At 41.1% G+C, this 142,385-nt stretch overlaps 6 protein-coding genes and 1 long non-coding RNA gene across 19 annotated transcripts; 4 read left to right on the top strand and 3 right to left on the bottom strand.

Moving 5' to 3' along the window:
* Positions 1-54,142: 54,142 nt before the first annotated feature.
* On the bottom strand, positions 54,143-55,961 carry LOC135942856 (uncharacterized). Its single transcript, XM_065489194.1, has 3 exons — positions 55,817-55,961; positions 55,106-55,302; positions 54,143-54,721 (listed from the first exon to the last, which is right to left on the bottom strand). The coding sequence occupies exons 1-3, from the start codon at positions 55,959-55,961 to the stop codon at positions 54,143-54,145; spliced, it is 921 nt and encodes a 306-aa protein (XP_065345266.1).
* A 7,145-nt stretch (positions 55,962-63,106) lies between these two features.
* On the top strand, positions 63,107-75,790 carry Stim (stromal interaction molecule). Of its 7 annotated transcripts, none has more exons than XM_065488939.1 (16): positions 63,107-63,577; positions 63,630-63,727; positions 65,232-65,351; positions 65,573-65,685; positions 67,001-67,113; positions 67,166-67,335; positions 68,228-68,383; positions 68,440-68,607; positions 70,319-70,419; positions 70,528-70,560; positions 71,850-72,004; positions 72,297-72,320; positions 72,393-72,452; positions 73,480-73,591; positions 73,649-73,775; positions 74,897-75,790. In XM_065488939.1, the coding sequence occupies exons 1-16, from the start codon at positions 63,382-63,384 to the stop codon at positions 75,092-75,094; spliced, it is 1,944 nt and encodes a 647-aa protein (XP_065345011.1). In that variant the 5' UTR covers positions 63,107-63,381; the 3' UTR covers positions 75,095-75,790. The 7 variants fall into 7 exon arrangements, with proteins under 7 accessions (XP_065345011.1, XP_065344996.1, XP_065345003.1 ...); XM_065488924.1 differs by having other exon boundaries at positions 73,646-73,775; XM_065488931.1 differs by having other exon boundaries at positions 63,108-63,577; positions 67,169-67,335; positions 73,646-73,775.
* A 2,403-nt stretch (positions 75,791-78,193) lies between these two features.
* tai (taiman) lies at positions 78,194-119,131 on the bottom strand. 6 transcript variants are annotated; one of them, XM_065476503.1, is made up of 19 exons: positions 118,740-119,131; positions 95,783-95,953; positions 95,461-95,611; positions 93,314-93,997; positions 92,734-92,987; positions 90,159-90,576; positions 88,994-89,335; positions 88,093-88,203; positions 87,820-88,035; positions 86,957-87,452; positions 86,608-86,831; positions 86,390-86,554; positions 85,642-85,934; positions 85,367-85,586; positions 84,807-85,164; positions 83,466-83,696; positions 81,527-81,742; positions 81,185-81,273; positions 78,194-80,410 (listed from the first exon to the last, which is right to left on the bottom strand). In XM_065476503.1, exons 2-19 carry the CDS (start codon positions 95,854-95,856, stop codon positions 80,342-80,344), a joined length of 4,611 nt encoding a protein of 1,536 aa, XP_065332575.1. In that variant the 5' UTR covers positions 95,857-95,953; positions 118,740-119,131; the 3' UTR covers positions 78,194-80,341. The 6 variants fall into 6 exon arrangements, with proteins under 6 accessions (XP_065332575.1, XP_065332573.1, XP_065332574.1 ...); XM_065476501.1 differs by having other exon boundaries at positions 87,820-88,203; XM_065476502.1 differs by having other exon boundaries at positions 87,820-88,203; positions 90,201-90,576.
* A 292-nt stretch (positions 119,132-119,423) lies between these two features.
* Tcs3 (Probable tRNA N6-adenosine threonylcarbamoyltransferase Tcs3) lies at positions 119,424-123,905 on the top strand. Its single transcript, XM_065476508.1, has 8 exons — positions 119,424-119,711; positions 119,766-119,845; positions 119,902-120,043; positions 120,095-120,168; positions 120,224-120,369; positions 120,415-120,593; positions 123,545-123,776; positions 123,840-123,905. The coding sequence occupies exons 1-8, from the start codon at positions 119,597-119,599 to the stop codon at positions 123,877-123,879; spliced, it is 1,008 nt and encodes a 335-aa protein (XP_065332580.1). The 5' UTR covers positions 119,424-119,596; the 3' UTR covers positions 123,880-123,905.
* A 736-nt stretch (positions 123,906-124,641) lies between these two features.
* On the top strand, positions 124,642-127,514 carry LOC135948493 (uncharacterized). 2 transcript variants are annotated; one of them, XM_065497801.1, is made up of 6 exons: positions 124,642-125,271; positions 125,326-125,474; positions 125,525-125,672; positions 125,738-126,334; positions 126,395-126,681; positions 126,737-127,514. In XM_065497801.1, the coding sequence occupies exons 1-6, from the start codon at positions 125,166-125,168 to the stop codon at positions 127,088-127,090; spliced, it is 1,641 nt and encodes a 546-aa protein (XP_065353873.1). In that variant the 5' UTR covers positions 124,642-125,165; the 3' UTR covers positions 127,091-127,514. The 2 variants fall into 2 exon arrangements, with proteins under 2 accessions (XP_065353873.1, XP_065353872.1); XM_065497800.1 differs by having other exon boundaries at positions 124,642-125,474.
* Positions 127,515-130,911: 3,397 nt separating this feature from the next.
* Positions 130,912-133,161, top strand: LOC135944131 (heat shock protein 70 B2-like). The gene is made up of 2 exons (XM_065490901.1): positions 130,912-131,136; positions 131,286-133,161. The coding sequence occupies exons 1-2, from the start codon at positions 130,966-130,968 to the stop codon at positions 133,047-133,049; spliced, it is 1,935 nt and encodes a 644-aa protein (XP_065346973.1). The 5' UTR covers positions 130,912-130,965; the 3' UTR covers positions 133,050-133,161.
* A 189-nt stretch (positions 133,162-133,350) lies between these two features.
* Positions 133,351-134,022, bottom strand: LOC135934081 (uncharacterized). The gene is made up of 3 exons (XR_010574062.1): positions 133,912-134,022; positions 133,597-133,738; positions 133,351-133,535 (listed from the first exon to the last, which is right to left on the bottom strand). It is a non-coding gene; the product is annotated as an uncharacterized LOC135934081 (long non-coding RNA).
* Between the last annotated feature and the right edge of the window lie 8,363 nt (positions 134,023-142,385).

Here is a 142,385-nt window from a genome sequence, read left to right as displayed (position 1 = left end):
TATCCTCCTTCGCTGTTTATCTTCTTGCATTCCAGCGTATTTTTTTGTGATCTCACGTGCGTGCAGGGAAACAACAATGACCTTTCACACAATGCGACTGATCCCTCGGCCAGGCCAGCCGCGTCTCCAGCAGCGCGGCAAAAGGTTGCTCGAGTTTTCTCTTCTCATTTATTCGTATATTTTGCTCCACGCACTTATCCAACATCCAATTGCTCCACGCCGTTCGTATCCCAATAAAAAAGTGGAATTTAATATAATTAATTTATTCCAGAGAACCGAAACAAAAATGGGTGTTTTGTTGAAAAAGCAGGAAAATTTATTTAATTTAAAAATAGCTCCACTGAATTAAAATTTATTTGCCAGCAGTTCAGGAAAATGTCCACTCCACAAAACGGTCATGGTGAGGTTGAAAAAAATATTTGAAAACTTTGACTTTTTGGAAATTTCGCCGCAAAAATAGCGCCACGTCCAGAAAAATGATTTTTAAAAACTAAATACGAGCATAGACCGGCAAAGTCGTGGCGAATCTTTTGGTGTAGAGAAATCCCGCGGGCCCGTATGGCCGCGGCCAGGCGCAAAAAAAAGTTGAAATGTCAAACATCGCGCGTTATTTCGTCTTTAAAAATTCATAGCTCAGGCCCTGATCGTCCTACAGCCAAAAACCAAAGTTCCCCGTGCTCGCCGCTAAATTCTGCGTAGGATTCGCCCTTTCTCAGCCCCCACCACCCCCGAAAATCGTCGCTAAAAGTGGCAGTTTCTTCTGATTTTTTTAAAATTGGCACATCATTAATTAATAATTTATTTCTCTGCTATGTCATTTCCATATATACAAAAAGAGTAAAAAGGCACATGTACAAAGTGATCAGGCCACTGAAACGTCGGCAATAAAAGAATCGTCGAGTCGTACACAGCCTAAGCTAAAAAACACTCACAAACACGTTAAAACTCCCGCCACAAAAAATCTTTTAGCTCCGATGGGAAGATCCTCTCCAAGACCTTGCCCACGAGTGACGTCACACTTATTGGTCTGTAGTTACTTATTGTCTTACTTTTGTCCCCATCCTGAAAGATTGGTGTGACGATGGCATTCTTCCAATCGAACGGCAGCTTCACCGTGCTGGAGTGACAGGTTGAAATCATCACGAGGGAGGTTTTGGGCTTCGGCCACTTGATGTCTCGCCCCCGCACGTCCGCCACCCAGGTTTTGTCACCTGTCGGCGTGGTTTTGCCGATTTTTTTACGGAATGATTGGGACGCGTTTTACCTGTCGGGCCCCTGCGGTGTATATATGGGCCCGCGGGCAAAGTCCTCTTGGGAGTTCCCTTGGAGGCTCAACTGACGCGACTTGAAAAAGCGGGCACGCCTGCCATATTGTGTGTAGGGATTGGACCAGGCAAGTACGAAAAAATTATTAAAATTCATCGTTTTGTTGTACAGAAATGAAGTAAAACTTTAGAAGATCACCGGCGGTTCTCATAGGTAATCCTGACAGAATCAGGAATTTTGTCAAACCGGCGTAAAAGAGCTGCCCATCGTATCCTCTTATTGAAGCTTTTCCTATGGGCATTGTGGCGTAAATTTATCAATCTTTTTTTCCAATTGTTGCTGAAAGAAGGAACGCTTAAAAAGTGAACAAGAGATAGGAATTTTTTGCCATCATAGACGATCCAAAATTGTTTCTTAATTTTAGAAAAATGTACCAAATGGGAACTTTCAAAATTCAACATCTCGACGGTCAAGCCTGACGGAATTAGTTTTCAACAATTATTATAAGTGACATACAGAGGATTGAGTAAAACTAAAAAATTTTATTGGAAATTACGGAATCATGTGTATCAACGAAATTGCGCTAGAATTTTACTCAATAGAATAGTCAATAGCGTCTTTCAACTCATTGAAACTTTTTAAGTAAGAGGAATGGTTTTTCTCGGGAATGAATATCGTACTTGGATGCATATGACACGTCCACAGTTTTCGCAAGATTTTGCGTCTCCGAATCCGAGCAATGACGGTGGCGTTGTCGCTGAAGTCAATTTTGGGTAGGTAAATGTCGAGCTCTTGCAGGCGTGGCGCTGACAAAATACTCGAGAAAGCGATTTCTTCAGATAAATTCCTGCGTCTGCATCTGCAATGAATTAAAATTAGCATTAAGTCTTCAAAACAAAACAAAATTTGTCATATTATTGAAATTATAAAACGGAGCCCTTCTTTCTCTTTCCGTTTTATCCTGTTTATTTCTCATTTTATAGACTGCAAAATATAAAACAGGGCATTGAAAATTTTTCAAATAAAAGAGGAAATATATATAAATATAACGAAATGATCAATATTAAAATCAGATGATAAATGCAAAGAACATGTGCCCTTCTGCGTATGAAGCATAAAATACCAGGGTTAGAAGAAAGAGGAAGAATAAGTATGCTACCGAAAAAAAATGATTAAAATTTCTTAATGAATTCTTTACTCTTTTTTGTGAGCATGGTAATCTCCTTGTAAATCCCTCCATTCAAATCGTCTGAGTTTGCGCATCCCACGAACAGGCGCGTCATTCCCAACTACAGTGCAACAATGTAAGCGCAAGGACCATAGATTAGGGCAGAGGCTGAAGATTTCGCCAAAGGTCATGTTCTCCTTAATGCCAACATTGCTAAGGGACAACTGCTGAAGACTCTGCCCGTTTCTTTTCATGAAACACCGCAATGCGTGCGCCGATTCACCGCCGCAAAGAATCGTTGCGTATTTTATTTCCGGAAGGTGCGGAAACTCGACCATTTCTGTTATATCCTCCAGGCGTGAGGAAAAAATCTGAAATAATTAAAAGATTTCGAAACAAAATTACTTAGAAGTGTGAATAAAAATAAATCAAATGCTTACCGTTATTTCCTTTAATTTCTCAGCAAACAGTTGTGCAAAAAAAAGCTCACGAATTTTTATTGGCATCAGGCCCAATTTAATGTAATGCGTATGATCTGCATATTTCGTTGGCATCGTAGTTTTCATCTTCAGTTGTAGTAGCTGACTAAGCTGACCAACATGGTCGCGATATAACGCCTCGATGCTTACATACACAAAGTCATCCCTGAGGGCGGCATTTGGAGGTAGATCGTCGTGTACGATATTCGTCGCTTCGATGCTTTTCAATTTTTCGCATCGACGAGAAATGTCAAAAATTCCTGACAAAGGAACACGAACGTATACTATCTCAAGGATGGCCAAATTCTTCAGCTGAATGATCGACATCAATTCGCGTTCTCCAAGCGAGCTTTCAAATACGTATTGACCATAGATTTGTAATTCTTTCAGGTTCGGAGTGTTCGACCCTAAACTCCGGATGAACTGAAACATATAAAGATAATTTAACAATGGAATTAAGTATTTAAAATGCATTATTTACCTCTTGAAAGCGAGAGTTTGACAAGGTAGAGCAGAACTTGCAAAATAGATCACGGGTGTCAAGTTTTGTGTATGATTTCGAGTGGATCAAGCAAGGCAGGAAAGCCCATACTTTGTCATTGTGATTTTCTTGTCCGTCGCATGTTTGATAGCAGTCCTCTACCTTTTGAAACACTTCGTGAAGCATCTTCTGGCGAAGAGGCTCTGAAAATGTATTAATGTTTTCTATTTTATTCGATTTTTGTGGTACACTTTATCAAATTTTATTCATTTTTTTACTTCCGCTCAGCACATCTCGTGAGCAATGTGCTAACCACGTCCCAAAAACACCGCCAAGCTTGGGCCAGCCCCTGCTCACTCATATGGCGCGAAAATGCGCCAGCTAAGAAGTTCTGCAGCCACACACAGGTGGCAGGTCGATAGCTTTTTAAGCCAATCAGATAGCGTCTTGGAGTTTGTTGCCTGTTACGCCCACGAAAAACTCCGCACATACGCCCCTCTTCGCCTCCCTCTGCCCGTGGGCGTAACCGGCAACAAACTCCGAGACGGCCTCTGATTGGCTTAAAAAGCTATCGACCTGCCACCTGTTTGTGGCTGCAGAACTTCTTAGCTGGCGCATTTTCGCGCCATATGAGTAAGCAGGGGCTGGCTTGGGCCCGACACGGCCCCGCACCGAGGTGGTTTTATTTAAAAGTCAGACATGAAACCCATGGAAAGGGGTTTTTTGGCGGAACTTTAATAGCATTTAAAATTTTTTTAGTCTAATCTGTAGACATTGCTTTACTTACGAGTGACGATTTTAACGTAATCCTTGTCATAACTGTCGACGTTGTTACACACAGTTTTGGTAGCCAGGTCCAATAGGCTGGGTGCCTCCTGTAAAAAAGATAAATAGTTTTTTTAAGCAACTGCTGCGTATAAGAGGTAAATAACAATATTTGTTAAATGATGCAACTCTTTTTTATGGCAACGATGGTGAAATGTATAAATAAAATTGTTGGTAGACGTTTTTTGATCTAATTTTCTCTGCTTTTTTTAACAGTCTCTGACGTGGACAAAAATTGTAAGGAAATTATCTGAGCGCAGCCAATTTCTGAGGTGGAGTTCGTATAAAATCATGGTTTCCAAATTTTAAAGAAACAAATCCAATTTTGCGTGTGATACGCGCGAATTGTTAAAAAATCAATGTTAAATTTTCTAACAGTGAGAGGAATTTGAAAATTGGTCTTCCGCGTGTGTTGGAGTCATTAGTTAAATATCCTAAATTTTCGTCTGTTTGGAATTAATCGCAAATTTTCGATTTCCTATGTTGTCATTATAACCAAACAGTGCAAAAATACCGTTTTAAATTTTAAATATTATCTCCTCTTAGGATTTTGTTCGGATCGGATCATATTTTGTTTTAAATTGGTTCCTGATAAGTTTCGATCGGTTTTAAAGGGTACTGCGATCCCTATCGGAGGAGGGGTTGTTGTCAAGGATGAAGTTTGAATAAAATAAATCCATCGTCGGCTGCCTACTCGTCTTGAAAACAAGAAAAATATCAATTTTTAATTTTTCTATGGGATCCAACAATCTCAAAATCGGTATACAGGCGCGTTTTATTCTTCTTCGTTGTGTGGAACAGGAAGCGAAACATTATACGGGATTGCTTTTCGTAAAAAATGGCCAATTTTCGATTTCCCGTGTTATTTATGTTTGGAAATTTCAAAATTCTCGTGTTTTTTATCTTCACGCTCGATTTTGAAAAAATATGCAAACGGGAACGGGTCGTAATTGGTCTCAAAATATTGCCAGATAAATTTCGCGTCAATCAATCGTGAGTTTTGCTCGATTTTTGTCAGCAACGCGGTGCAGGGGCCGCCAAAATTGTGCCCTCACTCTCTCACGAGGTTGGCACTTATTTCCGTTCCTCTAGCCGTAAATGACGTTAAGGGTTGCGGGGTGAACAAAGCGTCCGAGAAGGAAGACGACCTGGTTATAACAGCAGTAGCGGCGAGAGAACTGCTTTTGGCTACCCAAATAAGGGACGAGCGGTTGAGCGGGAGAATTATAATTATCCCCTTCTTGCTCGCGTGTAGTCAGCAAGAGAGCGAATGTGTATGCGAGTGTGTGTTTGTGCCTTTATTGATACCCGAGTTTCTCCCTCCGCTCTGTCCTGTGAGCGCCCGAAAATTTACATCGTTACATCTCAGAACAGAACAATTATTAATGCGTTCGGAATCTCATCAGGAAAAACCCTGACAATTTTTTTCCTCAATCAACAAAGTTATGGCGACCCATATTTGCAAGTTTTCAAAAAATCACGAATTTTCCTCTTCCTCAAAAGTAAATTTGGTTGATGAAACTTTCATTAAATTATCTTCATTCAATAGTTTAGATGGCTAGGCGGCACATTCAATTAAAAGCTGGAAAAAGATGAAAGAAATTTTGATAAAATCGCTGCGATTTAAAAATCAGTCTGATTCACACGGGCAGACACGCACCAACGAGGCGCATCGACTGGCGCAGCAATCGTCGCCCGCCGGCCCTCGGGGCCCCGGCCAATCCCCGAAAACCAACTTTTTGAAATGTCACAAACCGCATTTTTTATATTTAAAAACTCATAGCGTGGCTCCTATGCGTCGTACGTTAAAATATATTAATGTTGGCTGTTCTCGCCGTAACATGCTGCGTATGAGGGGCCTCTCCGCCACCCCCGCCCGCCTCCGCCACCCAATTATGCACAAAAATCACAAATTAAATAATTTACTTCACGCGAAACAAGTGAAAATGGAAGCTCGGTACTAAAAACATGCCTCAAAATAAATAGCAAGAATGGTTTTATATTTTTATCTTAAATTAAGGAAAGGAACTAGAATATGGTAATTTTACCCCCCCCCCCTTCTCGCTTCGACTTATTCGCTCGACCGAGGCGTCGCCCCCGGGTCGGGGTCACCCTCCCGCGCGGAGTCGCGGCCGTCTCCGCGGCGCGCGGCAACCCTAGAGCGATCGGCCGCCTCGAGAGTTCGGGCGGTCTCTACGGCGTGCGGCAACCCTAGGGTGGGCGGCCGCCTCGAGTTTGAGCAGTCTCTACGGCTGGCGGCAACCCTAGGGTGGGCGGCCGCGTTGAGATTTGGCAACGTCTATGACGTCCGGCGACCCAACATAGAGTCCCTGCCACTTTGAGTTTGGGCCATCCCGATGGTGTCCGGCCACCCTAGACTGCGCGGCCACCTTTAGTTTGGGCCGTCCCGACGGTGTCTGGCAACCCTAGGAGGCGCGGCAGACTGGAGTGTTATGCGTCATACGGGAGAGTGGCAACCCTAGGGCAGGCGGCCACCTCGAGTTCCGGCAATCCCTACGGCGTGTGGCAACCCTAGGGCGGGCCGCCGACTCGAGTTCGTGCGATCCCAACGGCGTGTGGCAACCCTACGGTGGTCGGGCGACTCGAGTGTCCCGCGAGATGAGAGGGTCTGGCAACCCTAGGGCGGGCGGTCACCTCGAGTTCCGGCAGTCCTTATGGCGTGTGGCAACCCTAGGGCGGGCGGCCACCTCGAATTCCGGCAGTCCCTACGGCGTGTGGCAACCCTAGGGCGGGCGGCCGCCTCGAGTTCGGACCGTCCCCGTGGCGTGCGGCAACCCTTGCGAGCGCGGCCGACTTAAGTTGGGTCCGGTCGTGTGGAGGGTCTGGCAACCCTAGAGTGCGCAACCGCCTTTAGTTTTGGCTGTCCCGATGGTGTCTGGCAACCCTAGGAGGCGTGGAAAACTTAAGTGTTAGGCGTCTGAAGGAGAGTGGTAACCCTAGGGTGGGCGCGTGGGCGGCCGCCTTGATTTTTGGGAGTCCCTACGGCGTGTGACAACCCTAGAGTTGGCGGCCACGTTGAGTTTTGACTACCTCTATGACATGTGGCAACCCTAGGAGGCGTGGCAGACTTAAGTGTTAGGCGTCTGATGGGAAAGTGGCAACCCTAGGGGGGCAACTGACTCCAGTAGGGGGTAGCTACGAGGATGCGGCCGCCCCACTCGGGTGGCAGACAAAACTTATTGGCAATCTCTGGGGTTATGGCAACCCTATCGGCGCGGCCGTTCCCGAAGCCACCCCCGGGAGCGGCGACTTCGGGGCCCCGCCGCGCCCCTTTCCCGCAATTTCCGACTCCGGTTCCCCATGCTCGCCTCGGCCGCCTCCCGCGCCTTCGCGAATCTCGCGCCGATCCCACGACCCGCCCCGCGGGTGCCCCTCGTTCGCGGTGCTCCCGAGCGCCCCACGGGCTTTCGCGGGCTCCCACGACGCCTAACTCCACGACCCGTGCGCTACGGCCCACTCAAATATCGGCCCGATCGGCGCCGCTGTTCCCGAGCCGACACCGGGGGTGCGAACTTCGGGGCCCCGCCGCGCCCCTATCCCGCGCCCGGCGACCCCGGGTCCCTATGCTCGTCCGGCTCGCCTCGGCCGCCTCCGGCGCCCCCGTGAATCTCGCGTCGATCCGACGACCCGCCCCGCGGTTGCCCCTCGTTCGCGGGGCTCCCGAGCACCCCTCGGACGACGCCGGGCTCCTGCGACGACGGCGCCCGACTCCGCGACCCGCGCGCTGCGGCCCGCGCGAACTTCGGTCCGATCGGCGCGGGCGCGGCCGTTCCGCAGCCACCCCCGGGAGCGGCGACTTCGGGGCCCCGTCGCGCCTCTTTCCCGCGCCCGGCGACCCCAGATCCCTATGCTCGTTTTGCTCGCCTCGGCCGCCTCTTCCACCCCCGAATATTTCGCGCCGATCCGCCGACCCTCCCTGTGGGCGCCCCTCGTTCGCGGGGCTCCCGGGCGGCCCGCGGACTTTTGCGGGGCGAACGCGCCCGCGCGGCGGCCTCCCGGGTCGCCGCCGGTGCCGCCCGCCGAATTTCGGCCCGATCGGTGCGGCCGTTCCGAAGCCACCCCCGGGAGCGGCGACTTCGGGGCCCCGCCGCGCCCCTTTCCCGCGCTCGGCGACCCCGGGTCCCTATGCTCGTCCGGCTCGCCTCGGCCGCCTCCTCCACCGCTGAAAATTTCGCGCCGATCCGACGACCCGCCCCGTGAGTCCGCCTCCTTCGCGGGGCTCCCGGGCGCCCCGCGGACTTTTGCGGGGCGAACGCGCCCGCGCGGCGGTTTTCGGAGTGTGCCCCGGAGCCGCCCACCGAATTTCGGCCCGATCGTTAGACGAAAGTTTTTTCGGGGGCGGTTTTCGCCCCCTCGGGGGCGTCCGGCGCCCGGGCGCCCATTTGCGAAAACGCTCGCGGGGACCTCCCCGGCGATCCTCCGTCGCTAACTCGACTTCGAATTTTTCGATTTCATTGTTTTTTTAATATATAGTAAGAGTGACTCGAATGCGAGTTTAAAAAGCTATTCTTACCATTTTTGTTGCGTGTGCAGCGGCAGCGGGAGAGAGAACAGAACTCACACGTAGCGAGCGAGCGAGTGTGTATGCACGACTGCGAGTCTCCTTGCTTTTAGGGGAGAATCCAGTCGCCTTTTTTCAGTGCGCGCATGGCGATTGCGAGTATTTTTTGCTGCCGCAGGTGGTCAATCTGGCGGCGGCCTCAACCGCCTTCGCAACGAATGGTTCTTTTCTCTGCGACGATCGACCATTAAAATACCTTTTACGTAACTTTAACAATATATTTTCATCATTGCTCAAACAATAAATATTTGTACACAGCACGGAAATTTTTAGCTCTGTAATTGCATACTTCAAGGACCACACAAGCGCGTTAAGTGGCGCGGGGAGGAGCAACAGGCTAAATGGCCTGTGTAAAATTCCAAAATATTAGTAATTTTAGGCAATACCAGATGGTTCTTTGTTAAAAAATATTTATTTTAAGTTCGCGAGCCCGTTTTCCAGATATGGGTTTTTTCCTGCCGCACTTCGCTGCTTTTATAAAGGCCAGTGCATCTTTGTTCTGTTTCCCCTGCTTAGGGCACGGCAAAATGCATCAATCACAAAATATTGTCCGCGGCGGGTGAAACGACGCAGCGACGAAGAAAATCAGCAAGGAGAATAGAGGAAGCAGAATCGAGGTTTTCAATTACCTGCTCCTATTTTTCATCTTTTTCTTGCAGGAGCAAGTTGAGTTTCCTAAATAAAATTTTTCAAACTGATTAGAGGCGCAAAAAAGTGTCCGTAAAAAATAATTGAAGCGTAAAATAAAAAAAATGCAAATTATGATCGCAGGTGTCTATATTTATTGATTTTTGTTTGATTATGAAAGATGATATTTTAACTGAGTAATTATAACCCAAATTAATCACTGAATTTAACCACTAGAATGTCACAGAAGTTAACTTTATTAACAACTTTTTTATTCTTTGAACTGGGTGGTCGTCGCAGCTCATTGTCAGAGACGAGAGGAAGATTTACGAGACAAGCTGAACATCAATTCCATCTGCTGGCAAGGGGGTGGGGGTGCAGGGTCAGCTTCGAGGGAAATAAAAGGTTATTGTCCAGCATTGAAAGAACGGCGAGGGCGAGAATAAAGCGAAGAAGTGTGAGCTAAATCGGCCAGTGGGTCTCACTGCTGCGCCAGCTTCTTTCCTAAAACCTTGCTCGCCGTCGACCGTTGCTTTGCAGACTCTGCGCCTCGATGGCCGTCGCTGCTGCGTCGCGCCGCTCTCGGTGCTCTGGCGCCTTGTTGGGCTTAGACTTAATTGTTCCTCCGTTCTCATTTCGAGCTATCCTACCTACCCTTCAAGCTACGGTTTGTCGGAGGGGCAAAGATCCGCACATTTCATTAAAAAGACACATTAAAAAAAAAACACAGTGAAGAATACTCCTGTAGATCTTAGAGATTATATATTTTTTTTAAATGTAGGAAACATTTTATTTTCTGACTTATTTTTAATTTATATACGAGCAACTTTTAAAATATTCTGCATTCGTTATTTCTTTTTTATACTTTGAGGCACAGACTGACAACTGAAAGTATTGCTCGTGGTACAAAGATTTTAATTGCAATGTGAAAGAAGGGATCGCAAAAAATTCGCACGCGCCCGAGAGCGCATTTGCTCGCACACATCACGCATCACACTCGCTGACAGCACGCGCGCAAGAGGGAAATTCTCTGGCTCCCCCGCTCGTCCCTTTAGATAACCAAGCTGCACTTTCGCCGCTCTCATCAATAAACAGGTCGTTTTTCTTCTAGGAAGCCTTTGTCCACCCTGCACCCCTTACAACGTCATTTATGGCGAGAGGAACAGGGCCGGTTGGGCAGTCCCTGTCTCGCGTCACTGACAATAATTTAAGCAGTTTAACGCAGGAGTAAACGAACCAGATTTAAAACAATTGTTGTGGAATTGTCCATTCAGTATATTTTGTGTTCGTCTTGCACTAAAATGCTTGTAAAAGCAAATCCATAAAATGAATCTTGTTTGCATTATTTTGAAATTATTTTATCCCTTTTTAAAATTATCTAGTCTGCAGCCACGGTGCCGGTGCGGCCATTCAGCCGACCGCCACCCAAATAAATATAAACAGCTAGCAATCAGGTCTCCATGCTAACACATAAAAATAATTTTGCTGTGGAAAATAATTTGATATTGTCGTTTGCAGCTGTTGGCCAATTCCATCTAATCAGTGGTTCCTCTCGAAGTTCTGATAGATTTTTTATTCTTCCTGAACCCAAATTTCAGTCTAGTTGTTGTATACCATTCTTAGAATATTAATTTTCTTCTCTTTATACTCAGTTCGCGTTAACTCCTCTCAATCCAGAGATAATTTGACTAATAATTATTTTGTTGTGCTAATTCTTAATACATATTTTCGAAATCTCTTCATTCATGCCTAACTAATTTTATTTAATAAAAATTACATCAAATGGAAATTTGATTAATACACTCTCATCGACGTGAAAAATAAATAGATTTCATTCATAAAATCGAATTACTCAATGTTCAGCATTTTGCACTCCAGAGTTTGCTGAAGTAATAGCGTTTTTCAATTCAGTGAAAGATTCTAAGTAAGAGTTTTCAAGAAGGTCATCCTCGGAATTGATCCTCGTGGTTTGATGCATGCCAAATGTCTTGAGATTTTGCAAAATATCGCGTCTCGCAATCCGAGCAATGACGGTGGCGTTGTCGCTGAAGTCAATTCTGGGAAGGTTAATGTGGAGCTCTTCTAGCAGCGGCGCCGACAAAATGCTCGAAAAAGCAACCTCAGTATTCCAATCTTCGCTGCGGCTAAACAAGAAAAATTTGTCAAATAATTAAGTTTTTAATATTGTCTCTTTCTCAGGATTTTTTCAAATTATAAATGCTTCTAAAAGCAAGCCCGTTGGCCCGCATTGTTGAGGGTGTCAAAGCAATGGGAGTTTATTGATCAGTTCGGGGATCTAATGCTGACTACCCAATGTCAGAAATGGCAAAAAGGAGTTAGTTTAGTGACTCGAAATGCTCAAATTGCTCAACGGGCAGGGAGCACTAGCCACTTTCTGGGTTTCGCACCTTTCCAGCGGCATTAGGGACAAATATCTGGCGTTTCAATTATGACTTCGGCGTGGAGTGGCGAAAAGAAGGCCACATTGGGCCCAAGCTCCTTTGCGGCCGCTCGGGCCACTCGTCAGGCACCATGTTATCCACTCGGCGGTGCTATTGGAAAATATATGACCCAGTTAGCTTATAGCTCACGGGAAACTCTGTGCATAGGTTAAAAATACTTAAAAACTGATAATTAAAATTAAAATCAATTGATAAATATGCCAAAAAACTAGTTTTCGTTGAGTGTTAGAAGAAAGGTCTATCGAAAGGAAGAGTACTATTATTAAAATGATTTCATTACCAACTGTCATAATTCCACCATGCAAATTGTTTCAGTTGTTGCATCGCATCAACAGGTGCATCATTCCCAGACAATATGCAACGTTTTAATTCCAAGGAGTGCAGATTAGGGCAAAAGCTGAAGATTTCGCTCAAGGTCATCTTCTCCTTGATGTTAACATCAAATAGAATCAACTCCTGAAGAGTCTCTCCGTTTCTTTTCATGAAACACCTCAATGCGTTCGCCGATTTATTTCTGCATAGAATCCTTGCGCTTTTTACTTCTGGAAGGTACGGAAACTCTTCAATATCCTCAAGGTATGAGGAATAAAACTAAAACAATAAAATGATAGTATAGAATTACTTAATTTTCGCAGTGTACGAAAAAAGGAAACAAATTCTTACATCTATTTTCTTGAGATTTTTAGCGAACTGTTGTGCCAAAAGAAGGTCCCGTTTTTCTTCTAGCGTTAATCTTAATTCGGTGAATCGCGAATGAGCTGCAAATATCGGGTCCCATGTGGGCATCGTAGTTTGTATCATCAGGTGCATCCTTCCAGGGTTAGCACTAAACGTATCGATGCGGACGAACACGAAGTCATCTCTGAAGGCAACGCTTGAAGCTTCCACGTCATTTAGGATTTCAGAAACTTGCATTCTTCTTAATTTTTCGCATCGACGAGAAATGTCCACAATTCTTGACAAAGGGACAGCAAAATGAAATATCTGAAGGATGGCCAAATTCTTGAGCTGCATAATCGATTCAAATTCGCGTTCTCCAAGGGGTTCATAACGCGAACCGGAGACAACTAAGTCTTTCAGGTACGGAGCGTTCGACCCTAAACACCGGATGAACTGAAAATGTCACCGTAAATTAAAGTTATCGAATGAAGTTTTTAAAATGCTTTTACCTCTTGAAAGCGAGAGTTAGACAATAAGGTACCGGATCTGCAGTCCATAAGGCTCAGATGTCCGGTGTTTAGTTTTGTAAAGGATTTCGTGTTGATCACGAAAGGCAGAATTGCCCATAGTTTGTCGACGTGGTTTCCTTGTCCGTCACACTCTAAGCGATGGTTGTCCTTCATTTGAATCACTGCCTCGAGCATCTTTTGCCGCACGGGTCCTGAAATTAATTCGTCGTTTTATTTCACTTGAACAATACAGTTCAAACATAATTCATTTTTTTTTTAAACAAAATGCTTCTCGTTGGATATGAGCTCACTGATGCCCAATAACATGGGATCGGAATGGCTCCAAATGAGTTCAGGCCCAATTTGACCGTATTAACGCTTCCCCGCACTGAGCTCATTTAATCGAAACGCCAGACATTTCCCCTAAATCCACTGGAAACTTCGAGTCACTTTTAGAAACCAAAATGTGTCATTTGCCATCTCTAACATATTAAAGTTCGCCGGTATTAGATCCCTGAAATGCTCAAATAAATTGCTTTGAAACTCCTGGGATTTTCTGAAAAATTCGAGCCAACGGACTGGTTCTTGAATTAAAATTAATGAGGATTATATTTCCATCTCACGTTATTTTCCAATAGTTTTTTTGGGGGGGGACCTAAAAAGCGACTTGAAATTTTTTAAATTTGTGTATTTTTAATCTTTTGATATTGCGTTGCTTACCAATACAGTGTTGTTTAATTAAAATAATTTAAGTTGAAATAATTTAGGAGTGTATATCCGTCTCACTTTATTTCCCAATAATTTGTTGGGGGACTTTTTATTTTATTTCTTTTGATATTGCTTTGCTTACCAATACAGGTGTTGACCAAGTCCTTGTCATAATTATCGATGTTGTCAAACACGGTTTTGATAGCCATGTCCAATAGGCTTCGCGGCTCCTGTAAGAAAAAAGGTTTTTATGAAGAAGTGCAGCGTATAAGAGTAAAAGAAACATTTTATTGATGAGCCAGTTAATTTCTAATTGCAACAAGGGTTGAAAGGCAGAAATAAAATTGTTAGATGGCAATTTTTGATCCAATTTTCTCTGTTTTTTTAAACAGACACTGACATGGTTAAAAATAAGAAAAGGAAAAATGATAAAAATTAAATTGATATCAGGTCCATATATTCAGTGTCAGAATTTTAAAAGAAACAAAACCATTTTCAACCGTGAAAGAGCGAATATTGGTGGTATTCCGAGATGCATAAATTTTGGCCAAGCTCAAAATGGCATTTCGGAGCGGAAGTTAGATCGATTACCCTGAAAATGGTAGGTTTAAGCCAAGGCCAAGACGTTTCCAACGAGGTATCGTGGTCGTTGATCAGACAAACGGTTGAATTTTAAAAAAATCCATTTTCGTATCGAAAGAGCGTAAATTTATATTTAAATATCTTATTAATATTTATTTTATTTTAATATTTAGTTTTTCTATTCGGTACAAAAAAGGTTGGCTCTGTCACACGGCACTTCTTCAAAAACGTGCGCCACAGGAAAAATCAGTTATTTTTATTTCCTGTGTTATTGTTTTTCAGGAAATTTCAAAATTCACGTTTTTTAATCCTCACATTCGTTCTTATAAAAATTTGAAAGAGGGATCGGGTCGTAAATGGTCTCAAATTTTTGCCATTTTAATTTTTACGTCAAACGATCTTGAGTTTTGCTCGATTTTTGTCAACAACGCGGCGCAGGGGCTGCCAAAGCTGTGCCTTGCCTGTCTCACGAGGTCGAAAAGACTGTTCCTCTCGCCATAATTGACGATATAAGGGGTGCGGGGCGGACAAAAGCGGCCGAGAAGGAAGACGATGATAGCGGCGAGAGCGCAGTTTGGCAATCTAAAGGGACGAGCGGGGGAGCGAGAGAATTACTCTCTTGGTCGCGTTTCGTCAGCGAGAGCGAATGTGTGCGTGTGCGAGAAGGTCGCGCGCTCGAGAAAGGGAGGCGCATGCGAGTTTATTGCAGTCCCTTCGCTCACATTGAAATTAAAATCGGGAATTGTACCACGAGCAATACTTTCAGTTGTCAGTCTGTGCCCTAATTTATTTTCGCAAAAGCTTAATTACGTGCCTTAAAGTATAAAAATAAAATAATAAAACTGACATAAAAATATTTTAAAAACTCTCATGAATTAATAATTAAAAAAATAAATTCTTGTACTATAAAAAATTACAAACTATGAGATTTACAGACGTATTAACTGTGATTTTGTGCAATTTCAGCTGAATGTGATGTGGCAGATGGAAAAGACCCGTCTATCACGCCAGTTTATTTAAAATAGCGGCGAAAGTGCAGCTTGGCTACCCAAAGGGACGAGCGGGGAAGCAGGAGAATTACCCTCTTGGCTCGCGTTTCGTCAGGAGAGCGAATGTGTGCGTGTGCGTGTGTGAGAGGGAGGCTTTTGCCGTAACATGCTGCATATTTTAGCCAAAAGGACGACCCCGCTCGCCCCAATTAGGCGCAATCATCACGAATTAAACAATTTGTCTCACACGCGAACTAAGTGAAGAAGCGAGGCTGCCTTATTGCACTAAAAACACGCCTCGAAATTATTAGCAGGCACGGTTTTTAAATTTTTATCAATTATAAATTAAGGACAGGAACTCGAATGCGAGTTTAAAAAACTATTATTACCATTTTTGTTGCGTGTGCAGCTGCAGCGGGAGAGACACACAGCGAGCGGGCGAGGGCGGACACACGACTGCGAGGCTCCTTTTTTTAGGGGAGAATCCAGCAGAGGCCTCTTTTCAGTGCGCGCATCGCGAGTGCGAGAGTTAATGTTGCCGCAGGTAATAAATCTGGCGGCGGCGACAAACGCTTTCTTAATAAATTGGGAAATCTTTATTGTCGCTGCGTTGCCCGACCATTAAAATACCTTTTACGCAATTTAAACAAAACATTTTCTTCATTGCTCAAACAATAAATATTTTTACACAGCACGGAATTTTGTAGCTCTGTAATTGCATGCTGCATGCACCAAACACGCGCGTTAAGTGGTGCGGGGACGAGCAACAGGCTTAAAGAACTTTGTAAAAATTCCAAAATAGTTTTAATTTAAATACCAGATGGTTCTTTGTTAAAAAATATTTAATAAGTTCGCGAGCCCGTTTTCCAGATATGGGGTTTTTCCTGCCGCACTTCGCTGCTTTTATTAAGGCCAGTGTCGTCTTTGTTCTGTTTTCCCTGCTTGGGGCACGGCAAAACGCAACAATCACAAAATATTGTCCGCGGCGGGTTAAGCGACGCAGCGACAAAGAAAATCAGCAAGGAGAATAGAGGAAGCACAATCGAGGTTTTTAATTACCTGCTCCGTTTTTCATCTTTTTCTTGCAGGAGCAATTTGAGTTTCCTAAATAAAATTATTCAAACTGATTAGAGGCGCGAAAAAGTGTCCGTAAAAATAATCGAGGCGTATAAAATTAAAAATAATTATTAATTTTTGATAGATCAGGAAAGATGATATTTTAATGGCACTGACTAATTATAACCCGAATAAATCACAGGATTTAATCATTAGAATGTCACAGAAATTAATTTACTTTAAACATTTACTACCGAATTGGGTGCTTTTTAGCCTTCGCAGCTCAGAAAGAGATTCACGAGACAAGCTGAGCATCAAATACGCTCATTCCATCTGCTGGCTAGGCGGTGCAGGGTCAGTTCTGAGGGAAATAAAAGGTCCATTGAAAGAACGGCGAGGGCGAGAAAAAAGTGAAGGAAAAGGAAAAGATGCTGGTGAATGGAGAGCGAGCCAGGAATCGGGTAACAGGATTATAGCGCGCGCGGGTGTAGGAAAATAATACATTTCGATGAATTGGAGCCATCTTAACGCATTAGAAATGAAAACACGTAATTTGTCTTATTTAATTAAAATAAAAGCCAGATTTTAATCATGATGGAGAAATAAATCACGTTTTATCATAATTTACGATATTTTTTCTCATTCGTTTTATTAGTTTGTCTTTTGTCTCGCACGAGCTGCGCTAAAAGAATAAAACTGTTTGTTCACTAACACAAATGGTATTTTATTAAATCAGGCCATTTTTGTCTTGTATTTGATTTACTCACAGACATGAACTAAACTTTTTTTCGGATCAGCAGAGAAACAATACTAATGACCTGATAACTTGCTTTCATTTTCGCTCTAGAAATGTTCCTATTTAAGATGTTTGAGAAAAAGAGAGCATGCGATTGGCTGAGGAGTTGAAATTCCCAGCCAATCAAGTGATTCTATGTTTCCACAATCAGCTAGCTGGCCTTGCCTTGAAAATCATTCATTCGTTCAGCAAGCTGGTTTGAAAAAATATAGTACATAGGCTAGATTTATGGTGATTTGAACGATTGCAGAGAACAACAATTGTTTGAAAGTGTTGCGCCGTCGTTTTCCAATTTTCTGCGGCGGAGACGACGTGAGTCAATGGTTTTGAAGCTGAAAGATTGCATCACTGCATGGCAGGGTTGACAAAATCTCACCCCGCCGCACGTCACTGCTGTGTGGTGCTAAAAACACTCCTTCGACTCCCCAGACATAGTGACATGCGGCAGGGTGAGATTTTGTCAACCCTGACTTGCAGTGCGCAATATATTGATGCTGCAAAACTCTGAAAAATCTCTGTGTTGCCTTAACCCATTAACAAAAATCCTATTTTGATTCTTTCGCAAATAGAAAAATTATTTATCGACTTCTTGGAGCAAGACAATTCACTTTAAAGAACCTTGACACTTACTGGAGACGCCATCTTTGTCTGTTCCAGACTTTCTCGCCTTTGGCAGTTTGTTCAGATTCAGGATCTTCATCCTCCGAGTGGCGGCTCGGTTTTTACCTTCACTGATTCCTCTTTGTCCACAACCTCCATTTCCTCCTCCTCAGCCGTGATTTCAGCTGATTCTGGCTTTTCAACCTTTTGGCTCTTTGTTTTATAGATATAATTTATTCATAGTTTTTTTTGTTTACTGTGACAAAAGTTGCCCCTTTTTTGGTAAATCAACCCCTAAATCAATGCATTAAAGCAACTCTGAGATTTACTTCTTGACCTAAACTTCGCAGTCCTCAATTTTGTTGATTTCTGTTGTCAATTGACCTCTTCGGCGGCAGCAACACTTTCCTCCTTCAAGACCACCGACCCTGATTTTACTTTCACCGCGAGCTTCTCATCCACTAAACAGAGGCTTCTGCTATTATTGATTAAATTGAATAAATCACAACACAGAATGGCTTTAAGCAATGAAAAACAATGTCTGCATTAAAGGAAACGTTAACTCTTCGCCATTTTGAAAAAATTCCTTTAAAAAATGGTCTGATTAACACATAAAGTCATTAGAATTTCCAATTAAAGGAAATTTAGTGCCGAAAATGATCGAAACATTCTTTACAAGGTCCGCCATCTTTGATTTATGAATAAAGTCAGGAGAATTGAGGAGTTTCTTTAAAATGGTTCTTATTCGCAATGAAAAACGTGAAACTTTTACTTTTTCTTAAAGGACCTATCAACTCTCCGCCATCTTGAATTTCAGTTAATATTTTAATGGAACCCAGAGGGTGACAAAATAACCAGAGATGCCTTCCAGACTTTCTTTGTGATGGCCGTTTGTGCAGAATATCCATTCTCCGAGTGCCGGCTTGGTTTTGACCTTCACTGGATTCTCTTTGTTCTCCTCCACCTCCTCCATCTTGAATTTCTCCTACTTGAACGTTATTTCAGCTGCTGATTCTGGCTGCTCCAAATTTGGCTGAATCCTCAACATCAGTTGAAACCATGACCGTGGGAAATGAAACAACCGAAATATTCACGTTTAAAAAGCGCCATTTTTGTCTGGGAAGAAAGCTAAAACTTGTACTGGCGATAGAAGAGACATCTGCTCATAGCCAGCGAGAGCAGTGAAGCTGAGCAGTCACGTGACTAATCCCGCCATCTCATTGGCTACAAGAACATGCACGCATCTCTTTTGATTCTCCCTGCCACTCCCTCCTAGCAGTGCGTGCCTGCTCTCAGCCAATCAGATGGCGGGATTGAGTCTCGTGACTGCTCGGACTACCTGTGCTCTTTCAGGTACTCTTCAGATGTCTCTACTGTCGCGGGTCGCCTGCATACAAGCTGCTGTAGCTTTCTTCCCAGGCAAAAAGGAATGCTTTTCGAACGTGAATTTCTCGGTTGTTTCAATGCCCGCGGTCTTAGTTTCGACTTATGTTATTCATCAACTCTTGCGCTTTAATTTTACACCAATTTAGGCGCGGAAGGCTTCAGAAATTTTGACCCAGAGCCGTTAACGAAAACTCATTTAACATTGGAAGAGATAGGAACGCGGATCTGCGCGCAGGGCGAACGCCGTTGGTCAGCTGATCAGCGCGATATTGATAGGTGTCCAGGAGAAAATCTTAAATAGTCTACGTGACGCCGCAAGCCGAGAATAATCAGGATGTGCCGCAGTATTATTTACAAGTTGGCTTTCTTCCGCCAAATTCACCCCTTTAATAAATTTTTCCCCTAAACAAGTTTTTCTCTACCATATTTAAGCACCTCATTTTGTGATTTCCCAACTCATCAGCTGCAAAACAGCGAAGATATGACAGCTTTTGATTTTCTCCCTCATTCGCACACTCTAATTGAAATGCATGTTTCCCGAATGCTTCTGTAAAGAGGTTGATATAACAATTAGTTGGCTGCTTTAACCTCCTTTTTATAGCATGTAAATTTATTTTGCTAGGAAATTTAGGGAAATATTTCCAAAATATCTACAGTCTCACTACTAAAGGATGTCTCTTAGAAATTGTGTAAAATATATGAATAGAAAATTTTAATATATATTAATTATGTACAGTGAAGAATGATGCTGTAATGCATTTTGTATAACTATAAAGGACCCGCAGAAATTACTGACAAAAGAGCGTTATTTAACTCATTGAAACTCATCACGTAAGAGGAATGTTCATCCTCGGGAATAAAAACCATCCTTCGAATCATACTAATTTCCTTGAGATTGCGCAAGATTTCGCGTTTCTGAATCCGAGCTATGATGGTGGCGTTGTCAGTGAAGTCAATTTTTGATGAGTTAATGTTGATGTCTTCCAGGAGCGGTGCAGACAAAATGCTCGAAAAAGCGACACTGTCAGAGGATTCTCTGAAATGATAATGAACAACAATGAGATACATAACGACGGAAAATATGTCAATTACTTAATGTTAAGTATGGAACATTTTTAAAGGTGGGAATATCTTACTTGTTTGAAGAGCACCATTGAAATCGTTTCAGTTGTTGCATCGCATCAACAGGTGCGTCATTCGCAGACAATGTGCAGTGATATAATCCCAACCACTGGAGGTTAGGGCAGAAGCTTAAGATTTCGCTGAAGGCCATCTTCTCCTCGCTTTGAATACCGCTTAGAGTCAACTCCTGAAGACTTTCTCCGTTTCTTTTCAAGAAACATCTTAAAACGTGCGCCGATTTGCTGCCGCATCCAATCCATGCTCTCTCTATTTGTGGAAGGTGCGGAAACTCGTCAATTTCTTCAAAATCCTCCAGGTCAGTGTAATTAATCTGAAATATTAAGATATTAATTAATTTTTAAAATTACTTAATGGTAGTAAATATAAAATATTACGTAAATAAAGTCTTACTTGTATTTCCTTTAGTTTCTCAGCAAACCGTTGTGCTTGAAGAAGTAACTCTTGATTTGTTTTTGGCCGGAGACTCAAATGAATGTATGGCGTATTATGTTTATATTTTGGGTCACTCGTTGGAGTCGTACGCTCCATCTTCAGGAACATCCGCCCAAGGTAAAAGTCAAACGCGTTTATGTAGACGTACGCAAAGTCATCTCCCAAGGCGGCACATGAGAGTTCCAGGTCAACTAAGACTTTATATGCACGGATGCAATGCAATTTTTCGCATCGACGAAACGTTTCTAAAATTCCTGACAAAGGAACATGTACGTTATTTATATGAAGGACGACCAAATTCTTCAGCTGAATAATCGAATTAAATTCGCGTTCTTCAAGCGAATATTCTCCATTGACGGTTGGTCCATAGATTTTCAATTCCCTCAGGTTTGGAGTGTTCGCCGCCAAACACCTGATGAACTGAAATCGTAATTATAAATATTTTGTAATTAAGTATTTAATTCATGCATTTACCTCTTGAAAACGAGAGTTGGTCACAGTAGAGAAGCGGCAGTGCATGCGCGGCAAATGAAAGATGTCAAGTTTTGTGTAGGATTTAGAGTTGATCAGGAAAGGCAGAAGTGCCCATAGTTTGTCAAAATTACCGAAATGACAGTCGCATTTAAAACGCGGATGGTTCTTTTCCATTTCTAACATTTCTTTAAGCATCTTCTGTCGAAAGGGAGCTGAAAATTAATCAATTCATCAATTAATTTGTGATACAGTTTAACATCATTTCAAATTTTTAAACTTCTGTTCAGTGCATTCCGTTGGGATTTGAGTTCACTGAATGGACAAGAACACCGCTGAGCGGATAACATATGTGACCCGAGTCATTTGAAACGCTACAAATAACTAATTACCATTCTCTTTGCCATCACTGACATTACATATCGAGTATTAGATGCTACAATTGCTTAAAGTGGAATGATAGTGATTTTTTATATAAAAAAAATTAAATTTCATGTAAAGTTAACCGTAACCGACCTATTTTTCCCATGTTTTTCTGACCAAAAGTGCCCCAACATCCAATTTTTCGAATTTTACCGGTTACGCCTTCTTTTTTTAGCATAGAAAATTAATTGCTTCCGGGGTGAGAAAATTTATGAAAATTTAACAGTGAGAAAATAAAAAATAGTGCTTTTGAGTCTTGAAATAAATTTTTTATTTTTTCAAAAATTGCAGATTTTCAAAAGGGGTCTGTGTTCGGCTTCATTAAAATTCACTAGTTCATAGTAGCTTTAAATACTGCCTAAATTCAGAGAGCTGATTAAATTTCCAGTTTTCCCCCACTCAGCACAATTTTCTCAAATTTTAAATTTTCGAAAAAAATCCGTCTGAAAATTTCAGATGTCCGTTAAAGAACGTTTAAAATTTTTTTGGGAAAAATCAAAATATCCAAAATTAAGTTAATTTATTCAAGAATGATCTCAGAAAAAATGTTTCTTTCATTTTAATAATTTCAATGATTTTCAGAGGCAAACTCGGACCCTTATGGCTATCAGAGACTGCGTATAATTCAAATAAAATTTTCATTGATTTTCAAGGACAGATTCATTGGTTACCATGTGCGAAAATTTCACATTTTTCTGATAATGGAAACGTAATTAAAATGATAATTGAGTTGCGCGCCGGCCACCTTCTGTAATGCAACCAGAAGAGACGGCGTGAAACGCCCCCCTCTGTTGGCCAGCAGCGCTGAGCGCTGACCAATCAGATTGTTTTTGCCAATTTTCTCCGAAATTTACAGTGCTGCACTATGTTTTCTCACATGATTTGGAATCCTCTCATCGAGATCTATCGGACAGCCAGAGTCTTTTTTTGGGGAAATGCGGAATTTCAGAGAAAATCGTGATTACAAAATTCCGTTGAAAATTCTCCATTTAAAACAATGCTAAGTTTGAGGCCGATTTTCTCGAAAATTTACAGTGCTGCCTATCTATTTTTTTAACTGTACATTTTTTAGGACCCAATCTGTATGTGTGTTAAAGGATTTTGCGGGGAAATTCACTATCATTCCTCTTTAATAAAAACTCGTCCCATCACTTTGACAATCCTTTGATTGATTTAAAAATTCGAGTCAACGGGCTACTAATAAAAGTTCTTTTATGAAAATATTTGTAGCTGTGCAGGAGCGCGGTCCTCCTTTTTGTTTGAAGCCAACAATTGTTGGCACTTTGAATTATGGTAATTTGCATTATTTTTTAACAGCCACACGGTGCTGACGTACGTGACGAGTCGTTTAATTGTGCTGAACCCGATTCAAAGGGGTGAGTCCAACCATCAGTTAGCTAAAGAATTCGTAACTTATTATTGTAAATTATTTCAGTCCTGGTATTTGGATTGCAACTGTAAAGCCAATGCGCCAACAAAATTCTAAATCTGAATTAATCGGTCTCCATCATTTTTACCCTTCTATTCCCCAAATATTTAAATAGTATAAATGTCCAACTGACACTATGTTCCAATAATTTTTTTGGAACTTTAAAAGCAACTCAATTTTTAAATTTGTTTTTAATCCATAATTATTCGATATTGCTTTGCTTACCAATAATACTTTTAACAAGGTCCTTGTCGTAGTTGTCGATGTTGTCAACCAGAGCTTTGATTGCCAGGTCCAATAGCTTGGGTGCCTCCTGTAAGAAAAAAATCAACTTTTGAACATTTAGATTTCAATCTTTTGCGAAAATTCGGCTCTTCGAAGAATCGCGGTTGCCTTCAGAATGATTGAATTTTGCAAAATCGCACACGGCCAGATATACACCACCGAGGCGGATCTCATGGTGCAGCAATCGGGGCCCAACGGCCCACGGGACCCCGGCCAGGCCCCCAAAACCAAAATTTAGTAATGTCCAATTCGCGTTTTTTCAACTTCAAAAATTCATAGCTCGGCTCCTGTTGGTCTCACGATCAAAAACCAATGTTCGCCAGACTCCTGATTAAATTCTGCGTAAGACAGGCACTCTCGCCACCCCCGCCCGCCCCATCCACCCTCCAATTGCCAAATATTGTTGTGTTTGATTATCGAGTCGTCGCTTTTTGGGATGCTGCACCACCCGCATTGAAAGACTGTTCCGCGGCACAGTTTCCTTCAAAGTGTAAGGTGTATGTGAGTGCGTGTTTTTAGTGCAGCTCATTCCCCTCCCGACCAGGCCCATTCCGGCTCTGCCCACCCGAGTAGAGTTTTAGCGAGATGTTTGCCAGGAATGGTGCCTTTTCTCATTATGCACTTTCTTTTTTTTAATTTTTGACAAACTGTTTTTAACATGTATGTAAATTTTTTTGTCGGCAATCTAAAGGGACAAGCGGGCAGCGGGAGAATTACCCTCTTGGCTCGCGTGCCGTTAGGAGAGCGAATGTGTGTGCGAGTGTGGGTGTGCGGGCAGGTGCGCGCTTGCGAGAGAGAGAGGCTCTTGACTCTTGCGCTGCCTCTCCTGTGGGCGCCCGAAAATTACATATATCGGTACAGAACAATTAGTAATGCAATCGTAATCTCGTCAGGTAAAACCCCTGGCAATTTTGTTCCCCAATCGCGAGTTAGGGCGACCGAAATTTGCAAGTTTTCGCAAAAACACGATTTTTCCACTTCCTCAAAAATCAACTTGTTGGTGAAACCCTCACAATATAATCTTCATCTAATTAAAATTTCATTTTAATATTTAATTTGTAATTGGCAGGAAGAGGAAAGCCGCGTTACAACGTGCGCCACTGCACTACACGGCAAAAAGAATTAAAAACGCGCCACGAAAAGGATCTCAGGTCAGAGAATCCTGAAAAACGGCGTACACGCAAAAAAAAGAAATAATGGTGCCTTTTCTCATTATGCACTTTCTATTTTTTTTTTTAATTTTTGACAAACTGTTTTTTACATGTATGTACATTTTTTTGTTGGTGAGAATAAACAAACAATAATACAATAAAAAGTGCAACTTTTTATGAAATTTTTTATTAATTCTCGCATGGGCCCGAAAGTGGTTTCGACTATCTGGCTGTTCATTTAGCACCGCCCGGCGTCGATCAGCAGGGTTTGGCGATTTTGTTTTAATTAGGAACATAAGCATTTAGGGAAGTGATTTACTCGGCGGTCCCCCGCGGGGCCCTTATAGGCCCGCGGGCGCGTAATAGCTTTGTGAAAGGAGTGAATTAACAATGCAAAAATGCACGCTTTCATTTGCGTTTACGAGGGAACTATCAATGATAGGCACTAATAATCGCGAGACAGTTTCAAAATTCATTTTATGCCAAGCACTTCTTGCACCAGCCGATTTTTAATTAGAAGCGCGGCGCTTAATTGTTCTAAAAATATACGCCATAAAATTATTAGCTGGCCCTGTTTTTAAATTTTTAGCATTGAGAAATTAAGGAAGAAAACGCAAATGCGAGTTCTAAAAACTCTTCTTACCATTTTTGTTGCTTGTGCAGCGCTGGAAAGAGAATACAAAAACACACGAAGCGAGCTGGTCGAGGGAGCAAACACGACTGCGACGCTCCTCGCTCTCAGGGGAGAATCCAGAAGCCTCTTTTCAGTGCGCGATGGGTGGTAAATCTAACGCTGTCGCGATGAATGATAAAATCTTGCATCCCTTTTCTCTGTGCTGCTAGAATACAAAAATAAAAACACCTTTTACGTAATTTTGACAATTATTTCATTATTGGTTAGACAACGTTTTAAAATTTTACACCGAACCGAATTTCGTAAGTCTGCAACAGCAGGTGCCAAACAGCAAAAAAAGTGCGTCAAGGGGCGCAACAGGCTAAATAATATCCTAGTAAAATTCCATAGTATTTTAACTTGACGCAAAACTGGAACGTTCTCTATTAAAAAAAAATAATTCTCATAAGTGAGCGAGCCTGTTTACCAGACGTGGGTTTCTTCGTGCCGCATCTCGCTGCTTCAATAAATGCCAGTGCATCTTTGTTCTGTTTTCCCTGCTTGGGGCACAGCAAAACGCATCGATCACAAAATATTGTCCGCGGCGGGTAAAGCGACGCAGCGACGAAGAAAAGGAGCAGTGAGGGAGGAGAGCAAAAGACCACCCGCGCGATGCGTGCAGCGCTGCGTGCATTATTGAATTTACATAATAATAATTGTCGAGAAAAACTACTTCGAATACAGTTTTTGACTGCTTTTTGATGCATTGAAATGCATTTGATGGTTTAGAGGAGTTTGTTAAATCCGTTTGAAAAATTTAATTCGCGCACAATCAAGGTTTTTAATTATCTTCTCACAATATTTCGTCTTTTTCTTGAAGAATTTCAGTGGTCTTATTGCAATAAAAACGAAATTACGAATTTGCAATGTTTAAATAAAGAATAAATCAGATTTTAACTCGCAGTTGTTTATTTTTATTAATTTTTGTCACATTAAGGAAGATTTCGAATGCACCGTATAGATTATTGCCGAATAAATCAGTGCATTTAATCGTTAGAATGTCACAGAAGTCAATTTAATTTAACAATTTTTATTTTCTTTGAAACTGGGTGGTGTTCGCAGCTCCGCGAGAGATTCACGAGACAAGCTGAGCATCAAATACGCTGCTCATTCCACCTGCTGGCTGGGGGATGCAAGGTCGGTTTCGAGGGAAATAAAAGGTTGTTGTCCGTGGAAAGAACGGCGAGGGCGAGAATGGAGCGAGCCTGAAATCGGGTAAGAGGATTATAGCGCGCGCGCGGGTTTAGTAAAATAATAAATTTTGAAGAATTGTAGTGTTCTTCACGCATTAAAAATGAAAACACGCATTTCGAATGTTAAAAAATGAATAAATCAGATTTTTATCATGAAACCGATTAAATAATAATTATAAATCAAATTATGTCACTTGTAACTGTATGATAAGCTTTTCTCATTTACCCTGTATAATACACGTTCACTGACCGCTCACCTACGCACGCATACGGTCATGTGCTACTCTTACGCTCCCTGGCCAGGAGCCGCAAAAGCGAGAAGTAAATTACCTTACTGTAATTGTTAGACCCGAAGACTTTACCGGGGTAAGAATATTATTCACTGTGATAATTATCGTTATTCTCGACTCGCATATTGATGCGTTAATTAATTGTTTATAAATTGACTTTCCTTCGAGATTTTATTGTGAATATTTATTGTGTAATATTTACAGTCTTAATTACGGATTAAATACTACGACTACAAAGGAACTAGATGCATTTCCTTTTGGCTCGAACCCAGTATCCCACAACACAAAGCGAGTGTGACCCTGAGACGAGCCGCCTCACCAGCAGCGCACAGGGTGGCTCCATTTCTCTTACTTTATTGACAAGTCGCTGTTAACCAGAATGTAATTTTGTTGTGGAAAATAATTTGTTACCGTCGTTTGCAGCTGCTGGCCAATTCCATCTGATTATCAGTGGTTACTTTCGAAGCTCTGATAGATATTTAATTTTTCCTGGACCCAAATTTTAATCTATTTGTCGAACCATTCTTAGAATATTAATTTTCTTCTCTTTATACTCAGTTCACGTTAATTCCTCTCAATCCAGATGTAATTTGACAAATAATTCTTTTGTTGGGGAAATTCTTAATATTTTCCAAATCCCTTCATTCAAGCCTAACTAATTTTATTTAATAAAAATTACATCAAATGGAAATTTGATTACTATACACTCTCAATAGGCATGAAAAATAAATGTATTTCATTAAAAAAATGGAATTACTCTATATTCAGCATTTTGTACACCAGGGTTTGCTGAAGCAATAGCGTTTCTCAATTCAGTGAAACATTCCAAGTAGGAGGAGCATTCAAGGTCATCTTCGGATATGAAGCTCGTGGTTCGATACATGCTAAATGTCTTGAGATTTTGCAAAATATCGCGTCTCGCAATCCGAGCAATGACGGTGGCGTTGTCAGTGAAGTCGATTTTTGATAAGTTAATGTTGATGTCTTCCAGGAGCGGCGCAGACAAAATGCTCGAAAAAGCGACACTGTCAGGAAGGGATTCTCTGAAATGATAATAAACAACAATGAGATACATAACGACGGAAAATATGTCAATTACTTAATGTTAACTATGGAACATTTTTAAAGGTGGGAATATCTTACTCGTTTGAAGAGCGCCATGAAAATTCTTTCAGTCGGCGCATCGCATCAACTGGTGCGTCATTCGCAGACAATGTGCATCGTTCTAATCTCAACGACTGGAGGTTAGGGCATAAGCTTAAGATTTCGCTGAAGGCCATCTTCTCCTTGATACCAACACCCTGTAGAGTCAACCCCTGAAGACTCTCTCCGTTTCTTTTCAGGAAGCACCTTAAAACGTGCGCCGATTTGCTGAAGCATTCAATCCATGCGGTCTCTATTTGTGGAAGGTGCGGAAATTCGTCAATTTCTTCAAAATCCTCCAGATAAGCGGAACTAATCTGAAATATTAAGATAATATTTAACTTAAAAAATTACTTGATTTTAGTATTACAAAATAAAATGTAAATAAAGTCTTACCTGTATTTTCTTTAGTTTCTCAGCAAACCGTTGTACTAAAAGAAATAACTCTTGATTTGTTTTTGGCTGTAGTCTCAAGTAAGTGTAATGCGTATTATCTTTATATTCCGGTCTATATTTTGGCATCGTACGCTCCATCCACAGGGACATCCGCCCAAGGTAAAAATCAAACGCCTCTATGTAGATGTACGAAAACACATCTCTGAAGGTGGCATATGAGAATTCCACGTCAATTCTAACTTTAGTAGCATAGATGCGATCCAATTTTTCGCATTCGCGAGTAATTCTGAAAATTCCTGACAGTGGAACTTGCACGTGATATATTTCAAGGATGGCCAAATTCTTCAGCTCAATAATCGAATTCAATTCGCGTTCTTCAAGCGAATATTCTGCATTGGCGGTTGGTTCATAGATTTTTAATTCCCTCAGGTTAGGAGTGTTCGCCCCCAAACACCTGATGAACTGAAATCGTAATTATAAATATTTTGTAATTAAGTATTTAATGCATGCATTTACCTCTTGAAAGCGAGAGTTGGTCACAGTAGAGAAACGGCAGTACATGCGCGGCAAATGAAAGGTGTCAAGCTTTGTATAGGATTTAGAGTTGATCAGGAAAGGCAGAAGAGCCCACATTTTTTCAAGGTGACTGTCTTGACATTCGCATTTCAAACGATGGTTCTCTACCATTTCTAACATTTCTTTATGCATCTTCTGTCGAAATGGTCCTGAAAATGAATCATTTCATCAATTAATTTGACTTTAGTGATACAGTTAAATATCATATTAATTTTTCGAACTTCTGTTCAGTGCATCCCGTGGGCTAAATGAATTCACTGAATGGCGAAGAACACCGCTGAGCGGATAACATGGGCCCGAGTGGCCGAAGAGTAGCTTGGGCCCAATGTGGCCATCATTTCGCCTCCACGCACAGAGGTCATTTAATTAAAACTCCTGAAATAACTAATCACTATTATCTTTGCCATCACTGACATTAGATCACGAGTATTAGATGCAAGAATAACTGCTGAATAAACTCCCATCACTTTGACAATCGTTTGATTGACGTTTAAATTCGAGTCAACGGACTACTGTGGTAAATTTGTGATAGTTCGTTAATGAAAATATTTAAATAGTATTAATGCACAACTGACATTTTGTTCCGATTTTTTTGTGGAACTTATAAAGCAACTCGAAATTTGAAATTTGGTTTAGTCCATAAAATTTTTTATCTGGCTTTGCTTACCAATAATAGTCTTAACAAGGTCCTTGTCGTAGTTGTCGATGTTGTCAACCACAGCTTTGATAGCCAGGTCCAATAGCCTGGGTGGCTCCTGTAAGAACAAATTATATTAAGATTTTTTAGCAAGAAGTAAAGCATATAAGAGGAAAATAACATTTGATTTGAGTCGCGGAAATTTTCTCGTGGCAACGAGGATGAAAGGCAGAAATAAAATTGTTAGGCGACCTTTTGATTCAATATTCCCTGCTTTTTTGAACTGAACTGACCTGCACAAAAATTTCAAGTAAGCAATAAAAATGCTAAAAAACATAAATAAAAAACGCGGTTGACTGTGCGTCGAGAAAGGTGCGCGGATCGAGTTGAAGCTAGCGGATTGGCGGCAAAAGTTGTCAAAATTTCCGAATTTTCAGGAAATTCAGCAGAAATAATATTTTGAAAATAAGAATTGCCACACCAAGGGTTCACTTCTAATGCAAAAACTGGTGCCGTCCTGCCTATAGACCGATATCACAATATGGTAGCCGGCTCCTGCTCTGCAAAGGGCGGGCCTTGTCTTGAAAAAATTCAACCCCACGGCACCGCAAGTTAGTATTGATGGACAAACTGCGTGCGGCCCACCTGGCTGCTTTTTTCACGTGTTATTCTTTTTCGGGAAATTTCAGTCTTGTTAAAATATGAAAACGGGATCGGGTCATAATTAGTCCCAAAAGGTTGCCAGATAATTTTATGGACGAGCGGGGGAGCGAGAGAATTACTCTCTTGCTCGCGTGTCGTCAGCGAGAACGAATGTGTGTGAGTGTGCAAGCAGGTGCGCGCTCGCGAGAGAGGCTCTTGGCTCTTGCGCTGCCTCTCCTCTGGGCGCCCGAAAATTTACGTCGTTACATATCGGTAAAGAACAATTATTAAGGCGATCGTAATCTCGTCAGGTTAAACCCTGACAATTTTGTTCCCTAATCGCGGGTTAGAGGGCGACCGAATTTTTGCATGTGAAAAAAGGAATTTCCCACTTCCTATTAAATAAACTGGGTGGATGAAACTTTCACAAAACGATCTTAGATACCTAGTTTAGATGGCAAGGCGACATATTAAACTAAAATCTGGAAAAACGTGAACAAATCCAAAAAGTTTGATTTTTACTAATTTCACTGGGAAAAATTCGCTGTTTGATTTTACAAAATCGCACGCGGGTGGACACGCACAGCAATAAAGGCGCATCGACCGGTGCAGCAATCATCGCCCTCTGAAAAGCCAAGCCCCGAAAAGAAAAATTTTTATTTGTGACAAATCGCGTTTCCTCCTTAAAAATTCATAACTCGGCTCCTGTCTGTCGCACGGCGTTAAAACATTGTTGGCTGTTCTTGCCGTAACACGCTGCGTATGAGGAGCCCCATCGCCACCCTTTTCCGCCCCTGCCACCCCAATCATGCACAATAATCACAAATTAAATAATTTATTTCACGTGAACCCTGTATAAATGGAAGCTTGGCTGCTTAATTGTAATTGTACTAAAAACACGCCTCAAAATAAAAAGCAGGAACTCGAATGCGAGTTTAAAAAAATATTCTTACCATTTCTGTCGCTTGTGCAGCTGCAGCGGGAGAGAGAACAGAAACACACGTAGCGAGCGAGCGAGGGTGAATGCACGACTGCGAGTCTCCTCGCCGTTAGGGGAGAATTCAGGTACGTCTTTTCAGTGCGCGCATCGCGACTGCTAGTATTATTGTTGCTGCAGGTGGAAAATCAGGCGGCGGCCTCGAAACGCCCTCGCGATGAATGGTCAAATCTTCCCTCTATTTTCGCTGCGATGCTCACCCTATTTATCCTCCAACGCTGTTTATCTTCTTGCATTCCAGCGTATTTTTTGTGATGTCACGTGCGTGCAGGGAAACAACAATAAGCTTTCACACAATGCGACGGATCCCTGGCCCAGCCACCTTCGGCCACCTGTCCAGCAGCGCGGAAAAAGGCCAGTGGCGTCTTTGTTCTGTTTTCCTTGCTCGGGCCGCGAGCAAAGTATGGTGGGTGCAGCGGCGCAGGGATGAAGAAAATCAGCGGCAAGGAGAATAGAGAGACGGACCGCGCGATGCATGCGGTTAAGCGCAATCAATTTTTTTTAACTACCTGCTCCAATTCTACAACCTTTTCTTGCAAGGAGTAAGTTGAGTTTCCCTAAATAAATATATTAAAGCTGATCAGAGGACCGGAAAAGCTTCCGGCATAAAATAAACAACAACAAAATTATAATCGCAGGTGTTCTAGATCAGGAAGGAAGAAATTTTAATGGCACTGAGTAAATTTAACCCGAATTAATGACTGGTTTTCATCATTAGAATTAGAGTGTATTTCAAGACCAAACTTTTGTATTGTCTGGAACTTTTCTTGACGAAACTGGTATTGTTTCTAAAAGGAATATTTAAAATTTTCTTGTCTTGTATTGTTTTTCAATCCTTCTTGTTTTGGTATTGCTTTTCCGACAAAAAAATCTTGTTTCGGTATCGTTTTTTTTTTAAAAATTCTTGTTTTTGGGAAGACATCTTTTTTAAGTTTTTTATTACCAAATCTTGCTTTGGCATTTTAATAAAATTGTCATTTTGCTTAATTAAACATATTTTAAAATTGAAACTAGAGAGGGGACCAGGGACAGGGATTACAGGATTCCCGTCCCGTCCCTGAGGGACGCGGGTTGAATTTTTTTATTTCAAGACAGGGATGGGACGGGACAGGGACAATCTTCAGCGGGACGAGGGACAGTTTTATCGGCAGCAATGGCAAAGTGCAGCATTAAAGGCCTAAAGATTCTTACTTTGTCAACTCGAGGAGGAAAGAAAGCTATCGGGGTTCGCCAAATTTGCAATACGCGAAAATGCAACAGGCAACCCTGGTTTTTTACGCAAAAATTAACAGCTGGAAAACACCTACTTTTGTTTTTGTCCCCATTTTTCCGAATTTTACCCCGAAAGTCATTTAAATATTTCGTGCCAAAATAGTCAGAAATTTTGGAATATTGCGATGAGAGATAAAATTTTCGGTCTCTTGGTATAACCAGTGCAGGGTTCGCAAAAACACGCATTTTTTCGGGAAAAACCAACTGCACTGCAAAAACTTTTTTTGCGGATGTTTCTGCAATTTTTATTGAAAATAAAAAATTTACACGACCAAAAATAGGGATTTTAAAAAATTAGAAGAATTTTTCTATGAAAATTTTTCTACCACCATGAAGAATTCAGAAAAAACAGTATTCATGTATTGCCTTTTCCAGTATTGTTTGGTATTGTTCTGGTATTGAATTTTGAAAAAAATCCGGCAAAACAAGAACAATACCGGAATTCCGGTATTTTTTCGGTCTTGTTCTTGAAATACACTCTAATTAGAATAACACTCAAGTTAATTTTATTTAACAAATTTTATTCTTTGAAACTGGGTGGTGATCGCAGCTCCGCGAGAGATTCACGAGACAATCTGAGCATCAAATACGCTCATTCCACCTGCTGGCTGGGGGATGCAAGGTCGGTTTCGAGGGAAATAAAAGATTGTTGTCCGTGGAAGGAACGGCGACAATAAAGTGAAAAATAGAGAAAAGACGGTGATGAATGGAGAGCGAGCCAGAAATCGGGTAAGAGGATTGTAGCGCTCGCGGGTGTAGGAAAATAATACATTTTGAAGAATTGTAGTGGTCTTAAACGCATTAAAATGAAAACACGCATTCGGAATGTTAAAAAAAGAATAAATTAGATTTTAACCATGATACCGATTAAATAAAAATTATAAATCAAGTATGCAAACAGTTTATTTCCGATTAAAATATTTTTTATATCTATGCTAAAATTACAATTCTGCTCATTTGTTGAATTAGTTTGATTCGCACCAAAGGAATAAAATCTGCTCGTAAATACAATTAGTTCACTGAAAATCATTTCTTAAAATCTCGTTGATGGCTGCATTTCCACCTGAATTCCTCACAAAACCCGCTTTCTTCCGAATTAAACCCACTGCATTGCCAAAAAGTTTTTTATTTCGGGGTTAAATTCGGAAAATGCAGTAAAACCCAAAACTGGGGGATTTTCCAGCAGTTTTTTTCGCAAAAACCAGTGATGCATTTTTGGGCAATGCAGTTAACATTGACAAAGCCTTTTCCGACATAGATAAAACCTAACACCACTGTTCTCAACCAAATGGTCTGACCTTGGAGAAGGCCAAGGAAAACCCAAATTCCAATGCATTAAAGCGAGACTGTGATTTACTTCTTGACTTAAACAACCTCTGACCGAGACCTCAATTTGTTCAAGGGCACCACCTCCTTGGGTTGCATTACCGGCGGCGGCGGCGTCGTAATTTCGCAGGCGGATCCACGTTCGTCGCCGCCTCGTAAAACTGCATATTCAGGTTACCGTCAAACAAAAGCTCTTTCAGATTGCTAGTCTTTCCGCCATCTTGGAATATTGATTAATTTCAGAAGAAACAGGGCAGTTTTTATAGCAATTGGTATCTCATTTTTAAAGTGAAAACACAGTCATTCGATCTAGCATATTAAATAAATTGCCGAAAAGGGCGACCGTTCCCACAACCATATCAAAATTAACCATCTTTTAGGTTCAAGACCTGAACCAAAAGGAGAATTTCAGTTCAAAACTATTCCAAAAGAAGCTAGCTGGCTCGTGGAACGATTCTTTTTTCTTAAAGGACCTATCATCCTTTCACCATCTTTTGAATTTCAGTTAGTAAAGTGCATAAATAAGTGAAACGTGGGCTAGGACTATAGGCGTCACGTATATTATGGTTCCCGCCGCTCACAATTCAATATGGCTTCGAAATAATGGAGGCCAATCAGGAGACAGTACAGCGGCCAATAAAAGGCGTCAAGAAACGGGCGTGTCGACCCAGTAACTTCATTCCCACGAATTTTGTGCCATCTCCATTGGCCTGATGTGCCATCTAACGGTTGATTCGCAAAGTACGGAGCTGTTTGGAAAGGAATAACAACAAAACATTCATTGTTTGCTGAAGCTTTTTTCGTGAAAAATTTTTAAGCCAATTTCAATTTACGTTTGTATCTTTCCCGCCACGCTGTACCAGACGCCATGTCTGCGCGTGTGTGAGTCTGAACCCCGGGGTGTTGATAAGAATGTTATTTAATATCCAGAAAGCAAATAAATCCTTTTCTGAAAAATGTGTTTAGGAAAAATCAAGGAAAACTTCTATTCATTCAAAATAATTTCATTGAGGATCAGCGGAGCAACAAAGCCTTTCGCGCCAGAAAAGGGAAACTTTTAAAAGAGTTTGAGGTGAGAAGAGCATACGATTGGTTGAGGAGTTAAAATCCCCGACCAATCACGTGACCACTAGCTTGCACAATCTGCTGACCAATGCCTTTCACTTTCAAATAAGTTCCTTCCTTCCTTCATCTCGCTGATTGTACAGAAAGTAGGGACATTTTCCGGTGACTTTAACGATTGCAGAGTCGAACAGTTGTTTGAAAGTGTTGTGTCGTCATTGTCCAGTTGGCGGCGGTAGAGACGACGTAAGTCAATGGGTTTGAAGCTGAAAAGGACGTTCCACAACAGCTGGACCGGTAAGTGTCAGCACCAATTTATTTGCGTGAAGTCGGTTCTGAGTTGATATTAATTTAAATTTATCGATTTTATTAAAGATTGATGAAATGTATTTTGGTTTCTTCTAAGATTTAGTATTAGTTTATGATCCAACGTTCCGACAGCCAAATCAGTAAGACTAACAAATTATGGGAAATATATTTTTTGTTAGAAATCAGCAGCAGGGGCCAGATGTGCGATAAAATTGGTTCCCCACTGCGCAGATCCGAGATGGCGTCTGAAAGTGTGAAACAAAAAGCTCTCGTTTGGATTTCCGTGCGAGTGTCAAGAGTTAGTTCTACGATCCAAAAGACACAATTAGTTAAGAGTAATGCAAATCATGCGTCATAATAGTGACCAAAACTTGGTTCTTTTCGCGCATTTTCACGTGACCGTTTTTCTCGCCATGCTCCACCGGACGCCAATCTGCGCGTCTGTTCCCCGCTGATTCTATTCAATATTTTACAAATTTCTTTAGTAAGACCTAACGTAATAATAATTTTAATGTTAAAAATGAAATCAAATGGAAATTTCATTAATACTCTCGCCGATGTGTAAACAATTTTATTTTAATCAGATTCATCAGACTCATCAGACTCCTCAAACTCAGTTTCTTGATGTTCATCAATTTGTACACCAGGGTTTGCTGAAGCAATAGCGTTTTTCAATTCAGTGACACTTTCTAAGTAGGAGGAGCATTCAAGGTCATCTTCGGATATGAAGCTCGTGGTTCGATACATGTCAAATGTCTTGAGATTTTGCAAAATATCGCGTCTCGCAATCCGAGCAATGACGGTGGCGTTGTCGCTAAAGTTAATGTTGGGTAGGTTGATGTAGACGTCTTCTAGCAGCGGTGCCGACAAAATGCTCGAAAAAGCAACTTCGTCATTGGAATCTCTGAAAAGATTAGAAATTAAAATAAGGCTTCGCAACAAAAAATCATTTAAAATTTATTATGGTCTAAATTCTATTGATTTTTTTAAATTATGTGAGCTTCTAAAAACAAGCCCGTTGGCCCGCATTGTTGAGGGTGTCAAAGCAAAGGGAGTTTATTGATCACTTAGGGCCTTAGGGGTTGTAAAACAATATCAGAAATGGCAAAAAGAGGTTAGTTTAGTGATTCGAAATAGTCCAATAGCTCAACAGGAAGGGAGGACTAGCCGCTTTCTGGGTTTGAACCTTTCCAGTGGCTTTAGGGACAAATGTCTAACATTTTGAATAAATAAGACCGCGGCGCGGGAAGGCGAAATTATGGCCCAAGATCCTTAGCGACCACTCGGGCAACTCAGGCACCACGTTACACGCTCGGTGGTGTAATTGTGACCTATGGGATCCAGTGAACAAATAACCCACGGGAAGTGCTGTGCAGAGGTTCAAAAATAATTAAAAACTGATTGTCAAAATTAAAATGCCAAAAAACAAGCATCATTGAATGACAGAAGCTTTAAATTACCAACCAAGTTAACAGAAAATGGTCTTTTGAAAGGAAGAGTATTATTTTTAAATGATTTCCTTACCCGCGCTCTTCATAATTCCTCCATTTAAATCGTTTCAGGTGTTGCATCGCATCAACAGGTGCATCATTTCCAGCCAATATGCAATATTTTAATTCCAAGGAGTGCAGATTAGGGCAAAAGCTGAAGATTTCGTTGAAGGTCATGTTCTCCTTGCTGTCAACAAGGAATAGAGACAACTCCTGCAGACTCTGTCCGTTTCTTTTCATGAAACACCTCAATGCGTACGCCGATTCACCGCCGCAAGTAATCGTTGCGTATTTTATTTCCGGAAGGTGCGGAAACTCGACCATTTCTTCAATATCCTTCAATCCAAATAAATCAAGCTGAAAAATAAAAATGATGATTAATATAAAAATAAACCTATAATTTTCGCAATATAGGGAAAAAGGAATCAAATTCTTACATTTATTTTCTTCAGATTTTTGGCGAGCCGAAGTGCAAAAAGCAGTTCTCGATTTTGTTTTGGCAAAAGAGTCAGTTCGGTGTATCGCGTATGAGCTGCATTTGTCGGGTTCAATGTGGGCATCGTAGTTTGTATCGTCACGCACGTCTTCCCATGGTTAATAAGACTCGGTTCGAAACAGATGTACACGAAGTCATCCCTGAAGGCGATGATTGAAGTTTCCTCTTCAATTATGACAGCAGTAGCTTTCAGCATCTTCAATTTTTTGCATCGACGAGAAATGTCCAAAATTCCTGACAAGTGGACATCAACATCAAGTATGTCAAGGATGGACAAATTCTTGAGCTGAATAATCGATTCCAATTCGCGTTCTCCAAGGGATTTATTCGGACTGGAGATAACTAATTCCTTCAGATTCGGAGTGTTTGCTCCTAAACTCCGGATGAACTGAAAATATTATCGTAAATTAAATTGTTATGGAATTAAGTTTGTAAAATTAATTTACCTCTTGAAAACGAGAGTTGGACAAGTATGTAGTGGATGTGCAGTTCACGCTGAGCAGAAATCTAGTGTCAAGTTTTGTATAGGATTTGGAGTTGATCACGAAAGGCAGAATTGCCCATAGTTTGTCGATGTGGTTTCCTTGAATGCCGTATTTACAATAATGTTTCTCGCTCATTTGTTTCGCTGCCTCAAGCATCTTCTGCCTAACGGGTCCTGAAATTAATTTGTCGTTTTATTTCACTTGAACAATACAGTTTAAACATAATTCATTATTTTAAAAACAAAATGCCCGCAGCACTTCTAGTTGGATATGAGCTCACTGACGCCCAATAACATGGGATCTGAATGGCTCCAAATGCGCTCAGGCCCAATTTGGCCTTATTTGCGCTTCCCCGCACTGAGGTCATTTAATCGAAATGTCAGACATTTCCCCTAAATCCTCTGGAGGTTTTCGTAAACCAACAAGTTGTGAGTCCTCATTGTCAGTCCTTTGGGCTATTCGAGAATTTCGAGTCTCTTTAACAAACCATAATATGCCATTTGCCATTTCTGACATTTAATAGTTAGCCAGTATTAGGTCCCTGAACTGCTCAAATAACCCGATTGCTTTGATACTCCTGAGATTTCGTTCAAAATCCAAGCCATGGATCGACATTAGTTCTTTAATTAAAATAATATAAAAGTTGAAATAATTTAGGAGTGTATATCCATCTCACTTTATTTTCCAATAATTTTTTGGGGGACTTTTTATTTTATTTCTTTTGATATTGCTTTGCTTACCAATACAGGTGTTGACCAAGTCCTTGTCATATTTATCGATGTTGTCAAACACAGTTTTGATAGCCAGGTCCAATAGGCTTCGCGGCTCCTGTAAGAAAAAAGGTTTTAGCAAGAAGTGCATCGTAAAAAATTAAAATAACATTTTTATTCATGAGCTAGTTACTTTCTTATGGAAACGAGGGATGAAAGGTGGAAATAAAATTTATAGACTGCAATTTTCGATCCAATTCTCTCTTTTTTAAACAGACACTGACGTGGACAAAAATAAGAATGAAATCAGGGAAATTAAATCTACTACATCAGGTCTATATCTTCAGTATCCGAGTTTTAATAAACGCAAACCATTTTCACCCGTGAAATCTGTGTGCTCTCATTGCATGTAGTGAAAATACCGTAAAAAATTATTTTAAACTTTTTCCTACGGGTGCGATAAATCTGAAAATTGTTTTTAGTCCGGATGCGGTTTTTTGCGTGCATTGGATTCATCAGTTAAATCTCTTAAATTTTCATCTCTATGGAAATTATCGGAAATTGTCGATTTCCTGTGTTGTCGTTACGGTAAAGAGCAAATTCTGAAAGCCATCCTGCCTATACACCGATATCACAATACGAAAACCGGCACCTGCTCTGCGAAGGGCGTGCCTTGTGCCTTGTCTCACCCAATTCACCCCCACGGCACCGCAAGTTATTAATGATGGACAAAAGGGGCTTTAGTGCCGCTTGGCCCTGCGGGCGTCCGACGGGCCGCTCACAGCCCACCAATGGCTGGTCCAACCCTCCGACCTCCGGTCCGTCGGGCGACTGACCGTCGAGAGAACCGCGTATGGCCGCGAGGTCAGGTCGGTGGCGCGACTCTATGGACGAAGGTTGGTGGTGTGGGTAAGAGGAGCCGTGGCAGAAATGCGTCTCTTATTTGTTAGTAGTGCAACTCGTTTTATTTATCTAGTCTCGTGGTTGAAGTATCAGCAATTAACACCCGTATGCAGTGCGGGTCTGACATGAAATAACTTATTGAATACTCTCGCTAGAAATCATTTCGTTTCGCCTGCTGTCGTGCGAGGCTAAAGGTGCAGTAAGGGTGCACTGCTTATCGCACACCTTTTACACTGCCAGCTTGCGGTACAGGTTTAATGCAAACTACTTAACAAAACTGTAGTGGCGAGAAGGCGCCACAGTTTGGTATTCTGAGATTCACAATATTTTGCTGAGAAATTCAATTTCGGAGCGGAGCTTAGGTTGATTACCCTGAAATACGTTGTTATGGGCTACTTTAGGTTGAAGCCAAGACCGAAACGTTTAAAGTTGGCGAAATAAATTTCCTGTTTTAAAAAACCGCACACGGGTGGACGCGCCTTATTATGGCGCATCTACTGGCGAAAGCAACACCACCCTTAGGCCCGCGGAAATTTTGAACTGTCAAGAGTCGCGTTTTTTAAATTTAAAAATCCATAACTTTGCTAGGTTCTCCTAGGGCTCCTACGTTAAAATAATAACGTTGGTTGTTCTTGCCGTAAATTTCTGCGTATGTGCATGGGGCCTCATCGCAATCCTCTACCGCCCAGTCCACCCCTAAACCCGCCAAAAATTGACGCAGAGTGCAAATTGGGCAAAAACCAGCATATGCACGCCGAATTTCAAGTAAATTAAGGAAAACAATAGTAAAATAATCCTACACAACATTTGACACTCAACATTGAAAAAAAGTAAAACAAACCTTATTTTTCTTTGCATTTAATTATTTTTAAAATAATTTAATAACTTAAAAACGAAACAGCCAACAAATATATTTGTTTAATTTAATAAAAGGCAAGTGCACGCTCTCATTTGCGCTCACATCAAGGAAACTAAATACAAAAGCACAGAATAAAAAATTAATTAATTAATTAATTTCACGCGAACCATGTGCTCCATCCAATTTAAATTGGAAGCTTGGCTGCTTAATTGTACTAAAAACACGCCTCAAAATTATTAGCTGGCAAGGTTTTTATATTTTTATCTCATATAAATTAAGGACAGGAACTCAAGTGCAATTTTAAAAAACTATTCTTACCATTTTTGTTGCGTGTGCAGCGGCAGCGGGAAAGACACACAGCGAGCGGGTCGAGGGCGAGCACACAAATGCGAGGCTCCTCGGCTCTTAGGGGAGAATCCAGTCGCCTCTTTTCCGTGCGCGCATGGCGAGTGCGAGTATTATTGTTGCCGCAGGTGGTCAATCTGGCGGCACCCTCAAAGGCCCTCGCATTTTCCCTCCTTTTTCGCTGCGACGGTCGCCCTATTTATCCTCCTTCGCTGTTTATCTTCTTGCATTCCAGCGTTTTTTTTTTGTGATCTCACGTGCGTGCAGGGAAACAACAATAAGCTTTCACACAATGCGACGGATCCCTGGCCCAGCCACCTTCGGCCACCTCTCCAGCAGCGCGGAAAAAGGCCAGTGGCGTCTTTGTTCTTTTTTCCTTGCTTGGGCCGCGAGCAAAGCATGGTGGGTGCAGCGGCGCAGGGATGAAGAAAATCAGCGGCAAGGAGAATAGAGAGACGGACCGCGCGATGCATGCGGTTAAGCGCGATCAATTTTTTTAATTACCTGCTCCAATTTTACAACCTTTTCTTACAAGGAGTAAGTTGGGTTTCCCTAAATAAATATATTAAAGCTGATCAGAGGACCGGAAAAGCTTCCGGCATAAAATAAACAACAACAAAATTATAATCGCAGGTGTTCTAGATCAGGAAGGAAGAAATTTTAATGGCACTGAGTAAATTTAACCCGAATTAATGACTGGATTTAATCATTAGAATTTCACTCAAGTCAATGTTATCAATTTGCTAAACTGGGTGGTCGTCGCAGCTCAGAGAGAGAAAGATTTACGAGACAAGCTGATCATCAAATACGCTATTTCCATCTGCTGTTGAGGGGTGCAAGGTCGGTTTCGAGGGAAAAAGAGGTTATTTTCGTTATTGCCCACTGAAAGAACGGCGAGGGCGAGAGTAAAGCAGAAGAGAGAAAAGAGGCTGGAAGATGGAGCGAGCGAGAAATCGGGTAACAGGATTATAGCGCGCGCGGGTGTAAGAAAATAATAAATAATGAAGAATTCTAGCAGTTCAAAATGAAAACACGCATTTGGTATGTTTTAGATAAAATAATAAGATTTAAATCATGATGCTGATTAAATAATAATAATAAGAATAATATATATAATAATATTTAGATGATTTGAAGCTCTACGCATGCAACAAAAGGCAGCTGAAGAAGATGGTGGAAGTGGTAGAAAAGTTTAGTGACACGATCAAGATGGAATTTGGTTTAGAGAAGTGCGCTGCTGTTCATGTTAGGAAAGGGAAAGTGGTTGAAGGAGCAGAAGTTTTAGAGTTGCTGAATGGAGTGGTCATTGATTCTTTGGAACAAAGGGGCAGCTACAAGTATTTGGGTATGCAGCAGCTTTTGCAGATCAATAGCAGTGATGTCAGAAAGTTGGGGGAGAAGAGGGTATTGGCTAGAGTTCGAAAAGTCTGCAAGACATATTTGTCAGGGAGGAGCAAGATCGCAGCGATTAATTCATGGGCGATTCCAGTTGCTGTGTACAGTTTTGGAGTCTTGAAATGGTCTGAGTCTTCGTTGCAGGCATTAGATAGGAAGATTCGAGTCACCTTAACCAAGTTTAGGCTTCATCATCCACGAAGTTCAATCCAGCGATTGTACATCCCGAGGAAAGAAGGAGGACGAGGTCTTCTATGTTTAGAGGTCATGTGTGCTAGGCAATGTGAACAGTTGAGGCAATATTTCGTGCAGAACAGGTCAGAGTTTGTCGAAGTGATTCAAGAAAAGAACTTGGCATTTGGTGCGCTTGATCTCGTCTCGGTGGATCCCGTTGAGTTTCCCCTGATGAGTTTGGAAGACAGGAAGCAGGAATGGCGAGGAAAGGAGTTGCATGGTCGTTTTCTTCGGGTGCTGGAATCTCAGAATGTAGACAAGGAATGGTCAACTGAGTGGCTTAGAACTTCGGGTATTTTTGGTGAGACTGAAGGTTTTATTCTTAGCATTCAAGATGAGGTGATTAGCACTCGAGGTTACCAGAGGCATGTCATGCGCCAGGATGTCTCTGATAGGTGTCGATTATGCAGGGTACAGAACGAATCGATGCAACATGTTTGTGGAGGATGCAGTGTCCTGGCTCCCAGGGAGTATCTTGAGCGGCATAACAATGTCGCGAAGGTGGTGCATCAAGCGCTCGCTAAAAGCCTCAAATTACAGGAGGAAGAGCAGCCCTATTACAGATGAAAGCCACCGCAGGTCATGGAAGCTCTGGAGGAGTGCGCCTTCTTTGGGACTCGGAGATGGTGACTGACCAAGCAGTCGAGGCCAACTCAAAGGAAAAAATGCGTGTTCAAAAATTTTACCGCAAAAGAAATCCAATCGGAAATTGTTCCAGCCCCTTAATGTTGTCCTGATGACGAAAGGTAGAAAACAAACCAGGCTGAAATTTGAATTAGAGGCTGCATAGTAATTTAGATAAATTTTTCCATAAAGCTGCTGGAATGCGGTGGAAATAAATAACATATTAACTAACCTTTCTTTTGCAATTTTAATTATAAATCTTTTGTTGGGGAAATTCAAGAGTGTATATATTTTAGAAATTACCATAGTCAAGCCTAACGCATTTATATCTTTTACTAATTTTAAAAATTTAATAAATACTCTTATCAATATTAAAAACAATTTTATTTCAACATCCTTTAATTCCTTGATATCCAGCATTTTGTACACCAGAGCTTGCTGAAGTAATAGCGTTTCTCAATTCAGTGAAACTTTCTAAGTATGGTGAGGAGGTTTCAAGAAGATGATGATCCTCTGATATGAAGGACGGGGTTTGATACATGCCAAATATCTTGAGATTTTGCAAAATATCGCGTCGCGCAATCCGAGCATTGACGGTGGCGTTGTCGCTGAAGTCAATTTTGGGAAGGTCGATGTAGAGGTCTTCTAGCAGCGGCGCCGACAAAATGCTCGAAAAAGCAACTTCAACATTGGAATCTCTGCAATGATTTGAAATTAAAATAAGGCTTCGCAACAAAAAATCGTTTAAAATTTATTATTGTCTCTTTCTCTTTATTTTTCAAGTTTTAAACTAATAAAAAGAGCCAGTTGGCATGCACTGTTAAGGCACTGTCAGGAGTGTTCAAGCAATGGGAGTTTATTGAGCAGTTCAGGGATCTAATGCTGGCTACCAAATGTAAGAGATGGCAAAATTAAAGGTGGTTAGATAAGTGATTTGAAATGCTCAAATAGCTCAATGGGAATGGAGGACTAGACACTTTCTGGCTTTCAGTGGCTTTTTGGGCAAATTTTTAGCGTTTCAATAAAAGACCTCGGGGCGGGGATGCGAAAAGATGGCCACGTACATTGGGCCCAAGTTTCTTTTGCGACCACTCTGACACCATGTTATCCACTCGACGGTGTTATTTGGACCTATGGGACCCAGTGAACAAATAACCCTCAAATTCTGTGCAGAGGTTCAAAAATAATTAAAAACTGACTGTCAAAATTAAAATCAGCTGATTAATGCATAAAAATAATTATCTTTCAGGGCCAGAAGCTTTAAATTACCAACCAGGACAAAAGAAAAAGGTCTATTGAAAGAATTGAGTATTATTTTGAAAAGATTTCCTTACCGTTCTTTAAAATTTATCCATTCAAATCGTTTCAGTCGGCGCATCGCATCAACCGGTGCATCATTTCCAGACACAATGCAATTAATTAATTGCAACGACCCAAGATTAGGGCATAAGCTGAAGATTTCGCTGAAGGTCATCTTCTCCTTGATGTCAACGTCTCTTAGATACAACGTCTGAAGACTCTGTCCGTTTCTTTTCATGAAACACCTCAATGCGTGCGCCGATTTACCACCGCATTCAACGGACGCGTATTTTATTTTTGGAAGGTGCGGAAACTCATCCATTTCTTCGATATCCTCCAATTGATGTGTATGAAACTGAAATATTAAGGTGATAATTAATTTATAAATTTACCTTAATTTTCGCAGCATAGGAAAAAAGGAATCAAATTCTTACATATATTTCCATTAGATTTTCAGCAAGCCGCAGCGCCAATAGAAATTCTCGATTTTGTATTGGCTCATTAAGCATCAAATGAGTGTAACGCGTATGAGCTGCATATGTTGGGATCCATGTTGGCATCGCAGTATCTATATTAAGCATGCACATCTGATCATTGAACGTCTCGATGGATACCGACACGAAGTTATCCCCGAAGGCGATGTTTGAAGGTTCCTCTTCAATTATCACAGCAGTAGCTCTGAGCATCTTTAATTTTTCGCATCGATGAGAAATGTCCAAAATTCCTGACAAGTGGACATCAACATCAAGTATCTCAAGGATGGCCAAATTCTTCAGCTGAATAATCGATTCCAACTCGCGTTCTCCAAGGGATTTATTCGGACTGGAGATAACTAATTTTGTCAGGTTCGGAGTGTTCGACCCTAAACACCGGATGAACTGAAAATGTCACCGTAATTTACAGTTATGGAACGAAGTATTTAAAAGTCAATTTACCTCTTGAAAACGAGAGTCGGACAAGTGTGTAGGGGATCTGCAGTTCACGCTGAGCAGAAATCTAGTGTCAAGTTTTGTATATGATTTCGAGTTGATCACAAAAGGCAGAATTGCCCATAGTTTGTCGACGTGGTTTCCTTGACCGTCACACTCAAAGCGATGGTTGTCCTTCATTTGAGTCACTGCCTCAAGCATCTTCTGCCGCACGGGTCCTGAAATTAATTTGTCGTTTTATTTCACTTGAACAATACAGTTTAAACATAATTCATATTTTAAACCAAAATTTGGCCGTATTTACGCTTCCCCGCACTGAGGTCATTTAATCTAAACTCCAGAAATTTCCACTTATTCCGCTGGAAATTTTGGTAAAATAACAAGTTGCGAATCCTCAGTCCGTTGGGCTATTTGATCATTTCGAGTCTCTTTAACAAACCATAATATGCCATTTGCCATTTTTGACATTAAAGAGTTAGCCAGTATTAGATCCCTGAACTGCTCAAATAACCCGATTGCTTTGATACTCGTGAGATTTCCTTCAAAATTCAAGCCATGAACCGACATTAGTTATTTAATTAAAATAATTTAAGTTGAAATAATTTAGAAGTGTACATCCGTCTCACTTTATTTCCCAAAAATTTGTTGGGGGACTTTATTTTATTTCTTTTGATATTGCTTTGCTTACCAATACAGGTGTTGACCAAGTCCTTGTCATATTTATCGATGTTGTCAAACACAGTTTTGATAGCCAGGTCCAATAGGCTTCGCGGCTCCTGTAAGAAAAAAGGTTTTAGCAAGAAGTGCAGCGTTTAAGAGGAAAATAACATTTTATTGATGAGCCAGTTAATTTCTAATTGCAACAAGGGTTGAAAGGCAGAAATAAAAATGTTAGACGGTATATTTCGTTCCAATTCTCTCTTTTTTAAACAGACACTGACGTGGACAAAAATAAGAAGGAAATGAGGGAAATTAAATCTACTATATCAGGTCTATATATTCAGTATCTGAGTTTTAATAGACGCAAACCATTTTCACCCGTGAAATCTGTGTGCTCTCATTGCATGTAGTGAAAATACCGTAAAAAATTATTTTAAACTTTCCTACGGGTGCGATAAATCTGAAAATTGTTTTTAGTCCGGATGCGGTTTTTTGCGTGCATTGGATTCATCAGTTAAATCTCTTAAATTTTCATCTCTATGGAAATTATCGGAAATTGTCGATTTCCTGTGTTGTCGTTACGGTAAAGAGCAAATTCTGAAAGCCATCCTGCCTATACACCGATATCACAATACGAAAACCGGCACCTGCTCTGCGAAGGGCGTGCCTTGTGCCTTGTCTCACCCAATTCACCCCCACGGCACCGCAAGTTATTAATGATGGACAAAAGGGGCTTTAGTGCCGCTTGGCCCTGCGGGCGTCCGACGGGCCGCTCACAGCCCACCAATGGCTGGTCCAACCCTCCGACCTCCGGTCCGTCGGGCGACTGACCGTCGAGAGAACCGCGTATGGCCGCGAGGTCAGGTCGGTGGCGCGACTCTATGGACGAAGGTTGGTGGTGTGGGTAAGAGGAGCCGTGGCAGAAATGCGTCTCTTATTGTTAGTAGTGCAACCAGGGTTCGCAAAAACCCGCATTTTTCCGGAAAAACCCACTGCATTGCAAAAAACTGTTTTTTTGCGGGTTTTTCTGCAATTTTGCGCATTTTTCCGAAACACATGCATTCTTATGGAAAATAAAAAATTTTCATGATGGATGACCAAAAATAGGGATTTTTCAAAATCACCAAAATCAGTATTAGAGCCACTGGTTCCTCCAAGAGACTAAAAATTTTAACTCTCTGCATAGTTTTCTGAAATTTCAGACTCTTTTCAAGCGAAAATTGACTATTTTCGGGTTAAATTCGGAAAAGTGCGGAAAAACCCAAGACTGGTGGGTTTTTCCAGCCGGTTTTTTGCGCAAAAAACCAGTGGTGCATTTTTGCGCATTGCAAAATTGGCGAACCCTGAGTGCAACTCGTTTTATTTATCTAGTCTCGTGGTTGAAGTATCAGCAATTAACACCCGTATGCAGTGCGGGTCTGACATGAAATAACTTATTGAATATTCTCGCTAGAAATCATTTCGTTTCGCCTGCTGTCGTGCGAGGCTAAAGGTGCAGTAAGGGTGCACTGCTTATCGCACACCTTTTACACTGCCAGCTTGCGGTACAGGTTTAATGCAAACTACTTAACAGAACAGTAGTGGCGAGAAGGCGCCACAGTTTGGTGTTCCGAGATTCACAATATTTTGCTGAGAAAACCAATTTCGGAGCGGAGCTTAGGTTGATTACCCTGAAATACTTTGTTATGGGCTACTTTAGGTTGAAGCCAAGACCGACACGTTTAAAGTTGGCGAAATAAATTCCGTGTTTTAAAAAACCGCACACGGGTGGACGCGCCTTATTATGGCGCATCTACTGGCGTAACAAATACTACCCTTAGGCCCGCGGGGCCTCCGCTCGGCCCCGAAAACGAAAATTTTGAATTGTCAAAAGTCGCGTTTTTTACATTTAAAAATCCATAACTTTGCTAGGTTCTCCTAGGGCTCCTACGTTAAAATAATAACGTTGGTTGTTCTTGCCGTAAATTTCTGCGTATGTGCATGGGGCCTCATCGCAATCCTCTTCCGCACCGTCCACCCCTAAACCCGCCAAAAATTGACGCAGAGTGCAAATTGGGCAAAAACAAGCATATGCACGCCGAATTTCAAGTAAATTAAGGAAAACAGTAGTAAAATAATCCAACAAAACATTTGACACTCAGCATTGAAAAAAAGTAAAACAAAACTTATTTTTCTTTGCATTTAAATATTTTTAAAATAATTTAATAACTTAAAAACGAAACAGCCAACAATATATTTGTTTAATGTAATAAAAGGCAAGTGCACGCTTTCATTTGCGCTCACATCAAGGAAACTAAATCCAATAGCACAGAATAAAACAATGAATTTCACGCGAACCATGTGCTCCGTCCAATTTAAATTGGAATCTTGGCTGCTTAATTGTACTATAAACACGCCTCAAAATCATTAGCTGTCAAGGTTTTTATATTTTTATCATGTATAAATTAAGGAAAGGAACTGAAATGCGAGTTTAAAAAACTATTCTTACCATTTCTGTTCCTTGTGCAGCGGCAGCGGCAGAGACACACAGCGAGCGGGCGATGGTGAATGCACGACTGCGAGTCTTCTTTTGCTTTTAGGGGAGAATCAAGAGGTCTCTTTTCCGTGCGCGCATGGCGAGTTCGGGTATTTTTGTTGCCGCAGGTGGTCAATCTGGCGGCGGCCTCAAACGCCCTCGCGATGAATAGTGAAATCTTCCCTCCTTTTTCGCTGCGACGCTCACCCTATTTATCCTCCTTCGCTGTTTATCTTCTTGCATTCCAGCGTTTTTTTTTTGTGATCTCACGTGCGTGCAGGGAAACAACAATAAGCTTTCACACAATGCGACGGATCCCTGGCCCAGCCACCTTCGGCCACCTCTCCAGCAGCGCGGAAAAAGGCCAGTGGCGTCTTTGTTCTGTTTTCCTTGCTCGGGGGGCACGGAAAAACGCATCAATCACAAAATATGGTTGGTACAGCGGCGCAGGGATGAAGAAAATCAGCGGCAAGGAGAATAGAGAGACGGACCGCGCGATGCATGCGGTTAAGCGCGATCAATTTTTTTTAATTACCTGCTCCAATTTTACAGCCTTTTCTTGCAAGGAGTACGTTGAGTTTCCTAATTAAAAATATTCAAACTGATTAGTGGACCGAAAAAGCTTCCGGCATAAAATAAACAACAATAAAATTATAATCGCAGGTGTGTTAGATCAGGAAGGAAGAAATTTTAACAGCACTGAGTAAATTTAACCCGAATTAATGACTGGATTTCATCATTAGAATGTCACTTAAGTCAATTTTATTTAATAAATTTTATTCTTTGGAACTGGGTGGTCTTCGCAGCTCCGCGAGAGATTCACGAGACAAGCTGAGCATCAAATAGGCTCTTTCCACCTGCTGGCTAGGGGATGCAAGGTCGGTTTCGAGGGAAATAAAAGGTTGTCCGTGGAAAGAACGGCGAGGGCGAGAATGGAGCGAGCCTGAAATCGGGTAAAAGGATTTTAGCGTGCGCGAGTTTAGTAAAATATTTAAAATTTGAAGAAATTTAGTTGTCTTAAACGCATTAAAAATGAAAACACGCATTTGGAATGTTAGAAAGAGAATAAATCAGATTTTAATCATGAAACCGATTAAATAATAATTATAAATCAAGTATGCAAACTGTTAATTTCCGATTAAAATATTATTTTCATATTTATGCTAAAATTACAATTCTGCTCTGGATGAATTAGTTCGATTTTTTTTTTTGCTCTTTTTATCCCTGTCCGAGGACCGGAGGACCGGGAAGGGCGCGCACTGCACGAGCACGAATGCTGAATTCCGGGTCCCAATAACACCGCGAACGGATAACATGGGCGCACCAGGCCGCACAGGGACGCAGCCCACTCAAGGGCCACTTCCCTCCGCACCGAGGACAGCATTGAAACGCTAGAGACATTCGTCCCGTGAAGCCAAATCACGCATGCTGGAAAGGTGCAAAGCAGCCCGTTGAGCAATTTGAGCATTTCGAGTCACTAAACTAACCCTTTTTGCCATTTCTGACATTGGGTAGCCAGTATTAGATCTCCGAACTGCTCAAATACCTCACATTGCTTGGACACTCCTGAGAGTGCCGCTGAACAATGCGAGCCAACGGGAGGGTTCAAACCAAAGGAATAAAATCTGCTCGTAAATACAATGAGTTCACTTCAAATCATTTCTTAAAATCACGTTGATGGCTGCATTTGTTCGAAGTGGTTTTAAACGTAATATTGGATAAGTGTATGAAGACATTATAATATTATTTTTTTCTTGCTCAAAAACTATTAAATTCTCGTGCTCATTTTTGTTGTATATATATAGTAGACACTGGACATCATCAAAAATAGGAAAGAATATCATATTTTTGTATTCAAATATAAGCCTCTTTTATGGCATTTCTCAAAATTGAAACTATATAAGTGAATAATTTTGTTTTAGCAGTAACAATTTATTTCTGCTGAAATATAAGCAGCAAAAAATTGTTGTGACACTCTTTGGCTTTGTTACTGATCTTAGAGGCGCCATGACCAGGCGCCAATATCGACAGTCAAGAGCACCGCGTATATTTTACAGAATTGGCATTTTTATTGAAAGCGTAAGACGAACACTGTTTAACTTCCCTCAGCGCACGATTTGTCTGATTAACCACTGGCTGACGCGTAAAACTGGCAGCCAAATGCACCCTCTGCCCCGAGTTATCGAAGAGGCTGCTTTTTGGGCTTCTTCTCAGATAGTTTTCCGAACTTTGCCGAGCAACAACTAGTTTACGTGCCAGCCAGCCACAGTAATTTGTAAGCATTTTTGTCAAAGTCTCGTCTGGGTTTTAATAATTAACGGAACGGTAAATATAATTTTATAATTGTCAGAGTCACTTACGTTCCAATAAAACCACATCATAAATAATTGTTATAGCAGTTAAACGGCGGCGTATAATTTCTACCTTTCCATTTGATAAAATACAGAGAATTTAAAGATAATAACGTAATTAATATCAAGGAGATTAATTAGTCAATCAGTTTGCAACTTTCATAGTTTTTGCTAATTTTTGGAGAAACTGAACTATTTATTTGAGTTTAGAAGTTGCTGAGAATATTAAAAGTCTTGCCAGGCAAGCAAGACGCAGATTTTATTCTAAGGATTTCAGTCTGCTCACAGGCATTGAGGCAATTAAAACTTCTAAAAGTCTCAAATTTATTCCAACTCGCTGCCGCGCATGAGCAGCCGAGTTGGTAATGATTATCTAATTATGACCGATTGTTGGCATTATTAATCGGCTAAGTTGAATAATATATGGTTCAGTGGTTCCCAGTTTAAGGAGAGTGATATTTTATTGTTGGAAACATAATTAGAGAGAGCAAATATAATAATAAGCAGGGCAGAATTAGTAATATTGAGGAGAGGCTTTTGAGAATGGCTTTGCCCAGCAGCAGACAGAGAAATTAAATAGAGAGAGATCGGCGGCGGCGGCGGAGGAGGGTCGGCAGTGTCGGCACGTCGGAAAGCCTTCCCGGCTCTGCGTGGACCGTGAGTTTACAGTGCTCGAACATATTTTCTCGGCATATTCCGATTCCTCTCGTCGAGATCTGTCCAACGGTGTATATGCCACTTATTGGGGAAACTCTTGGTTTTGAAATTAAATCGGATTTCAAGTAAGGAGACAGCCTTTACCATTTGAAAAGCACGGTAACTTTCCAGCTAATTTTCTCAAAAAATTACAGCGCTCCTTAGGTCAATTTAGGCTTTAACTGAATCCTAAGGGATGAGTTTATGCATTGGCAACAAGCATTTTCCTGGCTTTTCCAGTATCATTCCTCTTTATATTAATAATCTAATGTTCAACAAGCGATTAAATCAAGGACTGTCATAATTAAGGGATTGTTGACTGATTTTGCACTTGTATGATTTTCCAGTTCTAATTCAACACTCATGCACTCAAGCTAATAAAATCATCACATCAAGCCATTATTGCCTTGCGCTTTTTATTCCTCCCTCTTTGAGAACTTCAAGGCTATACTATGTGTCACAAAATAAATATCAATTAATGTTCGAACGTTCTACGCTGAAAACAAAAAAATTCACACAAATTTAGGCTTTGAAAAGAATTTTTATTGCATAAATATATACAAAAAGGGTTAGATTAGTCAAAACGTTTTAAGGAACGTATTTGATTTTGTCTCCAATCATAATTCCACTTTCAGTATAATTGTCAAGAATGTTTATGAGTTCTTCATCCACAAACCAGCCGGTTGATTCGTCATTAAGATCAGCGCCTAAGAAAAAGGCAGTCACGTCTGGATGTTCTCCATTTCTCGTCCTTCCATTTCTCAAACTTTTTGCAAGTTTGGCGTATTCACTCGTTCGATTATTCAAGTAGAATTTCAGGCTCGTCAAATTACTAAGGCAAGCTGCCGCACGTTTAATGAAATCAACGATTCCACTAAACTGATCCACATTGACCAAATTTGCAAAAGAATTGACCTCCAGGTCAATGACCAGAGTCTTGAGCTTCTGCAGGATTTCTTTATCTGCCATTTTTGAAGTGAGCTTCCGCAGATCTTCAAGGCAAGGGTTGACCAAGATGACTTTCTCCAAGTCGGGGGCACTCAGAAGATTCACCACCTCGTTCCTGCTTCCGTTCGGGCTGTGAATGAATAGGAAAATGTGAAATTATATGAACTGTTAATCCAAATCACATTTAAAATAATAAATTTAAATTTCAAGATATTAAAATGAAATAATGTAATTAAAAACTTTTTTCATCGACTAATTAGGCCATTTTGTGTCACCGAGGGCCGGATTCACGTTCATGCGACGCGCAGATATGGCGTCTGGTAGATTACGGCGGGAATTTTGAATATTTTTGTTGTTATTTTTACAGTAGCAGCTAAGTAGCCTGATAATTGGCGAATAGACTTCAGGTGGCACAACAGGCTAAAGGAAATTGTAACAAAATACGTGGGAATGAAATTATTAGGTCGGCACGCCCCTTTTCCGAAGCTTGACTGTCTCCTGATTGGCCTTTATCATTTCAACGCCATCTTGACTTCCAACCGTCGGGAACAAACACAGATTGCAACCCAGGCCCCGATGGGAATTTCGACTGCTCAGAAGGTTTTAATTTGGTTCACGCGTGCGCAGTGATAAATTTCAGCCTCCCTCTGTGAAATGAAGAAGTGATCTAAACACACTGCGCACGCTGAAGATACGCACAAATTTACTGCACAGCTTCAAAACGGGCTAATTACTCAAGCTGACTGATAATTTTGTTGTAATTTTTTAATTACAGCTGGATCAGCCCGGTTATTGGTGAATCGACCGTTAGATGGCACATCAGGCTAATGGGAATGTAACAAATTGCGAGGAAATGAAATTATAAGGTGGGCACGCCCCTTTTTCGACGCTTCTGATTGGCCACTGGACTTCTTTTCTGATTGACCACCATTATTTTGACGCCATAATGACTTTCTGACAAGCGAGAATCAGAAAAATTTTACACCTGGCCCTCGGTGGGAATTACAACTGCGCAAAAGGTTTTAGCTTAGTTCACACATGTGCAGTGATGAGTTTTTAGCCTCCCTGTGAGATGAAGAAGCGATCTGAACATACTGCGCATGCTTAAGATTCGCATAAGTTTACTGCGCAGCATCGAAATGGGCGAATATTCAAACAACTATAAATTTTTCCTCCATCTACACTTCTGACCGGCGGGAACTAACCTGGCTCTCGTTGTTTTATGGAATTCTCCAATTTAAAAATTGGACGAAATTATTAAAATTGCAAGATTCGTGCGTTTATATAAATTAATTCTAAAGGAAAATCGGTCGCACAGGAGAAATAAATGAGCGCCTGAAATTCCCAACCGTGTAACTGTATATAATAATACTTACAACGTAAAATTCAATTCGACTTCTTTGAGACAGGCGTAAAAGGTGATGGGCTCTGGGTCACTGATGACGAGAAACAATCGTAGTCTCTCAAGCAATGGGCATGCAGTGAGGAGTCGATTTAAATTCAAGAATGGTTCCATATCGCGGTTCTCGTAATCGACGTCCAGTGAACTTAATTTAGCACCATAATCGCGAATAATGCGGAACAAATCATTGGGTGGGAAGTTGAGGAATGTACAGCTCTCAATATTGGAGAACTGCAAAACACAATGCAACTCACGCCACTCAAAATATACTGTTTGTTCTTCATTAACAATCCACAAGATCTGAAATAATAAAAACTGATAAAGTCCGTCTTTGACAAAGTTTCTCAGCACACCAATCGATTCCTGTGGGACGAATTAGGTAAAGGGGATATTTTTGTGACCAACAAGTCCTACGCGACGTGCAAACTTTTTTCCCGCCAAAACATTTGAACGTATTTGCGAGAAGTGCGCATGCGTGAGAGCTGGATTGAACACTTGCAGGGAGACCGCTTGTACGAATGACTTCTGTAACATCCAGCCAGCTCTTACGCATGCGCAGTTCTCATGAATACGTTCAATTGTTGTGGCGGGAAAAAAGTTCGCACGTCGTGCAGGGCTTTTTAGTTGGAAAAAAATTCCACTTTACCTTATTCGACCATCAAAAAATGATTGGCGTGCTTAGAAACTTCGTCAATGATGGACTTTAAAATTAATAATTAAAATATAAAGCGAAAATTACAGCAAAATGATAATTAGTATTATAATCTATAATGGCTCATTCTCTTACCGTAATGTGCTTGACGTGAGGATGTTTTAAGTGTATATTTCGTACACTATCCAAATTAAGATCAATCATTAAGTGTCGCCGATTCGTGTATCCAGGAACTACTTCATTTGGAGTTGACGGGTCGTAGTCTTCGTTTGGGCGGAAGAGATGAGAATACCCCTGTAAAACTTGCAGATTCGGAAGATTCTTCCTGCACCACCATCTAAGAGTGCAATTATTCATTCTTGCTGTGTAGATAAATTCTTTCAAATTCGACATGCATCGTTTTAAATCTGCTTCAAATTTGTCGGGATCATCATCATATTCGTCGAAATTATGAAAGCTGTCTGGGAAGTTGATGCTTAGGATTTGCAACCCTGGGAGATTTTCGCACAGCTGGAAGACGTCTTTGAGTTCGAAGCAGCACCATTCATCCAGCTGAAGGACCCGCAGATTTTTCAGCCGGTACAGCGCCTTCAACATCGCAGCATCCACGACCGAATCGAATTTTCTGTAGTTTCGAGGAGTTTTACTCGACAGCAAAAGCTCTTCGATGTCGGGAGTGAACTGCGAAATCCTAATCACTGCCTGCAAAGATTATTTTTTCCAAATGTTATTGAAAGATTCTAATTTGTTCTTCGCGACGAGGTTCCTGAGCACACCAATGGATTTTTGAGGGACGAATGAAAGGTAGAGAGGACATTTTTCCGATCAAAATGTGCAGCGCAACGTGTGAACTCTTCTCCCGCAAAAACAGTAAGTGCGAGAACTGCGCATGCGTCATAGCTGGTAAGAGCCCTTACATTACAGAGACCGACTGCACGAATGATTTATTTGAAAAATCCAGCCAGCTTTGACGCATGCGCAATTCTCACATTCATATTGTTTGGGCGGGGAAAAAATCGTTAATTCGACCCTCAGGAATCGATTGGTGTGCTCAGAAACTCCATCTAAGACAATATTAATACATACCGATTTTAGATATTGATATTTCAGTCGAATCGGACAGAAAGACAAAAAGGCAGTCAAGTCGATGACCTTGGGACCAAGGGCCATGTAGAGCTTCAGAGCCGGGAACATCAAGATTTGCATGTCACTTTCCACCCGAATTAGACTCGTGCACTCAGTAGTCATCATGTATTTCACAACCTTCACGAGCAAGGGTGAAGCTGAAAATATTTTGATAAATTAATGAAAAATACACTTGGTTATGGACTTGATCTAAGACAGTAATGTGATATCTGTTTCATTTGTAAATATTTAAATGGTTTTTTATTTCGACAGCGGCATAAGAGCTGCTTCATTAGAGGTTTCAACCGCATGAGTTTCATGTATAGTAACGCAATGCCAGGCGGAAAATAAATTAAATTTATTACTAAAGTATACGGTGGAACCATCTGTTTGCGTCTTCGAAAATTCAAAACCTATGCAACTGGTGATTTGCAAAAAAATTATAATATGAAGTTTGCGGTTTAAAAACTCGCGAATGCAGGTTCAAATTTACAATTCCGTTGGTGTGTCGGGTGATAAAAAATCCACCCGTGCAGGGCTCTACAGCAAACCCAAAGAAATGAAAGATTGAAATATTCCTGCTGAATTAATATTTTAAAATTTTAGCAGAGACACGTTGCTGGTCATCTTTTTGAAAATATTAAAGTTAAGAGATCAAATTTTTGAACTCACGCAAGTCTGTGATGTAATGAATTTTGGCCGCGGCCGATGGTGAGAGGCCGAAACTCATTGCGATTCGCCGAATGCGGTCTTCGCAGTAGGGCGCACGTAACAGCGTGCTCTTGGTCCACTTCGTAGCCAGATCCTGGTTCGCCATTGCGAATAAAATGTTTGGAAAATGAAACAAACAGTTCGGTATTTGAATGTCCCACGCGTGCTTCAGAGAGAAACATCTGTTGTGCAACGATCAGGTGGCTAACGCGGCTAACGCTCTCTCAAGGGGGGAGGATGAACTAAATTAAAATAGTCGAGAGTTGGCGGGAAACGTGCGTTGCAGCCAGCTGTGTGTTAATATGAATGTGGGGAGGTGTGGAGCATAGTCGCTCTGCTGATCCGCAATAAAATCACTTTGAATCTAATATGGATAGAGTTCAATTTTCAGCTTGAAATCCTTTCGAAAGTAAATGTTTAATTTTTTTGTTCTATTTTGTTGTTTGAACCCTTTTCCTATTGTTGATATATCGCAAAAACAATTATAATGTGAAACACTTAAGTTGAAAATATCTATCACCGGGGGTCGGATTCACGCGACTCGCAGACATGGCGGTTTGTTGAGTGCGGCAAGAAAGATATTTGTAAAATGATAATTAACATGAAGCTTCAGGACAATGAATTTTTCCGTTAGATGGCACAACAGGCTAACGGAAATTTAACAAAATACGTGGCAACGTAATTATTAGGTCGGCCTGCCCCTTTTCCGACGCTTGTGATTGGCCTCCATTATTTCTACTCCATATCGACTTCTCATTAGAGCACTGTGCGGTGTCAATTTTCATTACCATGGTAACCGCATTTTTTTAAATCAAAAATTACAACCGCATCGGTCTTGATCAAAACCGTAGTTGCGGTAACCGCAAAATTACCGCAAAACCGCAATTTATTTAATGTCTTAGAACAAAATAGTTTTCTTTTGGCAAGGCTTAAATTTAATTATTTCTGCGCCCTACCCGTCCCGCGCGACGCCCTACCCGTCCCGCGCGACGCCCTTCCCGTTTCGCGTAACGCCCTACCCGTTACGCGTAACGCCCTACCCGTTACGCGTAACGCCCTCCCCGTTATGCGTAATTGCCTACGCAGGACGCCCTACCCGTCCCGCGCAACGCCCTTCCCGTTACGCGTAACGCCCTACCCGTTACGCGTAACGCCCTTCCCGTTACGCGTAACGCCCTCCCCGTTACGCGTAACGCCCTCCCCGTTATGCGTAATTGCCTACGCAGGACGCCCTACCCGTCCCGCGCGACGCCCTAAAACCATCACGCGCGACGCCTTACCCGTCCCGCGCGACGCTTTACCCGTCCCGCGCAACGCCCTACCTGTGCTAAACAGTCGCATAATAAAAATGGTAAATTTTGATTCTCAAGATTTGCGGTTTTTTGCGGTTCCACCGCAATCGCAAAAATGAAACCGCAACCGCACTGCAACCGCAAAATTATAACCGCATCTGCGGTTGTGGTGGGCGGTTTGCGGTTTTTTAGTACCAAATCGCAACCGCACAGTGCTCTAATCTGCAGATAATTTGTCTTTGCTTTCTAATGGAAACCAAATGCGGCGCATATAGATATACAACTTTTACTAGAATTTATTTTATAGTCGCCACTATCTTGTATCCTCTGGCGAGGAGGTGGATCATTCTTTACAGAGAGCCGCAGCAGAGACGGCGACACGAGTTTCCCTTTAATAAATATGAGTGCAAAGTGCAAACAATTGAGTGTTGTTTAATTAACAAAGTCTGCGATTGTCCTATACATAAGTCAACTTAACATTAATTATTTAATTCTCCCTTAATTCTTAATTCTCCCTTGCACTCGCCCTACTCTGGCAGTGGCGGAGACTCGAGGACACAACTGCCATGACAGCCTATTTGGCAATAGGCGATATATAGTTAGTGTCTGGCTTCTGGGCGACGCATCACGGCCAGTAGAAGCTATAAAGAGTAGTAAAATAGCAGGCGCTCCCATTCGGGGAACCCGCAGGCTTGAACAGGCCATACTCTCTGGCTAAGGCGCCCATCCGGCGCCAAGGTCGTTTTGTGACACGGTTTTATTCTATTTCTCCATACGAAATTTCCTAGAAGAGACGCGTCACAAATAAAACAAATATCAATTATTGATGTTCAAGCGTTCTACGCTGAAAACAAAAAATTCACAAATAAATAGGCTTTGAAAAGAATTTTTATTGCATAAATATGTACAAAAAGGGTTAGATTAGTCAATACATTTTAAAGAACGTATTTAATTTTGTCTCCAATCAAAATTCCACTCTCAGTGTAACCGTCAAGAATGTTTATGAGTTCTTCATCCACAAACCAGCCGGTTGGTTCGTCATTAAGATTAGCGCCTAAGAAAAAGGCAGTCACGTCTGGATGTTCTCCATTTATCGTCCTTCCATTTCTCAAACTTTTTGCAAGTTTGGCGTATTCACTCCTTCGATTATTCAAGTAGAATTTCAGGCACGTCAAATTATTAAGGCAAGCTGCCGCGCGTTTGATGAAATCAACGATTCCGTTAAACTGATCCACATTGACCAAATTTGCAAAAGAATTGACCTCCAGGTCAATGACCAGAGTCTTGAGCTTCTGCAGGATTTCTTTATCTGCCATTTTTGAAGTGAGCTTCCGCAGATCTTCAAGGCAAGGGTTGACCAAGATGACTTTCTCCAAGTCGGGGGCACTCAAAACATACACCACCTCGCTCATGCTTCCGTTCGGGCTGTGAATGAATGAAAGGAGAATTTCTATGAACTGTTAATCCAAAACGAATTTAAAATAATAAATATGAAGACCACTATATAGATATTAAAATGAAATAATTTGTTTAAAAACATTTTTGCATCAACTAATCAGGCCATTTTGTGTCACCGAGGGCCAGATTCACGTTCACGCGACGCGCAGATATGGCGTTTGGTAGATTACGGCAGTAATATTGAATATTTATGTTGTTATTTTTTTAGTAACAGCTGATTAGCCTGATAATTGGTGAATAGACTTCAAATGGCACAACAGGCTAAAGGAAATTGTAACAAAATACGTGGGAATGAAATTATTAGGTCGGCACGCCCCTTTAACGACGCTTGACTGTCTCCTGATTGGCCTCCATCATTTCAACGCCATCTTGACTTCCGACCGTCGGGAACAAATAAACACAGATTGCAAACCGGATCCCAATGGGAATTTCGGTTGCTCAGAAAATTAATTAATTAATCAATTTGGTTAACGCATGCGCAGTGGTAAATTTCAGCCTCCATGTGAAATGAAGAAGTGATCTGAACACACTGCGCATGCTTAAGATACGCACAAATTTACTGCGCAGCTTCAAAACGGGCTAATTATTCAAGCTGACTGATATTTTTGTTGTAATTTTTTAATAACAGCTGGATTAGCCCGGTAATTGGTGAATCGACCGTAAGATGGCACATCAGACTGATGGAAATGTAACAAATTGCGAGGGAATGAAATTATAAGGTGGGCACGCCCCTTTTTCCAGGCTTCTGATTGGCCGCTGGACTGTCTTCCGATTTACCTTCGTTATTTTTACGCCATAATGACTTCTGACAAGCGGGAATCATAAAAATTTGCAACCTGGCCCTCGGTGGGAATTGCGACTGCGCAGAAGGTTTTAACTTAGTTCACACATGCGCATTCCCAACCTTGTAATTGTAAATAATACTTACAACGAAAAATTCAATTCGACTTCTTTGAGACAGGCGTAAAAGGTGATGGGCTCTGGGTCACTGATGACGAGAAACAATCGTAGTCTCTCAAGCAATGGGCATGCAGTGAACAGTCGATTTAAATTCAAGAATGGTTCCATATCGCGGTTCTCGTGACTGATGTTCAGTGAGCTTAATTTAGCACCAAAAGCGCCAATAAAGCGGAACAAATCATCGGGTGGGAAGTTGAGGAAAGTACAGCTCTCAATATTGGAGAGCTGCAAAAGATAATGCATTCCATGCCACTCATAATCTGGGTCTTCTTCATCTTCAAACCACAAGATCTGAAATATTAAAAACTGATAAAGTCCGTCTTTGACAAAGTTTCTGAGCTCACCAATCCATTCCTGTTGGGTCCAATTAGCTAAAGTGGATATTTTTTCCGACCATAAAGTCCAGCGTGACGTGCGAAATTTTCTCCCGACAAAAAATATTAACGTATTAGCGAAAGGTTTGGACTGTTTGGTTGGAAAAAATACCCACTGTACCTTCAAAAATGGATTGGTGTGCTTAGAATCTTCGTCAAAGACGGACTTTAATAATATTAATTAAAATATTAAGCTTAAAATTTCAGCAAAATGATAATTTTTATTATAAAGTATAATATCTCATTCTTTTACCATAATGTGCTTGACGTGAGGATGTTTTAAGTGTATATTTGTTAGGCTATCCATATCGAGATCAATCATTAAGTGTCGCCGATTCGTGTATCCAGGAACTACTTCATTTGGAGTTGACGGGTCGTAGTCTTCCATTGGGCGGAAGAGATCAGAATACCTCTGAAAAACTTGCAGATTCGGAAGATTCTTCCTGCACAAATAACTAAGAGAGAAATTCCTCCTGGCTGTGTAGATAAATTCTTTCAAATTCGACATGCATCTTTCTAACACTTCAACACATTTGTCGTGATCAATATCAAAATCGTCGTAATCATCAAAGCTGTCTGGGAAGTTGATGCTTAGGATTTGCAACCCTGGGAGATTTTCGCACAGCTGGAAGACGTCTTCGATTTCGAAGCAGCACCCTTCATCCAGCTGAAGGACCCGCAGATTTTTCAGCCTGTAAAGCGCCTTCAGCATCGCAGCATCCACGATCCAACCGATTTTTTTGTAGTTTCGAGGAGTTTTACTCGACAGCAAAAGCTCTTCAATGTCGGGAGTGAACTGCGAAATTCTAATCACTGCCTGCAAAGAGTATTTTTTTCCAAATCTGGTAATTGAAACATTCTAATTTGTTCTTTGACGTAATTTCTGAGCACGCCAATCGATTCCTGAGGGTCGAATTAGGTATAATTGATGTTTTTTTAACCTAAAGGTGTAGCGCAATGTGCGTACTTTTTTCCCGCCAAAACAATAAATGAGGGACTACTTATGCGTCACAGCTGATGAGAGCCCTTGCAGAGAGACCGCCTGTATGAATGATATCTTTTTCAGAGTCAGCCAGCTCTCACGCATGCGCAGTTTTCACAATCATATTGTTTTGGCGGGAAAAAAAATCTTTGATCGCGCTGCAGTTTTGTTGGGAAAAATGTTTACTTTGCTTAATTCGACCCTGAGGAATCGATTGGTGTGCTCAGGAATTTCGTCGAAGACGGTCGATCTTTAATACATACCGATTTTAGGTATTGATATTTCAGTCGAATCGGACAGAAAGACAAAAAGGCGGTCAAGTCGATGACCTTGGGACCAAGGGCCATGTAGAGCTTCAGAGCCGGGAACATCAAGATTTGCATGTCACTTTCCACCCGAATTAGACTCGTGCACTCAGTAGTCATCATGTATTTCACAACCTTCACGAGCAAGGGTGAAGCTGAAAATATTTTGATAAAGTAATGAAAAATACACTTGGTTATGGACTTGATCTAAGACAGTAATGTGATATCAGTTTCAATTTTAAATATTTAAATAGTTCAAAGTTGGAAGGGAGCCCTTTTTAATAACAGACACATGTTCACGAGACACGCTTGTCACGGTTTTCACTATTTTATTTTTAAAAAATTGACCTACCACTCCTGCGCGAGTGAGGACTGTGAGTGCAAATTCTGTGATAAACCAATCAGTTTCTACCATTTCCTCGAATGTGATAAGAACACTTTGACACTGTGCCAAGCCGCCAAAGCAAAGACTAGCAACGAACCTGTGATTTAATTATTGTATATGCCTGTTGTTGTACACCCGTGGTGTCTAATAAATATTTCATTCAAATAGTTTTTTATTTCGACAGTGGCATAAGAGCTGCTTCATTAAAGGTTTCAACCGCATGAGCTTCATGTAGTAACGCAATGCCAGGCGGAAAATAAATTAAATTTATTACTAACGTATACGGTGGCGCCATCTGTATGCGTCTTCGAAAATTCAAAACTTATGCAACTGGCGATTTGCAAAAAATTATAATTAATATGAAGTTTGCGGTTTAAAAACTCGCGAATGCAGGTTCAAATTTACAATTCCGTGGGTGTGTCAGGTGGTAAAAAAAATCCACCCGTGCAGGGCTCTACTGCAAACCCAAAGAAATGAAAGATTGAAATTTTCCTGCTGTTTTAATATTGCTCGAGCCCAAAATTTTAGCAGAGACACGTTTCTGGTCATCTTTTTTAAAACATTAAACTTTAAGATCAATTTTTTTAACTCACGCAAGTCTGTGATGTAATGAATTTTGGCCACGGCCGATGGTGAGAGGCCGAAACTCATTGCGATTCGCCGAATGCGGTCTTCGCAGTAGGGCGCACGTAACAGCGTGCTCTTGGTCCACTTCGTAGCCAGATCCTGGTTCGCCATTGCGAATAAATTGATTGGAAAATGAAACAAACAGTTCGGTATTTGAATGTCCCACTCGTGCTTCAGAGAGAAACATCTGTTGTGGCCAGCGATCAGGTGGCTAACCCTCGAGTGGGGGGATGAACCAAATTAAAATAGTTTAGCGATAGGTGGCGGGAAACGTGCGTTGCAGCTGTGTGTTAAAACGGATAGGGTTCATGTTTCAGCTTGAAATCCTTTCGAAAATAAATGCTTATATTTTATTTGTTCTATTTTGTTGTTTAAACCCTTTGCCTATATGTTTACGCAATTATACAACAATAAAGACGACCTGTCTTTGTGCATGAATATTTTCTTGTGTTGTTTTTTTTATGAATAACACCAAGAAATGTATATTGATAAAAAAAGAAAAAACAATTATTTTATTCCGGTTGAAAAAACGTCTTAAAAATAAATATGGCCAAAATGGTGCTCCTTTTAAGCTGTTTAAAAAAAACACTCGGAGTAAATTCCGTAAATTACCAGCCTGCACATCATGAATACCATCTAAAATAGGAAAGAATATCAAAATTCCTCGTTCAAACGTGCCTGAAACGCGGCATTTCCACGCGAATATTCTAGAATATCCAACTCTAAAGAATTATTGTTCGCGCGCTTTCGCGAGAGAGTGAAAGAACGGGGCGGGGGCGGCGCTGGCGTCGGGCAGCCGAGTTTGGGTTAGGATAGGCATGCATGTGTGGCACCACTGTGCACGAGACGAGAGAGAAGTAGTGAACGAGAAGAGAGAAGGAGAGCTCGCAGCGAGCGAATTTATTTTGCTGCAGCAGCACGGCTGGGGCGTTACGGAACGGACGGACGGTGGACATCTGTTAATTAACACAATTGATTAGCGTTGGGCTGCGCGTTGTGCGGTGGCCGTCGGCAACAGTTGATCCCGGGGCCGTGCAGCGGCGGCCACTTGACCCGCGATATGCGCGGTCGTGCGGCGGCGACCCTAGCGTGAGTGGCGCCGCCAGCCAGCCAGCCAATTCGTCGAGTGTCAGTCTGGCGAGGATGCGAGCCGCCGGCCTGGCCGCCCTGCTGGCCGCCTTGGCCGCCTGGGTCCAGGCGGCCGGCCCCGACGGCTTCCGCGAACTCGAGGAGCAGCGGGCCCACTTCAAGAACATGTACTCGTCCAGCGGCGCCCTTGGCAACCTGCAGCCAGCCGCCTCGTTCAGCACCACCACCGAGATGCCCGTCATCGAGATCCGTAATTCTCATTTCATGCGATTATTATAATAATTTATCAAATTCGCCAACAGCCGTCGGAGACAAGTCGGGCCTCGAGGCCATCGCCGCCCTCCACAGGCAGCTCGACGACGACGCCAACGGCAACGTCGACCTTTCCGAATCTGACGAGGTCAGTCGTTGCTCTCCGTCTGCGATTTTAATCCGAGAAACGATTTTCTGCGATAAGAATTTCGATTACTTTATCTTTATTCACCACTTCCTCGTCTAGTTTGATTTTGTGCGCCGTAAAAATCAATTTTAATTTTTTTTACCGCTATTTATTCGCATAGAAGGCATTTTTCTCCCCCTTTTAACCTGCAAATATTCTTGTGTGAATTTTCTAAAAGAATTTCAGTTCAAATATTTCTCCCGGATTGATTTTTGTTGGTTAAAATATTTTCCCTCCAGTTATTAGCAGGAAATTTAAACTTTCAATTTTAATTTAAGGGAAATTCTGACTGAATTGGAACGAGGAATTATTTCCTGACATTTTACAGTCATAATCAACTTTAAATTTTAACCAACTGCCGCACCAAAAATTAATAAAAAAAATTGAAAGAGTTAGTAAACCTTTTTTTCTAGACTCTAGGCTGTTTTTCTGGTTTAAATAGTCATTCTCATAGATGAAAAAGGTACAATTTTGACTGATTTAATATTGTTTTGAAAATAGAAACAGCCTGGCACGTTAATTTATTTTTTAGACAATTTATTTCCAGGAAAATTTTGAGCTAGGTATTTTTAAAAAATTTTCCCGTCGGACCAAGAAAAGATTTAGTATCGTAAAATGCAAAATTTTCAAAAATTCAAATGAAATTTTCTCGCAGATTTATTTTTCAAGGTTTTAAATCGCCATCTGAATTTTTTCCCGGCTATTTTTTGCTTGGAAATTGATTTATTCGGAAATATTTTTTAATTATTTAACAAATTAACAATAGCAGGCCTCAAAAAAAGCTTTATAAATTTTTTCCTGCGCGTCTCGACGTACGGGAAAAATTTTCCACATAGATTTAAGGCTTCGTTTTAATTTCTGGAACTTCTTTACATTTATTTCAACCTGTTTTTTGTGTGATCTTAATATTTTGAGACTGATTTAAAATACATTTATTTATTAAAAGTTATAAATAATTACCATCTGAATTTTTCCTTACTGAGTTTGGCTTAAAATTAATTTGTTCTGAAATGTTTTTTAATTGTTTGAAAAAAGCAGGCCTAAATCAAAGCTCAGTAAATTTTTCCTGCGTGCGAGAAACAATATTCCAGATGTATTTCAGCTTTTTTATATTTTTTCAACCTGTTTTTCGTGTGATTTGAATAATTTTAGACCGATTTAAAATTAAATTAAGGAATTAATTTAATATTTTAGACAATTTCCTTGATAAATATAAATTTTTTCGAGTGTCCTAATCCTTCTGAAGACTAAAAATTAAACTTTAATCCCAAAATAACATTTCCAACCGTTGAATTTAATAAAAAATTCTCAAAATCGTGTCCCGAAACATCTAGAAACATTTTAAACCCTGATATTTAGTCTATTTAAATTTTTTCACGGTGATCTAAATATTTTCCTCCTTTAAAGGCCCCTTTAGAAAGTGTCAAAAATGCAAATTAACTCAAATTTCAATTTTTATCGATAGTTCCTGAGGGAGGAGCTCAAGTACGAAGACGGACACGAGCGGCGGCAACGCGCCTTCCACAGGAACGACGACATGCATATATCGGTCAAGGAGCTCTGGGAGGCGTGGACCCGCAGCGAGGTGAGAAATCAGCGGTTTCTTATAATGTGGTTTTATTGTCGTTCTTCTCGGAAATCGCCAACTTTCTTGAATAACAATTAAAGAAAAAAATATCCCGACCTTCTTTTCTCTTCTTATTACGTTGCAAATAATCGCCACTAACGTAATTTTATTTATTTGTTTGTTTGTTTGTTTTTGTTCACGGCAAACGATCCAAATAAAAATAAATAAATAAATTTAAGGTGCACAACTGGACGACGGAGCAAACCGTGGAATGGCTGGTGACGTGCGTGGAGCTGCCGCAGTACGCGCACTCGTTCACCATGAACTCCGTCAAAGGGTTCGACTTGCCCAGGTGAGAAATAATTTTTTCTTTCTTTATCACTCGCCGCGCGTTTTGCGACTGCGACGCTCGCTCGCTGCTGTTTATCAGCCGGCGTGCATGACGTCACGCCCGCTGCCACTTTGATTTCCGACTCAACAATATTATTGCTCAAAGCGCAGCTGCGTTGCGTGAGTGTGTGTGTGTGTGGTTCGCCTCACCGCTCCTAAACCAGATTTGCTCTTATATAATTTTAATAATTACCTGCGTGGAAAATAAAACAAATAGGAGGTTTTTCAATGGAAATGTCATTTTTTTAAAATTTAAAATGCTTGTGAAGCATCCCAAGACACGTCTGAATTTTTTAAAATTGGCAAATAATTTTTATCTCGAATTCGACGTCAATTTTGGGTCTTAAATCAAGTAATTTTTCAATTTCCAGATTTTTAATTTAAGGGAAAAATTTTAAACGCTTGTTTTGTCGGTTCAAGCCACAAAATACGGTCTTAATACCGTTATAAAAATGATAAAAAAAACACCTGTGGACCTCATGTAAATACGCTGTAGATAAATTTGCTCTTTTCGGAGGCGCTCACAAACCAAATTTCTTGCTTAATTTAAATTAAATGTTGTTGAATAATTACCTGCGTGGAAAATATAAAAAAAAATTGGATGTTAGGGAATGGAAATGTCAATTTATTTAAAAATTCATTGGATTTTTCTCCTTTAAAACGTTTAAGAAGCATCCCAAGACACATTGTGAACCTTTTAAAATTAGCGAGTAATTTTTATCTTGAATTCTAGCTCAATTTTGGGCTTTTTAAAATCCAGATTTTGGCTTTTTTTAATTCAAATAAGAAATGTCTAAAGGTATGTGAGAAAGGTTTTGAAAATTTATGTGATTATCCAAAAAGTTCGCCCTAAAATAAAAAAAAAAACAAATAATGCGGATAAAATTAATAATTTCTCGACCAAGATTTTATTTCTACCTTCCTAAATGGCTGATTTTGGGCTCTATATACCTTATTTAGTTCCTAATCTATAATAAAAATTTCATTATCCACTTGAAAAACCTTTCTGTGGGCACAGAAAATATTTTAAAATTTTTAAACCACCTTAAGTTTAAGATTTTTTAGAAATTTATATTTATGAGCTTAAAATTACCACTTTAATACATATTTAAACCATCAAACCGGCTGTGAATAAGAAAAAATATCTCATAAAATAAGCTGAAAAATTTCCTCTTTCTCTTTCATCGGTTTCAATCCAACTTTAAACCGAAGAAATACTCATATTTAGCCACACTGTAAACAAATTTTCTCATAAAAAAATTTAATTCCTTTCTCAGATTGGCGACAAACACGCAATTCATAATGACCGTGCTGAAAATCAAGGACCCAATCCACATCAAGAAGATCTCGTTGAAGGCGACGGACGCGGTGCTGTTCGGCCCACCTAAAGGTACAGTTGCCCAGTTAACAAATGCAAGGACATTTCTCTCATTGTGTCGCAGCAGATGGAGGCCACGTGAAGGACATCATTCTGCTGACCCTGCTGGTGGGCGCGTGCGGCGCCTGCTGGTACGCCTACCGCCAGAAAATGCTGTCCCAGGAGGACCTCCAGCGCATGATGAAGGACATGGAGAGCCTCCACATGGCCGAGCAAATGCTGCTCGAGACTCAGGTGAAAAAAATAAGCCTAGACGCTTTTTTCAAATCGTTCATGCCGCGGAAATTTGGCCGATCGTTCGCCCCGCCCACTTGAATATCTCTCAGCATCGCCCACACCAGTCAGATGATCGGAATGAAGTTAAATCCATGTGGTAGACCCCTGAGAACTATCGGCAGGGTGAACGATCGGCCAAATTTCCGCGGCACGTAGTAGGAAGAGGGATTTTGATCGCAGATTTTGTTCCATCTCACGCAGAATTTTACCACAATTGGTTTTTGACTCTACGACCCATAGGAGCAGAGTTATTAATTTTTTAAAGTGAAAAAACGTGAATTGGACATTACAAAATTACGGTTTTTGGTGCCCAGCCGGGGCCCTGTGGGTCGGAGGCTGATGATTTAGGCACCAGTCGATGCCCCTTGGTCGGGAGCATCCACCCATGTGCGGTTTTCCAAAATCGGACCTTTTTTCGAATTAATACAAATTTTTAAATAGCTGAATTTTTGAAAAAGTCAAAATTTTTTATTAAAATTCGGCCGTTGGTCCGATCCTAGACTACGACCCCTCATGGGACAGGTCTCAGGAAGGGCTTTGACCTGCGGTACTGAAACGACCTTTGTCAGGGTACCCCGACCTGAGATCCGCTCCAAGGTCGTTTTTTAATGCTTTTTCTCTAATTTCGAGCTCATTTGGCGATACTTAGCTACAATTTGGCCTTTCCCTGAGCTTTCTCAGGTCACGCGGGTTACCTTAATGACCTTTTTCAGGGTACCCTGACCTGATTACGAATTAATACGATTTTTGAAAGGGCTAAATCTTCAAAAAGTCTAAATTACCAGATTTTTTGGGATTTATAATATCTTGTTAGGCTTGAATAAATAATAATCTCGTTTAAAACCTGCAGAGGGAACTGGAAGCGGCCAAAATGCAACAGGAGTCTGTAGTGTCCGAGAAAGAAAACCTGGAACGAAAGCTGAAGGAGCACAAGGCGGCGGGTCCGTCGGAAAAGTCGATCCGGGGCACCGAGCCTGAGCTGCAGTCCCTCCGAATGGAGGTTGAGGTCGGTTTTTTCCCTATAACATTATTAAAAAAAATTATCAATTAAATTTTGCGTAGACGCTGCGACTGGAGTTGAAGCGGGCGGAGGGCGAGCTGGAAGACCGGTGTTGGGCGCCGCCGAGTGGGCTGCAGCAGTGGCTCCAGCTGACGCACGAGATCGAAAACAAGGCCTACATGAAGAAGAAGACGTCTGCTGAGCGGCAGCTGCAGCAGGCGCGCGAGGCTGTGAGTGTCACGCGCAAAATGATGAGAATTAGTTTCGCGAAAAACGCGGTTCACAAGCTGGTAAAGAGATTCGCCTCGTCTCCAACTGTCTCTTTATTCATTTTAGATCTGGGCTCATGGTGATTTTGATTTTAATTGTGCTTTGGACGGTTAAAGTTACTCTTCTAATTTTATTTCTGTTTTTTCGAGTCCGATTTTTGGAAAGAAGCTCGACCTGGATTTTGTCCGGTAATTAAAGTAAATTTAGAATGGATTTTTTAATGAGTTTTTTAGGTGAGGATTTAAGGATATTGGTAGTTTAGATTTTTTATTTTCCAGATGGTGTCCCGTTAGAAATAAAATTTTTTTTCCCTTGAATTTCGACCAAAATTAATTTAAATTTTAGATTTTCACCTGGAAATAAGTTATTTTTACAATTTCCAGAGCTTACCTCTTCTTGATTTTGTCTAAAATAAATGTTTCTAGTGATTTTAATTTTTTACCAGCCTCGGGAACAATTATCTTAGAAATAGGGTTGCGTTTATTTGCTTGATTTTTACCAATTTCTTGGGCGAGAAATTAATTTTGTCCATTTTTCCCAGGTGAATATTTAAAATTTATGGTCGAAGTGGTAAAAATTTCTTCTAATTTGCAGATTTTATTATTTTAAATTGCCATTTTCTGCCTCAATTTCCTTCAAAATTTTATCAATGAAAAATTCTCAAGTCTGGGCCACAAGCAATTTATTAGAAAATATTGAAAACTGAGGTGAACACCTTGCCTGCTAGATACGGATAAAAATTTAAAAAATACCTCTGCGTCAAATTAAGAAAATGAAATTTTTTTGTTGATGTTTTAATTTAAAAAAAATGGTCTAAAACGTGCGTTTTTATTTGCTGGACTTTACTCCATTTTCCTTCAATTTTATTTTTTAAATTAGACATTTTAATTTCTCAAGCTCCTCCGAAAGCAAAAGGTGTGTTCTCAGAGCAAAATTACCGACTGAATACATTTTGAAGCAAAGCCTAGATATTAAATAAGAAAATCGGTTCAAATGGATTTTAAAATCAACCAAAAAATTATACTGCTGATTTTCTAAAAATATAATCAAATTATGTAAACGACAGGCCAGTAATATATTTTTTTTAATATTTATATCCTCGAATATTTTCGTTTTGCAATGCAATTCAATTAATCCACTCTCATGCATCAGCGTGCGGAGGCGTCAAAAGGGCTTAAAAGAAATAGAATTTAACGGCGAGTCTGTAAAACTTTGGTTTTTACCTGTACGATCCATAGGAGCTAAGTTATTAATTTTTAAAGTCGTAAAAACGCTAAATGTGACATTTCAAACTTTTGTTTTTGGGGCCCAGCCGGGGCCCTATGGGTCGGACGGTGCCCATTTTGGTACCAATCGATTCCCCTCGGTGCGGCGCGTCCGTCCGTATTTGGTTTTACAAAATCGGACCATTTTTCGAATTTCTACGAATTTTTTTCTACCGATTTTTCAAAAAAGTCAAAAAAATGGTTTCCTTTTAATTTAAATTCGGCCGTTTGTCCGATCGTCGACCACTGCCCCTCATCGATTGGACTTTTACTTGGGGCAAAAAAATAAACTATTTAAAAGACAGGCCAGTAATTAATTTTTTTTTTATTAAATATTTATTTTCTCGAATTTTTTGCAATTTAATTTAATGCATCAGAGATGAAACAATTTCTGCGTATTTTTTAGTGTGAAAAGCTGCGGAAGAAGCGTTCGAGCCTGGTGGGCGCGTTCGTGTCGACGCACGGCAAGTCGATCGACGACGTGGACCGCAGCATCGTGGAAGCCAGGTATGTTGCTTTTCATCTGAAAGTAGTTCTAAGTCAAGTGTTGGTTCTCACTGTCAAACTCGCTGTTTGTGGCTCGTTTTCATTCGCGGCCGCTGCGAACAAACACAGCGAAGAGGAGGGCGGCTCCTTCTCCGAGCTTAAGTACATAGATTTCGCGCACGATTAGATGTGAATAACAAACCTCCCGGCCCGCAAACTCCATTTTGCATATTTAGTATTTGTTTTACACGCTGCTTGTTTGTTTGTCTGTCTGCTTTGTTATCGCGACGTTTGCTCCCGTTTTGATAAGATAATATTATGCGCCTGCAAAGCGCCAAAATGTTTTGCCAACTGTGCTGAAAATAACTGTTCTTTGGCGATAATGGAGTGAATTGTTTAAAAATTTACCCTTCCCTATCTTCATGTGTAAAGTTGCGAATTTCGGCGCCAAACCCGAGCAATCGACGCGTCTCGTTGCGAGGAGGCGTATTTTTAAGCAAGAGCCTTGATCGAGCCCGTAATTGAATTTAAAAAAATAAAACACTATAAAATATTTAAGATTTAGGGGGTGGGGTGGCTGCGGGGGTGGTCTTAGGCGGCAAAGGGGCCTAAAAGACGTAGAATTTAACGGAGAGTCTGATAAACTTTGGTTTTTCACTTTACGGCCTATAGGAGCCCAGTTATTAATTTTTAAAGTCGTAAAAACGCGATTTGTGACATTTCAAACTTTTGTTTTCGGGGCTCAGGCGGGGCCCTTTGGGTTGGATGGCGCCCATTTTGGTACCAATCGATGCCCCTCGGTGCGGCGCGTCCGTCCGTGTTTGGTTTTTCAAAATCGGACCATTTTTCGATTTTTTACGAATTTTTTTCTGCCGATATTTCAAAAAAGTCAAAATTTTTAAATATAATTGTTTTATTTTTATTAAAATTCGGCCGTTTATCCGATCGTCAACCACGAACCCTCATCGGACAGGTCTTGGACGGGGCTTTAATCTGCGGTACCCTGACGACCTTTTTCAGGGTACCCCGACCTGAGATCCGTTCCCAGGCTGTTTTTTCATGCTTTTTCAGTAATTTCGAGCTAATTTGGCGATACTTGGTGATGATTTTCCAACCTTGCCTATCAATCACCTTCCTCAGGTCGCACGACCTGAGTACTATTTTTATTTTCTTTTATTTTCGCCGCCTCGATGGACATTCTAAATAATGAAAAAATTCCTCTGTAACGACACTAACTCCTTTGTGGCAAAAACCCGACCTGAAAATGCGTCGAGCTTCATATATTATTTGTGTTTGCGCCCCTTGTTAGCGGTCCGTTTAACATGTTTGCACGCTTTAGCGACGCGTTTGTGTTGCGTCGGCGTTAATTGGTTGAGCCGCCTCCTCTTCCGACCGCGTGTTTGTTTGTTTCCCGGGTGGAATATTCTAATTGCGTTGCTGCTAATTAATAGAACCTCGCTGAACGAAGTGACTCACGAGCTGCAGGAGCGCGTGCACCGCTGGAAGCAGATCGAGATGCTGTGCGGCTTCAACATCATCAGCAATAACGGCCTCTCCTACCTGGAGAACGCCCTCTACAGGCCGAGCAACGGAAGACTCACCAGAGGTAATTATTCGCGTTCAATATCGAGTCCGTGCTGAGTGGAAACGCTCCAAATATAAAAATACACACACTTGGTCCCCCCTGTAGGACTGGAGGTCCAAATTCCACTATAACCCCCTTGCAACGCTGGAGGTACGACCCTAATTTCTTTAAAATACCGATTTTCACGGGCTCGTCCCTCCAGGCTGTGGGCGGGGGCCTGTTGGAGTGTTTTCACTCAGGACGGACCTCTCCTTCCCCTCAAAGACCTGATTTTCTAACCGAATTTTATTTTCTTTCACGTTTCACGCTGTAGCCTCGCTGCGGAGTTCGTTTTCTGGTTTGTGTCCTCCAATTTCCCCCCTTTCATGTCAGTGGGAGCCGGTCCCTGACTGTCCCTCTCCTGTTACAGGGCGGATGAGCAGCCAGGACGACCTGGACGACGACTCGGTGTCGCAAGCCAGTCCGGGAGGTAAGCTGTCGGAGTCGGAACATGAGGAGCACTAGCCGCGCGCCGAACGACCCTGCTTTCCCCTCCCCTCCTCAGGGTCTCCCTCCCCTCCCACTGGACGGCGCATGCTGCGGGCACGGAAAGCATGATTTTACGATGATTTTTAGAGATTTAGACTTAGTTCTAGCCGGTGGATTTGATTACTACTTGTTCTTGATCTGTTTTTTAAGTTTAATTTTAGTCTGTACACCCTCCGACGGCAATATACATACATATAATCTCCACAAATAGCGGGTTGAAACACAAATGTTAGCAAATGGTTTGGGTCTGCACAAGAATTACTGCAACGGCTGTGAGAACGAGTTGAGTTTCCTTTTTATTTAGACGCACGCGTGTGCCTTGATTGAGCGCCAAACTGTTTGCATGGCAGCCCATTATTTTTGTGAGTGACACGGACCAATTTTTAATTTATGTAAAAGTGCCTTAAATAATACAAATCAGCAATATCAAGCAGCGATTGTCTCAATTAATTCACTACTCCCTTCCCCTGCATGCCGCTAATTATTAAGAACCTTCCAAGGTGAAAAACACTGCATGGAAACCAGGGTTGCAAGTGCTTTCCCCTATTTTATTGATGGCTTATACGGATTTCTCAGGTAATTACTTGCACTAAAAGGAGGAAAAAGGTCGTTTTAGGAGAGTAGGGGAGGTTTTTCAGTTAAAATGGAAACTTCTGATGTTTTCAAATGCAACCCTGCTGTTAAAAGACGTGACGACCTCTAAATTTGAATTTCCTGGACCCTGATTGTAATAAAAACCTTCAAAAAATGATCAAAATCCAGGTGAATAAGAGGTCTGCGAGAGAAAATGACGTAATTACAAAATCAGGCTTTGCAGATCTCTAAATTTTGTCATGTTTACTCTCTTCCTGGCCCCCACCACAAAACAAAAACCAGTCAAAATCAATTATTTATGTATTCATCCCGAACGAATTGGACAATATTTGTTTGTGTGCTAAGTGTGGGCGTGGTCGGTGCTTTTTTTGCAGGCCTGCTGGACTCGTGGCGCGACGCCGACTCGTCCGGCTCGGAGCGCGACCTCGACCCGTCCACGTCGCCCTCGATGGAGCTGCCGGTCACGTTCAGCCTGGGCGGCGAGTCGTAAGTTTTGTTGCAACGAGAAAGAAAACAGAGTAAATGAATTCCCTCCTGTAGCAGCCCCGTGGATGAAATCTGTGATAGGCCTCTGCCCGCCGCGCTGCCGCCGCCGCCCCCGCAGCAGATGGACAAGAGAATGTCCATCTCTCGCTCCGCCAGCCAGGATGTGAAATTCGACCCTGCAGAGGTGATTTTTTTCATTTGTTTTGACGATAAAAATGATTTTCTGGGGTTCTTATGTTCGAAATGGTGGAAATTCTTTGAATATTTCGTATTTTCTTAGTCTTAAAGACTTAATTTCGGCAAGTTGTCCACAAATATGGATTACTGCTACCTTTTTTACACCAGATCAGGTCCAAATTGTTATCTTCTAGCCAAAATGAGTGAAAAAAATAATGGCGGGAAAATTGAGAAGGACCGTTAATTGTTTGAAAAATTCGCAACGGTTATTCGGGCTGAGAATAAGGCTGACCTGATCAAAAACGCCTTTATTACATAGTTTAAAAAACTAATTCTTGGAGAATTTCACAATATTTTCATCTCCTGTGGCAGTTACAAGGGAAATCGATTGATCAAACTGTTTTTCTCAAGATCAGAACGCCTGATTCTGCGGTCGCAAAACAAAAGAATGGAATTCAAAATGGCGGCAAATTTTTTGACCAACCGTTAATCAAGGAACAAAAATTCGCAGCGATGGTTTTATGCTAGGCCGCTTGTTTGACTTAAAATGGGAATTTTCTCAGGGGGGGGGGGGAATGCATTTTTTGGGTTTTCAAGGCAGTCGCGCTGAAATTCTTCCATTCTGATCAGATTTTACACATAAACAGGCGCGAAAAGCCGTTTTCTCGGCTGTACAAAAATCAAAATGGCGGTTAAATTTAAATGCAACGATTTTTATTGGCCAGGAAAGAGAAAATTCTTTGAAAAAATCACAATGTGAAGCTAACTGACCAAAGAAATGGATAAATAATTGCATCTTTTTCTCTGGGTTCAGTTGAAATTCGTGCCAAAAATATGAAACCAAAAATGGCGGGAAAATGATTTGAATGAGAAAATTCGCAGTGCTTCTGGTGGTTGGAATATGACTTAAAAAAATACTTGGGTTCTATTTAAGTGGTCTAACAGAACCAAAATACGAATTTTCTTCGAAGAATTTTTCACTTTGACAAAAATTCTCAGCTTTGAATGTTTAAAAACAGTGATTTCTCCTCAAATGGCGGATTAAAGAAAAATTCTTTCGATTTCCCGCCAAAACCGACATTTAAACCAATCAGAATGAGTTATTAATTTTCCGTTTTGAATTTTCAGGGTCTGCTGGCGAAGGGGTTCATGAGCGACCCGAGCTTGGGCAGTGCCCGCGCGTGCGGATCTCTGGAGGAGGAGACGTACTCGACGGACAGCTCTGCGAGCGCGACGGCCACCGAGGAGGACATGAAGCGCAAGCGGCGCAAACTGCACTTCCCGGCGTTCGTGCGCAAGAGCAAGAGCAAGCCGTCCTCGTCGTGAGCGAGCGAGCGAGCGCATCAACCACGTGATAGGTCATTGTTGATATTTTTAAAAATATAAATATAAATATACGCAAAATAATTATTAACACACACACACACACACACCGTACTGTTAATTAATTAATTTTTAAATAAATAAATAAACAAAACCCCATTTTTTCCACGGCCCTGTTGGCCCATGTTATTAATTTATATTACTGTTACACGGAGGGCCCGGCACGCGGGCCCCGGGACTGTTTGCAACGCACTCTCGATGGTCTTTCTTTATAACTATTTTGAATTGTCTTCCGGCAGTGTGTGTTTCCGTTTCCGTTTCTTAAAAACTCCGCAGCCTTTGAGGGATAGTTGGTAAGACTCGCGTTTCCCGTGTGTGCCTTAATTTATTTAAATTAAATATTTAAATGCCGCAGATCTGACCACGACTCGATTCGTTTGTTGCAATAAAAAAAGAGCAAAGTGTTTTCATTGATTAAATTACTCTGTCTGTTGATTATTATTGTATAGTGTTTGTTTGTGTCCGAGATCGGCGATTGTAGAAATATAGAGCGCACCGCCGCGTGCACAGAAAATGCGATTGTAAAAAAGCTTGTGCGATGAATTTTTCTCACTTTTTTGAGAAGGCTCAACGTTTCTTATTGATTTATGTCAAAATTTTTTACACAAACGCAATTAATAAAAAAATATTGGAAAATCACTCGTAGATTATTTTTATTTTAAACGTCGACAATTGAAATAAATTATTTTAATTCAATAAAATCGGTAAAAAATTCAAATTTCTCAAATTTTCTCCTAAATTTCCAGGGGGTGGGGGTGGCTGCGGAGGTGGCCAAACAGCTTAAAAAACGTAGAATTTAACGGCGAGTCTGATGAATTTTGGTTTTTAACTGTGCGATCCATAGGAGCCGAGTTATTAATTTTTAAAGTGGATAAAACGCGATTTGTGACATTTAAAACTTTTGTTTTCGGGGCCCAGGCGGGGCCCTTTGGGCCGGATGACGCTAATTTTGGCACTAATCGATTTCCCTCGGTCCGGCGCGTCCGACCGTATGCAGTTTGACAAAATTGGACCATTTTTCGAATTTTGACGAATTTTTTTCTGTCCGTTTTTCAAAAAAGTCAAAATTTTCAAAAATAATTGTTTTATTTTTCTAAAAATTCTGCAGTTTGTCCGATCGTTGACCTTGGCCCCTCATCGGACAGGTCTTTGATTGGACCTTTACTTAAATACCCTGATGGCCTTTTTCAGGGTACCACCCCGACCTGAGATCAGTTCCCGGGCTTGTTTTTCATGATTTTTTAGTAATTTCGAGCTCATATGGCGATACTCGGTGATGATTTTCCAACCTTGCCTTTCAATCCCCTTTCTCAGGTCGCATGACCTGCAGACATTGCTAACTTTGCAGACAATTTTCCAAAAAAATAATAGGGCCAATCTAGTTTGAATCTAAAGCAGAACGTTACAAAAAATCCATGCTTGCCGCAGAAATTCCAAAATGAATTCGCATTTATTTCTCAAAGAATTCTTGCAGTTTAAAGCTTTGCCGCCGTGTCTCTGTCGACATATTATGCAATTCAGGTTCCAACCGTGCGGAAGAATCAGCTGCTCATTTTCTTTTCGTGAATGGATCAAGTTTCCCGCCATTTTAATTTCACTTGCTGAGGCCAAAAATTAGTCTATTTAAGGAAAAAACTATAAAAATTCCGCGTTGATCAACATCTATGCAAATTATTTGAAGAATTTTCTCACTTACCAGCACAGCCGATCTTAATTTACTTAAAAATCTACGCTGCGAATTTTTGGCTTCAAATTTCCCGCCATATTTATTTAAAGACCGTCAATGACGAAGTTTCTGAGCGCACCAATCGATTCCTGAGGGTTGAATTAGGTAAAGTGGACATTTTCCGGCCAAAAAGTCCATCGCGACGTGCGAATTTTTTTCCCGCCAAAACAATAAATGCGAGAAGTGCGCATGCGTGAGAGCTGGCTGGATGTGACAAAGAAGTCATTCGTACAGGTGGTCTCTCTGTACAAGTGTTCGAACCAGCTCTCACGCATGCGCAGTTCTCGAAAATACGTTATAAATGTTTTGGCGGGAAAAAAGGTTCTCACGTCGCGCTGGACCTTTTGGTCGAAATAAACATCAATTTTACCTAATTCGACCCTCAGGAATCGATTGGTGTGCTCAGAAACTTCGTCAAAGACGGTCTTCAAGCTTTGCCGCTCTGCATCTTTCAACGTATTATGCAATCCAGGTTCCAAAGAATTGGCTGCGAATTTTCTTTCCATGAACGGATAGTTTCCCGCCATTTTTATTGTCTTGGCAAAAAGGGCTTCATAAATAAAAATCTATTTTTGTAGTCATCTTGCCGCGTGCATGAAAATCTGTGCGAATTCTTCACTTGCCAGCATTGCCAATCTTTATATTTGGTCTGTTTAAAAATATACGCTGCGAATTTTGGGCTTCGAAATTCCCGCCATACTTATTTAAGAAAATTAACCCCGAAAACTAACTCTTTTTAGATTAAAAATCATGTAAGAAGTTTTTAGAAATTTAAATTTGCCGCTATTCTTCATCAAGAGTGACGAAATCTGCGTTATTTTCAAGAATTTTCATCATTTTTAACAATTTTTATTTTCAATAAATTTTTTTAACATTAATTTCGAATTTACTGTGCTAATTAGCCGTTGGAGGGTTGAAGAGAGGCACAGAAAAATTCTGTTTCTCTCGAAAGGAATGAAAATGCCGGTGAATTTTTTTTAAATACAATTTATTTTCCTCAAAAGCTGTGAGGGCGCTTATGTATTTATATCAACACAAATTTCTTTCTCTTTTTGCGTCCATCCATAAAGACAACAAGTTGCAAGAAGAATCGGCGGCTCACGCGGCTGCGCAGAACGTGATTGGCTGCGAGCGACGTCGCGTGGCCTGTTTGTTTGTTTGTAATGCTGAGATGGATAGAATAAGATAAGAGTGTAATAAACGATCGATTTTTCACTTGTAATTAATAGAGCAATCTGAATATATTCTTTCACGTAATATAAACAAATGGCCAAACTTACGCAAATACAGAGTTTAATATATTTATATATATATACTTTTTATTTATATAGATTTATTTATGTTGTGTGTGTAACGAAGACCCAATATCCCCAAAAGCCTAATAATTAAACACATACGTTATAAATCATGAATCATAATTAACATTACACGAGAGTGTTTGTTTCTCATAATATTCTATACACGATAGCACGACGTTCAAAATAAACCACAATTACAAAAATAGTAATATACAAACAGGAACTTTTTAAGAAAATCATTATGTGTGTGTGTGAGTGAGTGTGTGTGTCAGTGTGAGTTCTTTTTCTTTTCATTTGCAGAGGCTAAAAATATTTTACTTCCATTATCGTGGAGTTACATCGTTGGTTTTCTTTCTCTTTTCATTCATTTTAATTGTAATGAGTTGTTTTTTTTTACATAGTAATCAATATATATAATATTCTCGCTCTTGTTTTGCTCGAGTGCAAGTCACAGACTGTGCCAATTCGCTAATATAGAGACAGACATAGTGGACAGAAAGTGAAGGAGAGACTAATTGAGCAACAAACTGAATCATGTAATTCTTATTCTGCACTCGGGACACAGCATTCGCGAGACGAATTTGTTCGTTTTTCTCATTCCCGGACAGCGAACGATGACGGGGGGCGGACCAAAACTTAACTAAAGACGAGCAGTCCACTCGTTCAGTTGGCCAACCGGCTCGCTCACGAAAGAATTTATTTTCAACCGAATTCGAATTCGCAGTCAGTGTTCGGCCGGAAGCTCAATTCCTGAGAACGCAAAAACCAAGATATCACCCGTCTTTAATCTGATTGGCTGTTACGCCAAGACAGTAGCGCCACAGCGGCAGCCAGAGTAATTCCAATGGCAGACCTAACATCAAGGAGAGTAAAGCAAAACAGTTGGGAAGGAGTGGGGGCGAACGTCGCTTGCTGTTCGCCCCCACTCCTAGCTTTACTTGCCTGCGGTCTTACAGCCAATCAGAGAGCCGCTTCCATCTTTAAACAGTTCTTGGACCAAAACAACGAGTTTTCAGCCGATTAAAGAATCAGGAATGGATTTGCCGGATTTTCGAACACCGACGGCGCTTTTTTCGTTGGGCAGGGCGTCGGTTTGGTGCGTGAGTTCTGCACAAACGGAGCCAGCCGAGCCGGTCGGCCGCGCAGAATTTGAAAAAGGGGCGGACTGCCGCGGAGACGGTTCCAAGGCAAAATGGAGATATATTCATATATTTATTCTTTTACCGATTACAGCGCTAGTTAAGTCATGATGAAATCCTCGGACAGTACAAAAATATTCCTCATACCGCAAGTCCCGAAAAATATTACAGCTTTGGTTTAAATAGTCCTTGTTCAGTCATCAGCACATGCGACAAATCAAATTAAAACGGCCTATACAATTACAGAAACAATTCATATACCGTAAGAAAGAACTAATTAGAAAAACGCTTGTTTCAATGGTTTGTGTGTGACAACAAGCAAAAGGTTCGATTGATTCTCTGTGTGTTTAAATACGAAATCACAACCACCAGACGTACACACTGAAAATCTTGTTCGTCGTCGTCGATCGCAGCAACAGCAACAGCAGCACTAGTGTTCAGTTTTTTTTATTTTTGTTTGTTTTATTTAAATTGTCGGAGAACGGAGAGACGAAAGCGGCAGCGCGCACTCGTGTCCTCCCGAATTAAAGCAAGCAACAACAAAGTCCGTTCGTTCCGTTGTTTCAGCATCACTGGCCTTAAGAAATAATTCTTCTCTTTTAAATAATTCAAACGTAACAATTTCAACAACATCTTCTTTGCATTGCACATCGATCCGATACCGTGAACCACAGATTTTTTAGTTTTTTCCTAGGGGGCGTGTCAGTGAGTGAGTGAGTGTGTGTGTGTGTTTCAAATATAAGCTACAATCATCATCGATTAAGGCCATGACATTTTTGAAAATCTCAGACTCTTTCAGATAAAGCTAACAGTGTAGTCACCAAAATAAAATCATCTTCTTTTTTTTCTCTCAGCGCGAATCCTCTTCGTGTCTAGTATATGTATGTATATGTGTATATCATAAATAATTAAGGCTAGTTCTTCGAGTATTCCGAGGCGACTCGAGCGATTCGTCAACAACATCTTTTCAACTTGAAACACTGTCTGTCTATTCGTTCGTTCACACGAGAGGCATTTGGTTTATAGCTCATTCCGACAGCAGTTTCTGCAGCAGTGACGACTGGTTCGAGCCTCCACCCCGCATTCCGGGCTCCTCCTGCATTAAGGGAAAAGGGTTAATTGTGGAAAAATGCTGTTAGGATATATGCTAGATGAACTAAATAATATTTAAGGTACTCATGCTGTGAGAAAAAGAATAGGCCGACACCCCTAAATAAATTCCAGCGGGGACCAGGTTCGTGCGACGCGCAGATATGGCGTCCGGTGGAGTACGGTCAAGGTTTGGTCAATTTTGTGTCATAATTTGTACTAATTGCGTCTTTTGGATCGTATAAACAAACTCTTGACACTCGTACGGCAATCCAAAGAGAGCTTTTTGAGTTTCCCACATTCAGACGCCATCTTGGATCTGCGCAGTGCACATCTGGACCCCGCTGAATCAATTCTAAATTCGTCCTGACTTGGGTTTTGTCCTTTAAACCCTTTGCACATAAACCGCAACACACACTGAGGCCCCTGGACGCCTACGGAAGTCAGAACTGCCACTTGGGACCTCCGGTAGGAGAACGGGGACCGGGTGTGTTGCTTCGGGCAAAATGCGCTGTTTAATCCAAGGAAGTCACGATGCCGCCATCTAATGGCGGTTCTGGATACCAAAACTACTCTACTTCCTCGGCCAAGGCGAGCAAAAAAACCAAAAAAATATTTACGTGTATGTAAGCTGAGAGAAAAAAGCAGTGTTGGCATCGCCCTGTGCGCTCTATCTCTTAAGAACTTGATAAAGCAAATTTTGTGGCTGGTACAGATACGAGCCCGGACGGATTTGTGTTTGTCTCGGGCGGATATGTGTTTGTCTGACTAATCTACTCACTCTCACGGAGGACGGGCCCGCTCCCATTTGTTGCTGGGGCTGCTGGCCCGCGTTTGAGGCTGGCGAGTCCCAAATTTTGTTACCGGGATCTGGAAAAAAAGGAAATTTGATATTAAAAAATGTAACAGTCAAAGACGTCAAAGATTTTTTCTTATATACGTTCGTGCCGCGGAAATTTGGCCGATCGTGCGCCCCGCCCACTTTTTTCATCCATCAGCACGGGGTCTACCAGATGGAGCAAACTTCACTCCGATCAGCTGACTCGTGTGGGCGATGCAGAGGGATAGAAAAGTGGGCGGGGCGAACGATGGGCCGAATTTTCTTGCTTAAATTGAAACGTACCCATCTCGAAGCCGATTCCCAAGAGTTCGTCGTTGTTCATGGCGCCGAGCTGCACCATTTGCTGCTGCTGCGGTGGCGGCGGTTGCGGCCTCGGACTAGAAACCATAGCCCCTGCCTGCATAGGCTGCTGCTGGTGTTGTTGTTGTTGGTTACCGGCACTCACTGCGGCTCTCAGTTTCTGCATGACAAACTCGGAAGGCATGCCATTGTTGGCCCCTGAAAGCGGACAAGCACACCGTTGCAGTTTCTCGGGGGTAATTTCAGAGTTTTGTCTAAATATGGACGAAGCCTGCGAGGTTTTGATTCGAGAACTTTTCAAATGTCTTAAAGAACGTCTCTGACGAGGTTTCTGAGACCACCAATCGATTCCTCAGGGTCGAATTAGGTAAATAGGGTGTTTTTCCCGACCAAAATGTCCAGTGCGACGTGCGAACTTTTTTCCCGCCAAAACGATTAATGCGAGAACTGCGCTGGTTTGAGCTCTTGCAGAGAAGACCGCCTGTAAGAATTACTTCTTGGTCAGATCCAGCCAGCTCTCACGCATGCGCAGCTCTCGCATTTACGTTCACATTGTTTTGGCGGGAAAAAAAGTTCGCACGTCGCGCTGGACTTTTTGGTCCGAGAAAATTTCCACTTTATTTGTATTAAAGCGATCGATTTTCGCGCGGCGGAGGACCGCGGAGGAATACACTGTTTTTTGCTAAACAAATCGGACGCGTTCCTCCGCCGTGCGAAAATAGATCGCTTTAGAATTTAGAACAACGCATAATTCGGAGGGTTCAACCGTTACTTTATCGAATCAAAACCCTGGGGGCGTGGCCAGGACTGACGACTGATTGTGACTGAGATAGAGAGAACCACGATCAGGTGGAATTATATTACACTAGCAAGTGCTTTGGAGATAGAGAGAAAACGAACACAAGGAAAGCCGTGAAATAGCTGTGAAAACACTCAAGAAATGGATGATTATCATCAACTTAACAACAGCACATCAAACATCAGCTACACACAAAGAGAGACAGAGAGAGAGAGAGAGTGAGAGAGGATGCACAAAACAAGCAGGACAAAAAATTCGACGGACGGACGGACGTATACGGACATTAATTTGTCATTGAACTACGAACGGAGGCGGAGTAGTGGTACCTGTGGAACGGGGGGCGATCGGGGGCAATTTTATTACACACGATTAGGAAATTAGGTGCGGTCGGTCGCTGCAGCCGATTGGTGCTGGCTGGGCTTCGAGTCCGTTGCTGCCTGCGCTTCGTGTTCTTTCTTTGTTTGTGTGGAAGTAAAAACAGACACCTCTTTCTTTGGCCGGGTAAAAATTAACCAGGAAGGAAACAAAACATCCAACGGAAAGTTGCTGGTTAATCGGCGGCGCAACCAATTACTGTCATTGCTGTCCACTCAACCAGAGTTATACAGAGATATATAAAAATATGTAAAAATCCATTTCCATTGAAAAATCAGTGCAGAGTAAGCCAGAAATCGTCATGCCTAGCTTTCGGGGTTCGGGGGGTGGAACGACAATCGCAAATTGAGATTGTGCTACTCTCGAATGTTACTCTGGGGGGCAGGGGAGGGGTGAAATAATGCCGAAAGCAGCGAATATGGAAAGCAACTTCAGCGTGATGATCGGAACGAGTGTAACATAAATAATGAGAAACAATTCGGCAAACGGGGAACGACCAAAAAAAGAAGCTTTTTTGATCGTCCCCGAATTCGCCGTGCCAAACCGGAAAATGAGATAGAGAGTGAGAACCAAATAAAGCGGAACCATAGAAATGAACACTGAGAGTGAAACAAAATAGGGGATGTCGGAAGCGTTAGATGTAGTGGTGGCGTTGGGGGATGAGAGCAGAGAGACTGAGAGAGAGAGAGAGAGAAAGAGTGTGTGTGTATGTGTCGGCGGTGTTCTGTTGACCTCCGGGGGTCTTACCTGGCGAGAGCTGGGTGGTCCGGTGAGGTAGAGGAGGAGGAGGAGGGTATTGGTACGGTGAGGAGGGGTGGTCGTAGGAACTGTGCTCTGAGGTAGCTGCCGGGGCATAGGGGAGCGGGGAGTTTGGCTGTTGTTGGTAGTGGTGCAGGTGTTGGTGGTGGTGTTGTTGGTGCTTCGGCGGCGGCGGCTGCTGCGGAGGCGAGTAGCCCATCAGACCGGCTGCGTGCCAACCTGCAAGATCACAAGGGCGGCGGAGGGGAGGGGGACACAGGGCACCGGTCAGATTAAAAATCAACGCAACTCAGTAAAAGGGAGGGGAGTGTCAGAGACAGAGTAAGAGAGATAAGACTGAGAGAAAAATAGAGATTCGGACGACGAAAAACCGGAGAGGCTCTGCAAGAGATCACGGAGGGGGGTCCTGGAAGGTTCGGGCTACTTTGGTTGACGCTCCAATGGCGGGAGGGACTCAAGGAGGTATAAACTATCAAGGAGGTTTCTACGGGAATCGGGCACGTGAGGTCTCAAGAGCTCCTAGGAGCCTGAGATTTTCTGGAAAAGTCATCGAAGCACCTGGAGATTTGGGTGAGGTCTTCTTGAGGTCCAGGAAAGTTTTAGATGGAGTTTAAAATACCGGAGACACAACTGAGGTCATGAAGAGCTCTCGGAGAGGTCCAAAGAGATTCCATGAGCTGTCAGAGAAGTCCAAAGAGCTCTCAGAGAAGTCAAAAGAGCTTTGGGAGAAGTCCAAAGAGATCCAAAGATTCCATTGAGCTCTCTGAGAGGTCCATGGAGCTTTGAGCTCTTAGAGAGGGAAGGGAGGTCTTAAGAGCTCTGGGAGAAGTCCAAAGAGATCTAGGAGAACCCGAACATTCCCTTGAGCTCTTGGTGGTCCAAAAAGCTCTCAGAGAGTTAAACAAACTCTCAAAAAGTTCCAAGGAGAACTCCCAGATAAATTTTAAGGATTCTAGGAGATTTTTCATCAAGTTTAGAGACTTCTGATGAATCAGAGTGGTCTAGAGAACACTCATGAGGACCTCACCAAGTCCCTGAGAGTACCGTGGATAAGCTCTAAGGCACAGAAAGTCTACCTAAGTCTCCAGAAATTATCCTAGAGTATTTTTCGAAGCTCTAGGAGCTCTTGGAGGATTGCTGGTCGAACAGGGGTTGGAGGGAGGTGAGCAAATCAACACTCAATAATCTACCGAGTCATTCCAGCAATCACTAAGCTAAGTAGTCAAGGAGGATGTCAGAAAAAAGGTCGTGCTTTGGCCCGGCCGAGCTAGTCAAAAGCCAACACGCGACTGTCTACTGAAGGACTAGGTCTATTCGACGCGTACTCACCGGCCACGTTCTGCATCTGGGGTCCGTTGCTGGCGGCGCCGGCCGGGTGGCTCATGGCACGCTGCAGTCGCAGCTGTTGCTGCTGCTGGTGCATTTGCAGCTGCATCTGCATCTGCGGGTTGAAGCCGCCGGCCCCGCCCCCACCGGCCGCAGGCTGTTGCTGCTGCTGCTGCGCGGCGGCGGAGGCGCCAGGGAAGCCCGCCTGGAAGAGACCTGGCGACGAGGTGCCCGCAGACCCTGGCGACGACGGCGGTCCCGCGTCAGGCGTGAACGGCGAGCTGCGGGCGCCGCCGCCCAGCGCCGGCCGCTGCACTTGTCCGTACGGCGCCATCCGCGCGCCTGTCTGCGGGTACGCACCCTGAAAACCATGTCGGTTTTTCATGACATTACGAGTGCTATTTTGCATTCGTTGACGCTTGTGCAAATTGTACAAAGACTGAAAAGAAGATTCGAATAATATGTTAATAAATAATTATGATGGAATTTTCTAACTACAAAAGAATAAAATCTCTCGAGATTTGCGTTTAATTATAAATGAGCTGAGAAAATTTAGAACTTACCGTCAGCTGAGCATTTAGCATAGGATTTTGCTGCTGCTGCATTGTCAATCGGTTAGCTGCCACACCACCGACGCCCTCCTGACCAGCCCATTGCTGCTGAGGAATGCCCTGCTGGCCCACCCTGGGCGACAGCTGCTGTTGCTGCTGGAAATTGGGAAGAGCATTGTTCCCAACGGCGCCGGGCAGCGGCGAAAGGCGCGTCACCTGATTTGGAGCGAATCTGCGGAAAAAAATACAAAGTAATAACCCCTACCCTGATTTTCTCAGGTGCTCACCCGGAGTTGAAAGCGTGAAAGTGTTGTTGCTGCTGCTGTTGCTGCTGCTGCGGCGGTGGCGGCCGCTGCTGGGAGGGGCTGAGAGGGGAGTAGCCAGGCGACATCTGGCTGTCAGGTACACTGGCGGAGCGCTGCAGGGTCACGTTGGGCGGCATGCCCGTGTTCCTGATCAGCGCCTCCATGTTGGGCTGCTCCTGCTTCACGTGCGGCGTCAGCAGGACCTGCGTGTTGCGCTGCTGCTGCAGCAGACGCTGCTTTTGCAACTGCTGCTGCTGGCTCAACTGCTTTCGGCGCTGTTAAGTTTGATTTTTGATGTATAAAAAAAGGGCGTACAAGCCCAGAGGGGAGGCGAAAAGGTCGGCAGGGGAGATTTTAAGTGGATGATTTATTGATATTGAGTTTTGATGCCCGGAAAAGGGAAAAGGGGAGGTGGCATAAGGTTGTTAGTAGGAATTTCTAACTCGGGAGAGCTAGGGGAGGTTGAAAGGTCAAAAGGGGAAGTGTGAAACTGTGGATGGATGTGCTAAATAACAATAAGAATTTCGGTTTGTAGCAGTAAATAGAGGTGACAAGGTCAACAATTCAGGAAAGGTAGGGCAGGTGTAAAGGTTTCAAAGGGGAGGTATGACAGGCAAATATTAGCTGATATTGAGACTTAAATCAGAGTTCAGCAAAATGGGAATGTGTAGGGAAGATTCCATTGATTAAGGGGAAGTGAGTTAAGGTCAGAAGAGGGCGAAAATCGTACCTGGGTGCCAACTTGCGTCATGGACGCCTGAGTCGCGTACCGCACCGCCGCGGCAAGCGTATTTGGCTGCACTGGCTGCTGGTTCTGGGTCTGTGCTTGCGGCGGTTGGCCGTAGTTAAGAGCTATCCTCTGCTCAGCCTGGGTCGGGAACACCGACGGAGGTTGCTAAAGGGCGAAAAATAAATATCACATAACTATTTTTGTCCAAAAATGCTCACCATAGGCGGCGCTGTGTACTGGGGCGGACTTTTGACGGCCTTTTCGCAGTATTCAATTAGGGACTTCTGGATGGCACTGATTGCCATCTTCTTGGAGAGCTCGCCGTTAGGGCCAGAGGTGTCCGCGTTGCTCGCAGAACCTCCCATCATTCGACTGGCGTTGCCGAGTTCGCTGGTGAGTAGGGAGTCCATCGAGTCCATGTAGTCAGGCAGTGAACCTGACGCTGAAAATCGTGAAAAATATTCTCTCAATGTTTGGCAGGTATTTTTATTTAAAATGAAGTGAACAAAGTTAAAAATACCGGTAAAGACATTAAAAAACCTTGAGCAAGGATGAAAGTTGACTCACCAGCGCCATCAGGCACAATGTCGATGACCGAGTCAAGGATGTCGGAGAGCAACTTGTCATTATTCGCATCCCAAGGGCCGCTGTTACTGCTGTTGATGGTGTTTCCGCTCGAGTCGGCAGCCTCCATGCGTTGCGAGGGGCCGGCGGTGCCCTCGAGGGGCATGCTGACGTTGGGCTGCGTCGAGATGGGCGGCTGCGGCGGCTGAGGCGCCACCACGGACGTGCTGCCCGGCGACACCTTGGGCTGCTGCTGCGTCTGCTGCATTTGGCCCAGCTGCCGCGACACCGTCGACTGCCTCCCGACCACCGGGTCGTTGCGGCCCACGGACGCCGTCGAGTCGATGCCCTTCAACAACCGTTCGCGAGGATTCGGCGTCTGGTGGATCAGCGACGAAGCGTCGCGCGGCACTTCGACCGCCCTTGGCTCCTGTGCCAGCAACAACGCCAGCATTTTGTTCCTCTCACACAACTTTGAGCTTCTGCCGGTCGAACTAACCTGAATTCGGAAACAAAATATTTGGAAAAATGATTGTTTTAAGAGACCACTCTGCCTAGATAAGCATTTTTCGTTCGCGCAGTAGAAATTTGGCCGATCGGTCGCCACGCCCACTTGATCGGACTGAAGTTAGCTCCATGTGGTAAACCTCTATGAATACTGACATCTCTCCGATAAGTTTACTCAGAGAGTTACAAAAGTGGGAGGGGCGAACAATCGGCCAAATCTCAATAAATTGGACTTTGCTTGAGGCGACGTTATATTTCCCCCTGGTACACAAAACGTTAGTTAAGCTAAATAAAAATGTGCATTATTTATCAGACAAACATTAACGACGTATTCTCTTGCAGAATAAAACGTAACGGACCTGGGAGGGTGCAGAGGAGACGGAGGTGCTGGGTCCTCCGAGCGAATTCACTGGACTTTGGTTCATGGGCGCCTGCTGGAGGCGTTTGCCGCCGGCGCCATCGTCCGACTCGAGACTGGGACGCTTTCTCGTGCCCGAGCCGACCGAGCTACACTCCCCGACTTGCGATGACGACGGACTCGTGTTACTAAAACCCAGGCAATGCAACAGATCGACCTGAGGGGAGGAGAATATTTGACGTTCGGGTGCTCGTACAAATGGAAAATCAACCACTTTTGAGCTCTTCTCGGACTCGTCATCCTTGATGAGCAGCTGGTTCAGAAGCTCGTTTTTCCTCTGAAAGTCAGACTTGCCCTCGTCGTCATCCGTCTTGTCATTTAGGAGCTGTGGATTTGTTTGTTTGTTAGTTAAGCAACAGAGAAGAGAAAAAAACGAGTTCAGACAATTGTGAACTGTGGTTCTAGAGGCCCAGGCGGGGCCCAATGGGCCGGACGGTGCTGGTTTAAGTACCAATCGATGCCCCTTGGTAAGGAGCATCCGCCCGTGTTTGGTTTTCCAAAATACGACCATTTTTCGAATTTTTAACGATTTTTTTCTGCCGATTTTTTGAGAAAGTCTGAATGTTTAATGACTTTGGGTGAAATATCTCCGGTACAGGGCAAAAATTCGAATTATTGCTCTACAGTCGACGCAAAATTTGTCTAGGATCATTCATCGTGGAAATAGATATATTTTGAACTTCCAAGAACGGGAATTTTGCAATTTTTCCATAAGGATTACATGGAGAGTCAAAAAATCGTAAGTCATATTACAAGAAGCTAAATTTGCTGACTTCATTTAACGTAAAGAACCACCACTGATTTGGAGACCAATTTTCAGATTTTTCAGGCCCATAGAAAAATTTTAATTAATTTTTTCCCATTTTTCTGGCTTCACGACTAATTTGAAAGTGGTTTTATTTTTCTTAAAATTCGGCCCTTTGTCCAATTGACAACCAAGACCCCTCATTGGACAGGTATTTGATTGGACTTTGACCTGCGGTACTCAAAACGAGCTTATTCAGGGTACCCCGACCTGAGATTCGCTCCCAGCCTAGTCTTTCATGTTTTTTTCAGTAATTCTGAGCATAATTGGCGATTTAATTTAGCTAGCGTGGGAATTAAATTGAAATTACCTTGAGTAGCATATTGTTACTGCTGGTGGAAGAAGAAGCGGCGGCGGCGGAGCTATTGCTAGCGGGCCTAGCGTTCGTGCTGCTAGCTATGTGCATGGCGGACTCGGTACTTGCATCGAGGTCGTCCTCGTCGTCGTTCTGGTTCAGCAGGCCCTTCAGGATGAGGTGGCTGTTGCGCGGGGGCGTGCCACTCGACGCCAAAGCCGTCGGCTGATGCTGCTGCGGCTGCTGTTGCTGCTGCTGCGAGGGCCGGTTTGTTAGCAAATTGCGCAGCCGGGCCGAGTCCTTGCTTGACGACGACGCCGACTGCTCTGCCTGCCTTCCGGGCATCTCTTCGTCGCCCTGAAGGGTTGAATCGAGGGTGAGAAACAATGTTATTTGAGAAAATTTATAACAATGGAATGACAATGAGTTTTGGAGGTGATCGATGATTTTTAATTCAATTCAACGCGAATTTGGAGGTCAATTGGACGGGGTATTTAGGCGTTAAAATATTTGTTTGATAAAGCTGGTGTTATTTTAGGTTTAAAGCTAGGAAATGGGGGCGTTCCCTATTATTATGGTAACTCGAAGATCCCCAAAAATCAAATTATTAACTAACTCTTAACCGGGTTGAGATATCACCCTGAAATTTTCACTGCTCAACCTTATTTTTGATCCTGAACAACTTTTCAATTTACGACAAATTCGCAGGTCAAAGGGCAAGGTCACCTTTTGCGAACTTTTGCAGAAAATTCAAAATTAAGGGATGATAACCCCCTCCAATTTTATCAGGGTTAAAGGCAGAAATGTAGCCCGTGAAATTCTGCACAAGCCCATCAAGCTTCAAAGGTGTAATTGCGATAGATTGGCTGCAATTCGAATTTGAAAATTAAAAAATCTGCTCTAAAACGCATGCGTAATTCGTCTTTCGTTTAAAAAATCTCAGTCTACAAAAGTTCAATATTTTATCTGCATTTTTTCCCTTAAAAACACCAAGAGGACCTAGGGTAGACCTAGGAAGGCCGAAATCGACCTTCAGGGTCTGTACCTGAAGTGATCCTGCGATGAAAAATTCATAAATTTTCAATTTCGCCAACAAATTTCGTCGAATCGACCTCAAAATTCGAGACAAACCCAGCCAAAAGGTTGATTTTGTTAAGCGGAGGAGAGGATTAGGTTTTACCAGGCGAGAAGCAGGTTTTAGCGACGTCCAAGGACATCTTACCACTGGGCTACAGGGCGTGGAGTGCTGCTCCCAGGGGTGGTTGCGGGGCGAGGGGGTGGCGCGGTCCCAGGTGGGCGTCTGGTGGGCCATCACCTGCTGCGGACTGGGTTTGGGCGGCGGCGGGCTGCTCCAGTTGCTGCCGCTGCCGGCGGACGCGGTCGACGCGCCCGTCGGCCACTCGGACTGCGCCGAGTTGAACAGTTCGAAGTCGAGCAGCTCCGTCGCGTAGGTCGGAATGGCCTGCTGCGAAGAGCCTGCGTGCCGAGACTGCGGCGAGCAGTCCAGCGACTCGCCGCTGCCGCCACCGCACACCATCGCTGGAGAGGTCACCGTCGACGCCGACAGCATTTGGCTGTCCGTCTGATTCAACTCCTCCCTGCAAAACGGAAACAAATTGTATATTAATAATTTATCTTTTTAACACAACAGGAAAGGGTGAAAATATTTAAATTAAATTAATTTATGAGGCAGAATGTTCAATAGTGAAGTAAAAAATTATTTTAAAGCTTATCTATTTTTTATTTATATTTTAACGCCAATTATTTTACTGCGCACTGTATTTAGATAAAGAAAAGTAAATACAGTGCACGTTTTTTCTGATAATTAGCTGCTAATGAAGCAGCTGAGCGAGCACCAGCCGACAATTTGTGAATTGGCTGGATTTGAAATATATTTTCCAAGGGTTTTACCACAAAATTTTTACGTTTTTTTTTGCGCAAGGAATGAATTTATTCCATTTTTATCCATGTGAATAACTGAAATGTTGGTCGGAAAGGTCAAAATTTTCTTTCCTGTGCAGATTTGTCTTCTTTTAAATGCAATTTCTCCGGAAAATTCTCTTAAAAACCGAGATGCAAACATTGCTTGCAAGAAAATAAAAGAAAAACACTCTTTACAACAGCTAAAAAACGCGTTTTTTTTAAACCTTGTTTTTCCTCAATGAAAAGAACAGTCGGCAAAGAGTAAAATAAATTTATTTTGCTCAGAAACTGCTCAAGATATGTAAATAAATATTTAAAAACGACAAAAAATACATACAATGGGGAAATTATTTTGTTATGAGGAGGTAACTTTGTGTAAATTTCATTACATTTAATTTATATTAAATTAAATTTTAACTACGTATTTTTTAAAATCACTCTGGAACTGTTTCGCTGTTTGAGATGACAAGTAAAAGAGGAAATAATTTAAATTATTCTAACATGGAGCAATTTCTTCCATTTTTTATTAAAAAAAGTAATTTTCAAGATTGATTTCTGCTTATTATATTTTTTTCTAACGCAAAAATGTTGCCGAAAACTCACCAAAATAAATACATTTTAATCAAAAGCTGCTCATGAAAGGTAGAAAAATATTTAAAAATAAAAAAATATACCAAAGAAAATATTTTTAATGATAATTGGGTACAAAAAATTATTTTAAATAGCTTATTATTAAATTTGACATCGCTCTGGAACGGTTAACGATGAAATGCTTAAGAGAAAATGATTTAAATTAATTTAAAACTTCGCAGAATGTTCATTTCTTTTTTAAAAATTATTTCCCAAGAATTAATTTGGCAGAAAGTTCAAAATCTGCCGTAAATTTAATGCTGCGTTAAAAACCGAAATGATTTTTCAGTTCAGACACTGATCAATAGGACGTAAAACGTCAAAAACAATAAAATTATCTGCTTCAGATTATTTCTCGTAAGTCAACAAAGACTAAAATAGATTTATAAATCGCTCGGAAGCCACTCGAGACGAAAAATTAAATCAAAAATGACGGATATAAATATTTAAAATTAATCTACAACGTGCCAGAATAATGAATACTGCGTTGAATATTTTATGAGAAGACAAATTTGACTCGTTGCATCAACATCGGAATATTAAATTTGATTTTATGCCACCAAGGGACCAAAATCATGTTTTTTTTTCAATTTCAAGTTGGATTTTTTTATTAAACGAAGAGCAAAGTATTTTTTCGTTCAAAACATTTAGAGGCTTGCAAAAAAATGGAAAAAACCTTTTCATATTTTTACCAGTATCTTGAAGACAAGGTTTTTGACTAAATTTTAATAATTTTCTAATTATTTGTTAATTACCTCAACATAAAAAATATTCAGATATATTTTAGGAGAAATTGACGGAGAAAATAGCAATTTAACGAAGAAATTGGACCCATCCGACGCAAATTTTAGAATTTCACAGGGGAAAAATGGAGAAATTAATTTCTGGCATCTTTTATTGCACAGGAAATTGGTAATATTAAGTAGGAAAACAAATTATATTAATTTGTATTTAAAATTATGATTTTTTCAGCTGGCTAAGATCCCGATTTTTTTTTTAATTTCTACATTCACATCAAAATTGGCTGAAAATAGAATAAACACCAATTTTTATCGTTTGGTTACCGCTCTAGATCAAAAAGAAATTCTTTTAACCGAATTTCCAATACAAATTTTACCAAAAAATATTTTTTTAAAGGACGCATAGCAATAATTTGCGATTTGGAGTCCATACTTAAAAGAACGACATGCGAAACAACTTACAGATTAGTCATGACGGTGTGGGTGGCCATAATAAAGTCGGGTTCAAACTGACTCGGGGGGCTGGCGAGGCTGCTGCTGCCTTTGAACAGCCTGCTTTTGGTCTGGATGGACACGGGCGGGCCGGTCGGGTTGATGGCCAGCCGGTAAATTTCGCTGGTCGCAGTGTTGTTGGCCAGGACGTCGTTGATGTGGGCTGTCAGTCTCGGAGCGTCACACTGCATCACCAACTGATGCAGATTCCTGCCGATGAGGTCCTGAGGAATGCGGTTAACGTTAGAATGGAGTTTTTTGGGGTAAAACCCGTGCAGTTTGAGGAAAGAGATAGTAAAAGCCGAGTTAGGTGTTAGGCTAGAACTGTGTTTTCTATTTAAGGCTGGGAAATGGAATTCGCGGAACCCTGACGGCCGCCATCTTGTTTTTCTTCCCAGCCTTAATAAAATTAACATGCATGTGTTAGTAGAGTTAAGAGAAAAATCCTGAAAATGGCTAAGAATTCTGCGAAAAGTTCGAATTTCCCGCCCTCGGCGCAAACATGGCGTCATTCGGGGTTTTCTCCTGTGCCGGCCATTTTGGAACTCACTCTATTGACGCCGGGGCAGGTGGTGAGGCCGACGCCGCTCGAGTCGACGCTGAGGACGACGCCGTTCTTGTCGAGCTTGGTGGTGAACTGGGGGCAGAAGTCGGCCTGGGGCATGCGCCTCGCGACGCACATCATGGAGGGGCCGCCCTCGGGTTCGACTTGGTCGTGGTCTGCGGCGCCCTGGGCGGCGGAGGAGGCGGCCGAGGCGCCGCCGGCGGCGGCGGAAGCGGCGGGCGGGTACGAGATCAGCATGGACGAGATCTGCATGGCTTCGTACTTGGAGACGCGTTGTTGCTTCTCTTCCATAGTTTCGTCTTGGTCGTCCGGCGGCTTGATCAGCAGACGACAGTTGAAGGTGCGGCTGCGCGCGGTGCCTTCGGGCTGCCAGCCCAGGGTCATCGGCAGGAGGCCCGAGCTGAAGCGAGCGTGGTCGCCGTGGTGCAGGAAGTTGTAGATGCTCTTGCCGAGCACGTCCTCCTTGGTGAAGCGCGTGAACTGCGACACCGTGTCCGTGATGAACTCGACCTTGCCCTCCGAGGTGACCACGAACACGAACCCTTCCAGCGCCTCGAGCAACAGCGGCCCGAACACTTGGTGTCCGATCAGAGCCGGCTTGCTGGACGACACCTCGCCCTGCTGCACGGCATCACCTGACTGCGCTTCTAGCTGCTTGATGCGGCGGATCTGAGAACACAGCCACCCAAATCAGCACGCGGCATCTCAAGGCAAACGATATAGTAGTTGCCGCCATTTAAAACAAGCGATGCGAGCGCCACTCAAGCCGAATTCCTCCACCACCAGCGTCAAGCGTTTTGAAAATAATTGTAAATAATGAAGGAATTCAAGTAGATCCTTCTAGGTCCAGGTGCCACGCCCCTTTCTCAACCATTTGGCTTGGCCAAGGAAGGGGGCGTGGCACCCAAACCAAGCAACGGGTGGAAATTCCTTATTTTTTGTTAAAAAGTGGAGACAATCTACTCAACAATTGGAAAAATTCTTAATTTTTGAAGTTGCCAACCGCCAAAAGCAAAGAATTTTCCATTTCTGCCAGATTTCCTGGGCCGATTTATGGTTTTGAGCGTGTCTTGAGCAATCTTGCAACGCCAAGAATGCTGACAAGCAGGATTGTATCGGAAAAAGCACCGAAAATCGCAAATTTACTGTGGCATATTCAGTTAACAGCTTTAAACAACAAAGAATTTCCATTTTCGACGGGAAAACATCAAAACAGCGACCGCAGCGCCACTGGATGGCAACAGTTAAACCTGCATCTGACGTCAGCGTTAGTCTCTATAAGCAGATGGCGCACGCGTCAATGTAAACATTGGATGTTTTCCCGCCAAAATCTTGTTTATTTCGGTTTCAATGGAATTCCAACGGTAAGAAGAATTTTGATTAACGACGTCACAAAAAATGGCGGAGGTCAGCGGTTGAAGTGGAGCCGGTATCGCAAAAAGGCGGGAAATTATACCAGGTTTGAAAGTTTCACACAAAATCCAGACCTCATGTCAGTAAAATAATAATAATTAGATTTTCACGAAAATTCCAATTGGACCATCAGGTTTACCAACCTGACAGCAATTTTTAGTGCCAACCAAATTTGAATTTGAGAATTTTAGAGAGCCTATCCATCCAACAAAACAAATTTTTCAGCAATATGTGACAAATTGCTGAAAAGCACAACCAACAAAGTTTAGCAGAAAAATGCCAATTAAGCGTTTAGTTCGAATCCAGAGTCTGCAGTGCCTCTGCCGGTCGAAAAGCGAAGCAGCACGCACACGAAGGAATGCGAATAAATAACCAAAATTCGCCACCACCAGACAATGGCGCCAACTTAGGAGTTGGAAAAATTCCTGCGTGATTACTATACAGCTTCGTTTTCCGGGCGGAAGGGGCGCTGGCCGGCGTGGCCTTTCCACGGATTAATTTTTGAAGAAGACAATCAAGCGTGCAGATAAAGCGCACCACGTGACCCCCGCGAGAGGGAAAAAAGCAAACAAGAAGCAGAGTGAGCGTCGTTATCGAGGAGGTTGCGCAACCTGCTCGACGGGCAGCAATGAAATAAAATGAAAAAATAAAAAACAACAACAAAGAAAGCTCGTGCGGGCGGCGTCTCGATTCGGCGAGGAGCAGAAGCAGAGACTTGCCTGGCTTACTGTTTCCTGGAGAATCGCGCACTTGTCGGGTTTGACAGACAATGAGCTCATGTCCGCAAAACTTTCGCTGATGAGCTCGGCCAGCTCCTCGATGTAGGTGTTCTCCTGTTCCCGACGGCGCTTCTCGTTCAGGCACTTGTTTCTGCGAAATTTATTTCACACAAGTTCGTCTCGAACATTACAACGACAAACTGCTGAAATTCTGAGCGGTCGAATTAATTTTAAAAAAGAGCCTCAACCAAAATTTCGACAGGCTACGAATGAAGAGAGAGGAAACCGGAAAAAGAGGCCCTCAGTGGACTTGGAGACTCACAATTGTTGCGACTGTGCTTTGTCCTGTGTCTTTTTCCTCTTTTTGGTGGCGGATGCTAACGCACTGCTGCTCATTGTGAGGGGAGGGCGCACGGCAGAGGGTGTCCCGCAGCGAGACGCCCGCTCACTGCCTGGACCCTTCCGATGACTCGCTCAAATCTGGCTACACGGCCTGGAACAAAAATTCGAAAAAATTAATTCAAAAACGAATCAGGACAATTTTGTTGGTAGGACTGTCGAATTTTTATTTTTACGGAGCCACGCCCCCTTATTGGAAACACGGTTGTGGCGCTGCAATCAGAGAGCCGCCCCCCTCAGTTCAAACATAAAACCGCCAAAGTAACGGTTTTTTCCATTTAGCCGATATTTTTGGACGTCGTACCAAAATTTGACCCTCAGGGACAGTTTAGAATTGCCCGAATCACCAAATTTGTACATCGCGTTACCTGACACGCCCCCTTTTCCTAAACAACTCGCATTATTTTGAAATTCCCGCGCTTTTCGACCGATCAGTGGCCAAGAATAATCAGATATTTGAATTTTTAAAAGAAAACACGCGGAAATGAATTTAAAAATTCCTCCTACTTGCAGGAAAATGCGATAAACTTTTGAATTTTCTAGAATTCAACTGTCTCATTTCCTTGTCATTATAATGGCCGCAGAAAAAAATTAAATTAAAATATTTATTTTGAAGAAAATGTCCCTGAAACACCCTGATCTCGTTCCTGAGCGCCGTGAGCGCTTCCAAAAGGGTCGAATTGCACATTTTCTGAAAGCTCTCGACTTTCCGTTAAAATGGTGTGCAAAATATGCAAATCGAACCATTACAGAGCCCGTCAGGTGCCGATAAAGTGGCAATTTATGAGAATTTAATGATTTTGTTCAATCCAGGGCTACCCTGACGCCAGGGTTAGATTATTTTACCCCTCCTGATGGTCTTGTCTGACCTTAGAGGTGGTCCAAAAAGATTTTCGGCCGATCGCGAAATTTTTATTTGTATTATGACTCGAATTAAAAAATATTTCGAGACCTGACACGCCCCTTTTTCCAAAACCAATCCCATTATTTTTAAATTCCCGCGCTTTTTGACCGATCAGTGGCCAAGAATAATCAATTTTTGGCATTTTTGGCAAGAAAACAAGAGAAAATTATTTATAAAAATTCCTCATTCCCGCAGGAAAATATAAATAAATACTGAATTTTCTAGAATTCAACTGTCTTTGTTTGCTTATCTTTAAGCTTTAGAAAAAATTACATTTTTTTTAAATTAAAAGCAGCGTTTAGATTTTTCCAGCACTTTGGTCTTGCATGTTTGCAGGTTTTTGTGATTATTTACCGAGTGCTTTGGAGCAAATTATATTAAGCACCTTGAGTTTACGCATTGAGGTCAGTTAACTCGGCGTTGACGCTTTTGTTTGCTCTCGCTTTTGTGATAAATGCATAATTCCCCCTTTCGATTTTCCGCTTGATCGCTTATCACTGCGTTTGAGGAATTCGAAAACATTGCCAAGAAAAGGCGACTGCTTTATTAAATACGATAAATAATTCTAATAACGATTTGTTAGTTTAATTTTTCTACTATTTTCACAGAGAATCTGAGTGTGAGGTATTTATGGCTGTGAGGGCAGCAATAAAAAGCGGAGGATAACGGTTCTCATTGCCATCTGTCTATTAATAGAACAAGGAAGAGATCGAAACCAAAGCTGAACTTTAAAACAACTCACTGAAAATACGCAAAACCCAAACGGGGTGTAATGTAAACATTAATTCTAAAAACAACCCCTATTCACGAGTATTCTGCATTTCAGCGCCTTGTCATTCGATCTTCGGCGAAACCAATTAGGGGTGGTGGTGGCAGGTAATTCGAAGCTGCAACCCTCGTGAGTGAGTGTGTAATTAATTAATTAATTTTCGAAACGAGCTAGTGGATCTCTCTCTGGCGCGCATCTTTGAAAGAGAGAGAGAGAGAAGAAATGGCTGCACACGAGCTGCTGGCTGCGGTGCGGTGGTGGACGTAGTGACAGAGCGCGTCGCCTGGCGTCGTGACGTCACAGGGCAATGACCTAGGCTACTGTTACACTCGCGTTCGCTCGTTCTCTCGCTGCTCGCTGGCTGGCTGGCTGGCTGGCTGGCTGCTACCCGCCCGCCCGTCCTCAGCCGCCGCCGCCGCCACCGACAATCGATAGGCAAGGGCGGCTTGCAGCCTGCTGCCGCCACCGCCGCCGCCGCCGACCAACCCCCGAGCCGCCACTGACCTTCCCAGGGTTGCGCGCGTTCCACCCCCCACCTCGACTCCACCGGCCCCCAAAAAGCCGAATATCGACGCCACCAATGTCGCGGCTTTGTTTACGGCTCTTCCTCCTTCCTTTGGTGGGTCGCAATTATGACAGGCCGTTTTTCGGGATTATTTTGACAAAAGAATTACTCGTGACGAATTTCTGCTCTCATAAATATTTCTAAAGAGCTCCAGATAAATCTCTGGCGCAAGAAATTCGTAACATAATACAGCCCCAGGTAGCTTTTTGTTGTTTTTGTTTGTATTTTCGGGCTTGGACTATTTATTTTACGACATAATACCCCTAAAGCTGACGTGTCTGATTTACTTGTTTTCAAGGTTCCTTTTTAAATTTTTACAGTGCGTAAGTTTTGAAAAGAATTTTTAAGGCCGAATTGGTTATTAAAATTAGAAATCTGCTAGTGGTTGGTTTTTTTCACTGAAAAATGAGTAGTTTTCCTCGTTGAAACCACATTTTTCCGTCTAAAAATACATTAATGTGTTTTCCTCAACCAGCACTTGCGCAAACAACTCAATTTTAAATAGAATTTGGGTAATTTTAGCCAAAATCCCCTCTAGACCTGACCGAAAGAAATTAATTAACTCGTTAAAATATTTTTAAGAGGTCAAAAATTTAATTTTAGGGTTGGAAAAATAATTCAGCTGCTGCTTGAATTTAAAACTTTGGATTTTCTTGTTGTTTTTTTTCACCCCTGACCAGTGTTTAAAAAAAACTGTTCAATTTGAAGGCAAAACTAGGACATTTTTGCTGAAATTTCTCAAAAGGCAGGACTGTAAACTTCAATTCAGTGTATTTTTCGCCTTAAACTTAATTTTCTAGTTTTCAGGTCCAAAACTTGAACAGTCCAGGCTGAAGAAATGACCTTTTTTAAAATTGTAAATTGAATTAGAAATTATCAAGCTGCAATAATTTTTTTTAAATTTAAAATTGACCGTTTTCGAATTTTTATAAATACTTTTGAGCGCAAACTGCTCAATTTGGAAGCAAAATTAGCCTGGTTTTGTTAAAATTTGCCTCAAAGCCTGGCTATAACATTCAATTATGTTTATTTCTGGATTCAGAAACAATTTTCAAGTTTGCAAATGGGATAATTTCTTTAGAAAAATTTTCAGGGGACCAAAACTTGAGCAGTCCTGTCTGAAAAAAATAATTATCAAGTCTGCCACAGTCCAAATATTTTAATTTCAATCAGTAAAAATAAATTAAATTGGTTTTAAACATTTAAAAAAATATTTTTCTGAGCAGCAACTGAATTAAATAAAATCTGCTCAATTTTTAATGGAGCGAAATGCTAAAAATTCTCTCAAATCCCGACTAAATCAGGGTTGGGAATCTCTAGGAAGTTCCCAAATTTGTAGAGCAGTGTTTTTATTTACTAGTTTTGCCATTTATATCGAAAGAAAATATTTTTCGCATGAAATAATCTTAAAAAAGCGAAGAAAACTAGCCTAAGAACAGAAATTTACCGAAAAACCCGCGTAAAAAATTAAAACGGAGAGAAATCTCGTGGCAACCAATTTCAACGCATGTTTTCCTGCTTGAACTTGAAACCGCAATTCACAACCACCCATAAATTTCGAACTAGAACGCTCTAGGAAAATCCCCTGTCTGCGAACAATAGGCCGCGCGTCTCTGCACTTCTGGCCGAGCGCAAATATTTTTCTCCTGCTGCCTCGGGGTTATAAATTAAAACACAATTAATTTGCCAAGTTCGCTCTGACTGTCACTGGAGCTAGGGTGTTTACAGAGGAGCTGCGCGGCGCGGGGCGCGCTCGTCCTTGCTCGTTTTGCAGCACGGCCTCGGCGTCGAACGTTCACCTTTTGCTTCAAACACACTCACACACGCGAGTTGGCTCGCGAAAGACGCGAAAGAGAGTCGGGGCGCAAGCGCCGCCGCCTGCATTAAATTTCTACACCTTGCGCCGGCCGCGAGTGTGGCGTGGCGTGGAGTGGCGTCGTCGCCCCCGTCCCGTTCGCCGCCGCCGCCGCCATCGCCATCGCCGCCAGCAAAATTGCATTATTGTCGGAAGCGAAGAGGGAAATCTCTCGTTTGCTCGTTGGCTGAAAGGCAGGCGTACTCGCCAGGCAGCAGGCACGACCATGCTCATTGATAAACGTGTGCATGAGAACGAGCCATCAGCCAGCCGCCCTTTGATCCATTCACGGCCTCCAGTCGCTTCTCCAATCGCATCTCTTCGCTACACTGCGAAATATGTAGAAAATAAAATCTGCAGCCCTTGAAAAACGAATGCTTTGCTGCTGAGAGAGCGGAGAGCAGGATTTTTTTTGCAAATCTTAAAAAAAAAATCCACTAACATATTTTTAATCATTAAAATGTGGAAATAAAAATAAAAAATTGCTTTTTAAATAAAATTAAATGAACAAATTTTTTCTTAAAAAGAGGCAAATTAATTAAATCCTATTTGGCCACCGGATTAATAATTTGTAAAAATTCACTTCAACTTGAAATGGATTTTTACCTGATTTACAGAACAATTTTTATCAATTTGAGCTTCAAAACTAGATGCAAAAATTTTAACAAATTTAAAAACAAATTTAAAGTGGCTAAAAAGAATTTCAACAGTTTCCAGCACGTTAGTTAGAATCTTTTAACGCCCTAAATCCTAAATGTACAGCAGCAGGATAGGCTCTGAAATGGAAATTCAAGAAGCCAAAAACTGTAGAAGAACGGCTCCATAATCTATCACTTCTTAATAGAAAATTTTTAAAAAATGCATCTTGGAAGAAATTAAAAAATTGGAAACGTCATATTCAACTAAAAGGGTAAATTCTTTTAATTGACCAGTTGCATAAACCCTTAGTTATTGAAGTGGCCAACAGGTGGCGCAACCACAGACTTTCTTAAAAATTTTGTTTTAAGCGGTTTTAAGGCATTTCCGCTGCGATTTCAGACTCAATCTAGCTATTTAGCTTTTGTTTAATTAATTTGCTTTTTTCTTGACGTGCTGAAAACGAAAATCGGTTCAGCCATTCGCCGTAGAAACGTTGGAAAAGATTTTTTATTTCAAAAAATAGTTTTTCACGATTCTACGGCGATTGGCTGAACCGATTTTGGTTTTCAGCACATCAAAAATTAGCAAATTAATTGAAGAATGCACAGTAGCTTGATTGAGTCTGAAATCGCAGCGGAAGTGCCTTAAAGTCGAAAGTCTGTGGTGGCGCCATCTGTTGGCGGCTTTGAACACTTAGGGTTTATGCAACTGGTGAATTTAAGCTCATTTTTTTATTATTTTTTTTCAAATGGTGAATTTTATTAAATGACCTCTTAATTTTTCTGGGCCGTATTTTTGTCCCTCCAGAGAGATTTTTAAATTAAATATTTAAGAAGAACCTAGGAATTTTTTATTGAGCAAAAAAACGTCCTGAAACTTCCTACTGTGCCCAAAAAAATCTCATTTCTGAGCGCCCTGATAGATTCCAAAGGGTCGAAATGAACATATTCCAACAGCTCTCGACTTGGCCGTTCCAACGGTGTGCAAAAATTGCAAATCGAACCATTACAGAGCTCGTCAGGTATCGTTAAAGTGGCCACAAATGGAGATTGAATGCTTTACCCTGACGACAGGGTTCGATTTCTTACCTCTTGATATCGTCTTATCTGACCTCAAGGGCGCCCCAAACATGATCCAAGGGTAAATACCAAGCCATGATGCAATTTTGATTATTTTTTTTCAATTTTTACCGGAGCAAAAATAGTCTTTTTTAACATTTGACCCTCTGTAACTCGAAACCTGAATGTTTCACCACCCTGAAAATTTCCAGGCTTGTTACAAACACTTAGGTGAATATTTTATTCCATAAATAGACAAAATTTAGTCCGGCTGTTTTTGAGAAATTCGAAATTTAATAATAAACTCAACAATTCCTGAAATTCAGTAAGTTCCAAAATATTTGTTGCAATTATTAATTAAATCAAATCTTACGTGGTCTCCAGAAAGTGAGAAATGTATAGAAAAAAATGCAGCAGAGAGAAAAAAGCATTTCTTTACGAGAACAGTTTTTTTTTACTTTCAATTTATGAAGATGGAGCCTAATTTAAATAATCTCGTTTTGACAAACGGCTTTAGCATTTCATTAAATTAAAGCAAAGCTGAGCACGAAGCACGAACGAGCAGGAGCTGGATTCCAGCAGTCCCGAAATGGAAAGGCGATCCGAATCTTTAGCGCTCTATTAGCGCAGCGTGATTAAAATCTGGTTCTGGTGGCACAAGCACACACACACACAGAAAGAAACAGAGGCAGGCCTTGTTTCCAGCGTAGGCGGCGAAACGCCGTATTATTACATATATTCGTAGCAGAAAGATAGAACAGGCAGGCTTCCGTGTGTTGTTCGTTGTTCGTTGCAGCCAACAGCCAAATTACAATGCGGAAAAAAGCGGGCAAATAAAAAATAAACAACACTCGCAGGCTCGTGACCCTTAAATTCGGGGAAACACGTTTAACTATTCACTTAGAACTAACGCCATAAATGAATTCCAAGCAGGATGACACCATTTGAATTTTAGATTAAAAATTCGAGAAAATTCAAAGCCTGTTTTAAATTTTCCGTCCAGCCAGCCAGCAGATAAAAAAGGATCGATTATTTTCCGGCTGAACGGACGCTTGAGGTGCTTCGGCGTCGGAAATGATGCTTTTCTAGCTGCTTGGTGTCGAAATAATGAGAACAGGGGATAAGCAAACCAGCCGCGGATGCACATGCACGGCTACGTGCTCGCTTTTTTCTCTCCATGTGACCGGCGCGGCGCGTCTCGACGGACTCGGTGCAATGTGCAAATAATTCTTCCCTCCAGAGAGACTGAGCCGGAAAAATGCAAATTTTCACGTGACATTTCTGCAATAAATATTTTTATCACTCGACCTCGTTAAAATCACTGGGGGGCTGCATTCATGCCACGCGCAAACATGGCGTCTGGTAGTGTTTTTGTTGTTTTTCCTAACTAACAGCTGATTACGCTGTTAATTTGCGAATCGACCGTTAGATGGCTCATCAGGCTAAAGGAAAATATGTAAAAAATGCGCGGGAATGAAATTATTAGGTCGGCACGCCCCTTTTTGACACTTCTGATTGGCCGCTGGACTGTCTCCTGATTGGCCGCCATTATTTCGACGCCATATTGAATTCTGACCGGCGGGAAAACCAACACAGATCGCAATCCAGGGCCCCGATGGGAATTTCGACTGCGCAGAAGTTTTTAATTTGGCTCACGCATGCGCAGTGATGAGTTTAAACATTCCAGTGAGATGACAAAGCGATCTGAACCTACTGCGCATGCTTAAGATGCGCACAAGTTTACTGCGCAGCTTCAAAATGGGCGAAAATTCGAATATATATAAATTTCGACGCCATATTGACTTCTGACTGGCGGGAACCAAACAAGATCGCATCCTGGCCCCCGGTGATTTAAAATAATTAATTTTTAACTCAAAATAAAAATTATTTTGCAGCCGTCTCTTTTCAAAAGATTGCTTCGCCGGTTTTATTTGTGTGTCAAGCCACTTACCGCCTCTGTTCGTCGCGGAGTTGATAAACTTATCAAAGAGCAAACATTCCGGAGTGGACAAAAAAGCGACAAACAGACTTTTTTCCTTTCTTTCTCTAGCCTCTATTTTAGGGGTGATTTTTTTTAGTATCACCTGTGAATTTTCACTCTTGAGCGAGAAATTCCGAGAAGGAACAGGGGCGTTATTATTTTTGCGCAAGAGCAGGACAATTTGCGGCGTACATTCCGACGCCGCGGAGCACGGAAATTCAGCGAGAGAAAAAAAGAAGCTGTGCCGCGAGGATGTTTCGTAAGGCGGCAGTGAGAATTTCATCACTCAAAAGTAAAATAATAAAAAAAATGGTAATTAAAGATTTTTCACGAGTAAAACGGCCTTGATTGCAGGCAGAGCCGGAAAATCGCTATTTTATTTCCTTTGCGGCGTTTCGCGTCTGAAAAAGAGGGCAGACGAGTCTAGAGTTGGCTGAAAAAGATCTTCATCCGCTTCTCTCCGGCTGCGGCTGCATGCGCTGCGCACAGACCGGTCTTTTTTACTCAAATGGAAGGCTGCGCGATTGCAAATCGTCGTCGTCGTCGCCGCAGTTACATAAGACGCGCGGCGAGAAAGTTTTACTTTCCGCCCCGGGCCGTAATTATTTCCAAATGTGCCGCCGAAATTAGTCCGTATTAACCGGTGGCGCGGCTCAGAATTTGCTTTTCGGCCTTTAAATTTGTTTATTGACCATTAATCGAGACACTGGAATCGCAGGAATGCGCCCCGAGCGACAATCGAGAGTGAACCACGCTTCTCGGAACCGAAATTAATCATTTTACTGACGGAAATTTTTATTCCAGAAGCAGAATGTGTGTGTGACATGTACTTAAAATCCTAGGACATTTAAAAAGGGCGTGGCAGGTGACAAGATTCAAGGGAATAAGCAGTATTTTGATCCCTGCCACGCCCCCTTATCGAAATTTCCGCTTTATTACATAAATCATCATTTTATTAATGTGATTTTTTTAATCTAAAAGAATGTGTGCGACATTTTGTCTTTAAAATGCTGTGATATTTGAAAAGGGGGCGTAGCCAGAGACAAAATTTAAGTATTTTGTTCCCCAAACACGCCCCCTTTCCAAAGTTCCAGCTTTATTACATTAATATTAATTTTATCGACGTGATTTATGAATTCTAAAAGAATGTGTGCGACATTTTTGCTTAAAAACAGAGTTTATTTGAAAAGGGGGCGTGACAGGAGACAAAATTCAAGGAGGTAATCAGTATTTTGTTCCCCAACCACGCCCCCTTTTCAAAATTATCGCTATATTACATAAATAATCATAAAATTCACGGGATTTATTTAATCTAAATGAATAGGTGCGACATTTTTGCTGAAAATCCTAGGATTTTTGAAAAGGGGGCGTGGCAGGAGACAAAATTCAAGGGGAATAATCGGTGTTTTGCTCCCCGCCACGCCCCCTTTACTACAATAACACCGCAAAAATCATTTTATTGGCAGGATTATTTACTCTAAAAGAATTTGTGTGATATTTTAGCCTTAAAATCAGAGTCAATTTGAAAAGGGGGCGTGGCAGGAGCCAAAATTCAAGGGAATAGTCAGTATTTTGTTCCCTGCCACGCCCCTTTTCAAAATTCCCGCTTTAATACATAAAAATCGTAATAATAATCATTTAATTGACTGGATTTATTTATTAAAAAAAAAATTGTGTTGCATTTTTGATTAAAATCAGAGTTGATTTAAAAAGAAGGCGTGGCAGGAGCCAGAATTCAAGGGAATAATCAGTATTTCGTTTCTCGGCGCGCCCCCTATCCGAAATTTCCGCTTTATTACATAAAAATTAGCGAAAAATCGGCGTGTTGTTAGTGTGCAATGGTGCTGGTGCGATTATAAAGCGGCTGTTTTAATTATCAAGAGCGTAAGGCCAGTGCCAGATCGCGGCTGCGATAAATACACGGCGCGCCGCTGGTTCACTTTCACCGCTGCGGAGAGCGAGGCGAAGTCGAAACCCGAAAAGAACCCCGAAAAAACGACGGGAGCCGCCGCGTCGAATCGCGGCGAATCGCGGGCCACGCTCGAGTGCGCTCGTCGGGCTGACTCATCGGCAAAAGCGAAGCGCCAAATAGCAGAGGCGTCCGACGTTGCAAAAATCAATCGACACGACGACAGCCACGTGGGATCGCTTAACAAATTAGTAATTTAATGCACAAATTAATTTAAATTAATTCGGGTATTTTTTAATTTTTACAAATTGAATTTAGCAATAAAAATCCCCCGTCGAGTAAATTTAAAGGGGTTTGCAACTCGTTAGGAAAAGGGAAACGGAATGAGTCGACTTCCTGCGATTTTCCGAGCCGAAAGCACCTGCCCAGCCGAGTGTTTTAGTGTTTTGAGTGTTTGTTGCTCGAGTCAATCACAATGGTGAAGCAGTGCGCGCGTGTGTTGTGGCGGCGGTGACCCACTTAGATTCCGCCGCGACCTCAATTCCGCGTCAGGCCTACCAATGTCAGCAGCGCCGGCAGCTTCTTTTGCATCTGATTATTTCGTCGAATGCGGCGCGGCGCCTATTACGCGACTCGCCGCCTGGAAAATTAATGCGCCGCTGTCCCCAAATCACAAATTGGGGCATTATTCGATTGAAAAATAATTTCTTCGGGCGGGGGGAGGAGGGAAATGAATTTATTCGATTTAAATTAATTAAATGCCGCTTTTACGCAGTGAAAAAGCAGCGAGGGTAAAAATAGCTCGGCGTTGTGCAAGGAAGTGCAAGAAAGTGTCGGCGGAAAACTGTTTGCACTGCTGCTGTTATGAAAGAAGATTTAACTTTTACTTTCTCGAGCGTGCGAGCGAGCGAATAATCAGGTTACCTTGCCGTATAAGTATAGAATGGCCAGAGTTCTCGGCACACACACACACACTCAAACTGAGGAGGCGCGTGCGTTTTCATAAATAACGAGAGACGATCGATCAGCTTGCAGCTCGGAAATCGACGCCAATTAGCTCGATTTTGCACGCTTTATTCTTCCTGCGAGGCAGCGACAAGCGGAATTCGCCACTTTTGTTCGCGTCGAGGCCGGCAAAAGGGGAAACCAACCGTCTCGTCTGCTGCTCCAACGCCTTCCTCTCCACTGCCATTATCGATTTTTTTTTTTTTTATTAAAATGACATTGAAAATAATTTGTAAATTTTAAAATTTTGTTTTCATTCCAACCTCTTATTGCGTAGCCGGTATTTTTCTTTGACTCAAGCTGAGCGCAAACAGTGATTCACGCGTCCGTCCTTCGGCCGAGTGAATACAAAAAAAAATGCAGATGATGCGGCGTGGTTTTAATTTTTTATTTTCTTTGCCCCGGCCAGTTGGTGCTGCTGCTGTGCAATAAAAAGTGAAAGTTTTGAGTAGTTGTTCTCCTGGCCGGCGTGTGTGTGTGTGTGTGTGCATTCCTATCCTAGCTGCTGTCTGCCTACGGGTCAGTGTCAGCAGCTGCAATGCATCCATTTTGATGCTGGCTGGCGAATTCGCGCTTGCTAAACGACAATGCGGGCCAGGGACGCGTCACACGCTAGATTTTTCTAGTTTTGATTAAATAAGCAACTTATTCTACAGGCGGCCTGTTGTTTATTTTGAAAAATAAATATTTAGAATTAAAAATCTGGAAAAATATTAAAAAACCATCGAATTTTAGTAAATATCCTGGTGAAAAAAATTCTTAGAATCTGAAATAACACATTTTTATCATTCTTGGTGATGTAAAAAATTATTAAAATAATTTTAAACCCTCTCGAACTCGTTTTAATTTCACCAACTTGATCAGATGGGGCTCCTAGCAGCCGCCATCTTGCCTGTTGATTTTTTTTCGATTTGGTTTTAATGAAATTTAATTTAAAAAGGGGAAAAAGCCTCGAGAACAACTTCAAAAAACCGTTAAAACGACTGCTTGGGCTTATTTTGTTTCTGGAGGCGCCACTGGAGCTAGAACTACAGCGCGGGAAGTTTGAAATGGGGGTGTAGGTAAAGGATTTAAACCCCAAAACTCTAAAAAGAGGCGTAACCGCACAGAATTCACAATTTAAAGCGCTCCAAATCTTTAAATTGAAACACAGAAAGTGAATTTATATTATTTTCTGGTTTAAATGAATTTACAATAAGGCGAATATATTTAATAAATAAACCCTTAAAAATTTTAGCACGCGTAAAAAAGCCGACGTCCACAAACAACGACAACAAACTGCCACCTCAATGAGAAGCGTCGATACCGAACTCTTCGGAATTGGATTTCCGGCGAAATTGTCGGAATAAATTTAATATAAATAATTTTCTCATTTCCCTGTTTACAAACAATTAGAGGCGCAAAAGCAAAGCACGATCGAGCGAGTCGATTTTCGGGTCACTGGGTCAGAGGCTGGCTAAACATAGCGCGGGGGCCACGCCCCCTCGGCAGCCGGCCGGCCGGCCGCCTTTGCGAAGCGGACCGATTCTGTGTGTGTTTGTTGCGTGAGCGGATTATGCGGCGGCGGCGGCGGCTGCAGACAAAGATGCGGAGGCGTAACTGCTTTTATTTTATTGCTGTTGGCCTAGGCCTTTTGTCCGAGAGCGAAAGAGCGCGAGCGAGATTAATGGGCCGGGCAGAAATTGGCGCTAACCAGCCGTTTGTTTCGGCTTAATAGCGCAAAAGGAAGGGTCGGCCGTGACTCACTCGATGCACACCTGCTGCTCCCAGCGCTGGCTGATTTTATCCAACACTCACACACACTCACACACACACGCGGTGGCAAGGAAATTCGAATCTTCTTCTCCCGTCCGCGGCCAGCCGGCCTGGCCTTCCCCGACCTTTGGCAATTTAAATTCGATCTACGCACGGATTCGAGCAGCAGCTGTTCAAACCCAAAACAAACACTTTCTTTCGCTTCGTTTCTTCATTGTTGACGAAATCTCATCATTTTTAGAAGGAGAACTTGCACAAAATTCCCGAAGTGAATGAAAAATATTTTTTCACTATTTTCTTCATTTTTTTAATAAGGAAAATTAATTTTAAAATCTTCCTTTTTAATATTTTCGATAAAAAATTGGATATGAAATTGAAATAAAAAACGATTTTTAAAGCACAAAATATGATAACTGAAAAAAATTAAAGAAATTCACAACGAATTATTTTCTGTATTTCAATTTTAAGATTTGCAGCTCTTTAAATTGTGAATTCTATGGGGTTACGCCTCTTTTTAGAGTTTTGGGGTCTAATTCCTTAACCTACACCCCAATTTCAAACTTCCCGCGTTGTAGTTCTAGCTCCAGTGGCGCCTCCAGAAACAAAATAAGCCTAAACAGTCGTTGTAACGGTTTTTGTAAAGCTTCTTCTTCGTTTTTAAAGCAATTTCATTACAACTAAATTAAAAATAAAATCAATGGGGTGTCACAACAAATTAATTTTGAAATCTACCAGTCATACAGGCAAGATGGCGGCTGTTAGGACCTCCCAGCTGTGATTACAACGAGTTAGAGGCGTTTTAAAATGAATTAACTATTTTTTACTACTCTAAAGGAGGACAAAAATGTGTTTATTCAAATTCTAAGAATTTTTAACTAGGTTAAACCGCATTAAAGAAATATAAATGCCTGGAATTCCCTTGTTTTTAATATTTCCCCGGCAATTTTTTCCCGAATTGAAATAAATCAAAGGCCCTTGGCTCACAGGGTTACAAAAAGAGTTATTCAACGAGGCTGAGAGTGAACGAAACGGTTGCACAAGCGTCGGCTGCTGCTTTCGATTCGGATATCGATCCGATCGGATGCGTATATATTTATAAATACACGTAATGGAATCGGACGGAGAAAGAGAGATGGATGGATTAGCAATCAACGAGACCGAAAGCGATGATCCGTGTGCTGGCTGGGTGTTGTTTATTGCCACGCAAACCCGAGTCGGCGGCGGCAGGCAAGCAAGGCGAGAGAGAAAGTTTCAAAGGACGCTATCAGGTACGCAAACCTTGCGCAACGCGTGACGTCACTTGGCGAAACCTTTTCAGCCGAGCAGCCAGAAAGCCAAAGCGCCAGCCAGTCGCAGCAACTGCTGGAAAAGCAAACCAAGGCTTTTCCTTCGATACAATCGTTCATTTCCTCTCCTTTGATCGATTGTTCATGGGAAAATAAATTACACTTGCCGGAAATTGTTTTTTATATTCTTTGCCAGAGAAATTAAAAATTATTTAACGTGACGTCACGGCCAAAATTGGAGCAGTTATCGGCTTATTGGTCAATTCGCGAAAAATGACGTCTATTCCGGCAGATAAGGGGCGGGTTTTTTTGCTTTTCGAAGCAATAAAAAAATGAATAGAACACGTTTCGCAAGAAACAATAAAGTCGAGTGTTTGCTTAGGAGTTGCACTTTTGTTTCTTTTATTTTTATTATCATCATTTCGCTCGTTTTCCGAGTCAGTCCGAGTGAGGCGGAGAAAGAGAGCATAATTGGCTTATCTAATCTGGAGTGTGTTGCGGCATTCGCGTCGCCACGCTTCCAACGGCAGATAAGTACGCATGCCCTTTTCTGCTCTCCACAGTTTCATCCGACACGTTTCCAACGCGACAACAGGTGCTCAGATCTTTGAATCGAGTTAAAATTTAATTTTAAATTCTAAAGGGGTCTTTGTACAGAAGCTCCAAGTTCTAGGTGCAAATCCTTTTCCAAAACCGCATAGTTCCAGCTCCAGTGGCACCTCCGGAAACAAAATTGTCGTTTAAAACGATTTCATTTCACAAAACGAGGCAGAAGAGCGAGTTCTGAGCATTAAACAATATTTTCTAACTCGTCTGGAACAATTAAATTGTGAAATTTGACGGAATAACATCCGTAGAGACAGACCTTTTAAATAAAGAGGGCCATGATACCTTTTAAAAACTCGGTGGAAAGATTAATTAATCGGGAGGCTTTTAGGGATGGCGACAGTCTAGTGCCTATCGTGAACCATACTAATGGACGCGCTTTGACTCGAAAATAACATTTTTTTCGAGCCAGCGAAAGCCACGCAGCAGCGATGGAATATTTTCATCAAAGTGCAGGCAAGGCAGTGATTGCCGTTCGCACTTTTTGGGCGCTCGAGGGTTCTTTTGCAACCCTCGAGCGCGAAGCCTTTCAACTGGGTGCATGCCAAGTACGCAAAGTACCGAAAAACACGCCCCGCGCGCATTATTTGCTCAATATTTTTATTCTGCACACACGCGGCGAGTGCGCGGCATTCCCTTTCGAGAATTGTGTGTGTGCTAATTCCAAAGCCGTGGCCCACTTAAGCCAACGGCCTACATTTCGGGCTAATTTCGCGCACAGACGGCGCCACCGTCGAAATTGCACTTTACAATTTGGGGCTTTTGAGCGTGACAATAGATTTTTTTAGTTCTGTGCTTGAATTTCAAGCTCATTTAGTCGTGGTTACGCCTCTGATGGCTAAATCCTTTACTCACACCCCAATTTCAAAAGTCCCGCGCTCCAGTGGCGCCTCCAGAAAGAATTTTTTGAAGTTAGAATTTTATTCTTTAAAGCGATATCAGGGTTTCAGAAGGTGAGAAGGTTAGAAATACCGGTGGTGCCATTTATGACGTCAGATAAATTCAATAGCTGCTATTTATTTGTGAATTCCTTCGGGTTACGCCCCCTTGGGGTAAATCCTTTGCCTAAACTCCATTTTCAAAATTCCCGCGCTTTAGTTTAAGCTACAGTGGCGCCTCCAGGTACAAAATTAACCGATTTAACGATTTTTTTGTTGTTCACAGGGCTGGAATTAATTGATTTAGGATTTGAAAAGGTTTGAAACGGCAGTGGCGGCATCTAGGGCCTCAGATGAATTCAATTATTAATGTTTTAAGAGCTGTTTGCTAGTGAATTCAATAGGGTTACACCCCCTTTTCAGGTTCCTAGAGGCAACTCCTTTACGTTAACCCCATTTTAAAAATTCCCGCGCTGTAGTTTAAGCTACAGTGGCGCCTCCAGTCACAAAATTAACCGTTTTCACGGTTTTTTGTGCTTCACAGGTCAGGAATTATTTGATTAAGGGTTTTAGAAGGTTTGAAACGCCAGTGGCGGCATCTAGGGCGTCAGATAAATTTAATAACTGATGTTATTATTACTGTTTCCTAGTGAATTTATGGTTACGCCCCCTTTTAAGGTTTTTAGAGGCAACTAATTTACCTACACCCCATTTTAAAAATTCCCGCGCTGTAGTTTAAGCTACAGTGGCGCCTCCAGTCACAAAATTAACCGTTTTCACGGTTTTTTTGTGCTTCACAGGTCAGGAATTATTTGATAAAGGGTTTGAGAAGGTTTGAAACGCCAGTGGCGGCATCTAGGGCGTCAGATAAATTTAATAACTGATGTTATTATTGCTGTTTACTAGTGACTTTATGGTTACGCCCCCTTTTCAGGTTCCTAGAGGCAATTCCTTTACTTTCACCCCATTTTAAAAATTCCCGCGCTGTAGTTTAAGCTACAGTGGCGCCTCCAGTCACAAAATCAGCCGTTTTAACGATTTTTCAATCATTCACAGGCCTGAAATTATTTGATTAAGGGTTTTGAGAATGCTTGAAACGCCAGTGGCGGCATCTAGGAGGTCGGAAAGATTGAAGTAGTGTTGTTGTTGTTGCCGCGAAGGAGCAGAGCCTTGGCACAGAAAGAGGGGCGACGACGACAAGCAGCGCTAGCTCTCAAGTGCAGCCGGGAAACGCCGGCCGAGAGCCAAAGGGAGCAGTGCCACGCCAGTGGTTCGCGTAATTAATTCGCGCAATTCATTAGGCCGTCATAATCACATTCGCGAGAGAGAGAGAAAATAATAATTGAAAGGAGGATCGGAACTGCGAGCCTTAATTAACTTCCTTCCTTTGATTAGCATTTCATTTTCTTCTCTTCAAACTTTATTTCCAAGAGGAATAAGATGGCGGAAACGGGACACGGGGGTGTTTGGTGCGAACGAGGGCTCGTTTCGCAACAAAGCGACAGCCTCGTGGCGAGGCCGAGTGCATTCTGCTGACGCCGGCAAACGACCGAACGAACATGGAAACGCTTCGGACACACTACAGTCATCAGCTGCATTTTCTCATTTCACCGCTGACGAATAAAAGCTGACGAGCCGGCCTTGGGCTGCTAATGCAATGTGCGCGCGGGGGTGGACGGGGCGGAACGGGGGTGGCTCCCCCGCCGAGGCTTCTAATGCACATCTATACCAAGCAGCCATGCTCTGATTCTTTTCCACCACCGATGGCACGTTTTTGCTCCAAGAATGGAAAACTTTTGAGACTAAATTGAAGGAAATTATTTATTTACTATTTTTTTGGTAATAAATGAACAAATAGAATTTATATTTCCTCATTTCTATCCATTTTTGTTGTAAATTAGGCTGAGAAAAAATTGTTTGGTTCCCTCAGAAATTTTTTTTTCACAAAACTAATAAAATTTGGAAAGATTTTCTTCTCGTGGAAGTTGATAAAACAATTTGAAAAAATTATTTTCCAATTTTCCTGCATGAAAAGGCTATTTTTAGCAGTTGCCAGGTGTTTTTCGGGGGATTCTGTTTGTTTATTGTCATTTTTTGTGACGCAAAACAGGGGTAATTGAATTGGGAGGCGCTCGCACGCCCGGCGTCCCGGGGGAGCCGCGTAATTGGCACGGCCGCCATATTTCTGCGTAGCGTGTGTCGAGATGAGAATTGCACGCACTGATCATGCAGTGGGCCCGCGGGAGCCGAATCAATCCCGAGTTTGATTAATTCCAGGCACGCCAGCCAGCCAGCCAGCCAGCCATAATAATTAGGGGCTCGAGCAGGGAATCCAGATTCCAGATAGATAGGTTTTACGGCGAAAAAGCGACAAGTGAACTGTCGTTTCCTGCGTGAGGCAACGCATTGTTGTTATGCCACCTCTTTCTTATCTCTCGCCATCGCACACCAAAACACGCCGCAGCGAAATAAAAAAAGGCTCAGCCCGTGCCCACGCGCGTCCAAAATTACTCTGCCGTCAAATAAAGTATCACGACTGCTTTCGCTTTCTCACACACCCGGCCTGAACGAAATTCGCACACTCGGCAAGGATTTATGTTTTAATTTCTGTTAAATTACGGTTGTAAAAGGATTTATTTAATAAATTATAACAGTAATTTATGAACAAAAAAATTGTTTCTGTGATTAAATTACAGGATTATGCCTTGTTTTCCGAGTTTTTGGTCAACTCCTTAAAAACACCCCTATTTTAAAATTCCCGCGCTTTAGTTCCAGCTTCAGTGGCGCCTCCAGAAACAAAATTAGCCTAATTAGGCTTTAATATCGATTTTTTAAACCCTTTGAAAGGCTGGAATGAAATTTTGAGGATTCACAAGCATTTTTTTTTTAATTTTTCCGCAAAATAAAATTTAAAAATTTAATTTTTAAATATAAATTTCCTTTAAGGAGGATTTTAAAAATTTTAATCGATCGAAATATGAATTTTTCTTTATCAGATATACAAAATTTATGAATTATCCTTAAGCAGAACATTTTTTAAAGAACATTTCCAGCTTGGCATTAATTTTAAATTAATAAAAACATCAAAAAACGTGCAAAAAGCATCTTTTAAAAAAGATATTGTATAGTTTTCACGCTCTGCTGGGTCCGGAAGTCGAGTTTTTCGCAGGGGAAAACTGCTAATTAAAAACAAAACTAAAAATCTGGCCACGCACACACACGAGATTTTCCATCATTTTCGATCAAAGGCAGCGACAATAAAATTGGCAGGCAGCGCGGTGCGTGAATGGCTGCTGGCTTTTTTTTTCATTTGATCGGCGAGCATGCTGCCGGGCGTGACGTCAGCAGTCCCGTTGCATTCGCCAGGCCAGGTAGAGCAGCCGCGGCGACACATACGTACGTACCTACGTACAACAAACACTCGCCGCACACACAATACACATACGGGAGGAGTGACGTGCGTGTTGCCGACCCCACGGATTTGCTTGACGACCGGCACACGCACAAAGCGAACGAGCACAGCTGGAAGGAAATCAGAAGCCGCAATGCCAAATAAAAAATTCCTGATAGAGAAATCAAATCCTAAAATGTCAGGAGAAATTTATTTATTTAGTCTGGAGGCAAATATTAGATTTTAAAATTTTCCAGCGCCTTAAAATGATTTTATTTAAATTAAAAACAGCCGTTTTCAAGCAATTTTCCTGCACAAATATTATTTTTTGAATTAAAAATTATTTATTATATTAAAAATTTGTCTGACGGCATTTTAAAATTTTCTAACACCTTTAAATAATTTTTAATAAATTAAAAACAGCCGTTTTTAAACATTTTTTTCTAGCAGAAATAATTTTTAAATTTAAAAATTCGGTCTGAAAGCATTTTAAATATTTCCAGTGCCTATAAATGATTTATTAATAAATCAATTTCCTGCAAAAATATTTTTTTTTAAATAAAAAAAATTGTTTTAAATTTAAAAATTTGGTCTGACAGCATTTTAAAATTTTCTAGCACTTTTAAATAATATTTCATAACTAAAAACCAGCTGTTTTCAAGCATTTTTCCTTGAAAAATAAACTTTTTGGAATTATAAAAATTATTTTTAATTTAAAAATTCAGTCTGACAGCGAATTTGAGATTTTAAAAATTTTCAGCGCCTTCAACTAAATTATTATAAATCAAAACGAGCTGTTTTCAAGCAATTTTCCTGCAAAATCCAATTAAATTCAGCAATTTTCCGGCAGAAATAAATTTTTCAGAATTAAAAATTGATTGTAAATTAAAAATCCAAATTATATGCAATTTTTATTTATTTTTTCCTATTTTATTTACAAATAAAAATTGCAAGGTTGAGAAATGAAGAGCCTTGGCAGCCATTTTCGCTGGCGGCGTGCACCTGTCGTTGCTGCTCGAGTGTCAATCGTCGTGCTTGCCTGCCCGCCTGCTTCATTTTGATTTTCAGCTTTCCGGTTCGCGAACGCAGTTTTTTTTCGCGCGGAGGGGAGGCAGCAGCTATTCACAGGCGACGTGCCCGGCTTTTCCGGTGGAAAGTCGGTTTTATCGGTGCCGTTAGGCTGCGAGAAGAGGAAACAATCGGCGTCGAATTATTGGGCAAGCACGCTGTTTTGTGCGCTGATGCAACTCATTGTGTGCCAAAGTCGCGAAGAAAGAAAGAAAGAAAGAAAGAAAGAGAAAGAATTTTCGGCGCGCCACGCATTGTTCCCGCAAACGTAAACGCCGCTGTTCATTATTCGCGTCGCTTTTTGTTTCCAAACAGCGATAAATATTTATTTCTTTACTTCCTTCGCCGTTAAAAATGTTAAAAAATTATTCCTGATTTTTTTGTCATAATTTTTTGTTGGTAAATATTTTAAATAAATCAATGACATCATTTAGACAAATTTCCAGCATTTATTTCGAGGTTTTTATTCGAAAATTAATTTTTATTTCAATAAAACTTAAGTAAAAACGACATGAAAAATTTTTAACTCCAAATTTTAGGTTCTAAAAGAGATAAAAATTAAATCTTTTGGTTCAAAACTCTTAGAATTTATTTTTCAAGCCGTCGTTTCGTTCACATTACGAAATGTGTCGACAGAGCATCAATTATTCTCCTTGTTTAGCCTTTAATCTGGACGAAAACGGTCTGTTTAGTCTGGCCAGCGAGTAAACAGTCAGCTGGAAATTCCAATTGGAAGAAAAACAATAAGTATAGTAATCGAGCGATGGCGAGAATGCAATTTCGCAGCAGTCGCCTTGGAAAAGTCGATGATTAGCTTGCCTGGCTTTAATTCGCGGCCGTGGGCGCGCTCGGCTAATTTCCACCGATTTAATTAGCGGCAAGAGAGGAAGTGCGCCATGCTCTTTCTCTCTGCTCGCGAAATTCGAAAGAGATACACGGAGAAATTTGCATAATGGAATTTCTCGGCAGTTGGCGGAGGCTTATGCAACGAACAAACTGCTGCCGCCGCGTTCTTACGGCAGCCTTGACTTTCCTTTTTTGCGCCTCATTCGGCTCGGCGATTTTTTTTAAAAGAAAAAATCAATCGACGAGCCGCTCCATTAAATTCTTTATCGAAAATAGAAAATACTTCCAGTGTGACGTCACCTTTTGAAATAAGTTTCAGATACGCAGCAACGGATTGTGATTACACTCAGCAGTGAAATTAAACGCCTGACGTGCGGTTCCTGTGTCACACGGACAAAGGGTCCCTTGTTTCGTTTTATTCTGTCGCCAGATTTAATGCTGGATTTGAGATTATTTCGGGACGGTCGGAAATCTGCAATGCAATTAGCTGAGTCGCTTTAAAAACGCCTCATCAGTAAACATTTGTTTCAATTGGTGGGTGGACTCAAGCCTTTGACCTAAATCCACGTTTTAAATGTTTAATTTAGTTCAATTTAATGAAAATTCAAATTTAAATTAGGGGAGGGAGCTCAGGGTATTAAATTAATATTAATAATTTTAATATTAATTCAAATACTATCAAAAATCATTCGAAAAATTTAGATTTTTTCAAAATATTTGACAAAAAATAGGGGAGGTTACTCAGGGTATTTTTATAAATTTTATTTTTTAATAAAAAAGACCCATGCAGATAAATAATTAATTCGAATCATCCCAGGATTGGTTTTAGGGACCGGAAATAGAAGAAGAGGGGAGTTTTCAGGTGGAACAAATCCTAAATTGACACATGCACCTGAGCAAACATTAACTTTGTTAGGATAGGTGGATGGGCTCCAGCCTTTGATCTAATTCCGGGTTCGAAATGGTTAAAATTATTGAATTTATATAAAATATTCAATTCAAAATAGGGGAGGGGACTCAGGGTATTTAAATAAATTTAATTGAATCCCTTGAAAATACATTAATAATAATTCGAATCATCGCAGAGATTCAGAGAAGGGTTTAAGGACAGGAATTAAAAGGAGAGGGGAGGCTTTTCAGGTGTAAATAGTCAAATAACCAAATTAATACAACAAAAACACCGACTTGAGCTGGAAATAAATTAGAAAACTCGATTTGAGCACTCACGTGGCCGGTGGGGCTGCAATAATAGCAATATTTACGAATTTCCAAGTGGCTGCTAACCCAGTTTCGCACCGCTGTCCATCTCCCTTGCAGATTTTCCCGCCGCCGCAGACGTTGGGGCCGGCCGGCCGGCATAAATTTGCAAAGGACCGCTCGCTCTTGGCACAATTTCGTCGTCGCGGCCGCGCGCAACTCGCCCGCTTCGATTTTTTCCACTCGACGCGCACCCACTTTTCCTCAGGGCTCGGAACGGAAACTCGGAAAGCAGACCGCAGGCCAGCCGAGTGTCGAGACTCGAGACAGACACACACACGCAGCTCTAATTAGGCCTAATTAATTCTCACGAAGCACTTTTCGATTTCGTAACGTGATTAAATTATTTTATCTAATCGTTAGATGGAATTAAAACAAACAACAGACGATTAAATGCCCGAAAAATAATATTGCCCTGAAAAACTTCCCCTTACTTGTCAAAATTCTGGATTTAATTCTTTCAAAGTGAGAAAATCAAAGCGTCTAGGGGAAACGACCTCAGGTGAGTCCGTTAAATGTCCTCCCCTACTTTCACGAAATGGGGGTGGCGGCCATTACCCTCTCACTCAGTCCATTCTAGTCGCTTTCCATGCACGTGGGGGGTAATTACATTTGCATTTTACCCTAATTTTCGAATTTTTAAAGATTTCCAACGAATAAAAATACCAAAATTTCCGATAATTCCATTTCCAGGTCTCTTAAGGTCTTCTGGAGGTTATTATCCGCCCCTTTCCGCGCTTTAAACAGGCGTGAGGGTTGTTATTCGCGAATTATAATAAAATCCGTGATTCTATTCCGCAACGCCGGCCGCGTCCCGCCCAATCCCGATCCTCAGTGTCCGTGTGTGAGTGAGTGTGTGTGTGTACACACACACGTAATAATTGTGTCGGCGTACGGGCATATTAATTACCTTGGGACACCTTCCTCGGGGCCGAACGGACACCCGATACCCTCTTGTGTCAGCCGGGGGCAGGTCTGGGGCTGCGTGCGAATGTGTTCGGGGGCGTGCGGCCCCCGCGGAGGCCCCCGCTGCCCTGGCAGAGAGCGGATAAAAGTGGGAGGCGCCGCTGTGGCGACGAGCGCAGGGCTAAAAGCCGAAAGGACCTACCTGCTCGAGAGGGTGTCGAATTCGGCATAATGCGGGGCGCACAACTCGGCGATTCACACATCCATTTCGGTAGGGCCGATCACTGAATCCGAGCGAGCGACGCAAGAAAATGCCAAGGCCTTGAGGGCTGCTGCTTGCGCTTGCTTCTGCGGCGACGGCGGCGGCGGCTGCTTCCACGGCGCCCGCGACGCCTGCGATTTCGGCTGGATTCGCGCTCGGCGCACTAACACGGCACTCGGACGCGACCTGGTCACTCGCGGACACTCACCACTCACTCCACTGACATGTGTATCCCGCTGTGGCGACGGTTCGGGCGACTCGCAGCACGGCGCGAACAGCAATATGGCCGACCAGCCGTATTCGACTTGTTTCTATCGTGTGCCAGCAAAATGTGATTTGACCCTGAGCGCACTAGCTGGTAGCGGGCCGTAGAGACGCGCGCTCATTGGCTCAGCAGAGACCGAAACGTGCGCTCATTGGTCGGCGCTGGCTCTGTTGCTATCCCTAGAGGGCGCATCGACGTAAACATGCCCTACCGTAAATGCTCGCTCCTGCCACCTAATGGCGGTGATCTGAACTACGATGCATTACGCATTTGATTTAGAAATTCTTGATGAAAAACAGATTTTCCAGCATTCCAACCGGTGTCAAATGTTTATTTCGCCTTTTTTCCTTCTGGGGATTTAGGCGGAAAATATTCTTCGCCTCAAACGTCGCGAAACGCACTGATTTTAGATTACATAATTTCGTAGTTCCGGTTGTCGCCACCAGAGTGTTTCCCTGCTTGGCCATGTGTTGGTGTTTGTTTACATCTTTCCAGCCGCTTTAACAAGATTTCTGATTCTGAAACTGAAAAAATGGTGATTGCGCTAGGATTAGAAGGCAGTGCCAATAAAATCGGCGTCGGCGTGATGAAGGACGGCGTCGTCCTCGCCAATCCCAGAAGAACGTACATTACCCCACCTGGAGAAGGTAATATAAAATGAATTAAAACTCGGCTGATGGTTTTAATTCGATTAATTTCAGGTTTCCTTCCTAGAGAGACCGCCAAACACCACAGAGAAAATATCATTCCGCTCATTAAATTAGCGCTAAAGGAGGCTGACGTGAATCAAAACCTAACTAAATTTTAATTTTTTAAACTAATAATTGTTTTCTGCAGATAAAACCTGAGGAAATCGACGTGATTTGCTACACAAAAGGCCCAGGAATGGGCGCCCCACTAGTCGGTGTCGCGGTCGTGTCCCGGACGTTGGCCCAGCTGTGGAATAAACCCATCATAGGTGTCAACCACTGCATTGGTCGTGAGTTTTCGTTCATATTTAGATATGCAAACACTAATTAAATTTTTCCAGACATTGAAATGGGCCGGCTAATCACAAAAAGCAACAATCCAACCGTGCTCTACGTCAGTGGCGGAAATACTCAGGTAATTTTCCATTAAATCACCATTTAATGGCGTTTAATTTATATTTAAACCAAAGGTTATAGCGTATTCTGAGAGGAGGTACAGAATTTTCGGCGAAACCATCGACATCGCCGTCGGAAACTGCTTGGACAGGTTTGCCAGGGTGCTTAAACTGTCCAACGACCCTAGTCCTGGCTATAACATCGAGCAAGCGGCCAAAAAGTATTAAAATGACAGTTTAGGATTGAAATTAATAAATGTGTGCAGGGGAAAGCGGTTTTACCAGCTGCCGTACGTGGTCAAGGGCATGGACGTCTCTTTTTCCGGCCTCCTCTCGCACATCGAGAAGCAAGCGCCGAAGCTGATCGAGGCTGGAGAATATACTGCAGAGGATTTGTGTTATTCGCTGCAGGAAACTGTTTTTGCCATGCTAGTCGAAACAACAGGTTGGTTTTCAGGGTTGGCAGGAGATGGATTTTTTTTATTCAACTGTTGGCCATTTTTAGAACTTTTAATTTAATTCTTTCGCATTAAATTCATCTGACCGAAAGTTTTTGTGAGAGAATTTATTAATTATTTTCAACCAAGAGTTTATTAGCAATCAGCAACTCGCTCAACCCAATTTTTTGGAATTATCTAAAGCCAGAAAATTAAAAAAATATGCTTTATCAGCGTTTAATATTATTTTTTAACAGCTGGAAGGACAGAAATTAAATCAACAAGCTGTTCAAATTGGTCAAAAGTAATTTAAATTTATTATTTGTTGAAATTTCTAGAATTATTTGGCTAATTCTTGAAAGTTACTGTTTTAGCTCAATTAAGTTATTTTAAATTATGATCAGCTCAAATAATTTCAGTTTTAAATCAATGAAGCTGAAGAGTGCTTATATTAGGTCATTAAAAACAATTTAACTTAAAAATTACCGATATTATTTTTTCAACAGCTGTAACTACAGAAATTAAGTTAACAAGCCTTTCATCTCTGTTAAAATGATTTAAACATTTTTATTTGGCTGAAACTTAAGATTTTTTAGGTGCAACCGTGAGTGTCGTTGTTTTAGCACAATATTTTGATTGTTTTAAAACATTAATCAGCTCCAATAAATTCAGTTTTCATTCCTTGAAGCTTCAAAAATTCAATGTAATTGTTATTTTGAGTTGCTAAATTTTTATTTACAAAACAAGGTAATTTTTAGAAACTTCCTTTAAAAAAATAATCAAAATTAAATATTTGTATTAGCCAAAACTGCTCTATTTTACGTTAAAATTCAAATTTGCTACCAACATTTCAATAAAGTGCTTAAATTAGTTCGTTAGAAAAACAAATTGACTTTAAAATTATCAATATTATTTTTTTTCAACAGCTGGAAGGACAGAAATTAAATTAACAAGCTGTTTATCTCTGTTAAAAATAAATTAAAATAATCAATCAATCAAATTTAGATATTTATACCAGCCAAAACTGCTCCAATTGCCGTGAAAATTCAAATTAGTAACTAATGTGTACAAAAGTGCTGTAATTTGGTTGTTGAAAAAGAATTTAACTTAGAAATTACCAATAATCATTTTTTTTTCAATAGCTTAAACTACAAAAATTAAATTAACAAGCCGATCAAATCAGACAAAAGTAATTTAGCATTTTTATTTGTATCTAATTTCTAGAATTGTTTGGTTTATTCCTGAAAGTTGCTGTTTTAGCTCCATTTAATTCAAATAATTATAATCAGCTCAAATATATTCAATTTTCATTCGTTGAAGCTGTAAAATTTAATGTAATTTTTATTTTGAATATTTAATATTTTTATTTACAAAAAAAAGTAATATTTTCTCCCCATTTTTATATTCTAAAATAGAAACCTCTGATAAATTTAAAAATAAATCTAATTAAAATATTTAAACCGGCCAGAACTACTCTATTTACCGTGAAAAATTTAATTTGCAACCAAAAATGATACATACAGTAAAAAACAATTAAGCTTAAAAATTACCATTAATTTTTTTTCAACAGCTGAAACTACAGAAATTAAATTAAAAAGCCGTTCATCTCCGCTAAAATTATTTAAACAATTTTATTTGGTTGAAATTTCTAGAATTTTATGTTTACTCTTGAGTGTTGCTGTTTAGTATACTTTAATTGTTGTAAATTATTATAATCAGCTCAAAAAAATTTAGTTTACATTCATTTAAGCTTCCAAAATTCAATAGAATTTTAATTCTGAATAGCTAAATTTTTATTTACCAAAATAATTAATGTTCTCCCTATTTTACATTTTTAAACCTTCGTAAAAAATTAAATACATCAAAAGAATTTATGTATTCTAGCCAAAACTGCTATATTTTCTGTCAATAATTCAAATTTGCAACCAACATTAAAATTAAATGCTTAAATTAGGTCGTTCAAGATGAGACAATCGACCAAAACAATTTACCAATATTATTTTTCAACAGCTGGATAAACAGAAATTAAATTAACACGCCGTTCTTCTCCGTTTAAATTAATTAAATATTGAAACCGGCAGAAATTTTAGTTTTTTGTACAAAATATTTTTTTAATCTTTGATCAGCTCAAATAAATTAAGTTAACATTCATTAAAGCTTCAAAAATTCAATAGAATTTTAATTCTGAATAGCTTAATTTTTATTTACCAAAGTAAATAATGTTCTCCCTATTTTAAAAATAAAAAAAATCCTAAAAAAATGGATTAAATTAATCACAATTAAATATTTATACTAGCCAAAACTGTTATATTTTCCGTGAAAATTCAAATTTGTAAACAACATTTAAATACATGCAATATATGGTTGTTAAGACGATTGATAACAACAATTTAACTTAGAAATCACCAATATTATTTTTCAACAGGACAGAAATTGAATTTTCGAGCCGTTTATCTCCATTAAAATTAATGAAACATTTTTACGTGGCTGAAACTTCTAGAATTTTAGGTTCAACCTTAATTATTGCTTTGTTAACACAATTTAATTGTTTTAAATTATTTATCAGTTCCAATAAATTTAGTTTTCATTTGTTGAAGCTTCAAAAATTCTATAGAATTTTAATTTTGATTAGTTAATGTTTGTATTTACAATGACAAATATGTTCTCCCTATTTTTAATCTCAAACGCAGGGTAATTTTTAGAAAACTCCGATAAAATTAAAAAATAAAATAAAAATCTGCATCTGCCAAAATTCTTAATTTTGCTTTCAACATTTAAGATAAATAAACAATTTTACTTAAAAATTTTCCAAGAAAATTGGCAGCGATGCACAATGCGCTCCGTCTGGAATTTTCCAGAAATTTACTAACGCTACCTTTTTGTGTAAAACAAGCCAATTTTTATGGTATTATCCTTGTTACCAAGAGAATAAAAAAAATAATCTATAATTCTATTTCAGAGCGAGCGATGGCCCATTGCGAATCTTCGGAAGCGTTGATCGTGGGCGGCGTCGGGTGCAACGAACGTCTGCAGGCGATGATGAAGACGATGTGCGAGGAAAGAGGCGCGACCATGTTCGCCACGGACGAACGGTTCTGCATCGACAACGGGGCCATGATCGCCCAGGCCGGCTACGAGATGTTCAGGGCCAATGTCACCACCAGGTGGGAAGACACGTTCATTACTCAAAGGTAAGAGACAAAATGCCGAGAATTGTTTATCAGATTTTTTATTTTGAAATTTATTGGTTCCAGGTATCGGACAGACGAGGTTGAAGTTGTTTGGAGAGACTAAAAATAATAAATGGCTTTTGTAAACAAGTAAGAAGTTTCTTTTAATTCAAAAATTGAGTTAGAAAAGAGCAAAGAATTTTTTTAAAATTCGAAATCAGGAATTTTTAAACATTTTTAGCTGGATTTCACGCCTTGGAACCTGAATCTATTACGATTTATAAAAATCAGAACGTTTCGCAGCGAATTTTCCAGAATTCTTCAGTTCCGTTGAGCTGCTGAGTCAACCCAGTCCAACACCATGATTAATTTGTTAAAAATTCACAAAAATATCATTTACTCTCAAAGAATTTTAATTCCTCCAACTCTGGAAATAATTCTTAACAATTCTGCCGGTAATTATAGCTGTTCTAATTCATTAAACGGCTTTTCTACAAGCAAGAATTTTACATTTTATGTAACAAGAGCAAAGAATTTTGAATTTTTAACTGCAAAACGGAATTGCAATCAAGAATTTTCAAGATTGTACTGGGTTGTAACGACATAAATCTATTTAATTTGAATTTGAACTCCTGTAAGTTGCACAGGAAAAAGAATTCGGCATTAAATCAGCAAAATTCCCAAAATTCGCGGCGAATTATTATCCAAATTCTAATGAAAACGCGTCGATCATCTTAAAACTGCATGAATTTTCTCGAGAATTTTTTCAAATCGTGAAATAATAACTCATTTGGCCGTTAATTAACTGTTCTATTTAAGTACGTTCTGGAACATTCGTGAATATAACGGGATAAATGTCATTCTGGAATAGTCATGGCCAAAAAAATATCGATATTTAAAATCGATATTTTTTCGGCACGATATTATCGATTTTTTTTACAAAAACGATAATTATCGATGATTTTTCGCGATTTTTGTGCGATTTTTTTTAAACCGTGTTAGCATTCTATGTCAATTGCTTGTGCCGCGTTTTTTGTTGATCTAGGCTGCTGGCCATAAGAAATAAAATTATAATTTAAAAACCAGAACGAACATACTCCCGTACAACCAAAATACGATACGAACTACCAACAGCCGAACAGCCCATCGCCCATCCGCGGATCCGCCCACCCCTAAAGTCAGAATTACCAATCGCCGTCAACCATGCTATTGTATTTCCTCTATGATCAATAACCAACACCTACTAGGGTTTAGGTGGCAAAACTGTTTTGACATATAACAATAACAAAACACATAAAAGTAAACAAACACTAAACTAAATGACTGAACACGAAGCACACATTTCAAGCGGAATAAGATAACTCCACGCGGTTCTCACTTATCATAACGTGTTTTAATATACGGAGTAAGATGTCCAGGGTTTCTGTCCAAAAGAAAACCCGCAAAAATAAACGGCGGCTTGGTGTACCTGTAAAAAGAATCAGAGGAAAGTACTACAAAACTAGAGGCTCTATTGGTACGAATTACTGGTTAAAATCTGATTTTATTATTTATCCTCCCATACATATAGGAAGCTTAAAACACAGAAGAGTTGCGGAAAAGCTTGCGGTTTTCATAGCATCGGAGGGTCACTCGCTTCACGAAGTGAATAAATGGGGATTTGTTAACCTCTTACGAGAAGTCATTGACCCAGCGTACCTACCTCCAAGTTCTAAATCGGTTTGTTTTTATTTTTTAATTATTGATTTTAAAATAATCAATGTTTATAGCTTACTAGAATGATCCTCAATCTTGGCTTGAAGGCTCGGATATTAGTAGGAACAGTTTTAAGGAATAAGGAAGTGGTCGTAACTGCAGATATAGCCACAGTAACCACCACAACAATGGGCTACCTTGTGATGACAGCACATTATATTGGTAATAAAGTGTATCACGCCATTAAATAAGTGAAATCGTGACTAATATTCTTTATTTAAAAAAAGCTGAATCAACGATTGACTCTGTCACCCTCGCAGCACGGCAATTGAACTGCAGACACACAGCTGATGAGATTTACAGCCAGTTGTGCCTCATAATTGAAGACTTTGGCCTGAAAACAAAACAAATAGTTGGTGCCGTGACTGATGGAGGTGCCAACATGGTTAAAGCTATGAGGATGCTGGTGGGCAAAGATCAACACATCGTCTGCATAAATCATACAATCCACAACATTGTTAAGAGATCTCTAAAAGATTCAAAAGAGCTTTCGTCAACTTTTGAAAAACTGCACAAGTTAGTGACCTACTTCAAGCACAGCACGTTGGCTATGGACAAACTTCGCAATTCTCAAGAGGAATGTGGAGTCCTCCCCAGCAACATAACTTACCTAAAAAGGGCTATCAAACCTCGCTGGAATAGCGAGTACCTTTCGGCAAAATCTTACCTTGACATGGAATGCTATGTAAACAAAGCACTTGAGGATGACGCCGATCACGAAAACTTAAACGAGGATGAAGTAACTCATTTGCAAGACTACATTGGCATCACAGCTGTGATGTATGAGTTGACCTCGATGTATTCCGGTGAAAAATACCCGACTGGTAAATTTGTAAAATTAAGATTAATTTGATATCTTATTAAATTTTGTTAATTCATTTCAGTCAACCTGGTTATTCCAGGCCTTAAGTACGCCATGTACAAAATGGGTAATTTTGCTGCTAAAACTCAAGAAGGAAAAGCCATGAAAGATAGTTTGATTAAACAACTCCAGGCTCTGTTAAATGAATTGCATTTGAGCAGAATCCATATCAAAGCTACTCTTCTTGATCCCCGATATAGGTCTGACCATTTAGATGTTTCAGCAAACGCTAAAGCTGTTGAAATCGTGAACTCATTGTTGAAGGAAGAAAGATCAAAATCGGATGATTCACTCGATGCTTCTCTGATGGTACCACAATTAGAATAATTAAACATATTATCAAATATAATTTATGATTTTATAGGATGGGAGTATTTTCCAGCCCTATTTGGTGCAGCAGATTAAGGAGAAAATTGAAGCATGGAGTACTTCTTATGATAGAGAGCTAAAACACTATCTGAACTGTCCTACTGAAGATTTTGATGCAAATCCAATTCAATATTGGCAAAACAGGATCGAAGGCTTTTCTCCATTTCTAAGCAAAATAGCTTTGAGGGCTCTATTGATTCCAGCCTCATCAACAGCATCAGAGCGAGCTGTCTCTGCTTTAAATCTAATTGCAGTAAAAAAAAGAGCGCGTTTGACGAAGAAAAATGTTGACATTCTCGTATTTTTAAAATGTCTTGACAAAAAACATTGGAAAATTATCAGCCCGTAAAATGTGGACTGATTGTAAATTCTAAAATATATCCAGGCTAACTTTGGAGGACGATTATAATTGAAATTTTGTGAGTAATTTTAAGGTGACACCTAATTAAACTGATATAAATTACTTAACAGATGGTGAAACTCAAAGGCTTGGCTTGAGCTCAGGTGCTTTCCCTATTTTTTCTTCATATCAAAAAATAAAAAAACCACTTATTAACAAGCACAATCAAAGAAAATAAATTAATTGTCAGCTTAATATTTGAATGCAAAAATCCTGTCAAATCGATCTCCATATTCGCCTGGAATTGCTCCTTGATTGGAATTAAAAATTGATTACTCGTAACAATTATTAAGCTTGTATTTAGGTCTACATAGTATGTATTTTTAGGATGTAAGTGGTAGAAATAAAAATGTATCTGGTGTTTTTAATATTAAATCTAGTAACTTCAATTTTCATTTGACAAAATATTGAAATCAATTCCAATCAAAATTTGACAAAAAGTAAAATCAAACCCAGTTATATTTTACATAATGCATTAACCAATTTAACTTTAATTTCAAAATCAAATATAATAATTATTTTAGGAATTTCAATTTCGAATATAAAATACACCGCGTTCAAATTTGGTAAAGGACCAACCAAAATTTTATTTTGAAACAATTTAAATAATCTCAATTTAAATGATAGACATAAATGAAATCACGCAAGATTAATATTAAAGTTTTTTATTTTTTAATAATTCCACAAGTTATTTGGTGCAGAAGCACAAATCAACACACTTTCAATTTCTTTTTCTTCAATCATTCTTGAATGTAAACATTTTGAAATTTTGAGTACACGCTTTCCTGGTACCGCAAGACAACTAACACCAAATATGCTCAAATATTTTTCAACTCCAGCCCTCTTCTTCCAAAATTTGAACACGTCAAGGTCTTCGCTTTCCAACGTAGGATCCTTGACGTAGTTCAAGAACAAGTTTATTTCCTTGTCCTCAGGATTCACAGCAGATGCTCTAGTTTGAGTCTGGAATGTATTTGTGTAGGCTCGAAAGTCAAAAACGTCTTCTGGAGTAGGATCATCTTCTTCACTGCTTATTAACTCTTCTCTCCCTTCAGGTTGTGCAGCATTGCTGACTAGAGCATGTTGTCTTTTTTTGTCAGAATTAATTTTGTCAGACACAAAAGACTTCAATTTTCCTTTTAAAGCGTTGGTCGCATTCATCAAGATGAATGGGTTCTCTGGGCTACCAATGCACATTGTTTTGTAACGCGGATCAAATATTTGGCAGCTGACGAAGGGCTCCTCATCACCTCTAGTAGATTTCCATGCTTCGAGCTGTTGAATTAAGTCTCTCTTCATTGTCATTGCTGAACCAGTTAAAATTATGGTTCTTTTTAACTTCTCCAGAGTCATGAAAATGTATGGTGCGGTTTGTGAGGCGAGGAATTGTGTGTTTGAGTCAATCTTTCTTGTTGCTGACTTCATCACACTCAGCAGAGATTCAATTTCCCTGGAACAAGCAATATCTTGGTGGTTGAGACTTAAATTTTCTCTTGAGATTTCTGGCAAAGTGAGAAAATCATTCATCAATTTTGAGCAATGCACAAAATGCTCAAGGATATCTTGAGAGCTTCTGGCTACCAAAAAATTTCTAGCCTCTTCAAATGAGTTTGCTTTCTTCGCCACTAAAATGAACGATGATTCGTGCTTTCTGGCGACTTCATGCAAACGCTTGAGCTTAGATTTAAGCTGTTGGACAGTCTCCAAGGACATCGAATGTGAGATAATCCTGTCAGTCAGTGACAAAGCACAGTCATACATTCGAGCACCAGTTGGAAGTAGGGGCTTCATGACTTTGGTGGAAAGATCTGACTGATTTAACACGCAACGTAAATTTTTCCATGAGATCCCCATGTCTTCGATGTCGTGTTTCAACTTCATGCTCATGATTTCAGGGCTGTTGGTAATTGTCTGAGTCGACTCAACCATGGCCCACAGAACTGCTGACTGCATTCCATCCTTTGAGTAATCTAAAAAGAGTCAATATTACATTTTCTGAAATTTTAATAATTTAAAAAGTAAACAAACCATAGTAATGCACAACTAGAGCAGCGACTACTTTGTCTCTGTTGAGATGCCATACTTGGAAATCAGCTGCCCAAGTACCTGCCTCAATCACTCTACTCGAAATTTCACATTTCAAGGTGGTGGCGATTTCATTCAGTTCATTGCTGGCAGGCTATAACATTTAACTTGTTTTATACCCGTAAAATTACGAAAAATATTCATGCTTACATTATCAAATGGTTCGATTCCTAAATATGCTGGATGAGAAAGCGCTTCCAAATCCTCCTTTGTAACCAAACACAAGGGCACGCCTAGTTTGCAAAGAAAACGGATCAATCCGTTTCTCAAAACCTGAGATGATTGTTGGCCTGAAACTGAAAAATATTTACGGATGACGCCTAAATTGTAAAAAAGAAGCATATTTTACGTACAATTTTTTCTGGCGTTTTTGACGGCTTCCTCTAAAGAAATTTGCTTTTTGATACAAGTTGATGGTCCCTTCATATTTGTACTAGGTACAAATTCATCCATCGTTCTCTTTTTCTTTGTTGGTTGAGCTTCACCTGCTTTTGCACATGCATCTTCGTTACTAATCAATAATTCTTGTTGTTGGCTTTCTCCTTGCGAGGCACTGCTGGTAGATGGTAGATCATTGGACTGGAAGTACAAAAAAATTCGGTACTTTTAGTAATTACTAATAAATTTTCTAATTATATCTTTTTGAGTTCCTAGGATGCATTTTTTAATGTAAATATAATTCAATTATTACTCTACTCGTGATATTTTTAACGATTCAAACCATCCAGCAGTCATTAAAAGATAAATTAAACACATTTATATGTTTCAGAAGCTTTTTTAGACGAATTTATTTAAGCTTTTTAAATTTGTTTTGTTTGGAGAATTATTAGGTTTCAAAACTCTTTTAAATCAACTTACATTTTGTTTCTTGACCTTGCGGACGTGTGAGAGAAGGACCTCTTTGTGCTTCGACAACAAGTGAGTCTTCTCGTTCGTGGTATTCCCGTTTGTTTTGTAGGTTTTACCGCAAAATATGCACTTTTTGTGAAGACTGTCGACTTTTTCAAAGCAAAGTTTCACTTGCTCTCTTGTTAAGTTCGCAGAAATTTCTCTCTCCACAGGGGTCAATTTTCCTTTCTGTGTATACATTTTGTGAATACGTGAATCGTGAATTTCGTTTGTTATTCTTGGAGAGAGATGAAACTTATTTAGTTAAATAAGTTGTTCTTAGTTGACTTGGTTGTATATAGGAAGAATTGAGAACGCAAGCATGATTGCTTAGTTTGTTAGTTTTAGTTGCGGGTGGGGGCGTAACTTTGCGGCTGATTTTCGTTAGTTTGTAGCCTTGGTTACAATTTTGGACGGAAGCGCCTTTTTTAAAAAATATCGACGATATTTTCCGGCGATATTTTTTTTTGCACGATAAATATCGATATTTATCGATATTTTTTGAAAACATCGACATCGAAAATATCGCGATGCCTTAAAAATTTTGACCATGTCTATTCTGGAAATTTCTTTGCCGCAAAATCCGTAAACAAGCGCCGCCTCCTTCGTGACGTCAGTCGGTCTCGGCTGGTCTCGGCCAATAGGATCGCTCCGATTGGCCTTCTTTCCAGATCTTTCGTGATCTTTCTAGGCGGTAATATTCAAACCGTATATAAGCGCGGCAGGCCCACGTTCGGCATTAGTCACTCACAGACAAGCACACGAGAAGCAGACGCAGAGAGTTACACAGCCACAGCGCTCATCCAAGTCTTTATTTACAGTCGCTGAAGAGAACAGAAAACAGCAGCAACATGAAGGCACCAGCAATTGGTATTGACCTGGGCACCACCTACTCCTGCGTGGGCGTCTGGCAGAACGGAAAGGTGGAAATCATCGCCAATGACCAGGGCAACCACACCACCCCCAGCTATGTGGCGTTCACGGACACCGAAAGGTTGATCGGAGACGCCGCTAAGAACCAGGTAGGCTGAAATTTTGTTTTAAAATCGACATTTATTTAATTTCCATGCTCTACATAAGAATTTTCTAGACAAAAACGATTTGTCCAGAACATTCTTTAAATTTCTGGAAGTTTCGAGATGCTTACAAGTCCGAATTCTTGTCATTCCAGGTGGCGATGAACCCGAAAAACACAGTCTTCGACGCGAAACGCCTGATCGGACGCAAGTTCGATGACCCCAAGATCCAGGCGGACATGAAGCACTGGCCCTTCAAGGTCGTCAGCGAGAACACGAAGCCCAAGCTGCAGGTGGAGTTCAAGGGCGAGGAGAAACGCTTCAACCCTGAGGAAATCAGCTCGATGGTCCTGACCAAGATGAAGGAGACGGCCGAGGCGTACCTGGGCACCACCATTAAGGACGCCGTCATCACTGTTCCTGCGTACTTCAACGACGCTCAGCGCCAGGCGACAAAGGACGCCGGCGCCATCGCAGGTTTGAACGTCCTGAGGATCATTAACGAACCAACGGCCGCTGCCCTGGCGTACGGCTTGGATAAGAACCTTAAAGGCGAGAAGAACGTCCTCATTTTCGACCTTGGAGGCGGTACCTTTGACGTCAGCATCCTGACCATCGACGAAGGGTCCCTGTTCGAGGTCAAGTCAACTGCGGGAGACACTCACCTGGGCGGTGAGGACTTTGACAACCGGATGGTCAGCCACTTCATCGAGGAGTTCAAACGCAAGCACAAGAAGGACCTGAGCAGCAACCCCAGGGCCCTGAGGAGGCTCCGCACCGCCTGCGAAAGGGCAAAACGCACCCTGAGCAGCAGCTCTGAGGCCAGTCTCGAAATCGACTCGCTCTTCGAGGGCATCGACTTCTACACCAAGATCTCGAGGGCCAGGTTCGAAGAACTCTGCTCCGACCTGTTCAGGTCGACCCTGGTCCCCGTGGAGCAGGCCCTGAAGGACGCTAAAATGGACAAAAACCAAATCCACGACGTCGTCTTGGTCGGAGGCTCGACCAGGATCCCGAAGGTCCAGAAACTGCTGCAGGACTTCTTCAACGGCAAGACCCTGAACCTGTCCATCAACCCTGACGAGGCCGTCGCCTACGGAGCGGCGGTGCAAGCGGCCATCCTGAGCGGCGACAAGAGCAGCCAGATCCAGGACGTGCTCCTGGTGGACGTGGCGCCGCTGTCGATGGGCATCGAGACGGCCGGAGGGGTGATGGCCAAGATCATCGAAAGGAACACCCGCATCCCTTGCAAGCAGCAGCAGACGTTCTCCACCTACTCGGACAACCAGCCCGCCGTGACGATCCAGGTGTTCGAAGGCGAAAGGTACATGACCAAGGACAACAACCTCCTGGGCACCTTCGACCTGACCGGAATCCCTCCGGCTCCGAGGGGCGTGCCGAAGATTGTGGTCACCTTCGACCTGGACGCCAACGGCATCCTCAACGTCTCGGCCAAGGACGAGAGCTCGGGCAACAGCAAGAACATCACCATCAAGAACGACAAAGGGCGGCTGTCCAGGGAGGAGATCGAACGCATGGTCGCCGACGCCGAGAAGTACAAGGCCGAGGACGAGGTGCAGAAGGCCCGCATCGAGGCCAAGGCCAAGCTCGAAGGCTACGCCCTGCAGGTCAAACAGGCCGTCCAGGACGCCGCAGACAAACTGTCTCAGGAGGACAAGGACAAGGTGACCAAGCTGGCGGAAGAGACCCTGAGCTGGATCGATAACAACAACCTGGCCGACAAGGAGGAGTTCGAGCACCGCTACGAGCAGCTCAACAAGGAGTGCATGCCCATCATGAGCAAGATGTACCAGCAGCAACAGCAACAGGGCGGAGGCCCCCAGCCCTTCCAGTCGTGCGGACAGCAGGCCAGTCAGGGTGGCCGCGGCCAGGGTCCTACCATCGAGGAGGTCGACTAATTCAAATTCCTGATTTCTGTGTATATAAATTCACGAGAGAAATATGAGACTTGAACCATTCCTTTTCATTATTATAGATGATAAGTGTGTATATAGATGAAAAACTTCATTTTGCGTTTATATGTGCCATTTCCTGCCGCTTGTTTGCAATTAAATGTATACAATATTAATTGCGAATAAATCGAAAGCGCTTCGACTGCATGAATAAAATTTGTGATTTTATTTACCTTATAAATTCCAAATTTTGTAAAAAAGTAATTAAAATTCAAGAATTTATTAAATTATTTTCACAAAACCAGCCTTAAAGTTACTAGATAAAATGGCTTAAAATTAAACAGTGCAGAACAATTTTAACATTCAATAGTCTGCCAAACTTTAACTTTTCTGGTCTTCCTTAATTAATTATCAAGTAGTACGGCTCCTGGGTGTCCTGGGTTGCGGTCGGTGGCGTTGGGGCCGACGAAGAAGTGTCACAACACGAGCGCTCTATGAATTTTTTAGTATTATTAGCATCAATATTAACGATCAATGCAATTCTTTTAATTACCTTTGTAGAAATTTCCTTTTGATTTTGGGTCGTTCTTATATTATTTTCTCTCATTTGTAGCGAGATTCCTTTTTCATAGTGATGGTTATTGCGTTGATGTTGTCAGGTTTGCAATTCAATCAGCTGCAGCCCATCACGAACGCTGAAAAAAAATTGTTCCGTTAGAAATAAATTAAAAATTAAAACTTATTCTGCTTTCAAGAGAGGTTAACGCAATATAATTAACAATTTATCGTCACAATTTTAGTACAAAAATTAAACGTGCATTAATTTATTTTCTTGCGAAATTCTTCACAAGGGAAAAAGCTCACCTACTTTTATAGTTTTTGAGTCGTTTGGGCAGGTTGTTGAAAAAGTAAGTTGGCACGTTTTCTCAGGGCTGTACTCCTTTACGTCAATGAGTAGCAACCTGTAAGTAACAGAGGAAATATAAATCATGGACACAAATAATATTAAAATAATTTTATAATTTAAAGTGGAATGATAGTGATTTTTTATTTTAAAAAAATGAAATTTCATGTAAAGTTAACCGTAACCGACCTATTTTTCCCATGTTTTTCTGACCAAAAGTGCCCCAAAATCCAATTTTCGCCCTCTTTTTTTAGCATAGGAAATTAATTGCTTCCGTGGTGAGAAAATTTATGAAAATTTAATAGTGAGAAAATAAAAAATAGTGCTTTTGAGTCTTAAAAGAAATTCTTATTTTTTTTCAAAAATTGCAATTTTCAAAAGAGGTCTGTTTGGCTTCATTAAAATTTACTAGTTCATAGTAGCGTTAAATACTGACTAAATGCAGAGAGCTGGTTAAATTTCCAGTTTTCCCTAAATCAGCAAAATTTTCTCAAATTTAAAATTTTTGAAAAAAAGTTCGTCTGAAAATTTCAGGTGTCCGTTAAAGAACGTTTAAAATTTTTTGGAAATCAAAATACCCAAAATTAAGTTAATTTATTCAAGAATCATCTCAGAAAAAATGTTTCTTTCATTTTAATAATTTCAATGATTTTCAGAGGCAAACTCAGACCCTTATGGCTATCAGAGACTGCGTATAATTCAAATAAAATTTTCATTGATTTTCAAGGACAGATTCATTGGTTACCATGTACGAAAATTTCAAATTTTTCTGATCATGGAAACGTAATTAAAATGATAATTGAGTTGCGCGCCGGCCACCTTCTGTAATGCAACCAGAAGCGACGGCGTGAAACGCCCCCCTCTCTTGGCCAGCAGCGCTGGGCGCTGACCAATCAGATTGTTTTTGCCAATTTTCTCCGAAATTTACAGTGCTGCACCATGCTTTCTCACATGATTTGGAATCCTCTCATCGAGATCTATGGGAAATCCAGAGGTTTTTTTTTGGGAAATGCGGAATTTCAGAGAAAATCGTGATTACACAATTCCGTTGAAAATTCTCCATTTAAAACAATGCTAAGTTTGATGCCGATTTTCTCCAAAATTTACAGTGCTGCCTATCTATTTTTTTAACTACATGATTTTTAGGACCCAATCTGTATGTGTGTTAAAGGATTATGCGGGGAAATTCACTATCATTCCTCTGCAAGGGAAAAAAGCTCACCTACTTTTATAGTTTTTGAGTCGTTTGGGCAGGTTGTTGAAAAAGTAATTTGGCACATTTTCTCAGGGTTGTACTCCTTTACGTCAGTGAGTAGCAACCTGTAAGTAACAGAGGAAATATAAATCATGGACACAAAGATTATCAAAATAATTTTATAAATTAATCAGAAAATATGTAAAAATTTATGCAAAAAATATTCTAATGGTCTAGTGCCTTTATTTATCATTATTTTATAAAACAAAAACCTTATTGAATTATGAATTTTCTAGTGAAGTTGCATCAAATGCTTAATTGAGTTTTTACTTTGGCCAGACTTTGGCGGCTTATCGGGCAACTTTGGCTGATTGCTGGTACAACCCTTTTTATCAAACATCGGTTTTTTGCGCATATCAATAGCCAGCAGCCTTCCGACAGAGACTTTAGCGCCGATGAAATATTTCAGCTAAATCGCGCACCGCGTGCAGGCGGGCAGAGCGTAGGCGGGTGTCCGACAATAATCACATCCCGTTCGGCCTGCTCTCTTTGGGCAGGGGGGAGATTCTGACAGTGCAATTAAAAACACGGGGATTGTTTACCTTCTCGTCAGGGTAGGGTCCCAGGTAGAGAGGGGACCAGGGACAGGGATTACGGGATTCCCGTCCCGTCCCTGAGGGAATCCCTCGGGAACGGGACGAATTTTTTATTTCGGGACAGGGACAATCTGCAGCGGGACGAGGGACAGTTTTATCGGCAGCAATTGCAGCATTAAAAGCCTACAGAGTCTCAGCAAAATATCTGCTTTTTTCAGGTTTTTCTGCGATTTTGCGCATTTTTTCGAAGCACATGCGTTTTTATTGAAAATTTAAAATTCTAAAGATGGATGACCAGAAATAAGGATTTTTAAAAATTAGTAAAAACGCCACTGGTTTCCCCAAAAGACAGCCAATTATTGTAAAACAAACCGCAATTTTACAAAATTTTTGAAACTTTTAGCGCTAAATGTGACCTTTTTGGGGTTAAATTCGGGAAAAAACTCCTCCAACTCGATTTTTTTTATGTGCCAAAAACCAGTGGTGCATTTTTGCTTGCAAAATTGATGAACCCTCAACCAGTGGCTTTTATACTGATTTTGTAAAATTCCTATTTTTGCTCATCCAGCAGGTAATTTTTTTTTTATTTTCCAAAAAAATGCATTTGTTTCGGAAAAAAGCGCAAAATTGCAAAAAAAAAAACACCGCAAAAAAACAGTTTTTAGCCATAGAGCGATGTTTTCTGGAAAATGAAATTTTTGCGAGCCCTGGATATAATAGTAAAAATAAGTCACTGTCTCCACCATCGTTTTTTCAAAAGTGAGCATGAGCACTAGAGTGTATTTCAAGAACAAGACCGAAAAATAATACCGGATTTCCGGTATTGTTCTTGTTTTGCCGGATTTTTTTTCTAAATTCAATACCAGAACAATACTGGAAAAGGCAATACAAGAATATTGTTTTTCCTGAATTCTTCATGGTGGTAGAGAAATTTCCATAGAAAAATTCTTCTAATTTTTAAAAATCCCTATTTTTGGTCGTGTACATTTTTTATTTTCAATAAAAATTGCAGAAACATCCGCAAAAAAGTTTTTTCCCGCAAAAATGCGTGTTTTTGCGGACAAAAACAAAACTAGGTGTTTTCCAGCTGTTAATTTTCGCGTAAAAAAACAGTGTTGCTGTTGTATTTTTGCGGTATTGCAAATTTGGCGAACACGGATTGCTTTCTTTCCTCCTCAAGTTGACAAAGTTAAGAATCTTTAGGCTTTTAATGCTGCACTTTGCCATTGCTGTCGATAAAACTGTCCCTCGTCCCGCTGAAGATTATTGTCCCAGTCTCGTCCCATCCCTGTCTTGAAATAAAAAATTCAACCCGCGTCCCTCAGGGACGGGACGGGAATCCCGTAATCCCTGTCCCTGGTCCCCTCTCTCTAGTTTCAGTTTTAAAATATATTTATCAAGCAAAATGACAATTTTATTAAAATGCCGAATCAAGATTTGGTAATACAAAACTTAAAAAAGATGTCTTCCAGAAAAAAGTCAAAAAAAAACAATACCGAAACAAGATTTTTTTGGTCAGAAAAGCAATTTAATACCAAAACAAGAAGGATTGAAAAACAATACAAGACAAGAAAATTTTGAATATTCCTTTTAGAAACAATAACCAGAACAATACCAGTTTCGTCAAGAAGACAATACAAAAGTTTGGTATTGAAATACACTCTAATTCTGACAGTGCAATTAAAAACACGGGGTTTTTTTACCTTCTCGTCAGGGTAGGATCCCAGGGTCGGCCGGTCAGGGTTCAGATAAGAGCGTAGCTGGGTCTGCTGCCGGGCCGCGGTGGCTCCTATGTGCAACCTGTCGCGGGTGCGACGATGAGCGGCAAAACGAAACCTTCTTCTTTCTTCTCCTTTCTGTTCATGGCGAAGCTCAAAATAATTTTTAAGTCCGATTGGTGAAAAGTTCTTAACTTGAAGAGAATAAGCCTGGCGATGTATGCTCTTCTGCGGAACCATTTTTGAGCGCTAAAACTGATCCGGCAAAACGCGGGAGCCGGGAGGCCGGCTTCGACACACACACATCTTGCTTCATGCAACTCAATGAAAGCAACTGAATTGAATGGTGTTGTTGCATCTGGCCGGCCGGTACAATCGGTACATCCCTGGCAAAATTGTTATTCCTTCAAACAACCCTCGATGAGGCGTGTGGCCGCTTTTAGGCCGATTTGCCAGCAATCACAATGCGCCAGATGCGCGGCGAAACAGAGCCTTTTTTATTGTCACCTGCTGCGATGCAGGCGAGCTGCCCAAGAGCCGCACGAAGGGACAAGTGCAGCTCCTTTCTCCCTTCTCAAGCCAGCACTGCTTGTTACATTCGAGTTCAATTTTATCTCAAAATCAACTATTTCCAGGGTGGTTAATTAAAATTCAATTTAAATATGACTAGAAGAACTGTTTCGATGGAATGCCCGAATATTAAAAAAATAAGGGCGTAGAATTTGTCAAGAGGGCAGCGGCTGACCTTGACCTCGGAGGTGGATGAAAATATTATTAGTCGTTTCCAAATTCGAATTGAAACTCAAATTGACTAAAATGGTGTTAATCCAATAGCTTTTTATTGCCCAACAGCTTTTCATGTTCGTCCCGATTTTTCAGTATTTAATTTAATTAATTTTTAGTTGAGCAATATAAGGATTGGGAAAACAACCCTTGAATTTTGATCCCACATATTCGTGCTGTCCGCAAAATTTATTGAATCTACTAAAACAGCCAATAACTTCACTTCAAAAAATTAAATTCAAAATAACTAAAAAGTTTGAACTTTATTCAATAAAATCGATAGGAGTTTTTCGATAGAGAATTTTGATATAAATCTTGTGTGAAAATATCACCTAAATCAATATGATAGAGAACGAGGAAATTGGGCAAAATTGATATTTTGAATAAAATCAACGCTCTTCGTGCCTCATGCAAGCCGCTTTTTGCTCTCATGCAAGAGCAGACAGATTTTTTTCTTCAAAATCTAAAAATTTGTAACTCCGGCGTTAATCAACGTAGACACTTCGAATTTGAAACATTTTATATTTTAAACCTTTTAAGTTATTTTCAACATTTAGCTAAATCCAACAGGAGCCAAGATAATAATAAAAAACGCCATTTTTACAATTATTTTAAGAAAAAGTCAACCAAATAAATGGACGAAGAGTGGCTTGACAACATTACATGTTAACTAAAATTGTTACAATTTTTGTATGAATGAAGCAATGAATATTTTTCTTCAAATATTTCAAATTTTAATGAATTATTCAAACTTTGAATCCGATTTCGATAACTACCAAGCGCAATAAATAATATTTAAAATTCGCCTTTAATTTCGTTAAATGATACACTTATTTTTAAGGTTCAACCCTTAATTGCGAGCTTCTTTTTCTAAATTATAAGTAAATTTTTAGTGCGCGGCGTGTCTATTTGCCGCTCCTGGTCCTGGCAGTGCGTTTCACAAGAATAAGAGGCTGCCGCGCGCGCGTGCAACGAAGGAAATTTTTTAAATTAAATAATCAAACCGATTAAACTGCTTTCTGGCATTTCAAATAAAAATCAAGATTGTATTTTTGAAGGGATTGCAGCGTCGAGTTGTAGATGCAGCAAGAAGTATAAATCCCAACTTGGATAAATTAATTATAAATTATAATATTAACAGACATGAATAAATTTGACTGTTTACTCTGTACATGGAAATGAAGGATTTGATTCCCTTATTTCTACTGCAGCTAGACATCCGAGCCGTCAACACAGACATCAGCGGCTGGCTGGCAAAATTTCGTCGGCTCGGCTGGCGGCTGTGTTTTTGAAGACTGCACAACTCAAAAATCGTAACTCATAACTTATTTGTAACACACGCTGTAAACTGCACAGATCGCAAAAACCCGCATTTTTTTCGGAAAAACACACTGCGTTGCCACTCAAAAAACTCAATTTTTGCGTTTTTTCTGCAATTTTCCGATTCTTTTTAAACACATTCGTGCATTTTTAGTCAAGCTCATGATGCTAGATAACAAAAAAAAAAATAATTTTTAGAAAAGCAGCAAAAAATCTAAAAATTTTATCAATAGGAGTTCAACTGTCATCATAATTTTCCAAAATTCCTTACTCTTTTGACGCAAAATGTGACCTTCTCGGAAAATTCAGTAAAACCTAAAACTGATGGATGTTCCCCCTGGTTCCCCAATGGTTATTTTTACAGTTGCAAAATTGGTGATCCCTGGTGAGCTACAAGTTGCGTTTTGTGCTACAAAATTGACGAAAATTAACAATTTTTTCAGTCGCATTTTCTAAATTGAAGTTTATATTTTAGATATTTTAGCGAATTGAGGAGCGATGTAATTTTCAGGTAAAAGAAGTGAATTGATTAAGAAATTGGTTTCCCTGTCGGAACAGGCTTCGCTAATTTCGCAATGTGCAAAAAATCAGAGCTGGTTACACCACTAGTTTTGGGGTTTACCGCATTTTTCCTAATTTAATCCCCGAAAGAGTCAGCATATTTCGTGCCGTAAAAAGCTTAAAATTATGAAAATTATGATGGTTGAAGGGTTAAAATGTTCGGTCTCTTGGTGAAATCATATACTGATTTTGTAAAAAATTCATATTTTCGGTTATCCATCGTGAAAATTTTTGATCTTCCATAAAAATGCATTTGTTTTGAAAAAAATGCGCAAAATTGCATGCAAAGCCGCTTAAAACAGTTTGTTGCACTTCAGTGGGGGTTTTAATTCTTACAAAATTCGGTTTTGCGAACCCTGCTTGCGAGCTACATAAATTTGCAAATAACACGAAAGAAACCGTTTTTAAGGCAATCGACTTATTGAGTATGAAATATGTACTTGAGACAAAATTTCCGTGAAAAAAGAACGCAGCGCGCAATTTTTTAACTTGGGGCACGCGAAAATAAAAAAAAACGATAAAGATAAAAATATTACGGGTGGCTGGCTGGCCGGCGCAGCTCAGCCGGCTCAGATGTCAAACTGCAGCTGTAGATTTTCGGAAATGGTGCTAAAACATTTTATTTGATTTAATTTTTCATCTCGTTTTTGTTCAATCTTTTTTTCTAAGGATTCCATATACGATGCTATCCTGCAGTAAAAAATAAAATTAATGACATTTTGTAGTTTTTACTGATAATTAAAGACCGTCTTTTCTGAGCAAAGCAATCGATTCTCGACTTTGCTTACATTTTAACTGTCTAACTAAAATACTTAAAGTAAACACGTTCAAAACATTCCATAAGAGCTAATATCGATATAAAAATGGTTTTCTGAAAAAATTGTATTAATTTCGATATCCTTAACCAGCTCCTTTTGCCTATAAAAAATGTTGAGAGAAAAATTTGTAGACTTTTTACCAATAGGAACAGGAAACCGATCATTTGATAGATTATTTGCCTCTAAATTTCCGACTGTAATAAAATCGATTATTTCTTTGCCAAATCGACTATTTTTGCACATCCCTATAGCCGTTAAATTGTACTCGCATCCGCATTAGCAGAGCAGCGGTTCTTGGTTGAGATTTTGTGAAGGGAGAGTAACCTTCAATATATCAGGGTGTAATGGGGAGCCAGACCAGCTCAGTAGGTTAACGCACGAGGCGTTGACATAGGTCTGGGTTCGAGACGGGATACACAACACACATGACCTATTCTCCCCAAAATGATTAGACTGGATCTATATGAGGCATGTGTAAAACAAACTTCCTATCAATGACCTTTTTGCAAAACGTCTATCATATTTTTGCGTACTCAACGAAGTTACTCGTAAAATCCTTATTTTAGAGTCAAGCACGAAAATTTACGAACTGTGCATGCCCGAATTTGCGACAGACAAATTTTTATCCGGTCTCTCCCCAAATTGTTAATTGAGCTAGATTTTTGGACCACTCAAAAATAAAGAAAATAGAAAAATGCGGATAACTTGCACATTTTTACGTTCCCGAAATTAAATAATAATTAGAAAATCAAATATATATTTATTTTTTCTCAATTATTTAGTTAAAGCGTAGGCGAATAAGGTGAATTTAATGGCAGAAAGCAACAAATATTTCTTATTTTTTCTATAAAAATAAATTTAAAATGTTGGCTCGCATTGTTAAGGCACTCTCAGGAGTGTCAAAGCAATGAGAGGTATTTGAGCAGTTCGGAGATCTAATACTGGCTACCCAATGTCAGAGATGGCAAAAAGTGGTTAGTTTAGTGACTCGAATTGCTCAAATTGCTCAACGGGCTGGGAGGCGCACCGGCGCCGACTCGCTACTTGCTGCTTTGCACCTTTCCAGCATGCGTGATTTGGCTTCACGGGACGAATGTCTAGCGTTTCAAAGCAGTCCTCGGTGCGGAGGCAAGTGGCCCTTGAGTGGGCGGGGTCCCTGTGCGGCCTGGTGCGCCCATGTTATCCGTTCGCGGTGTTATTGGCACTCGGAATTCAGCATTCGTGCTAGTGCAGTGCGCGCCCTTCCCGGTCCTCCGGTCCTCGGACAGGGATAAAAAGAGCAAAAAATACACAAAAAAAAATAATTTCCATAATTTTTCAATGTCTGGGAAATTCTAAAATAGCTTTTTTTCTGTTTTCTAACTTTCCACTTACTGCCAGGTCGTAGCTCTCCGTTTTTGTCGCTTAGAAAAAAAATTGTCAAATTTTTTTATTTTAATTTGTACGC

This window comes from Cloeon dipterum, chromosome 1 (assembly GCF_949628265.1).
Source record: "Cloeon dipterum chromosome 1, ieCloDipt1.1, whole genome shotgun sequence".
Taxonomy (NCBI): Eukaryota; Metazoa; Arthropoda; class Insecta; order Ephemeroptera; family Baetidae; genus Cloeon; species Cloeon dipterum.
The sequence above is the reverse complement of the archived record's forward strand: the minus strand, read 5'-3'. Positions and strand labels throughout refer to the sequence as shown.

Coding starts and splice junctions, on each gene's coding strand:
- tai (XM_065476501.1), bottom strand. CDS start 95,856: ATGAGCAGCAGTGCGTTAGCATCCGCCACCAAAAAGAGGAAAAAGACA. Junction 86,555..86,607: donor AGTACACAGCGCCGCCTATG/GTGAGCATTTTT, acceptor TTCGCCCTTTAG/CAACCTCCGTCGGTGTTCCC. Junction 85,587..85,641: donor TTTCACGCTTTCAACTCCGG/GTGAGCACCTGA, acceptor TTTTTTCCGCAG/ATTCGCTCCAAATCAGGTGA.
- LOC135942856 (XM_065489194.1), bottom strand. CDS start 55,961: ATGGCGAACCAGGATCTGGCTACGAAGTGGACCAAGAGCACGCTGTTA. Junction 55,303..55,816: donor TCATTACATCACAGACTTGC/GTGAGTTCAAAA, acceptor AAATATTTTCAG/CTTCACCCTTGCTCGTGAAG. Junction 54,722..55,105: donor AATATCAATATCTAAAATCG/GTATGTATTAAT, acceptor TAATCTTTGCAG/GCAGTGATTAGGATTTCGCA.
- LOC135944131 (XM_065490901.1), top strand. CDS start 130,966: ATGAAGGCACCAGCAATTGGTATTGACCTGGGCACCACCTACTCCTGC. Junction 131,137..131,285: donor GAGACGCCGCTAAGAACCAG/GTAGGCTGAAAT, acceptor TTGTCATTCCAG/GTGGCGATGAACCCGAAAAA.
- Stim (XM_065488924.1), top strand. CDS start 63,382: ATGCGAGCCGCCGGCCTGGCCGCCCTGCTGGCCGCCTTGGCCGCCTGG. Junction 68,384..68,439: donor CCCTCCGAATGGAGGTTGAG/GTCGGTTTTTTC, acceptor AATTTTGCGTAG/ACGCTGCGACTGGAGTTGAA. Junction 72,005..72,296: donor CAACGGAAGACTCACCAGAG/GTAATTATTCGC, acceptor TTCACGCTGTAG/CCTCGCTGCGGAGTTCGTTT.
- LOC135948493 (XM_065497800.1), top strand. CDS start 125,166: ATGTCCAGGGTTTCTGTCCAAAAGAAAACCCGCAAAAATAAACGGCGG. Junction 125,673..125,737: donor GATGACAGCACATTATATTG/GTAATAAAGTGT, acceptor ATTTAAAAAAAG/CTGAATCAACGATTGACTCT. Junction 126,682..126,736: donor CACTCGATGCTTCTCTGATG/GTACCACAATTA, acceptor ATGATTTTATAG/GATGGGAGTATTTTCCAGCC.
- Tcs3 (XM_065476508.1), top strand. CDS start 119,597: ATGGTGATTGCGCTAGGATTAGAAGGCAGTGCCAATAAAATCGGCGTC. Junction 120,370..120,414: donor ATCGAGCAAGCGGCCAAAAA/GTATTAAAATGA, acceptor AAATGTGTGCAG/GGGAAAGCGGTTTTACCAGC. Junction 120,594..123,544: donor CATGCTAGTCGAAACAACAG/GTTGGTTTTCAG, acceptor ATTCTATTTCAG/AGCGAGCGATGGCCCATTGC.